The sequence below is a fragment of the Plectropomus leopardus genome, chromosome 12, assembly GCF_026936395.1.
Source record: "Plectropomus leopardus strain MGB_pleo_1.0 chromosome 12, ASM2693639v1, whole genome shotgun sequence".
Classification (NCBI taxonomy): Eukaryota; Metazoa; Chordata; class Actinopteri; order Perciformes; family Serranidae; genus Plectropomus; species Plectropomus leopardus.
The window spans coordinates 24,007,646-24,146,951 of record NC_142187.1 but is presented as its reverse complement, the minus strand read 5'-3'; the positions used below and the strand labels follow the sequence as shown (position 1 = coordinate 24,146,951).

Genomic DNA, 139,306 nt, shown 5'->3' with positions numbered 1-139,306 from the left:
TGCAATAGCATAGCATGTTGAAAAAGATCCAAAAGAAGGCCAAAAAGTGAAAATATAGCATGTTGAAAAACTGAGCAAAAATCGCATAGTATAGTATGGCAAAAATCTCAAATTTTGACCCGTCTCAAAAATGGCTGAAAACCACTTATTGTAGGTCATAGTGACGCGTAATAGAATAGCATGTTGAAAAAAGATCCAAAAGAAGGCCAAAAAGTGAAAATATAGCATGTTGAAAAATTGAGCAAAAATCGCATAGTATAGTATGGCAAAAATCTCAAATTTTGACCCGTCTCAAAAATGGCTGAAAACCACTTATTATAGTTCATAAAGACGTGCAATAGCATAGCATGCTGAAAAAAGATCCAAAACAAGGCCAAAAAGTGAAAATATAGCATGTTGAAAAATTGAGCAAAAATCGCATAGTATAGTATGGCAAAAATCTCAAATTTCGACCCGTCTCAAAAATGGCTGAAAACCACTTATTATAGTTCATGAGACGTAATAGCATAGCATGTTGAAAAAAGATCAAAAAGAAGGCCAAAAAGTGAAAATATAGCATGTTGAAAAATTGAGCAAAAATCGCATATAGTATAGTATGGCAAAAATCTCAAATTTTGACCCGTCTCAAAATGGCTGAAAACCGCTTATTATAGTTCATAGAGACGCGTAATAGCATAGCATGTTGAAAAAGATCCAAAAGAAGGCCAAAAAGTGAAAATATAGCATGTTGAAAATTGAGCAAAAATCGCATAGTATAGTATGGCAAAATCTCAAATTTTGACCCATCTCAAAAATGGCTGAAAACCACTTATTATAGGTCATAGGTACGCGTAATAGCATAGCATGTTGAAAAAAGATCCAAAAGAAGGCCAAAAAGTGAAAATATAGCATGTTGAAAAATTGAGCAAAAATCGCATAGTATAGTATGGCAAAAATCTCAAATTTTGACCCGTCTCAAAAATGGCTGAAAACCACTTATTATAGTTCATAGGGACGCGCAATAGCATAGCATGTTGAAAAAAGATCCAAAAGAAGGCCAAAAGTGAAAATATAGCATGTTGAAAAATTGAGCAAAATCGCATAGTATAGTATGGCAAAATCTCAAATTTTGACCCATCTCAAAATGGCTGAAAACCACGTATTATAGTTCATAGAGATGCGTAATAGCATAGCATGTTGAAAAAAGATCCAAAAGTAGGCCAAAAAGTGAAAATATAGCATGTTGAAAAATTGAGCAAAAATCGCATAGTATAGTATGGCAAAAATCTCAAATTTTGACCCGTATCAAAAATGGCTGAAAACCACTTATTATAGGTCATAGGTACGCGTAATAGCATAGCATGTTGAAAAAAGATCCAAAAGAAGGCCAAAAAGTCAAAATATAGCATGTTGAAAAATTGAGCAAAAATCGCATAGTATAGTATGGCAAAAATCTCAAATTTTGACCCGTCTCAAAAATGGCTGAAAACCGCTTATTATAGTTCATAGAGATGCGCAATAGCATAGCATGTTGAAAAAAGATCCAAAAGAAGGCCAAAAAGTGAAAATATAGCATGTTGAAAAATTGAGCAAAAATCGCATAGTATAGTATGGCAAAAATCTCAAATTTTGACCCGTCTCAAAAATGGCTGAAAACCGCTTATTATAGTTCATAGAGATGCGCAATAGCATAGCATGTTGAAAAAAGATCCAAAAGAAGGCCAAAAAGTGAAAATATAGCATGTTGAAAAATTGAGCGAAAATCGCATAGTATAGTATGGCAAAATCTCAAATTTTGACCCGTCTCAAAAATGGCTGAAAACCACTTATTATAGTTCATAGCGTAATAGCATAGCATGTTGAAAAAAGATCCAAAAGAAGGCAAAAAAGTGAAAATATAGCATGTTGAAAAATTGAGCAAAAATCGCATAGTATAGTATGGCAAAAATCTCAAATTTTGACCCGTCTCAAAAATGGCTGAAAACCACTTATTATAGGTCATAGGGACGCGTAATAGCATAGCATGTTGAAAAAAGATCCAAAAGAAGGCCAAAAAGTGAAAATATAGCATGTTGAAAAATTGAGCAAAAATCGCATAGTATAGTATGGCAAAAATCTCAAATTTTGACCCGTCTCAAAAATGGCTGAAAACCACTTATTATAGGTCATAGGGATGCGTAATAGCATAGCATGTTGAAAAAAGATCCAAAAGAAGGCCAAAAAGTGAAAAAATAGCATGTTTAAAAACTGAACAAAAATCGCATAGTATAGTATGGCAAAAATCTCAAATTTTGACCTATCTCAAAAATGTCTGAAAACCGCTTATTATAGTTCATAGGGACGCGCAATTGCATAGCATGTTGAAAAAAGATGCAAAAGAAGGCCAAAAAGTCAAAATATAGCATGTTGAAAAATTGAGCAAAAATCGCATAGTATAGTATGGCAAAAATCTCAAATTTTGGCCCGTCTCAAAAATGGCTGAAAACCGCTTATTATAGTTCATAGAGATGCGCAATAGCATAGCATGTTGAAAAAGATCCAAAAGAAGGCCAAAAGTGAAAATATAGCATGTTGAAAAATTGAGCAAAAATCGCATAGTATAGTATGGCAAAAATCTCAAATTTTGACCCGTATCAAAAATGGCTGAAAACCACTTATTATAGGTCATAGGTACGCGTAATAGCATAGCATGTTGAAAAAAGATCCAAAAGAAGGCCAAAAAGTCAAAATATAGCATGTTGAAAAATTGAGCAAAAATCGCATAGTATAGTATGGCAAAAATCTCAAATTTTGACCCGTCTCAAAAATGGCTGAAAACCGCTTATTATAGTTCATAGGGACGCGCAATAGCATAGCATGTTGAAAAAAGATCCAAAAGAAGGCCAAAAAGTGAAAATATGGCATGTTGAAAAATTGAGCAAAAATCGCATAGTATAGTATGGCAAAAATCTCAAATTTTGACCCATCTCAAAAATGGCTGAAAACCACTTATTATAGGTCATAGGTACGCGTAATAGCATAGCATGTTGAAAAAAGATCCAAAAGAAGGCCAAAAAGTCAAAATATAGCATGTTGAAAAATTGAGCAAAAATCGCATAGTATAGTATGGCAAAAATCTCAAATTTTGACCCGTCTCAAAAATAGCTGAAAACCACTTATTATAGGTCATAGGGACACGTAATAGCATAGCATGTTGAAAAAAGATCCAAAAGAAGGCCAAAAAGTGAAAAAATAGCATGTTTAAAAATTGAGCAAAAATCGCATAGTATAGTATGGCAAAAATCTCAAATTTTGGCCCGTCTCAAAAATGGCTGAAAACTGCTTATTATAGTTCATAGAGATGCAATAGCATAGCATGTTGAAAAAGATCCAAAAGAAGGCCAAAAAGTGAAAATATAGCATGTTGAAAAATTGAGCAAAAATCGCATAGTATAGTATGGCAAAAATCTCAAATTTTGACCCGTCTCAAAAATGGCTGAAAACCACTTATTATAGGTCATAGGGACGCGTAATAGCATAGCATGTTGAAAAAAGATCCAAAAGAAGGCCAAAAAGTGAAAAAATAGCATGTTTAAAAACTGAACAAAAATCGCATAGTATAGTATGGCAAAAATCTCAAATTTTGACCTATCTCAAAAATGTCTGAAAACCGCTTATTATAGTTCATAGGGACGCGCAATTGCATAGCATGTTGAAAAAGATGCAAAAAGAAGGCCAAAAAGTCAAAATATAGCATGTTGAAAAATTGAGCAAAAATCGCATAGTATAGTATGGCAAAAATCTCAAATTTTGGCCCGTCTCAAAAATGGCTGAAAACCGCTTATTATAGTTCATAGAGATGCGCAATAGCATAGCATGTTGAAAAAAGATCCAAAAGAAGGCCAAAAAGTGAAAATATAGCATGTTGAAAAATTGAGCAAAAATCGCATAGTATAGTATGGCAAAAATCTCAAATTTTGACCCGTATCAAAAATGGCTGAAAACCACTTATTATAGGTCATAGGTACGCGTAATAGCATAGCATGTTGAAAAAAGATCCAAAAGAAGGCCAAAAAGTCAAAATATAGCATGTTGAAAAATTGAGCAAAAATCGCATAGTATAGTATGGCAAAAATCTCAAATTTTGACCCGTCTCAAAAATGGCTGAAAACCGCTTATTATAGTTCATAGGGACGCGCAATAGCATAGCATGTTGAAAAAAGATCCAAAAGAAGGCCAAAAAGTGAAAATATAGCATGTTGAAAAACTGAGCAAAAATCGCATAGTATAGTATGGCAAAAATCTCAAATTTTGACCCATCTCAAAAATGGCTGAAAACAACTTATTATAGTTCATAGAGATGCGCAATAGCATAGCATGTTGAAAAAAGATCCAAAAGAAGGCCAAAAAGTCAAAATATAGCATGTTGAAAAATTGAGCAAAAATCGCATAGTATAGTATGGCAAAAATCTCAAATTTTGACCCGTCTCAAAAATGGCTGAAAACCACTTATTATAGGTCATAGGGACGCGCAATAGCATAGCATGTTGAAAAAAGATCCAAAAGAAGGCCAAAAAGTGAAAAAATAGCATGTTTAAAAATTGAGCAAAAATCGCATAGTATAGTATGGCAAAAATCTCAAATTTTGGCCCGTCTCAAAAATGGCTGAAAACCGCTTATTATAGTTCATAGAGATGCGCAATAGCATAGCATGTTGAAAAAAGATCCAAAAGAAGGCCAAAAAGTGAAAATATAGCATGTTGAAAAATTGAGCAAAAATCGCATAGTATAGTATGGCAAAAATCTCAAATTTTGACCCGTCTCAAAAATGGCTGAAAACCACTTATTATAGGTCATAGGGATGCGTAATAGCATAGCATGTTGAAAAAGATCCAAAAGAAGGCCAAAAAGTGAAAAAATAGCATGTTTAAAAACTGAACAAAAATCGCATAGTATAGTATGGCAAAAATCTCAAATTTTGACCTATCTCAAAAATGTCTGAAAACCGCTTATTATAGTTCATAGGGACGCGCAATTGCATAGCATGTTGAAAAAAGATGCAAAAGAAGGCCAAAAAGTCAAAATATAGCATGTTGAAAAATTGAGCAAAAATCGCATAGTATAGTATGGCAAAAATCTCAAATTTTGGCCCGTCTCAAAAATGGCTGAAAACCGCTTATTATAGTTCATAGAGATGCGCAATAGCATAGCATGTTGAAAAAAGATCCAAAAGAAGGCCAAAAAGTGAAAATATAGCATGTTGAAAAATTGAGCAAAAATCGCATAGTATAGTATGGCAAAAATCTCAAATTTTGACCCGTATCAAAAATGGCTGAAAACCACTTATTATAGGTCATAGGTACGCGTAATAGCATAGCATGTTGAAAAAAGATCCAAAAGAAGGCAAAAAAGTCGAAATATAGCATGTTGAAAAATTGAGCAAAAATCGCATAGTATAGTATGGCAAAAATCTCAAATTTTGACCCGTCTCAAAATGGCTGAAAACCGCTTATTATAGTTCATAGAGACGCAATAATAGCATAGCATGTTGAAAAAAGATCCAAAAGAAGGCCAAAAAGTGAAAATATGGCATGTTGAAAAATTGAGCAAAAATCGCATAGTATAGTATGGCAAAAATCTCAAATTTTGACCTATCTCAAAAATGGCTGAAAACCACTTATTATAGGTCATAGGGACGCGTAATAGCATAGCATGTTGAAAAAAGATCCAAAAGAAGGCAAAAAAGTCGAAATATAGCATGTTGAAAAATTGAGCAAAAATCGCATAGTATAGTATGGCAAAAATCTCAAATTTTGACCCGTCTCAAAAATAGCTGAAAACCACTTATTATAGGTCATAGGGACGCGTAATAGCATAGCATGTTGAAAAAAGATCCAAAAGAAGGCCAAAAAGTGAAAAAATAGCATGTTTAAAAATTGAGCAAAAATCGCATAGTATAGTATGGCAAAAATCTCAAATTTCGACCCATCTCAAAAATGGCTGAAAACCACTTATTATAGTTCATAGAGACGTGCAATAGCATAGCATGTTGAAAAAAGATCCAAAAGAAGGCCAAAAAGTGAAAATATAGCATGTTGAAAAATTGAGCGAAAATCGCATAGTATAGTATGGCAAAAATCTCAAATTTTGACCCGTCTCAAAAATGGCTGAAAACCGCTTATTATAGTTCATGGAGACGCGCAATAGCATAGCATGTTCAAAAAAGATCCAAAAGAAGGCCAAAAAGTGAAAATATAGCATGTTGAAAAATTGAGCAAAAATCGCATAGTATAGTATGGCAAAAATCTCAAATTTTGACCCGTCTCAAAAATGGCTGAAAACCACTTATTGTAGGTCATAGCAACGCGTAATAGAATAGCATGTTGAAAAAAGATCCAAAAGAAGGCCAAAAAGTGAAAATATAGCATGTTGAAAAATTGAGCAAAAATCGCATAGTATAGTATGGCAAAAATCTCAAATTTTGACCCGTCTCAAAAATGGCTGAAAACCACTTATTATAGGTCATAGGGACGCGTAATAGCATAGCATGTTGAAAAAAGATCCAAAAGAAGGCCAAAAAGTGAAAAAATAGCATGTTTAAAAACTGAACAAAAATCGCATAGTATAGTATGGTAAAAATCTCAAATTTTGACCCATCTCAAAAATGGCTAAAAACCACTTATTATAGTTCATAGGGACGCGCAATAGCATAGCATGTTGAAAAAAGATCCAAAAGAAGGCCAAAAAGTGAAAATATAGCATGTTGAAAAATTGAGCAAAAATCGCATAGTATGGTATGGCAAAAATCTCAAATTTTGACCCATCTCAAAAATGGCTGAAAACCGCTTATTATAGTTCATAGGGACGCGCAATAGCATAGCATGTTGAAAAAAGATCCAAAAGAAGGCCAAAAAGTGAAAATATGGCATGTTGAAAAATTGAGCAAAAATCGCATAGTATAGTATGGCAAAAATCGCAAATTTTGACCCGTCTCAAAAATGGCTGAAAACCGCTTATTATAGTTCATAGAGGCGCGCAATAGCATAGCATGTTGAAAAAAGATGCAAAAGAAGGCCAAAAAGTCAAAATATAGCATGTTGAAAAATTGAGCAAAAATCGCATAGTATAGTATGGCAAAAAATTCAAATTTTGACCCATCTCAAAAATGGCTGAAAACCACTTATTATAGTTCATAGAGACGTGCAATAGCATAGCATGTTGAAAAAAGATCCAAAACAAGGCCAAAAAGTGAAAAAATAGCATGTTGAAAAACTGAGCAAAAATCGCATAGTATAGTATGGCAAAAATCTCAAATTTTGACCCGTCTCAAAAATGGCTGAAAACCGCTTATTATAGTTCATAGAGATGCGCAATAGCATAGCATGTTGAAAAAAAGATCCAAAAGAAGGCCAAAAAGTGAAAATATAGCATGTTGAACAATTGAGCAAAAATCGCATAGTATAGTATGGCAAAAAATTCAAATTTTGACCCATCTCAAAAATGGCTGAAAACCGCTTATTATAGTTCACAGAGATGCGCAATAGCATAGCATGTTGAAAAAAGATGCAAAAGAAGGCCAAAAAGTCAAAATATAGCATGTTGAAAAATTGAACAAAAACCGCATAGTATAGTATGGCAAAAATCTCAAATTTCGACCCATCTCAAAAATGGCTGAAAACCACTTATTATAGTTCATAGAGACGTGCAATAGCATAGCATGTTGAAAAAAGATCCAAAACAAGGCCAAAAAGTGAAAAAATAGCATGTTGAAAAACTGAGCAAAAATCGTATAGTATAGTATGGCAAAAATCTCAAATTTTGACCCGTCTCAAAAATGGCTGAAAACCGCTTATTATAGTTCATAGAGACGTGTAATAGCATAGCATGTTGAAAACAGATCCAAAAGAAGGCCAAAAAGTCAAAATATAGCATGTTGAAAAATTGAGCAAAAATCGCATAGTATAGTATGGCAAAAATCTCAAATTTTGACCCATCTCAAAAATGGCTGAAAACCACTTATTATAGGTCATAGGAACGCGCAATACCATAGCATGTTGAAAAAAGATCCAAAAGAAGGCCAAAAAGTCAAAATATAGCATGTTGAAAAAATTGAGCAAAAATCGCATAGTATAGTATGGCAAAAATCTCAAATTTTGACCCGTCTCAAAAATGGCTGAAAATCACTTATTATGGTTCGGAAAGACCTGCAATAGCATAGTATGATGAATAAAGGTCAGAAAAAATGCCAAAAAGTCAAAATCAGAATCAGAAATACTTTAATGATCCCCGAGGGGAAATTGCCTTTAATTACAGATGCTCCCATTCTAAAGTTTTAAAAAAAAGTAGGAAAGTGCAGAATATATCAACCAAATTTAAACATACGTAGTAATACAAAATTAATATATCTAAACACTAAAGTGTAATATAAACGTACATTTGTTCTTGTTACTACCATGTGATAAATAATACAAAAGATTAATAACATTTGAATATAGAATAATAGACATGGATGTAGTTATTGCACTGGATTATTAAACATCAAAGTAGTTACTGCACACTATTAAGAGTCCAGAGTAGACTAAATGAGTCAGAGTGTCTGACATTCATAGTGAGGAGTTGTACAGTCTGATGGCCACAGGCAGGAATGATTTTCTGTGGCCCTCTGTGGTGCATTTTGGTGTTATCAGCCGTGTGCTGAATGTACTCCTGTAGCTGACCAGCCGTTCGTGGAGTGGGTGGGACACATTGTCCAAGATGACACGCAACTTGAACAGCATCCTCCTCTCAGACACCTCCGTCGAAGAGTCCAGCTTTGCTCCCACAACGTTACTGGCATTACGGATCAGTCTGTTTAGTCTGCTGGTGTCCGCTACCCTCAGCCTGCTGCCCCAGCACACCACCGCATACAAACTATATATGTATATAATATATATAATATATATACTATATGAAATATAGCATGTTGAAAAATTGAGCAAAAATCGCATAGTATAGTATGGCAAAAATCTCAAATTTTGACCCGTCTCAAAAATGGCTGAAAACCACTTATTATAGGTCATAGGGACGCGCAATAGCATAGCATGTTGAAAAAAGATCCAAAAGAAGGCCAAAAAGTCAAAATATAGCATGTTGAAAAATTGAGCAAAAATCGCATAGTATAGTATGGCAAAAATCTCAAATTTTGACCCGTCTCAAAAATGGCTGAAAACCGCTTATTATAGTTCATAGAGACGCGCAATAGCATAGCATGTTGAAAAAAGATCCAAAAGAAGGCCAAAAAGAGAAAATATAGCATGTTGAAAAATTGAACAAAAATCGCATAGTATAGTATGGCAAAAATCTCAAATTTTGACCCGTCTCAAAAATGGCTGAAAACCGCTTATTATAGTTCATAGAGACGCGCAATAGCATAGCATGTTGAAAAAAGATCCAAAAGAAGGCCAAAAAGTGAAAATATAGCATGTTGAAAAATTGAGCAAAAATCGCATAGTATAGTATGGCAAAAATCTCAAATTTTGACCCGTATCAAAAATGGCTGAAAACCACTTATTATAGGTCATAGGTACGCGTAATAGCATAGCATGTTGAAAAAAGATCCAAAAGAAGGCAAAAAAGTCGAAATATAGCATGTTGAAAAATTGAGCAAAAATCTCAAATTTTGACCCGTCTCAAAAATGGCTGAAAACCGCTTATTATAGTTCAAAAAGACGCGCAATAGCATAGCATGTTGAAAAAAGATCCAAAAGAAGGCCAAAAAGAGAAAATATAGCATGTTGAAAAATTGAACAAAAATCGCATAGTATAGTATGGCAAAAATCTCAAATTTTGACCCGTCTCAAAAATGGCTGAAAACCACTTATTATAGTTCAAAAAGACGCGCAATAGCATAGCATGTTGAAAAAAGATCCAAAAGAAGGCCAAAAAGAGAAAATATAGCATGTTGAAAAATTGAACAAAAATCGCATAGTATAGTATGGCAAAAATCTAAAATTTTGACCCGTCTCAAAAATGGCTGAAAACCACTTATTATAGTTCATAGGGACGCGCAATAGCATAGCATGTTGAAAAAAGATCCAAAAGAAGGCCAAAAAGTCAAAATATAGCATGTTGAAAAAATTAAGCAAAAATCGCATAGTATAGTATGGCAAAAATCTCAAATTTTGACCCGTCTCAAAAATGGCTGAAAACCGCTTATTATAGTTCATAGAGACGCGCAATAGCATAGCATGTTGAAAAAAGATCCAAAAGAAGGCCAAAAAGTCAAAATATAGCATGTTGAAAAAATTGAGCAAAAATACATAGTATAGTATGGCAAAATCTCAAATTTTGACCCGTCTCAAAAATGGCTGAAAACCGCTTATTATAGTTCATAGAGATGGCATAATAGCATAGCATGTTGAAAAAGATCCAAAAGAAGGCCAAAAAGTCAAAATATAGCATGTTGAAAAATTGAGCAAAAATCGCATAGTATAGTATGGCAAAAAATTCAAATTTTGACCCATCTCAAAAATGTCTGAAAACCGCTTATTATAGTTCATAGAGACGCGCAATAGCATAGCATGTTGAAAAAAGAACCAAAAGAAGACCAAAAAGTCAAAATATAGCATGTTGAAAAACTGAGCAAAAATCGCATAGTATAGTATGGCAAAAATCTCAAATTTTGACCCATCTCAAAAATGGCTGAAAACCGCTTATTATAGTTCAAAAAGACGCGCAATAGCATAGCATGTTGAAAAAAGATCCAAAAGAAGGCCAAAAAGTCAAAATATAGCATGTTGAAAAATTGAGCAAAAATCGCATAGTATAGTATGGCAAAAATCTCAAATTTTGACCCGTCTCAAAAATGGCTGAAAACCGCTTATTATAGTTCATAGAAATGTGCAATAGCATAGCATGTTGAAAAAAGATCCAAAAGAAGGCCAAAAAGTCAAAATATAGCATGTTGAAAAATTGAGCAAAAATCGCATAGTATAGTATGGCAAAAATTCAAATTTTGACCCATCTCAAAAATGTCTGAAAACCGCTTATTATAGTTCATAGAGACGCGCAATAGCATAGCATGTTGAAAAAAGATCCAAAAGAAGACCAAAAAGTCAAAATATAGCATGTTGAAAAATTGAGCAAAAATCGCATAGTATAGTATGGCAAAAATCTCAAATTTTGACCCGTCTCAAAAATGGCTGAAAACCGCTTATTATAGTTCAAAAAGACGCGCAATAGCATAGCATGTTGAAAAAAGATCCAAAAGAAGGCCAAAAAGTCAAAATATAGCATGTTGAAAAATTGAACAAAAATCGCATAGTATAGTATGGCAAAAATCTCAAATTTTGACCCGCCTCAAAAATGGCTGAAAACCACTTATTATAGGTCATAGGGACGCGCAATAGCATAGCATGTTGAAAAAAGATCCAAAAGAAGGCCAAAAAGTCAAAATATAGCATGTTGAAAAAATTGAGCAAAAATCGCATAGTATAGTATGGCAAAAATCTCAAATTTTGACCCGTCTCAAAAATGGCTGAAAACCGCTTATTATAGTTCATAGAAATGTGCAATAGCATAGCATGTTGAAAAAAGATCCAAAAGAAGGCCAAAAAGTCAAAATATAGCATGTTGAAAAAATTGAGCAAAAATCACATAGTATAGTATGGCAAAAAATTCAAATTTTGACCCATCTCAAAAATGTCTGAAAACCGCTTATTATAGTTCATAGAGACGCGCAATAGCATAGCATGTTGAAAAAAGATCCAAAAGAAGGCCAAAAAGTCAAAATATAGCATGTTGAAAAATTGAGCAAAAATCGCATAGTATAGTATGGCAAAAATCTCAAATTTTGACCCATCTCAAAAATGGCTGAAAACCGCTTATTATAGTTCATAGAGACGCGCAATAGCATAGCATGTTGAAAAAAGATCCAAAAGAAGACCAAAAAGTCAAAATATAGCATGTTGAAAAAATGACCGAACATCGCATAGTATAGTATGGCAAAAATCTCAAATTTTGACCCATCTCAAAAATGGCTGAAAACCGCTTATTATAGTTCAAAAAGACGCGCAATAGCATAGCATGTTGAAAAAAGATCCAAAAGAAGGCCAAAAAGTCAAAATATAGCATGTTGAAAAATTGAGCAAAAATCGCATAGTATAGTATGGCAAAAATCTCAAATTTTGACCCGTCTCAAAAATGGCTGAAAACCGCTTATTATAGTTCATAGAAATGTGCAATAGCATAGCATGTTGAAAAAAGATCCAAAAGAAGGCCAAAAAGTCAAAATATAGCATGTTGAAAAAATTGAGCAAAAATCGCATAGTATAGTATGGCAAAAATCTCAAATTTTGACCTGTCTCAAAAATGGCTGAAAACTGCTTATTATAGTTCATAAAGGCGTGCAATAGCATAGCATGTTGAAAAAAGATCCAAAAGAAGGCCAAAAAGTCAAAATATAGCATGTTGAAAAATTGAGCAAAAATCGCATAGTATAGTATGGCAAAAAATTCAAATTTTGACCCGTCTCAAAAATGGCTGAAAACCGCTTATTATAGTACAAAAAGACGCAATAGCATAGCATGTTGAAAAAGATCCAAAAGAAGGCCAAAAAGTCAAAATATAGCATGTTGAAAAATTGATCAAAAATCGCATAGTATGACAAAAATCTCAAACTTTGACCCGTCTCAAAAATGGCTGAAAACCGCTTATTATAGTTCAAAAAGACACGCAATAGCATAGCATGCTGATAAAACATCCAAAAGAAGGCCAAAAAGTGAAAGTACAGCATGTTGAAAAATTTAGAAAAAATCGCATAGTATAGTATGGCAAAAATCTAAAATTTTGACCCGTCTCAAAAATGGCTGAAAACCACTTACTATAGGTCATAGGGACGCGCAATAGCATAGCATGTTGAAAAAAGATCCAAAGGAAGGCCAAAAAGTCAAAATATAGCATGTTGAAAAAATTGAGCAAAAATCGCATAGTATAGTATGGCAAAAATCTCAAACTTTGACCCGTCTCAAAAATGGCTGAAAACTGCTTATTATAGTTCATAGGGACGCGCAATAGCATAGCATGTTGAAAAAAGATCCAAAAGAAGGCCAAAAAGTCAAAATATAGCATGTTGAAAAATTGAGCAAAAATCGCATAGTATAGTATGGCAAAAATCTCAAATTTTGACCCGTCTCAAAAATGGCTGAAAACCGCTTATTATAGTTCATAGAAATGTGCAATAGCATAGCATGTTGAAAAAAGATCCAAAAGAAGGCCAAAAAGTCAAAATATAGCATGTTGAAAAAATTGAGCAAAAATCACATAGTATAGTATGGCAAAAAATTCAAATTTTGACCCATCTCAAAAATGTCTGAAAACCGCTTATCATAGTTCATAGAGACGCGCAATAGCATAGCATGTTGAAAAAAGATCCAAAAGAAGGCCAAAAAGTCAAAATATAGCATGTTGAAAAATTGAGCAAAAATCGCATAGTATAGTATGGCAAAAAATTCAAATTTTGACCCATCTCAAAAATGTCTGAAAACCGCTTATTATAGTTCATAGAGACGCGCAATAGCATAGCATGTTGAAAAAAGATCCAAAAGAAGACCAAAAAGTCAAAATATAGCATGTTGAAAAATTGAGCAAAAATCGCATAGTATAGTATGGCAAAAATCTCAAATTTTGACCCATCTCAAAAATGGCTGAAAACCGCTTATTATAGTTCAAAAAGACGCGCAATAGCATAGCATGTTGAAAAAAGATCCAAAAGAAGGCCAAAAAGTCAAAATATAGCATGTTGAAAAATTGAACAAAAATCGCATAGTATAGTATGGCAAAAATCTCAAATTTTGACCCGCCTCAAAAATGGCTGAAAACCACTTATTATAGTTCATAGGGACGCGCAATAGCATAGCATGTTGAAAAAAGATCCAAAAGAAGGCCAAAAAGTCAAAATATAGCATGTTGAAAAAATTGAGCAAAAATCGCATAGTATAGTATGGCAAAAATCTCAAATTTTGACCCGTCTCAAAAATGGCTGAAAACCGCTTATTATAGTTCATAGAAATGTGCAATAGCATAGCATGTTGAAAAAAGATCCAAAAGAAGGCCAAAAAGTCAAAATATAGCATGTTGAAAAAATTGAGCAAAAATCACATAGTATAGTATGGCAAAAAATTCAAATTTTGACCCATCTCAAAAATGTCTGAAAACCGCTTATTATAGTTCATAGAGACGCGCAATAGCATAGCATGTTGAAAAAAGATCCAAAAGAAGGCCAAAAAGTCAAAATATAGCATGTTGAAAAATTGAGCAAAAATCGCATAGTATAGTATGGCAAAAAATTCAAATTTTGACCCATCTCAAAAATGGCTGAAAACCGCTTATTATAGTTCATAGAGGCGCGCAATAGCATAGCATGTTGAAAAAAGATCCAAAAGAAGACCAAAAAGTCAAAATATAGCATGTTGAAAAATTGAGCAAAAATCGCATAGTATAGTATGGCAAAAATCTCAAATTTTGACCTGTCTCAAAAATGGCTGAAAACTGCTTATTATAGTTCATAAAGGCGTGCAATAGCATAGCATGTTGAAAAAAGATCCAAAAGAAGGCCAAAAAGTCAAAAAATAGCATGTTGAAAAATTGAGCAAAAATCGCATAGTATAGTATGGCAAAAAATTCAAATTTTGACCCGTCTCAAAAATGGCTGAAAACCGCTTATTATAGTTCAAAAAGACGCGCAATAGCATAGCATGTTGAAAAAAGATCCAAAAGAAGGCCAAAAAGTCAAAATATAGCATGTTGAAAAATTGATCAAAAATCGCATAGTATGGCAAAAATCTCAAACTTTGACCCGTCTCAAAAATGGCTGAAAACCGCTTATTATAGTTCAAAAAGACACGCAATAGCATAGCATGCTGATAAAACATCCAAAAGAAGGCCAAAAAGTGAAAGTACAGCATGTTGAAAAATTTAGAAAAAATCGCATAGTATAGTATGGCAAAAATCTAAAATTTTGACCCGTCTCAAAAATGGCTGAAAACCGCTTACTATAGGTCATAGGGACGCGCAATAGCATAGCATGTTGAAAAAAGATCCAAAAGAAGGCCAAAAAGTGAAAATATAGCATGTTGAAAAATTTAACAAAAATCGCATAGTATAGTATGGCAAAAATCTCAAATTTTGACCCGTCTCAAAAATGGCTGAAAACCGCTTATTATAGTTCAAAAAGACGCGCAATAGCATAGCATGTTGAAAAAAGATCCAAAAGAAGGCCAAAAAGTCAAAATATAGCATGTTGAAAAATTTAACAAAAATCGCATAGTATAGTATGGCAAAAATCTCAAATTTTGACCCGTCTCAAAAATGGCCCAAAACTGCTTATTATAGTTCATAGAGACGCGCAATAGCATAGCATGTTGAAAAAAGATCCAAAAGAAGGCCAAAAAGTCAAAATATAGCATGTTGAAAAAATTGAGCAAAAATCGCATAGTATAGTATGGCAAAAATCTCAAATTTTGACCCGTCTCAAAAATGGCTGAAAACCGCTTATTATAGTTCAAAAAGACGCGCAATAGCATAGCATGTTAAAAAAACGTCCAAAAGAAAGCCAAAAAGTCAATATATAGCGTGTTGAAAAATTGAGCAAAAATCGCATAGTATATTATGGCAAAAATCTCAAATTTTGACCCGTCTCAAAAATGGCCTAAAACTGCTTATTATGTTCATAGAGACGCGCAATAGCATAGCATGTTGAAAAAACATCCAAAAGAAAGCCACAAAGTCAAAACATAGCGTGTTGAAAAATTGAGCAAAAATCGCATAGTATAGTATGGCAAAAATCTCAAATTTTGACCCGTCTCAAAAATGGCCCAAAACCGCTTATTATAGTTCATGGAGACGCGCAATAGCATAGCATGTTGAAAAAATGTCCAAACGAAGGCCAAAAAGTCAAAATATAGCGTGTTGAAAAATTGATCAAAAAACGCATAGTATAGTGTGTCAAAAATCTCAAATTTTGACCCGTCTCAAAAATGGCTGAAAACCGCTTATTATAGTTCATAGAGACGTGCAATAGCATAGCATGTTGAAAAAAGGTCTGAAAAAAGGCCCAAAAGTGAAAATATAGCATGTTGAAAAAATGACCAGTCAGGATGCTTTCTATTGCTCCTCTGTACAAGTTAACCAGGATCTTGCTCTGGAATTTAGCCATTCTAAGTTCCCTAAGTAGAGCCTTTTCTTTGCTTTTTTAACCTGGTTGGTAATGTGTGAATACCAAGATAGGTTCTCAGTGACCGTAATTTCAAGGAACCTATAACTCTTCACCTGCCCCAATTTGGCTCCTGATGAAGACAGGGGTGTCTTTGCCGCCCTCTTTCTAAAATCAATAATAAGCTACTTGGTTTTGCTGACGTTGAGCAGGAAGTTGTTCTCCGTGCACCACTTTGCAAGACTGTTGATTTTCTCTCAGTATGAACTCTCAACGTTGCTTGTAATACAGCCGATAATGGTGTTGTCGTCCACATTCTTCAGTTCAGAGATTTCCTGATGTCTGGGAGTACAGTGTGAACAGGAGGGTCTGAGCACACAGCCCTAGGGGGCTCTGGTGTTGAGCGCTAATGTAGAGAAGGCGTGACTGCCAATCTGAACTCTCTGGGGTCTGCAAGTCCAGTATCCAGTTGCAGAGTGTTGTACTGAGGCCCAGAGTGTTAAGTTTTTCACTCAGCTTCCTGGGAGAGACTGTGTTGAATGCTGGACTGAAGTCAACATCAGCATCCTAATGTAACTGTTTTTATTCTCCAGGTGCGTAAAGACTGAGTGGAGAGCAGTAGATATGGCATCCTCTGTGGATCTGTTGTTCTGAAAGCCTACTGGTGAGGATCCAGGCTGGTAGGGATGTTGTCTTTGATGTGCTGGAGAACCAGTTTCTTGAAGCACTTCGTTAGGATGAGGGTAAGAGCCACAGAGACACAGCAGACTCTTTCAGTACAGAAACATTGATGGCTGTCTTGAGGCAGGAGGGTCTCTTGTGAGAGTGAGATGTTAAAAATGCCAGTTATAACATTAACAAGCTGATCAGAACACGTTTTTTCGTAAACGTCCTGGAATGTTGTCAGGGACGGCGGACTTGCTTGTATTTACTTTCAGCAGTTTTTCAACATCAGCTGTGGTCGCTAAGAGTGGCCGGTCCTCTGGCGGCAGAGTACACTTCGTAGCTGAGTGTTAATTGAGGAGGTCAAAGCGAGTGTAAAATGTGTTCAGCTCGTCCGACAGCGTGGTCTCACATATGATGGGGGAGCACCTGCTTTTGTAGCCTGTGACATTTTGAATCGCCTGACACAAATCTTTAATGCTGTTATTGTTGAAGCCTCTCTCCAGTCTCTGCTGATGTCTCCTCTTAGCCTCCTTGATGCCAGCTCTAAGTCGTGCTCGGGTAATGACGTATGCCTCTTTGTCACCTGACTGAAACAGCTTTTTCTGTTTTCTAGTTGGGGAATGACATAGCTGTCTTTGTGATCACCAAGTCATCAACACATTTGCTGATATATGATGTCACAGAAGATGCATATTCTTCAAGACTGATCTTGTTATCTTGAGTTGCAGCGTTTTTAAACATTTGCCAATCTGTGCGCTCAAAACAGTCCTGTAGAGCTGCTGTGGTTTTATCTTTCCTCACTTTAACAGTTAAGTACACCGGAGTACAGAGCAGTACACCTTTTGATGAGTGAATTGAATTTTATCTGTTAAAACAATGGATTACTTCTTTAAACTGTGCACTAAACTATATTTGTCCATGAGTTACTGCAACTTTTTGTGGGCCAATTATCAAAAGAAAAACATAATTGTTTAATTTCTGTTATGTTTATTCAGCTAATGCAAGTTTTTACAGTATTATGTACGGAAAAATGATCATTCCATTGCTGTCACAACTCAGAGGGAATTGAGTAAAATTAAATCAAATGCTAAAATGTACATCAATTACTCAATGCATCTTGTTAAAAATAATACACTTAATACGATGTTATAAAAAAATAAAAGCACTTGACAACCCTGTAAACGCAACACACCTTCTCTTTTCAGCCATAGCTTTCTTTTTTTTCTTTTTAAAACAGCCAAGATTATTTTGGTAGATGACACTTTAACAATCAGAAAAGGGCACCACCTTTCCTCTCACTTCACAGCTGGCAGAAACTGAAAGTATGACATTCCCTCAACTTTAGCTGCAATCGAATGCAAACAACTCGTATCAAGTCTGTCTCACCTAAAATAAATATCAGGCTGTCTGTGTCATTTGCATCACACAACCACACACACACACACATACACACACACACACACACACACCTACATACAGACACATACACACACACACACACACACACACACACACACACACACACACACACACACACACACACACACACACACACAACCACACAAACACACACAAACACACACACACAGTAAAATAAATAAAGAGCCAAATTCAGATGTATGTCATGGTCATGTCCATATAACTGGTTCAAGCTGGCGCACTCTGTCTGCAGTTCATCGTCTGAGTCTAGACCTGTGCAGCTCTGTGTCATGCTACAGTGCTTCAATCGCTCCAGCTGTCAGAGGACTCTCAGTGCAGTCTTTATGTGAGTATTTTGTTGTTTAGCATCCTCCCTCTGTGTGTGTGTGTGTGTGTGTGTGTATGCGTGTGTGAGTGAGTGAGACATGGCAACCTCACAGCGATGATGGGCAGTCAGCTGCTGCTTAAACCGGACTCTCCTCGATCCTCTCTCCGTCCTTTCTCCTTTGTGAAAGAATAAAAGGAGGCAACTGTTAGTGAGGAAAATGTTATAAAGACTTGTACAAAGAGACATTGATCACTTGACACTATGCAGTACCTGCTGGATGTGTGTGTCCGGTCTAGCTGTAGCACAGATTTCACAGCCTGGACGGGACGGCTTGTTGATGAAAGTGCATGAGGGACAAGCCCACTCTGTCTGCTGAGAGGAAGTGAGATGAAACAGATTTAAGAGGGAATAATTTGGCAAATGATCCATCTTATTGCTGAAGGTGCTACTCAAGAAATTATTATGGGTACAACTTCCAGTAAGGTAGCGGTAATAGCTGTAAGACTGTTAATTGCAAGACTGTCCATGGTTAGTCCCAGTGACTAATCTTGGTGGCTAATCGCTAATGGTGGCAGTTTTCTTTTTTGCCTACAATTTAGCAAGCCCTGCTTTGTTTTGTAACAGGTATTTATTTGACTTTAAATGAGCATTTTCTAAAATGTCCTTGCATAGCTTTGGTACCTGATGCACTGTCTTTATCTGTAACATTACTAACAACCAGACTAAGCTAAATTTGTGGCTCAACAACAGTGTGTTGAAAATGCAACCACAACAAAAAGGAATTGTTCCTGTAACCAACGGTGCAGTTTCCATTGCCTGCACACAGAGAGGAAAAGATTGCTATCTGTCCCATAAATAACACGAGATCATCCCATACTGAAATGAGCTGTCCCTTACTGAATTGTTAGAGGACATGATTTGTCCTGTATTATCATGCACAGAGCACAGTTGGAAAACACTGGTTCTGGTTCAGCGCTAGAGGTTGTGCCTGTAATTCAAGCAAGGTATCATGTGGTGTAGAACAGTGGCTCCTAGCTGGTCCAGCCAGGTGGATACTATTTTTAACATTTACCCAAAGTCAGTCTGGCTCATAGATGCATACAGTATCTTCATCTATGTCTATATCTATATCTATCTACCTTTATTTGGTTCAGGGTACCATAAAAATGCACACAGATATAAAAAAAATACAACAACATGATTTTTGTCAAAATATGTAGGTAGGTTTTGTGTAATTTCCACAAAAATCACATTATTATATATATTTACTCCTGTTGTCTCTACTGCTTCAACAAAATATACTACTGACATACCTGTGTTTTACTGGCTTTGTTGGGATGATCATTCAGCTGCAGGTTCTTAATGTCGAGGACATCTTTGATTTCACCTGGTCTATCAACTCCACCTGTGCCTCCTGACAAAAACAATCATACAATATATTTACAGAACTGAACTTTCTGTAGTTTGCACATATGACAATAAGTCCATCCATCCATTTTCTAACGCTTATCCAGGGTCGGGTCGTGGGGGCAGCAGCCTAAGCAGGGAAGCCCAGACTTCCCTCTCCCCGGCCAATTCGTCCAGCTCTTCCCGCGGGATCCCAAAGCGTTCCCAGGCCAGCTGGGAGACATAGTCTCTCCAGCGTATCCTGGGTCTTCCCTGGGGCCTCCTACTGGTGGGACGTGCCCTCAACACCTCACCAGGGAGGAGTCTGGGAAGCATCCTAATTAGATGCCAGAGCCACCTCATCTGGCTCTTCTCAGCATGGAGGAGCAGCGACTCTACTCCGAGCTCCTCCTGGATGACCGAGCTTCTCACCCATCTCTAAGGGAGAGCCCAGCCACCCTATGGAGGAAGCTCATTTCGGCTTGTACCCACGATCTTGTTCTTTCGGTCACTACCCAAAGCTTGTGAACATAGGTGAGGGTAGGAACGAAGATCGACCGGTAAATCGAGAGCTTTGCCGTTCGGTTCCGCTCCCTCTTCACCACGACAGATCAGTGCAGAGTCTGCATTACTGCAGACGTTGCACTGATCCGCCTGTCGATTTCCCGCTCCATCCTTCCCTCACTCATGGACAAGACCCCAAGGCACTTAAACTCCTCCACTTGGGACAGGATCTCTTCCCCGATCTGGAGAGGGCACTCCACCCTTTTTCGGCTAAGAACCATGGCCTCAGATTTGGAGGTGCTGATTCTCACCTCCGCCGCTTCACACTTGGCTGCGAACCGATCCAGTGAGAACTGAAGGTCACGGCCTGATGAAGCCAACAGGACCACATCATCTGCAAAAAGCAGCGACCCAATCCTGAGGTCACCAAACCGGACCCACTCAACGCCCTGGCTACGCCTAGAAATTCTGTCCATAAAAGTTATGAACAGAATTGGTGACAAAGGGCAGTCCAGGCTCACTGGAAACGAGTCTGACTTACTGCCGGCAATGCGGACCAAGCTCCGGCACCGGTTGTATAGGGAACGGACGGCCCGTATCAGGGGGTCTGATATACCATACTCCTGGAGAAGCCCCCCACAGGACTCCCCGAGGGACACGGTCGAATGCCTTCTCCAAGTCCACAAAGCACATGTGTACTGGTTGGACAAACTCCCATGCACCCTCAAGGATCCTGCCAAGGGTCCAAAGCTGGTCCACAGTTCCATGACCAGGACAAAACCGCGCTCCTCCTGGATCCAAGGTTGACTATCCTGCAGACCCTCCTCTCAAGTACCCCTGAATAGACCTTACCAGGGAGGCTGAGTTGTGTGATCCCCCTATAGTTAGAACACACCCTCCGGTCCCCCTTCTTAAAAAGAGGGACCACCACCCCGGTCTGCCAGTACAGAGGCACTGCCCCTGATGTCCACGCAATGCTGCAGAGTCGTGTCAACCATGACAGCCCCACAACATCCAGGGCCTTAAGGAACTCTGGGCGGATCTCATCCACCCCTGGGGCCCTGCCATCAATGGGTTCGGGTGTTGCCGCCACGACAGGCCAGGTCTGACCGGAGTCCTCCCCCACCATCGGAGCCAACTCATCACCAGGTGGTGATCGGTTGACAGCTCCGCCCCTCTCTTCAGTTTCCAAGACATGCGGCACAACTACAAAGTCAATCACTGAACTGCGGCCAAAACACCACTGATCACACCACTCCAGGTCTCACTGTTGCCACGAATGTGAGTGTTGCAGTCCCCCAGCAGTTTGGACCATAGGCACAAACAAGATATACACCGAGCCGGGGGGCAATAAGTATTGCCACCCCTGCCTGGCAACTCTCACCAGTGGCAACTCCAGAGTGGAAGAGAGTCCAACCCCTCTTTCGAAGACTGGTCTGGAGCCCATACTAAGTGTCGAGGTGAGGCTGACTATATCTAGTCGGAACTTCTCAACCTCAGCTCCGGCTCCTTCCCCACCAGAGAGATGACATTCCACGTCCCTAGATCGGACCGCCAAGGTCCCTGCCTTCGGCTGCCGCCCAACTCACATCGCATCAGACCCCTTTTGGCCCCTCCTATGGGTGGGGAGCCCATGGGAAGGAGGTCCCACGTTGCCACGGGGGGGGGGGGGTGACCCGCGTCCGTTTATCTCTTTCATCATTTCATCAGAAGAGATCTGGTGAGCTACGCTTTGTGTGTTCCCTCCCCTAGGACCTGTTTGCCATGGGTGACCCTACCAGGAGCATAAAGCCCTCGAGAACTGAGCTCCTAGGATCATTGGGACACGCAAACCTCTCCATCACAATAAGGTGGTAGCTCAGGGAGGGGTACCACATAAGTCTTTCGATAAGTCACCTGAACAGTGACATTTTTTTTCGGCATTGTGAGCACCAAAGGCCGAAAGCCATCTTCTTTCATTACATTTGAGAGAAGGCAGACATTTCTATGGCCGATATCTCCAACATGCGGCAACTCACATCAAAACAATCTAGATTGATAAACAGCACTACAGGTAAGAGGAAAAATAAGTAAAAATTTGTGACTTTGGGGTGAACTGTCGCTTTAGCTCAATTTCTAGAGGCTGTTTATGGTTGTTTTTACTAACAGTGAGGAGGTTTTTAGTGTTTATTGTTGCATTTATTTTTACATTTAGTGTCTGCGATCACAGAGAAACACTTTCATTCAGCTTGGCATGTAAGTGTATAGCAAAATGACTATACAGCTGAATTGAACTGAACTAAATAGAGCTGAGAAGCAACACTTAAACCTTATAAGAATGAGAAACATTTCACTACTGTCATACTTCCTGCTTGAACTATGACAGAAAATTTGCGTTTGTTGATCTCACCCTGGTTATTGTGGGGTAACCTCGAGGGCAGGGTGCTGTAACCCCTCCAGTCTTGGGAGGTGGGGCCGTTGCCCAGTGGGAGAGGTGGTGCAAGGAGTGCGCTCTCCAGGTCCTGCTGGAACAGCTGGCGGGTGATGCGGGCTTGTCGGGCAGAGATCAGGTAGAGGTACGCCGTATCACCGTCTTTCTGCACCCCGTAGGAGGCCAGCGACCTTGGCTCTGTGCACAAGCACTGACCAATCACCCAGCGCTGCACACGAGGATGGAAACCGTACTCAAGAAACACCTGAAGAGCCGTGGGAGTTAGTGAATGAAAACCTTCTAAAGCTATTAAATCATTAGTTAGTGACAATTTTCTAACCTGTTGCTTGAGTGCAGCCACAGTCATGTAAGGAAAGACTTTCACTGTGACACAACAGGATGATGAAACGTCCTCCACTACCACAGATAAACTGCAACACAGATATTCGGCACTGTAAGCTGCAAAAACACACAACCTGGAAGCGATAAATCTTCAGCTCAACACTTTGCATTTCTCACCCGATCTCTCCCTCTGCGTAGTTCTTTTCAGACAGCTGAATCGTCAGCACTGCTTTTTGCCGAGCCAGAGCGGACGCGTGCTGTGAAGCGGCTTGAGTGTCGCCTGCTTCAATCGCCCTGGCGAGTTCCAAGCATAGCTCTTCTGCAAAGCAAAAAAAAAAAAGCCATCAAAAGTGACATTTTTAGAGCATGTTCTGAGCAGAGAAATAAAATCACGAGACGGTAAACACAGATACCCACCGGTGAGTGGCAGTGACGCTGAGCTCCACTGCTCCATGGCTGCTGCTGTGTCGTTGTGTCTGCCGTCTGATTCACATGTGTTAATATTTGCAACTGTCAGACGAGAAACAAGACACGTTGTTACAATAGTGCTTAACACAAGCTTAGTGAGCAAGCACTTACATCAACTGATAACAGTACTTATTTTAAATACTATACTTGGCTGATAAAGACCAAACATAAATTATTATTATTATATATTATTATTATTACCTTTTGAAACCAGAGTAAATAGATTTTTTTTTCAAAAACATGGGGGAAAAAAGGCAATGGGACACTTAAGGAGAAATGACACAAAAAATAGCAAAAATAAAATTGAAAAAAGTACAAGAAAATTACCTGAAAATCAAAAACAAAAAACAATGAAAAGAGTTAAATAATAACAACAACTATACAAGAAAATGACCTGAAAAAGTACTTCAAAATAATAATAATTATGTAAAATAACTTTAAATACAAATTTCCTGCAATTTGCCAATCTTGCAAAGTTTGTGGTTGTCTATTAAGTTGAAATACTTGTGAAGCCGTCAGAACAAAGCACAAAAAAGTGATATCAATCCAGGTTTCAAAGGGTTAGACAAATAATTCCTTAATATAGGCTTAAGTCCCTGTTCACAGTTGCAACTGGATCAACCTTGAGAGACTATTGACAAAACTGTGCCTGGCCAAATGAGACTTTACTTCCTTCTGTTAATTCTGGTTTGCTTTTCCTTCACCTCTTGGATTTGCCTTCATAGCTTATGCCTGCAAATCGACCTAAAGCACCCACAGTGCATTTCATTCAACCTTGAAAAATGGTCTTAACTGTGTTTCTATGGAGCCTAAAGAACTTATGGTGCATTGCATCTGGTGTCTTCATTTTATATCTGACAATTACAATCTGTCCATCCCACTTTTTTTTTCTTTTTTTTTTTTGCTCCCAGGCAAAGTTTTTTTAACTTTTCGCAAATTTCTTGATTTATCCCTTTTCACCTAGGGCCACAGATGGTATGCCCTGTCGCTTATATTTTTTTATTGTATTTTATAATATTTAGAAAGAGAACAACTCAACAAACAATTGGCTTAATAGTTTAAACATGTATCTATGTAGATAAAGGGAATAATTATGTTTTCCTTATTTTATGTGTCCTTATTTTAATTTTACAATGTCTGATGTGTAAATTGAACATAGAAAGAATGTACCTCTATGTGCCTCTCTGAGCGAGGACATCACTACAGTGGCCCACTCCTCGGCTTCGCGGTCGCAACGGAAGTTGAAGCGGATGCAGTCGTGGGGCGGTGCAGCGAGACGCATCTCATGGCAACGAGGGGATTTGACCTCGTACTGCACCGAGCGCAGGTCAAACTCTGCAATGAACTGAGGAGAAGAAACAAAAACAAGTAAATCTCATATGGCTAATAATAATAATACAGGGACAGTTTGAGAAAAAACAACAAAAACAACTAAATAATGTATACAAACATAAAAGACAGAAAAGTTGGATAAAAGTCAATTAGTCAAAAAATGTATTTGCCATTTGGCATTGTGCGACTAACAACTACCAAGTATTTTCATTATTGATTAATCCGAAATTTTCAAGTTTACTGTTTTGTCACAGTCCAAAATCAAAATTATATTCAACTTCCTGGCAAATCTTAACATTTGAAAAGCTGTAACTACTGATTGTTATTTTTAAAGCTAAAGCTATGAATCTGTTATCAAAAACTGTAGCTGCAGATTAGTTTCTGTTTACGATATAATCGATTAATTAACTCTTCATTTTAGCTTAACAACAATGAGGCAGCCTCTGGTATTTGCAAATGCACATTGCTGACATTTCTTAATTATTTATATCCACCATTAAATTTGTCATGAACATGGAAAAAAATAAAGTACAAAATGTGGGCTCAAACAGCAATATATTTTGTAAGAGTATTAGTATGAGAGAAAGGAAATAATCCCCTGAAATACTGTAGAAAGCAAATGAGATTATACATAATCTGCTCACTGTAGCATCATTAGGGCATTGAAATCTGTTGTGGGTAGACAAAAGCAGCAAAGAGGGATTTTCCACCTGCCAGAGAGTGTATTTATACTCTGATATGACTGTGTACGAACAGTCTGCCAGCTCAGTCAGACAACTAAAAGAAGCTGGGATCAAAGTAAAAGTATGCAAATCAAGAGGCAACTCAGTCGTCAGGGGGAAATCTGTCTGACTTGAGATTTCACCGAGATGAAAAGCCGAAACTGAGCCTGTCAGGTTTTTCAAGATAACAGTTCACAGTGAACTCCACAAAACAAAGGACATAAAGTTTGGATGAGCAGTGAGACCGGCAGAGTTCAAAGTAAGGTCAACTTCACATATGATCAAGCATGTGTATCTGCAGTTAAGGACTAATGTGTCCACTGACAGTAATCACCTCTGATACTGAAGGAGAGGAAGAACTTGACTTTGTATCAAATTGTGTCTCAGCAGTGGCACTGAGGTTACCTTAATGTAAGAGAAACTTAAGTTGGTAAATGGACTTCCATAACGCCTTTCTAGTCCTCTGACCCCAATACTGTCAAAATTACAGACGCTCTGGTTTCTATTGCACTGATACAGAGATGCTGTGTTCAACTGATACTGTAGTGCACAGCACGCACCACCAGCGGTCGGACTCTACTGGGGGAATGGGCAGCTGAGCTGATAAAGATAGCGAATGCAAGTGGTGGGGATAACGTTACAGGACCAGTGAAAAAGAAAAATGTGTCTGCACAAGTTTGGGAGTACTGGCACAAATAACTTGAGAGGACTGTACTTTTTGGGGGTTTTTTATATGTTGGCATGCAAAAAACATACAGTAGGTGTGTACTTATACTAACACCTCCCCCATTTTTTTCCCATACATAAACCTACCCACCCCAGCTTACTTTTATAACAACTACAAAAGCATTTTAAAAGTCACATGATTTTATTCTAAACGTCATCTCTGTTCAGTCTATTAATCCATCGCTGCAGTAATTCATAGCATAGGAGCAAGAAGGGCGTCTATCCCTATCTATTCATTTTTCTATGGGTCATAAGTTTTTCACCCAGAAAGACTTTTGTAAGAAGTCTCGTTGCATATAAGAAACACAGCATTATATTCTAGATAGGATCATACATTCCTCAGGGACCTCAATCACCAAAAGCTCAGCTTTTTGTTTTTGTCTATGGCAGAAACATTGTCATGTACCACACACCCCAGTAAAAAGTCACTAAGGTATGAAGGCAAGAAAAAAATAGATACCACAGAAGCCTAAACTAAGGGTACTTCGGCCTCTGCTGCTTCAGTTGACTCCTTTATTTATTATTTTTATTTATTTTATTTGTTTTTAAGATTTAGGGAGGTTAAGTGTCATTTAGTTCTGAGGCATCAAGCGTTGAAAACATCAATGGCAAACATCAGTCCTTTCCTTTTTCTTTTAAATGTGTGTGTCCCTTTGTAGGACACACACATTGTGTATTTGTGGCATAAGATGTGTGGATTGTCGCAGGCCACCATAAATAAATGAATGTGTGTGAAAGCCTGCATCACTACATCAAAATAAACTAAATAATCAGGTTGAAAGACTGAACTTTGTATAAAAAAAATAGTGGAAACTCTCTGAGGTTCATCTCGACCATTAAAGGTGCAAAGTGGTTTAATCCACCTCTGCACTGTAGGATTTGTCATACAATGCAGCTAAACCTGAGAGTAACTGCTTATGGACTGCCAACCTACACTGCCCTGTCTTTCCCCAAGAAAGGGAAAAAGAAAAGAAAGCAAAGTGACTTTGTTACGAATACAAATTAAAATGAAAAGGTATGCTAGACACCGTATTTAGCCCCCTAAATGTAATGAGGAGCTGAAAAGTTATTACAAAACCTCCTATTGCGAGAGAGTTCCTAGGACCAAAATGTCCCTCTACTCAACACATGCTTTCATCATCAAGTATATAGTCTGAAGGGATGAGTAGAGACTTTGAATAAGATGAAGAGTGACAAGTGTAATATACGGTTATTAACAGCTTGTCATGCTACTTCTGCCAAAAATACTCAACAGAAATTTAAAAGCAGCATTTTTGTTTTTGCTCCCATTTTTCACAGCTTTAAATTAAAAGTCTAATACTTTTTTCATGAACGACTACTAAACAGGTGTGCCTTGTCACAATAAGTGCCTACTCTAAAATGTGCAGTTTTATCACACAACATGATGCCAAAGATGTTTTGAGGGAGCCTTTCATCTGCATGTTTGCTGCAGGAATGTCCACTGGGAATCTGCCTGTAAAATGAATGTAATTTCACAACTATAAATTGCCATTTCTAATAAGTTGGCAGTGCATCCAAACAGCCTCAGAACCACAACACCACAATTAACCACATGAGTTCAGGACATCCACATCAAGTGTCAAAACTGACGAATTTCTCAACACACCCTCAGAAACTGTCTCAGGGAAGCTCATCTGCATGCTCGTTGTCCTCACAAAGATTTTGAGCAGACAGCAGTTTGTTACTGTAACTGATTTGTGTGGTTGTGAGGCCAGTTCAATGCACAGCCAAATTCAGGGGAACAGCAATGTAGACCGCTCACAATAGAAAATAAACATGAACTTCATTGGCAATATGAACAAACTTTGGGACATCTGTAGCATTGTGTTGTGTGATCTAACTGCATGTTTTAGAGTGACCGCCTGTGTGACAGTGATGCTGTTTAATCAGCATCTTGATATGCCATACCTGTCTTGTGGAATGGATTATCTTAGAAAAAGGGTGGTCACTAACACAGATTTTAACAAATTGGAACTAAAATTTGAGAGAAATATATCTATTGGGCGCATGAAAAAAAAGTCTGAGAATAAAACCTGTGGAAAATGGGGGCAAAAACAAAAACAAGTGTAGCATTTTTATCTGGACTGATAACTGGTAGAAAATTCCCACCGGTCTTAACGTTAAAACCTGGAGAGTGAGTTTGCCACTGTGCATAGCTGAAGGGTTTCCCCTGATTATGTTTAATCTAATGAAACTGAGTGTGTAGTGGTTATGAAACAACTGAAAATGAAAGTGAAACTAAAAAAACATCTTAACTGCAGTATAGATAACTAAAACAAGTTCTCTATCATAGATACATATCATAGTAGATCATTAAAACACATGGGAGAAAGTCTTGGGCTGTTTGTCTTTACGTCTACATGCAGTCGGTGTTGTGATTTTATCCCAAAATATGAATGTGTGGAGCTGCAGTGCAGTGCTCCTTAAAATGGCGTGTACAGGCCTATACTGCTATAAAATATAAATGTGTTTCAGCAAGGTGGTTCATCACAAGCATATCTGAGCGGGTAACACACCCTCTGAGCACACAGGTGTATGCGTGAAATCTCACCACACTGCGGTTCCCGCTAGTGTCTCGCAGCGCCAGTCGGAACTCTCCGGCCCGGCTCGGGTCCATGCTGAGCTGCAGCCGCAGAGCCTCGCTGCCTGCTCCGGGGAGGCACAGAGGCCGGATCCCGGAATGACACACGGAAACCCGGACCGACATTAAAACAGTACTGCAGCAAGGCGTCAGCGCAGACCCGCCGCATGCAGCCTGTTGGGACGAGGCAGGGACCGGGGCTGGAGGAGCCCAGCCGCCCGAGCTGAGTGCCATGTCGCGGACAGTACAGGCGGAGTGAGGGAGTCTGGAGCCCCGCGGCAGGTGTTACTACTGCCCGCTGCTTCTGTCTGGTTTATAAGGTCCACCGGTATCTAATAAGAGCGCGTTTCTTCACGGGTAGGCTATGGTCGTCTCCCCGACCCGCAAATTCTTCCATTATCTACCCTACCCGAGCAGGAGCAGACACGGAGCGAAAGAAAAACAAAACAGGAAGTACACCGGTACGTCTTTTATTTATGTTCGTAGAGAAACTCGGCCGTAAAACATCCAGCACTACTCAAAGGGATATATAAGGCACACGTGGAGAAAAATATGAACAAAAAAGTTTATTTCTATTATATTTTAATGTATATTTTTAAAAGTAGAGCAACAGGAAAAAATGTTGTAGTTCAAAAAAGATTTCTAGATTTCTAAAACTAACAAATTAAAAATAATCTTCTGCAAATACCATGGCAACAACAATAATATTTAAAAGGTTATATTTGATTTATAGGTGCAGTAGGTCATTCTGTCAGGTACAAAAATCTATCAGAATGTACTACTTCCTGTATAAATGTTGTTAAATGTGGCGTAGGTCATTCTGTCAGGTGGATTAGGCCATTCTGTGGGGTACAAAAATCTATCTGATGCAAATTCAAAAAATGCACTGCAGGAATTGTATGATGCCATCAGCAGCAACCAGATGGAATCTTCATAGCATGTCAGATCCCCACCAGAGGAAGAAATATCCTGGACCACGTGTAAACAAATATTCCTGACAGCTACAAAGCCCTGAAAAACAGCAGCCACCCCAGCCACAGCCTGTTCACCCCGCTGCCATTTGCAAAAAGATACAAAAGTATCTGCTGCCGAACCACCAGAACCAGAACCGAACCAGCAGCTTCTTTCCCCAGGCTGTGAAACTCCTCAACTCCTCCTTTGACACCAAAAAGATGTAGGAGGATTTAGGATCAGCTTTTATTACATTTCTTGTTAAACCACGTTTAAGAAAAATGATAATAAATCTACCTTGTACCTTAAATGTGGCCTAGGTCATTATGTCAACTGCAAATATCCTTCAGACTAGACTGCTTCCTGTTTACATTTAGATAGTGTGGATGCTTTCAGCAGCCACACTATTGCTATCCAAATCTTTATTTTCTTTTTTTTTCAACCTTTTCAGTTAACATCAACTTCCTCCTTGTCATTCTTCCAGTTCTGCTGGTAACTCGTTTAGTTTAAAGCAGTTCAGCTTTCATTTTTTTTCCACTTTTTCAGATATTTCCGGCAATGTGTAATATATTTCACCATTTTCAGCCATGGTTTTGAATTCATTTCGGCTTTAAGCATCAACAAGCATGTTCCGCAGGAAATGCATTTTCTAGTTTATTTCTAGACTTTTTGCAAACACCTGTAAGCAAAGCATTTCAGTCATTAAGCTTATTGTCATGATGTCAGAAGTCTATGAGGACCTACTTATAGATTCAGCAGGTGTCACACACAGTCAGGACTAAAAGTTAATAAATAGCAAAAAAGAAAATATTCCCTCAGTTGGTGTTTTAGAAGTAGGTGATGGACTTACATTAAATATTAACATTTCAGGTTGTCCTAAACTGCAGTCTGTTAATAAGGCACTTATATCACCTATCTTCTACATGCACTGAACTTGCAGCAACAGACACAGTTCAGCTCAACATAGCGCTTGTCTTACAGAAGCGAACGTTATTTTAAGGAGATGTCTGCCCTGCAGGAAATCAGTCAAAATGTGAGGAGCATGAAGCAATTAGATTATAGCGCTCTGGCCAGACGAGCAAACCAGATCAAGGAACAGCTCAGACAGGTAAAGAGGAAAAAACTTATTGATATATTTGCAATGCGGATTCTAGACTCCGTTTTCAAACTTGTGTTTCTTTAAACTCACCACAGAAGGTGAAAAAGCCATACAAAGACGTGATAGATGTCTCCTGGGGGGACCCTCACAGGGCAGGTGTGAAGCCTCTGTCATTTGTCCGACAGGTAATCCGTGACCTTCAAAGACTACTCATCTTTATTAAAACCAAATGTGCATGTGAATGCGTCTTGTTTTGTCTAAAATCTTACTCAACTATATGTCTCCATATTTTGCAGGTTCTTGCAGCTTGTCTTTACCCTCAGGTTATGAGCAGCGACAAACTGCCAGTGGACGTCAAACAGAGAGCTCAGAGTCTGCTAAAGGAATGTGTTGGAGGAGGTGTAGGTAAGGCCAGACTGTGTATGGGCTGTTATTACAATTAACGAATCAGTTCTTTCAAATTACCCAATAATTTCTACTTTTCCTCTGACTTCTACTGGTACTTCACAAAGCAGGTAGTTTTGGTTATATTTGCTGCAGGTTTTGAGATTTGTCTTTTAGATATCTGCAACCAGTCCAAAAGAATAAAGGTGGACTGAATTCAATATTATGTGCTCAAAGCATAAATTAGACTAGTTTATTTTTTAAGTGTAATTTAATTTGTTTTGTGCACCACAAAATAAATTCCCTTCACATTCGTGCCAAACATTTGATTTTTTTTTAGTTTTTCAAATGTGGGAATGTGTTTCTTGTTTTAGACTGTTGGACAAAATAAGCTTTTTGAAGGGTTCACTTTTTGTTGTTAGCACTGGTTCACAACCTGGGGGCCCCGACCCCCACCAAGGGTCGCCAAAGCTTTACAGTGCGGCCTTCCTAATTTTAAGGGGTGCAAAAAAAACCCCTTTTTTTATATGGTAGGCCTATATTTCAGGATTTTATTTATTTTTGTGAAGAATTTGTTTTCTGCTAAACAGGCTCGTCCTACATCCAAAAAGTACACATTTAAAAACCAAAAAAAGGCCTCTTAAGTCTGTATGACTGTGAAAAACATAATTTAAGGACTGGCTCTAGCTCACCTGGTGGAATGTGTGCCCTGTTTGCTGAGTCCTTGCAGTGGCCTGGGTTTGATTTCAGTCGTGTCCCTTTGGTGTGTCGTCTCCCATCTCTCCGCTCCCTTTTCTGTCATTCTAGAGCTGTCCTATGATAAAGCAAAAAATCCCCACAAAATATTAAAAAACAAACATAATTTAAACCAACAACTGTATATAACGTACCTAAACATATCAAGAGAACTCCCCTCTGGTGCAATATACTGTTCTGCATTTTATATTGACCAATAGTTACAGCCACTAAGACATAAAAGAAAATTAGAGGGATTAAACTGTACATTACAATACCGAAGACTAGTGTGTATAAATGACTTGTGAAAGTATATGTGCAAAAAATTGCATTTTGCAACTCTGGCAGTAAGGTATGTAAAATTAGGGATGTTTAGATCGGATCAGAAGGACCCTTTTAATTGATTGGGATATTTCGAGCTCGTGCCGCGCCCGACCCTTTATTTATGTCATTTATGTCCACCATCACACAGGTGTTGTAATCAGAGAGCTACTCCAATGACAAAAAAAAGAAGTTTCATATTCCTGAAGCTGCTACATCACCTCAAGTGGAATAGAATTTTTTATTTTTTTATTTTTTATTTTTAGTGAACTAGTTTTACTCTAATGCTGTAACAAGTTAAATTGTGACCAATCATTTGTTGTGACTTGAAAATTTCAGCTTTAACTTTGAAGTGGAGTTGTGATTATAGTCAAGTCAAGTCAATTTTATTTATAAAGCCCATTTTCACAGTTTGCCTTAGAGGACTTTACACCAGACAACATCCCTCTGTCCTTAAATCAACTAAAGAAAAACTCCCCAAAAAGCTGCCATTCACCAAAGTTGAGAACTTATTTAAAACATGGAAAACATGGAGTGGGTGTGTGTGTGTTGAACTGTGGGCTTCAACTTGTCATTATGCTTCGCTCCGACAGTCACTCAGCGTCCCGGCTGCGGGGGGGTTGCCGGGGGACGGCCAGCAGAGACTACGCTATGTCGGTCCGCACCGGCTACAGGGGGCTTGCAAAATACCGCAGCTAGTGGGTTTTTCCACGGTGCGGAACCGCGCTTCCAGGTCGCTAAGCCTCTCTTCCAACGCAGCAAACAAACGACACTTAGTAGCATTAAGGAGGCAGATGAGTAACTAAACTCCTGACACAGAAGCAGGAGGGAGCAATCATTAAACTCCTGACACAGGAGCAGGAGGGAGCAATCATTAAACTCCTGACACAGGAGCAGGAGGGAGCAGCAGAGGAGGGAGAGCCATCGCTAACCACAGCTAAAGCTAAAGAAGCTAACGAGCTAGCAGTGAGTGAACGGCTATGTGATTAAACAGGAAACCCGCTGAGGGAAGAAGACATCAGTGAGTGCTTGAGTAAAACTTGAGTGAGTTTAAATCACAGGCAAATAATAAGCAGCCGGAGTAAGGAGCAAATCACAAGATTAGCTGGGAATCGTTCGCAGGAGCTGCACAGAGACGCTACCAGAAACACACAAGGGATCACCGGAAGTGACGAAACACGCTTACCGCAGTGCGTCAGTAGTACGTCAGCACGTCATGAGGTGTTGAACGCATGGGTGTATTATAGCGGCTGAATCAATACATCCATGGGCCCAATGACTCTATTCTGTACTTTTATTACAATGCTTAGACATTTGAGTTTGTTTACTGTTATTTTGTTGAAAAAACAAATGCTGCACTAAGTGGAATTGGGATAAGAGCCATATACATTTTTTTTAGTTTGTTTACTTTATTTTGTAAAAAAATGAAATAAAAATAAAAAAAACCTTTATGAACCGTTTGGATGCAGACTTGAAGTGTGCATTGTACAACTGTTTTATCCAGGTAAATACAAGTATCCGATCAGGACTTGGTATTGGCAGATACTTTATATCAAATGACTTGGATTGGGGGCGAAAATACTTGTCTGGGACATCCCTAAATAACACAGTGACACGGCACACTATGTAGGTAGATTTTTTTCTAAATGGTAATATTATTAGTCTGCTACAGTGTCATCTCAGCTTTCCCATGTTATTCTTTCAGGTTCTTATACTGCTACAGCAGGTATATCAGAAATAGTCCACAGAGTATCTGAATTCATCACAAGACGAGATGGAGGGGTTCCATGTCACCCTGACAACATTTACATCAGCCCCGGCTCACAGTGGGCACTCCAGGTAAAAATCACTATTGCTCCTATCATAGTATAATCTGTGTGTCTTTCTCCTGTAGATTTTCATTGGCATCTTTGAGTAAAACTTTTCCCGTATTAATCAGAACATTTTCAAGGTCTTGGTGAATGGTGAGGTGTCACCCAGAACAGGTGTGTTGATTCCAGTGCCATGCTACTCCACCACCTCTTTGTCCATAGTGGGGTTGGGAGCAGTCACTGTTCCCTACCACCTCATCGAGGAGCAGGGCTGGGAGCTGCAGGTGGAGGAGCTGCAGCGAGCACTGGAATCTGCAAAGGGTGTCTGCAACCCTGTGGCTCTGTATGTTGTCAACCCTGGAAATCCCACAGGTTGTAAAACCTCCCCAGATTTTTTTAAAGTATATTTTTGTGTCATAGAATATGTATCACAAGGTTGTTTTCATGCCTGTAGGTCTGGTTCAAAGCAGGAAATCAATGCAAGAGGTGATCCGGTTTGTTTCAGAGAAGAGACTCTTCCTTCTGGCTGATGAGGTTAATTTATTAAAGCATTATCATCTATTCAGAGAAATTCATTAATTTTAACTAATATATGTAAATAAATGCTTGGATTTTCTGTCTTTGCTCCTCCACAGGTCTATCAGGACTTTGTTTATGGGGAAGAGAGCAAGTTTGTCTCTTACAAGAAGGTTCTAGCTGAGATGGGTCCTCCTCTTTCAGACACAGTGGAGATGGCATCTTTTCACTCAGCGTCCAAAGGCTTCATGGGAGAGTGAGTCCTAATGAGTATTTAAGATTGTGCTGAGGGGTCCTAACAAAAGGTACAGAAATGCAACATAAAGGGACAGTTCACCTCCAAATCATTTTTTCCTCTTACCTGTAGTTCTGTTTAATCTGGATTATTTTGGTGTGATTTGCCATGTTGAAGGTAACGGACACACAGATGTCTGCCTTCTCTTGAATAAAATGGAACTAGACTACACTCGGCCTGTGTTCTCAAAAGCTAAAAAAAATGATAAACTGAAAAACTCAACAGCAAACATGACACAGTTACTCAAGATAATCCACAGAACTTGTTCTGAGCAGTTTCATGTAGGAACTATATTCTTTCTACCAAACTATACCTGCCAATTGCAGTGACACAAGGGTTCCCCACACATGCATTTATTTGTGGCAACATCTGCTGCCAGAAAGTTTTTTGGGGCGCTTGACCGTTCATTTGTATTGGAATATATATACCATTTGCTTATTTATAGCGCACTCGGAGCAGAGGCGGCGAATGTCAGACGCATTTACAGTGAAATTTAACGGTTCATTTCGCTGAGTCTAAAAGCTTGCTTTCACTACCAAACAGCTGCTCCTCTCATTCATCCATGTAGTGTCATCATCAACAGATCAGTTATCCACCCTGTCAATGACAAACAGCTGCATAGGAAAAAGGAGTCATGAAGAACTCTGTCTGAGCCGCATTCATGGACCCACAAAACCCTCCAAATTTAGAGAGAGGACATATGAGGTCTGTGGATTATCTTGAATAAACGGGTCATGATTTGATGATTGAAAATTGGTTACAGTATCATAAAGAGAAGGAAGCGTCTTAAGAGACAAGAAGTCCTAAAAGTGCTCCCAAAACTTAAATTTTAACATTCATTTCCATGAGATAGCGATAATGATAGCTTTTAATTGGGCTCTCTCTCTCTCCCACTAGGTGCGGTTTACGTTGTGGATATGTGGAGCTGGTAAATCTGGACCCTGCTGTTCTGAAATACATCTACAATTTGTTCTCGATAGACTCCTGTGCACCTGTGCTGGGTCAGTTTGCCCTGGATCTGATGATAAATCCTCCAAAACCAGGAGATCCCTCATACCCACTTTATAGTGAGGTCAGAACAGATGTGCACTTCAGATTACTATTTTGCAGGATGCTTCTCTTAGGCAATTTCAAAATGGCAGAACTCTAGGCCCAATTTTTATATATATATATATATAGCTGATGCCTTTAACTTCTGCAGGAGACACAGCACATCAGGACCACGCTGGCTCGTAATGTGAAAAGAGTCTTTGAGGTGGTTAACAGTCTGCCGGGTGTCTCCTGCCAGCCAGTGAAAGGAGGAGCATTCGCGTTCCCCAGACTGCAGCTTCCACCTAAAGCTATTCAGAAAGCAAAGGTTACAATATCTCACAGAACCAGAGCAATATCATTTTTTCATAAAAATGTCACATCTAGTGATATCATTTATGCCTGGCTTTATTTTTGCTTATTTCAGGAAATGGAAATGCTACCAGACCTGTTCTACAGTTTGAAACTACTGGAGGAGGCCGGTGTGTTAGTCAGTCCTGGCTGTGAGTACGGACAAAAGGAGGGCACACACCACATCAGGTAAAATACATCATATAAACTGTAGTTTGCAACCTTTTCCTTTCACAAACCCCTTTTCTGTCATTCACTGAACTTACCAGCCCAGACTAAGCAACATATTTTATGGATATCTTGTATTATATTCCAAGCATAATAGCCGTATACAAGTGATAAACAACTGACAACAGTTAAATAACTGATAAACTGTACAATTAGCCAAAATTGTGATCTCAGGCACCGCAGGACGTTTTTGTAAAACAAGCAATTTTGGTTGAATTTCGGGCAGATTTTTGTGGTAACTTTTAATATTGTAGTGTACATTATGTGTTTATTTTTGATTTTTTACAATAATGCATATGTAAGAGTCCTCTTTGAGACAAATTCAGTGTTTTGATCTAACAGATTCTTGGCAATTGTTTTATTAGCTTTTTGGTTGTTTTAACCGCATACGTTTCTATTTCTTCATGGTGCCCTTATTCTGTGAGATAACTTTCAAGGTTTTATCTTGAATAACAATCTTAATATATAATAACAATTTAAATTTAGTTTTCATATCCTAAGCCTATTGAGTTTTCCATTTTTTCAAAAGGGTACGTATTATAAAAACTGATTTCCTTATCCATTTTCATTAAAAAGCAGGTATAGCGGCAAAATAAATTCTGTGCAAATATCAAAAGGTTAAATCTGCAGAGAAATGCGTAATTGAAATACAGAAACCGTATTCAGGAATCATGCATTTAAATGAGCAGTCAGGACACGTTGTGATGTCACAAGTACACTATATAAAAGCTAAAAAAGTGCTCCCACCGTGCAGCTAGAGTAAATTCCCTGATAGAATGATGGTGCAACGACACTAAGGGCAAAGATGTCCAAAAACACTAACCAATACAAGCAGACTGGGTTTTTTTGGGAGGGGGTCTTAAAGAGACAGGTGCTAACAAAGAGCATTTTAGACAGAGGGTGAATACAGGTAAATTCAAGTAGACAGTGTAAGATAATGCATTTTTCTTTAACCTTACAGCATTTAATTATGCTGTCATAGAGACCCAAAATCAAGTATAAACCTGCAATGAACATAAGGGACATCTCAAACAAGAAGGCCTCACAACCCCCCTATGCAGCTTTGGTGACCCCTAGTGGAGGTTGTGACCCCCTGGTTTGGAACCAGTGGTATAACAAAGCATTGTTATTCAGATCATAGGTTTTACTGTGGATATTTTAGTAAAAAAAGACATGGTTTAAGAAGATTTAAGTTGAAAATTTCACCTTTAACCTAACTTTATTTCTGCAGATTTTGCATCACAACCCCTGAGGACACTATGGAAGAATTACTGAGGCGCCTGACCGACTTTCACACACAGTTTATGAAGGACTTCTCTTAAACCAAAGGGGGGGGGGGTTCACTTTTGTCGATCTGCAGTTCAATAATTCATTCCAATCATAAAAAGGTTCCAATGATTTTCCTCACGTTGGCATGTGAATTTTTATTGCAATACATTTGACATTTATTGCATGCGGGCTGTTTTAATGGCCTTACGCCAATGATTCTCTTCTAAGTAAAATTCAACTTCTGCTTTTGTGGAAGCAAATAACCATAAATAATAAACCGTGGTCCAAAATCCAAACGGATGGAATTCCTCACATATAGCAGTTCATCATTTACCTCAACATAACAGAAGCAGACTGCAGTCCACTGTTGATTTCTGCTCTTCAAGAGTCCTGTTTAGTTCAGCACATTAAAGTGATAGTTTCGGGATTTTTGAAGTGGGGATGTATGAGATATTTATGCATAGTATACAGTTGCTGGTGGCTGCGCATTGCAAAAACAGACAGGGCATGCATCAACCCTTTACCATTGTGTATAAAAGGGTTGATATAAAAATGTGTTTTGGCCACTTTAAATGTCTACCTAAAATATACAGTATCAGTATAAGTAGACGCTGTATTGAGATTCTTTTCAACATGAAGTTTTGTTTAAGTCGAATCACATAACAGCTGCAAATAGCACTTTCTGACCAAAACACATGACCTGCGGCAGATGAGAAATGTAGTGCCCAAGGAAAAGGCTGTGTGACAGCGAGGTAAAGCGGTGAAAATACTTTAAATATAGCATCCAGTTAGACTGTTATTGTTTTTTTGAAAGGCCTTTTTTTTTTAAAGTGGCTAAAATATGTTTTGATATTAACCCCTGTGGCATGCACACCATGTCTGTTTCTGCAAACCAGGAGTGCATCAACTACCAGCTACTGACTGTAATACACTGACTATACATAAGCATCTCATACAGCTCCAGTTAAAAAATCCCCAACTATCACTTCAAGCACCGAAAACATCAACATACAAATGAGATACCATCATCCTCTTTGGTTCCTCTGTACCAGCCAGCAGATCCAACACACACGTAGAAAGTGCTTAATGTCATTAATCCACCTCACTGTCACTGTCGTGGCTCTGGGCCAAAGGGTTTGGGTCTGTATTATTGAGCAGCTCTACCAGTAAGGAGATGAGCTTCCCATCTTGATAGGAGCTGGTGACTGCTCTGTCAGGATTGCTGAGGTTGCGGTGGAGCATGGTCTGAATGGAAGTGCGAAGCTCCCACAGCAGCTCCCAGGTGTTCTGTGACAACTCACAGCGCACCAGAGAGCGTCCAGGAAATGATACTTCCACTCGATCTCCAATCACTGGGAGAGATGACAGAGCGTTATTACTGAAGGGAGGATTTACCACAAATCTAGTAATCTAAGAGGGTGATAAAATTTAAGTTACATATTTTTTATTGCACAGTCCTGAAATAAATAGATAAATGATGATGACGGCAGCGATGGTGCGAGGGTGTGTTAGTGCCCGTGGCATCATGGGTAACTTGCACATCTCTGAAGGCACCATGAAGACTGAAAGGTACATACAGGTTTTGGAGCAACATGTGCTGCCATCCATTTAAGTCCCCATGAAATGAAAAATACATTTTCCCAGTTTTAATCCCAAGTCAACTGATCACTTATTTCTTGTTATATGCCAAAAATATGAAAAAGAAACTCGGTATCAAGAGTTGTTCTCTCTCTTCTTTAGCACAAGCAGCTCCTGTCACAATGTCACATGGTCCTTAGATACATTATAAGAAAAATATCACATATAGAAAAAATCTTCCCAAATGGTACACACAGCACAATGTCAAACAAGGAAATTACAATTCAGTCTGATTAGCAGTGCATTTGCTATTAAAGTCCTCTTTATGAAGAGCAGCACATGTCCTACCTGTCTCTGTGACATCACAGTCTGTGAGCAGCAGCAGGGCGAGTGGATGGACTGTAGAAGAGTCTCTGATGAAAACGATCCCATCGGACTTGACAGCGCTGAAGAAGGTCAACCAGCGACTAGGGAGCTCTTTTTTATCTCTACAAAACAGAGGCAGACAATATGTTTATGTATGCACTGTAAAAATAACAATCTGCTGCTGCTGAATTTTGGAGTGTGTTCAAACCTGTTCACTGAGGATCGATGAAGCACTACTGGCCCAGTGACTGTGCGCAAAGATATATCATTTGGGCGAAAGCGCCCTGTTTTGGTCACAATACCTTTCTTCACCTGAGAAAAAAAGGAAATGTTGTAAGTAACGGTTTTCATCCATGTGGCACTGGAACGTCTAGAGGTGCAAGTGGGGTTTCGAAAGACAACATAACAAGTTCTGGATCTAACTTTATTAAAATAAAATAATGTTTGCAACAAAGAGGACAATCAAAGACATACAATACCTCCAATACAACAGTAACAGCTCATATAGATATCTCACACTCTTGGCTTCACCTTTGATGGAGCACACCAGAAAATAGACTGTTTAAAGTAATATTTTAACAGACCCCTTTGTTGCCATGTACCTGAATAAGGTTGGGATAGAGTCCAGCCAGCAGTACAGCTTTAAGTAGCTCCTCTTGGTCGCTGTGCTCGTTGTAGAGAGAATTATAACGCTGGCAATCACTTGCATTAGACACCAGCCTGGCATCATGCAGGTTGTCGCTGAACTGAGAGATGAGACCTGCAGCACAACAGCAAAAGAACAGAAATTGTTTTGTGAAAAGTAAAAAAAAAAAAAGGTAAGAATGAGTAATTTAAAAGGTACACTATGCTGGACTTCCCAATACAACAATGTGTAATCCCTCTCAATCTGCAGAGATTCTGCCCTTTGTCTGTATATTAATCCTTTTTTTCACTTTGTTCCAGGTGTTACTGGGCGGAGCGTGCAGGTGAGGTCAGGAACAGGTGCCAGACCATAAGCAGCTCACATTCATGGCGCAGAAAAAAATGCAAATGAAGCAAGGTGAAAGGCCAACTGGGGTGAATCTGGGACTGATTTTTACTTTTGCTGGTGATACTGTTTACAATTTCTTTTAAAATATTTGATGATTTTAAGCACTTAATTTATAATTTAAACGGTTTTAAATGTCCTTATATGCTGAATTGCCTTTCTGGCCTATTATATGTTCATTCTTTCTGTTTTCAAGCGAAGCACTCTGTTCTTACAATGTCCTTATTGTAAAACACTTTGTGCTGCATTTCTTGTATGAAATGTGCTATATAAAAAAGTGTATCATTATTATTATTATTATTATTATTATTATTATTATTATTATTATTATCATCATCATAACAAACAATAATTGAAATTTCCTGTAAAATATACCTTTAAAACCCCAACATTGTATTGAGACAATGTCTAAATGAATGTGTCTGCACAGACTAACCATTAATGAATCGGAGGCTGAACTTGGACAGACAATATTTCTCCAGATGTTTGTCCCTGTTTTCTCTGGCCCCCTCATACTGAGCTTTCCTCCAGCCCAACACAGCTCTGACAAACACCATATAGTCGCTGTAGCTGGCGGCGCTCAGAGCCGCTTTCGCCTGGACAAACAGAACACAGACTGATTATTAATTACTGCATAGTTTACACTTTGTTCTGTTTGTCAGATATGGTATTTAAAAAAAAAAACACACTGATCAACATCAAACCTTAGTGACAAGAGGCCTGTTCAGCTGGCTGTTGTGAAAAGGATCTCTGGTCAGGCAGGCAGTTACAGACAGCAGGGGCAGAACACATCGGAACATGGCACTCAGGACCAGCACTTTGCCCAAACGAGGGTCACATGACATGCAGGCGACACGCTCTCCTAAAGGCGTCAGGGTTTCTGTCTTGTCCAGGACTCCTGCAAAAGTTAAATTGACAGTTTAGACATTCATTTAATCATCTGAATCTGTAAAAGGTACACACATGATGGCTAAATCTCACCACATGATCATATCGTCACTCACCAATTCCTTGTAGATTTCGGACAGCATCTCTCACAGCTTCTTCCCCTGGACTGTCCAACACTTGAGATAAAAAATCTACAGCCTACACACACACACAAAAAATGACCATCATTCAATAAGTCAGATATACAAAAAATTATAGGTATATGAAAAATATCAAGGCATTTTTCTCTTTATTGAAGCCCATTTTCACCAGTGGGAGGGGAAAAAAGCCTGCCAAGTTATTATCATTATAAGAAACTGTATTGAAATAATGAGTTTGTATCTTAATATAATGACTCAAGGCAATATTATCGAATGCGTTTTGTTAATCTGTCAGCTAACTGCAGATTTCAGGCAGATGTGTTTTATTGTTTAGTGTATTGTTTCTATTTGTGTCTGAATTTGCAAAAGGAGACAAAATATATAGACGCTTTTGCTCCATTGCTTCTCTCCACTGGAAGTACGTCCTTAGCTGGTGCCACTCTGTCCCTGTGTCCCACTGTGGGTACATGAAGGTTCTGAGCTGTCTTTTCTCTCTCTCTCTCTCTCTCTCTCTCTCCATCCTCTTCCTCATCATCATAATCCACCTGATTATTACTATCTGACCTGTTGAAAGGTGGCTGAGTTATGAAATGATACTGTGCACCCTGTTGCTGAACCTTTAACAGATCTTTTTTTTTTATTACACTGGCAGAAATGGGCTTCCATACTATGCTCTATCAATACCTTGCAGTTGGGACTGTGGATTTTGGCTTGCACTACTAAACTCTCCAGTGGCGTGCGCAGGATCTCTGGTATGGGGAAAGGAGTCATGGACTCAATCTGCTTTTGTGGGAACAGGTGGTAAGACTGTCCTGGCTGACATCGCCCTGCTCGCCCTTTTCTTTGAGTGACATTGGAATGAGAGATCCAAACTGTGTCCAGACAGGAGACCTGGAAAACCAAAATGTACTTATTATTATCACAAGCTTAATTTTTACAGATCTGAAATGGTTTACAAAGAATACTTTGATACAAACCTTGGTGCGTGGATCATACTTTTGTTCTTTGTGAGTTCCGGTATCCACCACATGGACGATGTCATCTATGGTGATGGAGGTCTCAGCAATATTAGTGGTGAGGACTATCTTTCTCTGGCCCACTGGCGGGCGCTGGAACACAACCTGTTGGTCTGCAACTGATAAACTAGAGTGCACTGAGAGAAAAGGGGAAAGAAATTATAAATAAATGCTATCTGCAGGGAGAAACCCTACTTGGAGGGCACAAAAGAAGTCTTTATTAATCTCTCTTACACGGCAAGATCATCTGTGAGCCTGAGGAAAAGTGCTGCCTGCTCTCCAGTATCTCTTGAACAGCCTTGATGTCCTGCCATCCAGGGAGGAAACATAACACTGCACCTGAAGCATGAACAAGAAAGAATTTCTGAATCAGAGCCATCATCTTAAACTCTGCTACAAAAGCAGTAATTTAAAAAAGCAAAAAGGTGAGTGTTTGGCTGTTACCTGGCTCTCCATGTTTGTCAATGTGCTCGATTACATCAGCTACTAAATCTACATCTGGCGCAACCTCGTCTCTTCCTCCCTTAAACAAGATACAAAGTCAGGAGACATGGGACAAAAACAAAAAAGAAACAGAATACTAAAGTGGTAACACATAACAGACTCACCTGCTCGTCTTTTTCCGCACTTGTTTTGACCTGCGGTGGGCGTCCAATCTCTCTCAGCACATCCTCCAGGTATCTGTCCTTCACTGGGTGCATGAATCCGGGCACTTTAACTATGGGGCAGCCGCCAAAGTAGTCGGACAGCCTCTGCTTGTCCCCGGTAGCGCTCATAAGCACCACTCGTAGGTCGGGGTTTTCCTTTAAGCTGGAGTGCAGCAGAGCCAGCAGCAGGTCCGTGTTTATGTCCCTCTCGTGAACCTCATCCACCACCACATGGCTGATTCCCTTCAGGGACGGGTTCGACTGCAGCTTCCTCAGCAGGACGCCCACTGTGAGGAAGAGCAAGGCTCCTCCGCTATGCTCTGGTGGTCGGCTCTCAAGTCTCACCTAAGCACAGGAAAGAATTACTCACTTTAGATTACAGATTTTAATTACAGAATACTTCAAGTGTAGATTTAAAATATTTTCGGTATGATATGATAATAATAATAATAATAATTTAAATTCAATTGTAACAGTTTATGCGGTTTGGAAAAAAACAGCATAAATTTCTTGAACAGCTTATTGAAAAGTTTGTTATTAATTTCAACAAAATATTTAAAAGTTTAAAAAAGGTGGTAGAACCAACAGTAGTACCAATAATATTGTTATGAAAAAGATATGATATTTCTGCTTCTCTACTTTTACACCACTACTTCAACAGCACAAAACAGAAGATGGCGTCCTCTCCAGGTTTTACCTGATTATTGTAGTAAAAATGGTTCTAGACAAAATATGTACATACAGTAAATTAAAAAAAAAATACAGTGAACTATAAACTTGTATCTACCTGATATCCCACAGATTTTTTTAGAGCTGGACCCATCTCATGGGCAACACGATGGGCCACGGACACGGCGCTGATCCTGCGGGGCTGGGTCACCAGGATGTTGCACTCTGCCCCCTCGCCACCTCTCACGCTCTCCTCCAACAGGAAGCGGGGAATCCGTGTTGTTTTTCCGCATCCTGTTTCACCATCGATCACAACCACCCTGGATGACTGCACCGCCGAGATCACACGCTCACGGTGGGCATCGACTGGGAGCTCCATGCTCAGCCCAGGATTCGCTGTCTCCCATTGCTGCTGCAGATGGGCACTGAGCTGCTGCGCCTCATGGTCAGACAGAGGTCTGTACGGCCGGCCTGTGATGGCGTCTGTCAACTCCTCCTCTTCCTCCTCCTCATCCTGGTTTACTGTCTGCTGTCCTTTCATCTCTTCCTCCTCCCAAAGTTTCTGAACTTCCATTGCCACCGGATACTGTTAAAAAGACAAGGCATTAGTTTAACGTCATGGCCAAAAGTATGTGAACCCTCAAACTTTACAACCACATGAGAATAATGAACATTTAAAGCCAAAGCAATATAGCAATATTCTTTAGGAAATATGCCCAATTATTACACAGAATTTTCACTGGCTGAAAGCAGTTACAGTTACAATTTACATCCATGTCTGTCCAGACTCATGACAATAGAAAATACTTCAAATGTAGATGCTTCACACACATTTTTCAACCATAGATCACCAAGATCTATACAATCATCAGCACAGTTTTAAGGTGGGCACCCAAAAGTAGTGTCAGTAGTTCAGTACCCGGCCAAATGTCTGGACAGAAAACAATATGATGTCACAGTGAGGTTGTCCTTTAACCATTTCATGCGAAAATATTACCACTTCACCATTACATCCTATTAGACATTTATGTGAAATTTTGTCATAACTACCTTGTTAATTCTTGAGTTATGGCCAAAAATATGTTTTGTGTGATCACGGCAACTTTTGACCATCAAAATCTAATCAGGTTATTCTCGACTCAAATTGGACATTTGTGCCAAATTTGAAGAAATTCTCAAGGTGTTCCTGAGATATTGCTTTCAGAAGAATAAGTCCAACAAGGTCACTTTGACCTTGTTGGACTTTTGACCACCAAAATCGAATCAGTTCATTGTTGAGTCCAAGTGGATGTTTGCGCCAAAATTGAAGAAATACTTGTGGCTTTGTGGAGATACCATGTTCATGAGAATGGGAAGGACAAACGGGCAACTTGAAAACATAGCCACTATAATGACAACAATAAAAAAAATAATAATAATAACAATAATAATAAATTATTATTACTATTATTTATTTATTTTTAATCATTCTTATCTTCATAATTAGTTTAACTGACTCAAGATTTTTATGCTGACTAGCAACATTTAATGAACCAGTCAACTTATGCACGCTTCCCTAGTCAAGGTACTCATGTTGGACATCACTTCTGTGTTAAAAGCATATTAAAAGACTGCAAAATCCACAGAAACAATCATTATTTGTAATCTCTGACAAAAATAATAGGCTGCTTAGCTCTAAATCTTAATTGAAGTGCTTGTACATGCTACCTTTGTAATTAACTAAATGTAGAAACTTGGACTAGCAACAGACTGAATGTACAACCAAAATGAAAACAGAGTGAATCGGCGCTGAACATCTTCAAATAACTGCTCCTGTAACAGTCCAGAGATATAACATCCCATCTCATAGTACTTTAAACTGTTATACAGTTTTTGAGTGTCTGATTTGCCCTAAAACTCATGGATCTGTTACTCAAACTGGACTTTCCGGATTCTATTTCATGTCGCACCTGAGATCTAAAGCAACACGGCATCACCTCTGCAGCCCGCTTTTAGATATTGTTACACAGTGCTGTTCTAGTCATATTCTTACAAGACCAAAAGTACCAAGTATATGAAAACATTTTTTTTTACTATGTAGTACACACACACACAGAGTAGGAAAATCTTTTCCATGTTTTTCACATTTAGTGAAGACTGACCTGTGCGAGGTACTCTCTCATTTCCTCCTCCAGGTATTCTGGGACTCTTAGGGGGAGGGGGCGTCTGTCTCGTTCTCCAGCCTCCCTCACCTTCTCTTTGTTGTACTTGGCGTGAGTCAGTGGGTTGTTGTTCTCATCCAGCAGCCCCAGCTCCTGAAGCAGGTGATATGATACATGTTTTAACTCTTGCCCTGAAATGTATGTAAAAGGTATAATAGCTTTTTTACAGACTTATCCCCTCACCTTCAGTTTCAGGCAGGCAAGAGCTGCAGCTTTTGTCTCTGCTGCCGCTCGGCTGCTCGCTGTGGCAGTGAAGGTCATCTTCTCTGGCCAGAGCAGCATCAGGTCACACGTCTTTACCTTCACCCCTCTAACTGTGAATTGCAATAGTTCCTGTGAAGAGAGAGAATGACAGACAGTTACAAAACATGATGAGTCAAGAGCTTAGCTTTCACTGTACAAAGGATAAAGAGCTACCAACCCTGATTTTGTTGGACGAAGTGGCGAGCTGGATGACCCTGTAGAGGAGAGATTTAGGTTGGGGAAACAGGGAAAGAGCCTTAGAAGTAGTGGAGTTGTCTTCAACAGGAGACATCCATTGGTTTTTAGACACACTTTCTGGCCGCTCGTTTTCGTCGTCATCACGAAGTTGTGATTGCAGCCCTCCTCTCTTCCTGCCAAGTCTTCTACTGATAGGCTGATTATCTGGACCAATGACCCCCATTTCCTGTACACAAAGAGGGGAGAGGTAGGAGCAAATATTATTATAAATTTATTAAAAAAGTTTACAGTCATATGGACACTAAAAACACAGCGGTTTACACCATACATTGAAAATCGTAATTGCTAATCTCCTTTTGTGCAAAACAATAATAAAATTATAAAAAAAAGTTAGATTTACAGCGCTGTGCAAGTCCAATGCCACCTTAAATTTAGTAAAAACCTGAGTTTAAAGTGAAGCACACTATGCCTCATGCAAAGGTTGCAAATAGAATGAATGCACTATATATTAATTTTATATTGCTAGATAAATGTTTTAGTACAGTTTAAGTTGTAGCAGTCAGTCTGATGCGGTTATTCAGCAGCTTGATGGCCTGTGGGTAGAAACTGTTTCTCAGTCTTGATATCGTGGCTTTCATACTCCTGTTTGAAGAGACTGCAACAAAAACTAGAAATCTGTGTATTTAAAGTCTGAGGTGAACGCAGCTTACTCTGAGTTTGAGACAAGCAGCCGCTGCAGCAAATCGTTCAGCATCGATCCTCTTCATGGCAACACCCTCTTCTACAATCCTGCTGGGCCACAGCACTGTGACAGTAGCTTTCTGCAGAAACAAAGTTTCAAAACACATCATGTCACACACGAGCTGTCAGTGGGCATGGTGTGTCCTTCATATTGTTATGACTTTTTTTCTTTTTACCTTAACACCCCCATTTTCCGTGCAGCTGTACTGGATTAACTCGGACAAGTCCCTGGCTCCCAGTGAGCGGCTGATGGTGTCACCAAGCAGACGTTTAGGGTCAGGGAACTCTTTAATGAGGTTGGAGCTCACGGTATCTAAACAGCGACACAGAGGTCACACACACACACAGCAAGGTTATCGAGCACCTATGTCTACTCTAAGCTCAAGTAAACTTAACGAAAAATACCCCGAAATACGAGAATGACTTCACACGGTGGATGTCCTTGGGGTTTAGCGCCGGCTAGAGCTGATAACTGTTAGCTAACAGGGCTAACTGCTAACTCCGCACTCACCTCGTTTGAACTGTAGGTCTGATGTCTCGTGTTCGTCAAAGGGTGGTGCTTTAGTCCTATACCACCGCATCTCACTGCCCCAGTTGGACGATGTTTTGCAACCTGTATGAACACATTTGGTGACATTACACAGAGCTCTGAGCCGCACGAGTACGCCACCGGGCAGCGCCATCTTTAAACTACAAATTCTTCTTCGGCGGTAGCGCTAAAGCGGAAACCAGCGTTAACGCCGGTCCTCCCGGCATTCAACAGCGACATCCTTTGGCGAGGAGTGTAAATTATTATTAGTTTTTATAAATCCGTCTTCTTTTGGGTGTAATTATATGGAGCCCGGAACGTGACATGTTTGTTTTCTTGTTTTTGTTTATAGTTTCAAATGCATTTTTTTTAACGCGTGCGCAATTTATTCGTATTTCGTGCGAATTACTTATACAACACCGTTTCAACCTGCCGAAAAGTGATTGCAGCTCCTACATTGTCTCTGAAAGGTTGTTTCTGTATCGAAATTACTTGATTTCAATCATAGTGATACTAATGTGAATGAATACGAAAACATTGCGCGATCCTTATCAAAACGCGCACTTGATTTAGTGATTCACATGCACGTTTAAAAAACGTCACCTCCTGGGCTCCATATAATTAAACTAGTTTCTTAAAAAAAAAGTAGATAGATATTATATAGATATTAGAATAATATTCATGAATATTGGAAGATCCTGGGGAAGATCCAGAGGAACTGTATGTAGTTCCTCTTGCCCCCAAATCAGGAAACCATGTCTTAAATTGTAAAGGCATATAACTATACCTTTTGGGCCATATGGAAATGAACACTAACTCCTGTTTAGTAATATAATCTTAAATTTTGGTGGGACCCTGTTTGTAGCCAGCTTTCAGTTTGCGCATTGAATTGCTTTATTAAAATGCCTTTCATTAAATGAAATATCCATTATTTTCTTACACTGCGCTGAAACTTTTATGTTTGTATTTTATACCTGTTTTTATTTTTAAATTATCTTACATTATTTTTATTTTCTTGCTCTTTGATGGCTTCTAATTGTATTTTAATGTCCTTATATAGTGTGTTTTCATTTGGTCTTTTTCTCTCGCCTCATCTCAATCTGCACATAATGTATACATTCTGACTTTCCGCAGTTATCTGACTTCTCTGTTGGCACACAGCAGCTTTAACACCTGGAAAATTGAAGGAAAACTCCCAGGCTAAGTCTGGTGTCGTCTGGACTGCTGCCCATAAATAGCTCAGCATGATAAACCAGTTCTTTCGGACAAATAAGAGATGGAACTGGTACTTGTGCTCCTCCTGGTTGTTACAACTGGTGAGTTCACATTAAATACGAACAATATACTGTTGGAATTAGAGCTGACGTTAATACATGTAGAGGATATGACAGAATCTCACTTTTCTTTGTCTCTGCCTTAAGTGTTTGGGTGTGGCGTCCCCAGCTACCAGCCCAACACCAGCCGCGTGGTGAACGGGGAAGAAGCCCGTCCGTACAGTTGGCCATGGCAAGTTTCTTTGGAGTCTTTCTTCCCAACCTGTGGAGGAACGCTTATTGCCCCTAACTGGGTCTTGACTGCTGCACACTGCATCACGTGAGGAAAACTTTATATTTGGCATTTGCATATTGGATCTTTATTTTGGAACATGCAAAATAAATTGTGAAGGAAAAAAATACAAAAACAAAAATATAAGTGATATGTACATTCCATATAAACAATTATTAAAAAATGAAAATATAAGGCACCTTGTACATCTTATGGAATTAATTTACTTAAATTATGTACCCAGCTATCTCTATTATTTATTTGTTTAATTTATATGTTTATTTTACCTTCCTTTTCTCTTTTTAGGATTCATAATCTCCATATTTTTCTAAAAATACAACTAAACAAAAACACATTTAAAATGTTTTTATCTTTTAACAGTCAACTTCAAAAAAATCCCAAACAACCTCGAAATTTGTCTGAAAATGCAACAAAAAAAAAAAAAATCCAAGATACTTTAACTTTCTACAGTCAACTTCAAAACAATATGTTAAGCTTTTTTATTTTCCTATCCAGATTCCACACCTACAGGGTTGTTCTTGCTGAGCATGACATGAACAAGGAGGAGGGACCTGAACAGTCTATTATGGTGTCAAAAATGTTCATCCATCCCAAATGGAACGACAACTGTGTGTCTTGTGGGTAAGTCATCATCCCTGCTCAACATAATAACTCCAGCGCTCCACATCTGTGGTGGATCATAAAGAAACACAGTAAATATGTCCTTGGAAAATGACCCTGGGATTATCTATTGAAGAGCGGCTGAGTAAACAGAAGTTATCGAATTGACTCCACACAGTTAAACAGACTCTTGGCAATTTAAATATATAATTACTGACATGTTGAATTGTTTTTGTTTCATCCTGTTATGTAGTAATGACATTGCTCTGCTGAAGTTGGAGAAAAGTGCTGTCATCAATGACAAGGTTCAGCCGGCTTGCCTGCCACAGCAAGATGCCACTCTCACCCACAGCCAGCCCTGCTACGTCACAGGCTGGGGTCGTCTCTACTGTAAGACCTGACGCCAAATCCCTTAGCTAACATGGGGTGCAGTGCACTCGTGTACATCAAATATATTCCAGACATGATTAAAATGCAAAGTTCTTATAATTTTCTCTTTAGCTGGTGGTCCTCGGGCAACTACACTCCAGCAGGCTCTACTTCCTGTGGTGGATCACTCTATCTGTAGTCGAAGCGACTGGTGGGGCAGCTCAGCAAAGACAACAATGGTCTGTGCCGGAGGAGAGAGCAAGTCAGCGTGCCACGTGAGAAACAACCATGCACCCCCATGCTCTGTGTGAAACAAACATTACCATTTTCCATTGCTCTAAAACCTGCCATTATCTCCCAGGGGGACTCTGGAGGCCCTCTGAACTGCGAGGGCAGAGATGGTAAGTGGTACGTGCAAGGAGTGACCAGTTTTGTGGACGGACGGGGCTGTAACACCCCTCAGAAACCTACAATGTTCACCCGTGTGGCCACTTTCATCCCCTGGATCAGTGAGGTGAGGGAAGACACATCATAGTTTTTGTAAATATGTTATTTATTAAGTTATTACTGTATACTACTGATTTGTTTGACTTTAAGATTTATGGATACATTGCTGCTTTTTTAACTGTCGTGTAAGGTGACTTTGAAAGGAGCCAATAAATAAAATGCATTTTATTATTATTATTATTACTATTATCAAATGGCATTAAGTAACCATATAATAGATAGGATATTTCTGAAATGAACAAACTTAATCTTGTGATATTTCCCCTCAGACCATGGCCCAAAACTGAACAAGTTTTTGTAACTGAAGAAGTGACCGGACAATAAACTGTATGATGACATAATTTTATATTTGTCTTGTATTTTATCAAAATATATACATACATAAAAAATTAATAAGTTTAAACAATGTTTGACAACATATTAAACATTTGAATATCTACTATGTAGAAACAAAGATTGTGGGTATTTAGTGTATATGTTACTGTTATTCATTTGAACAGATTTTTCTTCTGAATATATCTTTGTAGATGAAATGTAAATGGTTAGCGTATCCTTCATATTGTATTCAAAAACAACAAGCGAAAGCAAACTTTGAGAAAAACTTAGATAAAATATGATGATTGACTGATTAAAGGTCCACTGTGTAGGATTTAGGGGGATATATTGCTAGAAATGGTATATAATATCATAAGCATGTTTTTTTTCAGTGTTTAATTACCTGAAAAGAAGAACTGTTGTGTTTTTGTTACCTTAGATAAACCTTTTACATCTCCACAGTCAGCCATGTTGCACAGCCTTTTTTTTGCGTTCGTCGTCGTAGTTAGCAGCCCCTTTTGTGGCGAGCAGCGCTGGAAAAACCTGATTATTATTATTATTTCAATCTCAAACTGTTTTATTCATTGTTTAAATCAATTTAAATCCCCTGGTCCTTTGTTTTTGGAGAGTAAGAGACTTCTATGGACAACTCAGCTCCCACTAATAATCCTCATGAACAATGACCACTGAGGGAAACTGAGTTCACACTTGGCATAGGGGAGAACTTTTAGCTGGTTGCAATCTTCCACTCTAAATACCCCTAAATCCTACCCACCTTTCCTTCAATTTTTCTTTCACCTTTGCAAATGATCACTTACTGAAAAGACATGTAAACGAACTAAGCGTAATTTTTAATTAGGATCAGCAGCTGCATTTTTGGATTATATCCCAACATTTGACAAGATTGTTTTCATTCAGCAACCTTGATTGTTAACCTGTTTCACCAGGATGTGTCAGTCCTCATGGGTCTGAAGGTGTCCAGGTGAAAAAGTTGATTCCCTGAAGCTCGTCAGGCAGGTAGTTCTGGTCTACAGGGTTGCTGAAGGCTGGGTTGTATTTGTATCCTTTGGCGTAGCCCAGTTGTTTCATCAGCCTGGTGGGGGCGTTGCGAAGGTGCAGGGGGACCGGAGGCAGAGGGCCTTTGTGGTTCCTCAAACAGGCTTTTACATTAGCGTAAGCCATGTAGATATCCACAGACTTGGGTGCTCGTGCCAGATAGACTGCACACTGAGCCAGGATCACCTGTTGAAAAAGGAAACTAAGGTAAAGACATCAGGATGTAACTATTGTAAGATTGACTGAAAATCAGGTTGAAATGACTCAAAAACATCACTGATCGGTCAGATGAGCCTACCTCACATTCAGGCATCCCGATGAAGTGACAGGCTTGGAAGGCTGACACAGCCTGAGGAAGAGCAGAGGGGTCTGCCATACCTGAGAGAGACCAGAGCCATCCAGTCAGGCTGCATTAAAAGATACTTTTCTTGCTCAAATTCTTCTCTCTCATTTCCCTGATTATTCTTTGGACAACTATTTCCATCCAGCATTCTCTCAGAATGATTATAGACATTTCAATAAGCAATTGGAGACTCAGAAAGTATTTGAAGTCTTCAGGTTCACTGGGCGATTTAAAGAAAATGATTCTTTTCTCTTGCAACAGTACGGTACAGCTGTCTTTGAAAGTGCTGTGCAGTAAAACTGTTAAATACTTCATGACTTTTAATAACAATGTTTCAAACTGTCCAAAAAAGTGAGGAAGATCTAATCAATCAGCACAGAAAATAGTTTTTGCAGAACATTATAATGTGATAGGGAAGTTGCCCTATTGAATATAAAAAGTCATCACTTCATAATTTTATCCTATTAAGACATTTATGTGATTCTTTGTCAAGATTAGGATTAAGAAATCTTATTGGCCAAAAACATGTTTTGTGAAGTCACAGTGATCTTGATGTTTGACCTACAAAATTGTATCTGTTTATCCTTCAGTCCAGGTGGACGTTTGTGCCTAATATGAAGAAATATCATCAAGGCGTTTTTGTAACTACGGACAACCCGAAAACACAACCAGCGTGGAGGCATAATAAGTGATGTCATCTTTAGTCATGAGGTGGGATTTAAGAACAATATTAGGGCCTCTTTTTGAAGAGGACAGTCTTCACGTTGGCTCAAATGAAACTACTATTTCAATGATGTTAGCAGGGACACACTCATGTAAAAATACACACATGATCAGAAGAATATCATCTAAACGTTATAGCTAAACAGTGGAGGTCAGTTGGAAGCTGCATATTGAAAGATAATAACACATTAATCAAATGATCAAAAGTAAATGAAAGTTGAGATTATAAAATAAATCAATGAACTAACCCACATCCTCGCTGGCAAAGCGGACCATTCTGCGAGCCACATAGAGAGGATCCTCGCCACCCTCCAGCATGCGGCCCAGCCAGTAGAGAGACGCATTCTCATCCGAGCCTCTCATCGACTTATGTAACGCTGAGATGCAGTTGAAATGCTCTTCACCTTTAAGTAACACACAAAAACAGTACATTAACACATGTGGCAAGAAAATAAAACGCAAAATTTTCAACCTTTACAAAAAACAAAAAAAAAAACTGAGATGGATCACACAATATAAAGCCACAATGAAGGGTAATGAAGGATAATGAAGATCATTAGTCAAGCTGAGACACAGTCTCATCACCCTGTGAAGCAGGGAACAGTAAATCTTAGTCTTTTGGGGCAGCTGGTGTGTTATGTAACAGGACACCATGGATGGTCACAGGAGAAGGTAAATGTACATAGATATTGTTACTAGGATAAACATTAAATAAACATTGCTTTCTTGTATTAAGAAACTATTGCAGTTGTGAAAATAGCAAACTATAGTCTAGGTTTATGGACATACTGCATACCAATCCAAGCAGAGTCATAGTGTTATATATACAGTGCCTTGCGAAAGTATTCGGCCCCCTTGAACCTTGCAACCTTTCGCCACATTTCAGGCTTCAAACATAAAGATATCAAATTTAAATTTTTTGTCAAGAAACAACAACAAGTGGGACACAATCGTGAAGTGGAATGAAATTTATTGAGTAATTTAAACTTTTTTAACAAATAAAAAACTGAAAAGTGGGGCGTGCAATATTATTTGGCCCCCTTGCGTTAATACTTTGTAGCGCCACCTTTTGCTCCAATTACAGCTGCAAGTCGCTTGGGGTATGTTTCTATCAGTTTTGCACATCGAGAGACTAAAATTCTTGCCCATTCTTCCTTGCAAAACAGCTCGAGCTCAGTGAGGTTGGATGGAGAGCGTTTGTGAACAGCAGTCTTCAGCTCTTTCCACAGATTCTCGATTGGATTCAGGTCTGGACTTTGACTTGGCCATTCTAACACCTGGATACGTTTATTTGTGAACCATTCCATTGTAGATTTGGCTTTATGTTTTGGATCATTGTCCTGTTGGAAGATAAATCTCCGTCCCAGTCTCAGGTCTTGTGCAGACTCCAACAGGTTTTCTTCCAGAATGGTCCTGTATTTGGCTCCATCCATCTTCCCGTCAATTTTAACCATCTTCCCTGTCCCTGCTGAAGAAAAGCAGGCCCAAACCATGATGCTGCCACCACCATGTTTGACAGTGGGGATGGTGTGTTCAGGGTGATGAGCTGTATTGCTTTTACGCCAAACATATCGTTTTGCATTGTGGCCAAAAGTTCGATTTTGGTTTCATCTGACCAGAGCACCTTCTTCCACATGTTTGGTGTGTCTCCCAGGTGGCTTGTGGCAAACTTTAAACGAGACTTTTTATGGATATCTTTGAGAAATGGCTTTCTTCTTGCCACTCTTCCATAAAGGCCAGATTTGTGCAGTGTACGACTGATTGTTGTCCTATGGACAGACTCTCCTACCTCAGCTGTAGATCTCTGCAGTTCATCCAGAGTGATCATGGGCCTCTTGGCTGCATCTCTGATCAGTTTTCTCCTTGTTTGAGATGAAAGTTTGGAGGGACGGCCGGGTCTTGGTAGATTTGCAGTGGTCTGATACTCCTTCCATTTCAATATGATTGCTTGCACAGTGCTCCTTGAGATGTTTAAAGCTTGGGAAATCTTTTTGTATCCAAATCCGGCTTTAAACTCCTCCACAACAGTATCTCGGACCTGCCTGGTGTGTTCCTTGGTCTTCATGATGCTCTCTGCGCTTTAAACAGAACCCTGAGACTATCACAGAGCAGGTGCATTTATACGGAGACTTGATTACACACAGGTGGATTCTATTTATCATCATCAGTCATTTAGGACAACATTGGATCATTCAGAGATCCTCACTGAACTTCTGGAGTGAGTTTGCTGCATTGAAAGTAAAGGGGCCGAATAATATTGCACGCCCCACTTTTCAGTTTTTTATTTGTTAAAAAAGTTTAAATTATCCAATAAATTTCGTTCCACTTCACGATTGTGTCCCACTTGTTGTTGATTCTTGACAAAAAATTAAAATTTTATTTCTTTATGTTTGAAGCCTGAAATGTGGTGAAAGGTTGAAAGGTTCAAGGGGGCCGAATACTTTCGCAAGGCACTGTACATTTGTATGGACACTGAGGCGCAACTTCAGTGTGTGTATTGTGTAAGATGTGGCACTCCTAAGCAACCGTGAGCATGACTGTAAACACCCCCCAGTGACATGCGTTTTTGAGGTTTTCTTTTCATCTCTTATCATTCAGTGCACTTCATGTGAAAGCCCCGTGATGTGATACGTGACATGGCTGTTAAACTCAAAACCTCAAGACATTTAGATGTTATTTAAAGTGGAAACAGTGATGGCAGGTGTTACACTGAAACTCCAGTGTAGCAATGTGTTAATGTGCAGACATACTTTTGTCAATATGGATTTCATAGGTGTTTTGTGATGCAAAATAACAGAAATGAAAACATGGGATTAAAAAATGTGATTAGTTAATGAGAGTCTGTGATTAATTGTGATTTTAAAAAACTGTTTGACAGCCCTACGTTTTTGTTCTGACAGTCTCACAGTTTCAGCCATCACTGGTAATATATTTTAACAGAAACCAACTGGAAGCAATTTACAAAAAAATATTACTAGTTTCTTTGGTAAATCTAGGGTGCACTGCAGCTGCAGACGGCACTATGATCATTGGGGTTCACATCGGCCACCTTAAGTTCATAAAACTATACCACTGAAAAAATATGGTCTTACCGGCTTTATCATAGAGAATATGAGACCTCTGAAGACCTTCCTTGATGTGTTCCTCCTTCACCAGTATCTCCTGAGAAACCTCTTGTCCTGATGACCAGGCCGAGCTCACCTGAGCCTGAACAGCCAACTGCAGACTGTTCAGTCCTGTTCTCGCGTCACCATCACACAGGTAGGCGATTGTGTCCAGGGCTTTTTGTTCAATGAAAATCTTTGGCCTAGGAAAGCAATAATATCAGATATACCACATCAGTATCAATACTTTTAAAATATAGTTCTTTTTTGTAAGGACACTATAAATGTATAAAATCCACTGAATGAGTATGAAATATTAATGTTTAATATTTCTACTTGTTAGTCCTGAGAATTAATTCAAGGATGCAAACACAGATAACTGTTTGTTACCAGGAATCTACTAAAGCAATCAGACGTTTACATCAGCTGTCTTTACCAAAGACTTCTTATCATCCTCATCTCAAACTGTCCTTGCTGACGAGCTCTTGAGGGCGCCACTGTTTTTAGCTCCTCAGAACCTCGAATGCCTCACATGGTGACAAAATTCGACCCATGGGCAGCTCCCTTCAAGCATTCATGGGAAGTACTATCAATATCCCCTGTGCCCTCCTTAATGCTAGCACTTCAACAACTTTCAGTCTGCTCTGATAACTGCCCAACAATAACCCTTCTACACGTACAACAAAAAAAAAAAACCCAAAACAAAACAAAACAAAAATAATAAAAAAATGCTTTCAGTGTGTAGGAAAAGTTACATTAGACTGAAGATCTGCAACAATTAATCGATAAGTTCCCATCTATTAAACTAATCTACAAATAATTTGATAATCATTTAATCAGTTTGAGTAATTAAAAAAAAAGATTTTAACTTCTTACATGTGAATATTTTCTGGATTATTTACTCCTTTATATTATTTTACAGAATATATTTGGAAAAAGGAAAAAAACAAGACATTTTAAAGTTGTCACTTTTGGCTTTGGGACACACTGATTGACAATTTTCACTATTTTCTGACATTTTGGTGCCCGTGTTAACAGGTTAGAGCAGCCACACTGCCAGACAGGAAAAATAGTCTTTTAACGCTTATATTGGCATTATACAACCTTTCACTACAGTTTCAATGCCTATTTTTCACTGCCATGAAGAGATACAAATATCTTATTTTTTCTCAACATCTTCTGTTTCTGTTTCAAAGTAAAAGACCTGACAGTGCTTCGGTTGACAGAATCCCTTGAGGCATTTTGTTGTGAAATATTTGCATGAAAGTGTTGTTCACAATACAAGGGCTTGCACGGCCTCATATATTAATAAAGTATTGGCTTTTAATTGTGGAGCTTTCATGCTCCTTTCAGCTTTCATGAAGTCCCGCTCATGTACTGTGGCCCAGTTGTTAAAACATGCAGTACTGGGTGTCTACCTTGAAACCCAGAGTATAACGGAGTTAATATATTCAAAAAGATATATGAATAATATACACCCAGTTGCCAGCTTCTCTATTGGGATAAGCTGAGAAGTGTTTCTGTTATTTCCGCAGCCATATGGATAAATAGTGTGAACAATAGCTGTTAGTGTAACTACAGCTTTGCAATATGATGAAACATTTCGTATCACAATAAAAAACTATAGTTTCATATTATTATTATTATTATTATAACAATATTCTATTAAACTTTCTATAACTTAATTCTTTATTTGATTTGAACTGTATTTTATTCAACTTTATTTTGACAGTAGTTTATGTAACTTTATTTTATGGCAGAGCTACTTTACTTCTAACTGTAGTTTATTAAATAATTTTGTATTTTAGTAGTTTACAGTAGCTTAGAGGAGATTTCAAAATATCGGATATAAATCGCGTATCGTGATATAGCCTAAAAATATTGTGATATTATTTTTAAGTCATACCACCCAGTCCTAAATGTAACGCAATACAATTCAACAGCACCGACACCAACTACAGCCTTCAAACTGATCATAATGAGTAAAATCTCTCTAAATCACTTTCAACAAAAAATGGACATTATAACCTTGAGGTAGATTTAATGCAGGACAGTTGTATTATCATTATTTTAATTGTTTAATTGTTTGTAATTGTTTTTTAATATGAGTGGTGTAGGCTACAATGGTGATTTATCCCAGATTAAAGCGAGCCAGCTTCATTCTGGTTTAAACACAAAATTAGCTGGCTAACCCTTTAATCTTAGAGCATGGTGCAGGCCCTGGTTTCAGTGCATCCAAAACAAACAAAAATATGATAAAAATATTTGATCATATCTCCGGAGTTCATCATCATCACACACAATCTGCAGCCAGCAGTTAACAGCTGTCTTATTGTCTGCAACTCATGCAGATTCTCTTCTGTCAACATATCAGACCAGATCAGAGCTGAGGGGGATTGCTGTGGCTCCAACAACTACTGCTGCACTCCTCCCATATATTATCTAACTGAACCCACTAAGCCAGGAACAGAAGGAGACAACAGGCCTCCCACTCAACCAAAGGATTTTGTCTGGTGACACCCGGTCATGATGACTGAAACTTGGTCACCAAGTGCACACTTACTCATGTCCGTCTGATTGGTCTGGATCTTTAGAAGTTGCCGAATCTTCTCCCAGGACTCTGATCCCCAGCGTAGAGACAGCTCTGTCCAGGATTGAGCCCATCGCCTCCACAGAGAGCTTCTCCAGAACCAGCACCCTGCACCTGCTCAGCAGGGCAGCATTCACCTGGAAGGACGGGTTTTCTGTGGTTGCCCCGATCAGAGTCACCGTCCCACACTCCACGTGAGGAAGGAAGGTGTCCTACAGATACACACACATATTAAAGGGGAAAAAGGACAGCACAGATGAGAGGGGAAAAAAGGACAACAATGACCATCTATGAAATGACAAGACATCAAGGGTAAGTGTTTGTTTGACTAGTTCTGCTAGTTCACTTACAGGGTTCCTACAGCTCAAGTCAAATTAAATTGAATAATTTTACAATAGCCAAAGCTGAAAAAAATAACATGAACTATGAATCAACATTTTTTACATAGAGTATTTTTTTTTTACCCAAACACTAACTGTAGCATAAAACATTACATTGTTGGTCCAGTGGAAAAGTTTGAAAAATAGCATTTATTGGTGATTTTTACCATTTTTGCACATCTCACTCTCTATTTGGGATTATTCTACTGCTTGAATACCCAACGTGAAGAGTTTAAGAAGAGGGCTTTGGTAAATTACTAAAAATAAAAAACAGATGTTAACAATAACTTTGAGATTTTACAATGCAAATTTAGAAAAGAAATCCTACTTCTAATGTCTTAGCCTTTAGATATTTTAATATAAATGAAGGCCTTATTTCCAGATTAATGAATCCAATGCCTTTTAAGACGTTTTAAGGATTAAGGATTTAAGACTTTTTTAGGATCCACAGGGACCCTGACATAGGATTTACTGTCATGTAGACAAAACTAACCAAAGTTTACCAATTGTTTTCTACAGTCAACAGTTTCTAAGTTTAGGAAGCAAAATAGGAAGCAAACAGAACTGAATGAGCTATTGTGTTTTGGCAGTTTCACTGAAAAAAAGCGGCCAAACCTAACCTATTTCTCCTACCAACTCATCAACAATAATATACGTTTTCCAAGAATCAACCACAGGATTTGTTGGGTATTGTTTGAGAGGGGATGACTGAGTGTTTATTTTGAGTGAGCAAAGTCTCGTAAATGGAGCTGTTAAGACAGGCTGTAAACTGTATTTTTATGCTTACTTCCAGTTGTTGTGCTAAGCTAAATTTACTATTGTAGCCTCGTAACTGACAGTGGACATGAGAGAGAAGCATCAAACTTCTTATCCAGCACTTAAGAAACTAGGATTGCCGCATGACTGTTGTATGTCTCCGCAAAATCAAATCCATGACTGTGAAAACATGAATGCTTCAGATACATTTTCCCCGCTGTAGCACAGAAGATCGATACAATCAGCAAACACTGCTCAAGCTTAGTGTCACCAATTCAGTATCTGATCAAATGTCTCCCCTTCTGTTCCTGAGTTATGACACTGAGTAATGGATAGAAAAGTGTTTTTTGCAGAGCATAATGAAAATTATCTTTTGGAAATAAAAAATCACCCTTAATCATTTTTTCCTCGTAGACATTTGAGTGAAATTATGTCATAAGTAGCGTATGATTTGTTAAGTTATGGCCCAAAAAAGAAGTTTCATGAGGTCACAGAGACCTTGGCCGAGGAACTTCGACCACTAAAGTCTAATAAGTTCATTCTTAAGTCAAAGTTTGTCCAAAATTTGAAGAAATTCTCTCACAGTGTTCTTGATATAACATCTTATTGAGAATAATACGGATGCAAAGTCACAGTGACCCTTGAACAACAAAATCAAATGAGTTCATTCTTGAGTCCGAGTGGACGTTTGTGCCAAATTTGACAAAATTCTCTGAAGACCTTCTTCAGATATCTCATTCACAAGAACATACTACATACATAATGCCTCCAGCGACGGCTATCTGCAGCACAGAGGCAGGAAAAGTGGATAAGCATAGATGACAAACTATTCCTTTGACCTATTTGACACAAACATTGAAGAAAAATATAAACACTGGCTGGATTTTGGAGTTGCAGCCTCTGGCCCAATACTCCACCTGTTGGGATTTGTTGAAGCGGTGAATCTCATCAATGAACAAAATGGTCTTCCTCTTGCACAGTCGGAGCTCGTTCTGCGCCTGCTTGATCACCTCTCGTACGTCATTGGTGGACGCGCTGGTGGCGGACAGAGTGACAAAACGAGCTGTTCCCTTCTTTTTACTGGTGCTGGCAATTATGTGAGCCAGAGTGGTCTGAAAGAAACAAACAAAACAAATCAATTATATTAAACATTCAATGCCTTTTGGAATCGAAACAGGATAAATTATCAGCACCTTCAGTCTCCAGGTTTTGAGGCATTTATTTTATTTCCAGGTCATAAATTCATCCTCCTCTGAGGGCCTAGCAGATCCTCTCTTCGCTGTAAATCCTTATAACAAGCTCCAGGAATAACTGTTCAATTGTGAACCCTGAGAGCTGTAAGACACCTGGCAGAGGGAGTTAAAGTGTTACTAAAGCATGTGGACGATGTATGGCGAGCTGCCGTGCGTCAGTCCACCCTCCAGTAGCTTGGCATACCTAAGAAGTCATTAACATGCTGTATTCAGGTCTGACAAAGAACAGATGCAAATACCCACCTGGCAGCCAGAGGATTAACGTACTCTTTCAACATACTGTAAACATTTCAACCGTCTCTTTATCAAGTGCAGAAGAGGGAAGAGCAATAAAGATACATGCTGCTACTACGCAAACTGAGTACAACTGCATAGACTGCATTCACTGTTTTCTAAAGAAAAAGGTAAAAAAAAACCTCACTGGTTGCTGCCTTCTTTTACTCAATTTAAATATATTTATACATAAAATATATTTTGCTTTTGAACTGTACGATGGAGACAATCATTTAAAATGTTACATGGGCTATGGAAAATTGTGAAGGACATTTATTTTAGAATATTTTATGGATTAAACCAGAGGCCTTCAATGTGTTTCAGGTCAAGGACGCCCTAACTGAAAGAGCAGAGACCCCATATTACATATATATACATAAAACTGAGCTGCACTTGTACTAAGAAGTTAAAGAAAACTTTTTTAACATCTGTTTTATCCAATAAGGTAAAATTTTCAGTCTGTTCATTTCACAGCATATCATTTTTATTCCAGCAGGTTGTTTCTAGTAAACTGAAAAAAAGGCTGTTGATTTTATTATTTTAGTGGGCAAAAGTTTAATTTGTATTTGTAATATTAATAATTTACATAATTACACAAAGTCGATACCTGGAGCAGGGCATTAATGCAATGACAGAAATATGTTGTTTTTTTTACAAAAACATGGGGAAAAAGCAATGAGCAACTTGGTAATAAATGTTTCACACCCTGCAAGAAACTTAAAATTAAAATTATTATTTTTTCAAAAGCAAGGGGAAAATATCTGGGCACAGGAAAATATCAGAAGTATATGCTGCATATAATCATATTGATTGCTAGAAAAATCATATCTGTAAAGTGGAGGCACATTCACCGGCATCAGAGACTGAAACAAGTCTGTATAATGGAGTACATGACAGCAAAACTGCAAATGAAAATGGACATTTTCTACAAAGATGGACTCCAGTTATGTTGTATTTGAATACCAATGCATGTAATCAGATGCTCTTAAAAAAGGTAAATTTCCAGTAATTTTCTTGTAATTCTTTTTCTAATTTCTTGCTAATTTTGGGGTCATTTCTTTTGTCTTTGCTCATGTCCTTGCTCCCATGTTTTTAATATAAATCAAGCCAATTTATTCAGGTTTCAAATGCTAACGAGAAAGAATGAGTCAATGTAATTCAGAAAATTCTTATTTTTTCTGATTATTTTTCTAGGAAAAAAGGAAAAAAGGGGAAAACTGTACCCATAATTATTATGAATACATATTGATTTTTTATTTCTCTTTTTTATATTATTTTTTATTTTATTTGTATAATATTATTATTTATATACTTATAAATAATAATAATAATAATAATAATAAAGTAATACTACTTCCTTTTTTTCTTTTCTAATTTTCTTCCTCCCATGTTTTTTAAATAAATCAAGCCAACTTGTTCAGGTTTCAAATGGATAATAACGGAGAATAAATTGATGTAATTCTGAGAATCTTTCATTGTTTTGAGTTTGAGGGAAAGCTACGTGCATGCTCTACGGGATAAATAAAACAAATTAAAATGAGATGTCAGTGGTCTCTACCTCACCTTTCCGCATCCCGGTGGTCCCCAGAGGATCAGAGACGGTATTTCCTGGGAGTCCAGAAGTGACCGGATGAGTGTTTGCTGGCCCACAACTTTATTTTGACCGAAGTATTCCTGCAGCGTGTTTGGTCTCAGTACCTCAGCCAGAGGCTTGTTTGTAGTAAGAAGTGTCCGCGGTGATAAATCTGTTGTCCTCATCGTGTGTTTAACTGCAGACGGCTGGCTCCTCTCTGAACCCTCTGCTGCTCCTGCTTCTGCCTCACCCGGCAAGTTCCGTTTAACGCCCTTGTTGACAGCAGATTGTTTACTCGGAAATGACACATTTCGCTCACTTTGAACTGAAGTTTTACTCTTATTTGCCTGAAAAAGAGAAAACATGGAAGATGAAGGCGGCGCAGCCGCAGAGGAGGAGCCGGCCGCGGGGTGGTTGACACCGGGGCCGGGAGGTTCAGTCTCCGCACTAACGCGAGATTTCTTTGACGGAGGCTCGTTTTCGTGCGTTGCCGGCGGACTGCTGTCGGAGACGCTTTTCAACAGACACACGTCGAGGTGTCCGTTAATTGTGGCCGGTTGGAAGTCTTTAAAACAAACGGGACACTGCACCGGATCTGTTGATGTCATCTCAGCAGCCATGTTGGTTCCCGCGAAACTTTTGACCCTGATCACGTGACCAAACAATGTTGTCCCTAATTGCCCCCTTCAGTTTTTTTTATTTTTTAAAATTATTATTATCTTTGCCTAAACGCTATGCCCTAAATATGGTTTTCCCGTTTTACAAACTAAATGTGACGTTTATTAGAAAACTATATTATTTTTTTTTAGTCAACTTCCTTTCATTTCCTGTCTCTGTGCATTCACGGGCTTGATGGGACTGTCCGACATCTGGATATTTCTGGCTTTTACCTCCGAGTTTTACACTACACTACATAAAGATTGACAATTCAAAATTGGAGGTTGATCGCTTTTATTTGTTCATTAAGATCAAGTATATGGCAAGTCTGGCTTACGCTGCAAATTAAATATGACTGTAACAGTCTTCTTTATTTGGTAGTCACCGGAAACATTTTTCCTACAGGCTATAAAGTACATGAACGCAGCATGTGCTGTGGAGTCCCTCGGTGTTCTTGCAAATGAAAAGGTTAAATTAAAGTTCATTAATTGATTTTTTTTTTTTTTGTCTAATAAAAGACTGAAACCAATGAAACACCTTACAAACAAACAATCTGACACATTACTAAATCAGAATTTAAAACAATTAATTGATTATTATGCAGTGGTTGATGAAGTAAGCCGGGCCGACCCGAAAGCTTTAGTAAACGTAGCCAAAGATTTCTTAACAGAAATGACTTTGGTATAAGTTAAAGTCACCTATTAGAATATTACTTGAGTAGAGAGAGTGTCTTTTTTTTCCATATTTTTTTCCCATAATTAAGTATTAAAAGTCATTTTCTGATATTAAAAGTACTCAACTATTGAAAGTAAAAGTACAGGTAAATGCTGATGATTAATAAACAGGCAGTTAGAATTTTAAGGATTATGAAATGTATTTCTTGGTAACATACACCACCTTAAAAATGGAGTGTACATTACACTTGAAGACTAACAAGGTGTTCTTTTTTTTTTTTTACAACTTAAAGAATTTTAAGAAAAAAATCCAGTTATTCCCTCTTTTCTATTCCTTCAATCATTCTTTTGTCCATCTGTCCCTTCCTCCCTTCCTATCCTGTTTTGTAGTAAGTAACTAAAATGCTTAGAGGAAATGTAGTTGTGTAAAAGTACACATTTTATTTAGTAAATATTGTAAAGTAAAAGTGAAAGTTGACAAAAATATAAAAACTCAAGTAAAGTACAGATACTCAATAAATACTTAAATATTCCCTTTCCCCATCTTTCTCCCGTCCTCTGCTCAGATAAAAGACCCGGCCAACAGAAACACACCAGAGAGGTCAACCAGGCCGAGAAGACGGACAGACAGCTCAGAAGGAAAGGGCTTGCAGCCAAGTGTCCCTCTCAGAAAGAATGGCCAAGCTGAAGTCAGTCCATCAGCCTGCCAACAGCCGAAACATGACCAAGCTGGCCTTCTTCCCCTACTTAGAGAAGGTGAAAACCATGCGCTGCTTCTGGGAGATGAAGTTTGAGCTAGAGGTATCCACGCAGCTCATAAATTCCATATTTAAGATACTCAGGTTATGTTATGGAGTGATACATTTTGTGTGTTTGAATCAGGCTTTCGAGTCCTCTGGAGCACCAGCAGAGGGCAGTAAAAGTGATATGGATTTGGGCATTTGGAGAAAAGCTGTGAACAATGTGCTGGTGCATTTATTAGTCTGCTTAAAATTCAGTGGAAATACATAGCTGCTGCCCTCTTTATAGTAAAAATAGTCATTTGAGACAGTTTTGACAGGTATTTTTAACAATATTAAGATGGTCAAAAACATTATATTTATAAAGTATAAAGTGGCTAAAAATGACACTGTGGTGTTAAACGCACACTCATAACACATAATCGCTCATTAAAGACCATTGGTGTCTTCAAATATATCAATTTTATTAATATTGTATTGCCAGAAATAGCATAAAACAAAACATGCACTCAAGGATTAAATTAACCACAGGCTGCAGTTATAATTATGTAGGCACACTATAAAGCAAGCTGAGACATTGTGACTGATTAAAGATCAGTTTTTTTTCCTCCATGGCAGCCAAGACATTCACTGAGCAGGGAGAGCATAGCTCCCATCCAGAAGTGAGCTCATTATTGTGTTTGGCAGAGCCGGTGGTGAAGCCAGAGGAGGTCGGGGAGACATCCAGACATGCTGTGCATAGCTGTGATTGGCCACTGTCAACCAGATGATGCATTCCTGGATTTGTGTCCATGGCTTTCACAGCCAACAGGCCATTTTTTCATAGTTCACATTATGTGGTTGAATTTCACCCCCCTCTTTATGTTCAACTTTTTTTTCTTAAAAAAGGAATAATGTGTTTAACCAGTAGTTTAAAAACATATTTTTCTCCATAAAAATGATCTTTAGCTCAATTAATATCAATTTAATTAATATTTAGTGTAATCATATCTTAACATCTTACAGGTTTACAAATGAGGATATACAAGTTTTCCATTAAAAAATTTCAAACTTTTTTTGCACACTGGCAAAAACACATTTTTTTGCCCCACAATTTTCATATAGTTTCTGTTATAGGGTCATGTTGATTAATTCAAACAACAACAACAGTATGTGTCTCATATTGGAAAAGAAAAATCAGCTTCTGTCTAAATGTGATAATTTTACCCTCTGTATTCTCCACTATCACTGCAAAAGTTAAATTGACTCTAACAGTATGTGTGTAATATATAAACATGCAGGGCAGGGGTTGAAAACATGTTGAATTAGTACTTCTTAATTTACATGTTCATCACAGTAATTAAGCCCAGCAGAAAAAGTTTCATGCTCCAAAAATTATTTCAAATATTTTTCCTGTATTTTTAAAATTTGAAATGGATCAATTTGACCCACAACATAACATGAGGGTTAAAAGCCCTCAGACGCCCCTCACTTAGTAAATAATCCATGCGTTAATTTTAAATTGAATTGTCATTTAATATTGACGTTATTTTCATTTGTATACAACATGATATAATTTAGTGTTTAACAGTTAATATAAAATCGCCTCAGCTGAGACTGTTGAGTGTGAGCTCCCATGCGAGTCAGTGTGACATTTGGACCTGTAATCCAATAGCACAGGCTATTTATTTACACCATATCCAAGTGTCTGTGTTGACAGGGAGCTGAGACACCCTATCACAATTCTCTCACTTATCAATGTCAGTACTGTGTCAAAGATTAATTTTGCTTTTGGTGAATAGTTTCTGAAAGGAAAATAAAAGTCCTGCTTTGTAGTAAAGATGGAAGGATTAGAAAAAATGAGTGGATGAGGGTGTCAGAGAGAGCTCGTCTCTCAGTCACCTTTTGGCACCTGTCACTCTTTTGTCATGAGGACAAACTGCCCGTCCTCTGGCTCTAAGTGCTGATGTGAGTTGGGTGTTGACTGAATTAACAGAGAGCGTGGCATTAATGTTTGGGCGGTGCGTTGCCTGAGAAGGAGCTGTCATCTCTTCTTACTCTCCACTTGAGACTCTTCCTCGTAAGCTCCAAGAGGCCCTTTGTAGTTAAAGATAGGAGAAGCAAGCTATAGAAGAAGGATGAAGAGTAAAGTTAAAGCCATGGAGAACTTTGTCACGGGCTGGGACATTTGGCTAGTCAACAGCATGTGTATGGTCGCCTCCTACCTCTGGAGCAGGCTGTGCGATTTACTCTGCTACAGGAGGAGGCACAGAGCATCCACTTCACCTGCCATTCAGGTAGATATGAGGCTGTTTAATTTATTGAATAATACTCAAAAATTTGAAAATATTTGGACTATACCTGCCAAATTGTATATATTAAACTTACATTTGTCTGCTAATTACCCATACCATTTAAACATGATTACATATGACATATTGTTCACAAAATTTATTTGAATTGAAGAAGTATAAATGTTGCAACCGACCCCAAATCTGGGGACAGTTGCAAAATAATAGTAATAATGAAACTATCTCCAATGATTATCGAACTCACAATGACTCGTGCATAAATGCATTTTAACATAGAGATGTAGCAGCTTACCATTTTATATATTCGGGTGAAATTGTATGCAATCACAATGACTTGTGCATATTGAAAAATACTGTCATGTGATTTGTTCTGATATGGCTGCTTAGCTTGAGGACGACTGCAACTGTCCTCCATATTGCGCAACACTAACAGAAAATCAGCAAAAAAATCACATAATGTGTTCGTTCACAGTGATGAATATTTGTGTGACTGTTCCTTGACGGCCTTTAAACGGCACACATTGACCAGTTACTAATACTTTAGATCCTGTCAACAAATTTTGGACTGTCTTCAGAGAGGATGGCAGCAGCTGGTGGAATACCAACATTTAATAACTCCCCTGACTTGATAATCTGACTGTCCTCGCAGGAATGTCCCATTAGGCTGGAGGTATAGTCATTTTAGAAAGTGTTGGTACTTGTTTTCTTCTTTTCTCTCTACTTACTTTTGTACTGCACATCATTTGTAATATTTGCTCTCAATTCATGCTCCAAGAGGCATCTACAAGTAGAATCAGTGAGCTACAGTTGATAAAAAGCAGCAAACATGTTTATAGTGGAGTAATATCTATTTTAAGGCCAGCACAATTAATCTAAATATTACTGAAACTCCAACATGACCTACTGCAATATCCAAATCGCAGGAGCTGACATTTTTTTGGTAAAGGTAAAATGTGTCACAACATACCAAAATGAAGCCTTGTGGTACTACTACAGAAATACCCTGGTCTACAAATCATATTCCAGATGTAAGAGAAAATGCTTATTTGGTAGTACAGACCCCAGAAAAAATCATGTCATTGTCATTTTTATTTTTTTCTTAGTGAAAATAAATAGCAAAATAACCATTCCCACACAACAATCAAAATATCTGTATATCTTGTATCTTTTTGCATATTGTGCAGCCCTATTTTCCAGAAGTCGTTGATTTAACACTAAGTTTTTAAAATTGACTCCATAGGCAGCAGTGTTTGCGCTTCCACTTTATTTGCTCTGTTTTTTTTTCTTATTGTTGTTATTCTTAGTTTCCTTGGAAGAGACAATGATGCACAGTTGGTATCAAATACATAATTTATAACTTATGCACCACAAGACTTTGCCTCTGTGGGAAAGATCAAGCTCACAAGTTCTATTAAACACAGCAAACACGAGTTGCCAGCAGGCAGCAGAGGCATGGTGCCGCTCTGTTGTGTTGTAGCATCATATTTCACATGGAGTAGTCTCTCAGCCACTTCTTATAACAGGGACAATGCTGGCAACTGATGGAAACGAGTTTCCTTCTAATCATAGTGTTATAATTACTTAAATCTCAGACAACAAACAAACGCCACAGATGCATGCGTTGTAAATGTCACTGAGATAGACGTGTCTGTTTATTTTTAACTGCTGTTATTATTATTTCTCTAACTAATTATGTTTATTTGACAGGTGAAATATATTCATTTTGTATTATACTCAAACATATGATGCTTAGACATCATTATATAATGGAAATGTGTATAATTTATTCCTATAGCATCACTTCATCCGGTATATTTTGTTTTGTCTAGAAACCTGAAAGCACAAACACACATTTAATTTAATTAGTCAGCTGAGCATATGGTGGGTAATTCTTTCAGCAGTAATGTGAGGCTCAGTATTGGAATGAAAGGTGAGACTGATAATGTGTTTTGCTATGTTATGGATAGCAGCAGCATTAGATAAGGAGTTGGTGGTGTTTATGAGTGCAGAGCTCAGAGAATCTGCTGTAAAGGTACAGTGAGCTCTAGTGGTAGCGCCTGACAGGCACAATGCAGGGTCTCACAGTAATGAAACACATCAGGCTGAAAATCCTCCGTTTCCTGCCATCTAGTGATTTTCAGATTGTTTTTGTGATGTATTGTTTTATTAGCAGTGACTATGCATGTGGTAGAACAAGCTACAAACATGAAACCTTTGAGATCAGTGCAAGAGAGCTTTTCTGTTGAGAAACATCTGGCATTTTATACCCATCTGATGCTCACTATTTCACTTTGTCTGATAATTACTCTTGGATATCTGTTCTGTTGCTTCCCTTAAAACCATTAAATCTCACTTTACCTGTTTCACAACGTACATTTATGCTGAGAGAACTCTGCATCAGTATAAGTATACGTTACACATCTAAACACACATACTGTCTTATTAATGCCATGGCCGTAGTCCTCAGAGAGAAGCCGAATGCCCTCTCTTGTTTCCACTCCTCTTTTGGCATTTAGGAGATCCTCACTGACATTTGCTGTTGTACATCCACAAGTACGTGACTAAGCTTTCTGTGCATTCTGTCACTGACCTTTAATACCTTTTATGACATCCTCGATGTAAAGCGCTTCTTATGTTTCCTCACTGATAATAATAGTGCATCTGGGAATATCTTTCAGGCACTGTACGTGACTGAAATTACTTGTCAAGTACAAGTAAGATTACCTGTGCTGAACAGAAAAGTACCACAGTACAGTATCTCTTTTTAAAATGACTCTGAGCAGCACTCAGTTACATACGATTGTGTCATCCTTACTAAAAGCAGCAAGAAGTTACTTTAATTTTGAGTTGATTTTGGTTGCCCCTGTGGACAAAGCAGTAGTGATTTCCAAAATGAAGACTGCATTTCCCATGAGCACCACCGCCTCATATTGTAAAGAGCTCCTCTTAATCTTTGTGAAACTCGGTGGTGCACCACAGAGCTGAAATGATGAGTTGATAAATTAATAAGGTGAATATTGTGAATATATTGTGTGAAGATCTGCTGGTTTTTTTAGTCTCTTATGGTCGTGAATTGAGTAGTTTTGGATTTCCAACTATTGGTTGGACAAATCAGGCTGTTTAAACATGCTCACTTGGGCTCTAAGAACTTTCTTTACTCACTTTTAAATGGTTTTTGAACATTTTGTCAACCAAATGATTCAATTAATAATAAAAATAATAACTTGTCACTGTTTTTTTTACCCTTTGTACCAAAAGGTGTTTCAAACTCAAAAGATTTTGGATGAAGTCTCTCTGTCTATCCTTTACCAAGATGAACATTGCCAACTGCTGTTCAAAATAAAAGCAGACTTTGTGAATAATTGGCCCAGACACATAGTTTGCATAATTTAATTCATTTGAGCATGTCCAATTACAAAAGGCATCAGTGCATATCCTATGAAATCTCTCAACACTGAAATATTTTAGCTCGGATGTGATAACTAGTACATCTATCACAATTCACAAGGCTAACGTATGTATTCATGTATGTGGGGAGTCATGTATTGAATCAGCATAATGTGGTCTAGTTGGCCTATAGTTTTAATATCCTTACATAAACAACTCCAAAGTGCAGCAGCAGAATGTGTTTACATGCCAAGAAAGAAAACATGAGAGGGAAAGAACAGAAAAGACGTCGTAGACATTAGCACGAGGAGTTAAGTTTCATGGCTGCCACACACATTTAAGCCCACAAGTTTCCAAGAGAAAGTGTAGCCAGAACTGGCAGGCTGTGCAATGTGTGAGCAGAGACTGGAGAGGTGACTGGACAGTAGCCACAGCACACAGTCCCAATGCTTCCCAGGACATTGTGTTCTCAGTTCAGGAGGTGGTGCTCCATTTTTAACAGTTCACCTTGTCGCTGTGCCAAACAAATAGCCTAATACAGAAGGGCGCAGGTCACATTATTCAACTGGACAGTATAATCTCCTGCAGGGACTGACTGTTCGAGAAGATAAACTAAAAGCATGTATGCATTTAGGTGCTTTTCTTTTGCCTTTTTACTCAGAGGAGGTTATATAGACGTAATGGCTCAGCTACTTTATTTGGTTTTAAAACTTCCCTGTGGCCTTAATTTATTTGGCCAAAGCGCATAACGTATGGCTTGCGTTATGCATGCTATAAACAGGTTCCCTAACAATCAACACTTTATTAAAGCTGCAAAAAGCATTACTAATAATTGTCTAACTGTTAAAGCTAAAATGCCCTCAAAAAATTGCATGCCAAGAATTCTCAGGCCCATTATCTCAGATGTTAGGATATGCTGCTTTTCTCTGTTCTGAATCAAAACAGACTGAATATCTTTGAATTTTAGGGTTGATAAAAAAAAAAGACATTTAAAGACAGCTTCACCTCTGTCATACTGTGACAACATTTATTTTTCAATTATTTTTTGACGCTATGTAGACCAAAATTTATCAAGTATTAAAGGAACAGTGTGTAAGATTTAGGGGGATTTAGTGTATTTTTATTTTTTTGGATTCATGCACGACTGAGCAACTTTCATAAGAATAAACTGGGTATGCCTCAAATGTATCCAGGTGTCATAAGTTATGTTCACAGTGCGGGCCCAAGTGGCCCGAATGTAATGACAGTGTGAACAGCACAAATCAGATGGAGTCTGATCTTCTCAAACTGGATTTGGGCCACTTTCATATTTGGTTCTAAATAAGATACAGATCTGATTTTTTGAAACGTGAACTCAGTCTGAACAGCCATGCGACCTGTAATGGAATTCAATGCAACTTTTACGATCAACATCCTTCTATATAATGACTAAAACTCAGTTTGTCTGTCTGTCTGTTTGTAGGGAGAGACTTATAAACAATGTTGACTTGCTTCTTCTTCTGCCCGCGGAGTACCTGCACAATAACTTAAAAATTAAACTGTAATTTGTCACATCGGTGGCCTCCATGTTTTTTAGGGGCTTCTTTTCCTTGTTTACTTCTGTATACACAGCATGCTGTGTGTGATGTGTTCTTCTGGCTATTCGGGCCACATCAGAGCCATGAACAGTTCACATAGGAGTCTGATATTGACCATACTTTAAATGATAATGTGAACTGCTACATAAAAAAATTGGATCCACAAAAAAAAAAATCCAAATTCAGCACTAAAGCTTGCAGTTTGAACATATATGATGTGGACCCACACCCTATATAGATATAAACTGCTTATTCTAAGGTAATGAAAACACAACAATTCCTATTTTCAGGTAAATATATACTAAAGAAAACATTATATGATATTCCATTTCTGCCCATATATCCCCCTAAATCCTACAGGCAGAACAGAAAATAATTGTCAGATTAACAGACTAATGGATAATAAAAATAATCATTAGTGCCATCTTTACAGTTTACCACGTTATTGATAATAGATACTGGTTTCAATATTATTGGCGTTACAAAGGATGCATGTTGGCCTTAACAGTTTGCAGTTTCACTATTTAAAGGAGCTAAGCCCCATGCTGTATATCATTTTACCTTTAAATTTTTTCCACTCTCAACGTCTGTAAGTCAAACTGCAAGGTCAACCGGGACACACGCACAAACATGAACTGTGTCTGTTACATATTACATAGGGTTTCTGAGCATTCACACAGCTGGCAGTGCCTCCAAACATCCTAATCATTTTGCTGTCACATTAACTAAACAACGTTTTAATCCTGCACCAGTAGACAGGCAGTGATTTCTCTCCTGCCACTTTGTGTGCCCAGTCTGTGTGTGTACACATACTTGTGTTTGGCAAAGAGGGTGAGAGAGGACTGTGACCACACTGCTGTTACTTTCTTTGGCGTTAGTTTCACTGTAAAGTGTAAGTGATATAACATGATATTTGCTTTATGTAATAAGCCCCAGGGGCCAAGAGGTCTGTTTATACCCTCTGCAGGGTTTAATAACCTTAAAGTGTCCCCTACCTCTAAGCAATGAAAGACATCATAGTCATTTCAAAAACATGGAAAGAATGAGCAATTTAACAAGAATTTACCCAAAAGAAGAAAATTACCTGAAAATGAGCAAATGAAACAAAAACAGGAACTGAGATGAAAAAAAAGGTACTAAAATAAAATAGTAAATATAAACAAATAATAATGTATATTTTACTGTAACCTAATTTTAAATATATAATTGTAATAATATGTTTTCTTTAAATTATTCTGTTGTTATTTGAAAATGTTTTAATGATTCTCCTATTTTTAGGTCAATTTCTTGTCACCTTTTACTTATTTTTTTGCAATTTGCAGGACATTTCATGCCAAGTTGCTGATTGCCCCCCCTCCAATGTTTAAAAAGAAATTAAACCAAATTGTGTTTTAAAATTTTAAATGAACGCTAAAGGTGTCTAAAATAGCACAAGAAAACTGATGTTGATCCAGGGATTAAAGGGTTATTATGCAGCAAAATAACATTGTTGTGTGACAGCATCTAGTTCTATTTGTCTTTTACATTCTCCTTGTGTCTGTCTGCTGCATGCACACAGCTGCAGAAGAGTTGACCGCCCCTCAAATTGACACAACATGCTGCAAATGACCTACGTTGTCTGTCATCTGCTGGCATCCAGGGACAGGTGTGAGCGTCCCTGTCTCTCTCCGAGTGATTGATGGCTGGTTTCACTCCCATCTGTTTCTGCCCCGTCAGAGTCACTTGTTCTTTCCGCTGTAGCCACCTCGAGTGAAAGAAAGTAATATGCACGCTGGTGCAGCGACTTGTCATTAAACACGAGCTGACAGGTAAACTCCTTCTCCTTTCCTTCCCCTCACCTTACCCCACTTGACTCCACTTTATCTGCCAAGTTTACACCCCTGCTGCAGTGCAGGGGAGTTTGGCTGAGGTCACCATGGCTCATTTTGCTGTCTGTGACCCTGTTGTCCCAAGTACTTCACAGTGGCCTGAGTAAAGCTGGATCAGTCTATGATCTGTGAACTTATGGAGACAAAATGAATTTGCCAAGTTTGATAGAACTGTCATGAAATAGTTTAACTGTAAGTGCATTGCAGCTTATAGTTATTTAATTGACTTGGACAATAGCACGTAGTTCAGTGTTTGTTTGGGTATTTAACCCTTTGAACCCTTAGCAAATTGGTTTGACTTCTTTCAAATACATGGGTAGAAAGCACTGAGCAACTTAACAGGACATGACCCAAAAATGTGCAGGACATTTTTTTTAAGTAACAAGAAAATTACCCTGAAAAATCCCCCCCCCCAAAAAAGTATATTTTTTTCTGTGACATAACTTTAAATATATGTTTATAATAATTATATATATCAGGTTTTTTTCTCATATATTTCCCCAGAATTTTAAAACTTTCGTCTTTTTTTTTTTTTTTTAAAGTCATTTTCTTGTCGCCTTTTACTAATTTTTTGCAGTTTGCAGGACTTTTCTTGCCAAGTTGCTCATTGCCTTTTTCCTCATGTTTTCAAAGGAAATCAAACCAATTTACTCAGTTACCGATACGTTGCGAAAAGCATCTCAACAAAGCACAATGGAAGTGATTTTGATTTCAAGGGAGTAATATCTCTGCGTCTGTTGACACGTTAGTATAAATCATATTTAGGTTTACAGTAAAAATGGGTAACGGTCATATTACAAGAGGTAAGTCAAAATGGATCCCTTGCTCTCTACAGGGAGGTTATCAGTGGATGTTTTTGTCGGTGAGTAGGCATCATATAAATCATTCGTGTCACCCGTCTCCTCTTTCAGCAGACGGGCTAAACATCTTACTGTGGGTCCCCTTATCCCCTCAGCACTGGGTGCAAGTTACAGGCATCCAGAAGATAAGCAAGGAATTCGCATTGCAACATGGTTGTCATTCACAATTGTAAACGTCCAGGCAGCTGTGTCCAATAACCAGCAGCATTCTGAGTTTTCAATGCTATGAATATTACTTGAGTATTTCTTTGTCATTGTCAGCTTGTATTTAGAAATGACAATAAAATCTGTCCTACACCTGTGCAGTCCACTCAAGAACATGGACCAGACGTGTCCATCTGTCACTGTGAGTTAATGTCATTGTCATCTGAATTGGAAAAATGAATGAGCATAGTCACACTTATCTTACACACGGAAGAAGTTCTGTGTACAGTGACCATTTTGACACCTAGCGGGGGAGTGACGGTGTGGGCTTAACACTTAAAGGCTCTCAAATGTCTCATAGCCAAAGCAGTGCCAAGCCCCCACCCCAAACACTTGACCCCTGCTGACGTAGGCTGTCCATTTACATTTAGAGACACCAGCTCACTCCATTCTTAATACCATTTCTAGTGCGGAGAGAAGCAGGCGCCTCGGAGAGAAAAAAGTGTCAGAGAAACTGTTTTTTTTTTTTTGGACTCAATACTAGTCAGAGCTCACTTTACTTGAGGTTTAAAATTATCATCTGCTTTGCTGGTGATTTTTTGGATCTTAAATCACTTCTGTTCCACTTTTCTGTATCTTAGTTTGCACACCAACGGGGTACACTGAAGGGTAGAGCTGGCTACGATTGTTGAAAAAGTATTTTCGTCTGTCTCACGGACGCTATTAGTCCTATTTTTGTCTCAAGTTGGTGTCTTAACGTGATTTTTATATCACTGGAAGCCATGAGTTCCTCTGTAATGAACACAGCCGGAGATGGCGACAGCGCAAGCTTCACCCTCATCCAAAATCGGATTGAGTCACTCAGCAACAAGATGGACAAGCTCATCAACATCCAAGAAAAGGTCCTCAACCGACTAGATGGGATGTCCCAAGACATTGACGACATTGAACAGGATATGGAGAATCTGAAGGTTGACAAGGAGGAGATCCATTTTCCACCCAAGATGGTGAACCAGACCCAGGTCATGGGGCGAGAAGTGAGGCAGATATGCAAGGAGATGAGCACCATCATGTTGGTGGTGAACCAGCGGTCCGAGCAGCAGGCTCAGAAGCTTGAAGGGATGGAGAAGCTGGTCCTCAGCATGCAGCAGGTGATCAGCTTCATCGGGGAGACGGTGAAGAGTTCCAGGGTTATGGAGCTGATGTTCAAGGGCCCCGCAGCTCGGAAGGGCTCCAAACAAAAAGACAATAAAGGCAAGCAAGCCCTTAAAAGGAAATCATCTACTGACACAATAAACAAGAAGCTTGACAAGGTGAGACCAAGAGCCTGAAATATTATGCTGAAACTCAACAAATATCTTTTCCTCAGGTGTGCACAGAAAATGTGAAAATGCTGCATTATGCTGCTTTTGCATAAAGTAGATTTTGGAGAGAGATAATCCAGATTTAATTAGTTGCTATGGATTATTGGTTTTCATATTTTGCCTCAAAAGTGTACATAAAGTTTGTTTGGCTAAGTATAACATCTAGTTTTGTTCTAGGGGTGCAAAAGATGCTATGACTTATGAGATCTCTCAAAGATCTTGTTGTTCTTGGCAGAACATGTGAAAATGATCATAGCAGTAAAGCTGACCACTCCAACAGTTCTCTAGCCTGTGACTTGGCTTGTGTATTAAATAGCCCATATAATGGGGCCGGGTAAAGGTAGTGTCTGGGATTTGGCATGTTCACACTCTTGCCATCTGCTGATTGAAGGTAAAATAATTACAGTATAAACTCTAATTTTGAAGTGTTACATAAGACGCTGCACAATAAATATTTCACTTATATCTCATCGGAAACCCCAATTAACTGGTATTTATATTTGTTGGATCTCTACTCGTGCTGAGTGCAACATGGCCTCCTTGGCTTGAGGCTCAGTCTTAGAGCCCCTGGCAGGGCACGAGAGGTGAGGCCAGGGGTGAAATGTGAGCAGCCCTGTTTAGAAATGCTGTTTTTGGATCAGAGCTACAGTGTTTGTGGTCTAAAAGGGCTTTAACCCCTTCAGCTCACCAAGAGTCAGGTGTCAACAGTTTGTGATGAGTCAGTCTTTCTCACCTTCTCTCTTGTCTCACTGACTTGCTTCTGTTGAACAGAAGGTAACAAGAGCTTGCATTATGCTATGTGATTCTTCACTTCCCGCAGCGCAAAATAGCTCTTCATAAAATTTTATTGGGAGTCCTGCTGATAGTGCTGTCACAGCACCTTTGATTTAGAGCCTCCAGTAAATGTCTCACTGCATGCAGTGTTGCAGGAACTACCGCTGCAAGTTCAGAAAAGTATCAAAGTAAATATGTACTTATGTAAATATAACTCCAGTGAGGTTACTGTAGCTCCACTGTGCTTCACACTTGTCAGGATGAGGATTTTCTACTTTTAACTTTTGTCTTATAGGGATACTTTTCCTATTTTCAACCAGCTTTGTATCATAATAGTGTGGGTAATGTTTATAAATTAACAGTGGTAAACCTCCCTCCATTTTACCAGCTCCCAGGTCTCCCTGCTCATATCTCAGCTCAAACATGCATCCATTAGATTTTAGCTGGCTCTAGGGCTGTTGCTCAAACTACAGATTGTAATTCTGCATTTCTAGTTTCTCACACACTTAGAGAGTATAGAAGTGGATGGAGAGACCAAACTCAGATCAAACAGTAACTAGGCAGCACTGATCAAATACAAACCAAGATCCTGTTACTGTATTGCCTATTTCTTGCCTAAAATATCTTCAGAAACATATTTTATTGCATTGTTTGGCTGTAGTATTAGAATATGTGAACAGGATATGCAACATACTGTTTCCTATATTGTAAAAATGGAGGTTGAAAATACTGAGATCAAATGTTAAAAGGAAGAGGCACTGGTCAATAATGAGCAAAGATTCTGTTACTGCATTGCCTATTTCTCAACTCAAATGTTTTCAGAAAAATACTTGTTTACAGTTAAACTGTAGATCATTTGCAGCTGGCTGCCATATTGTTTCCTGTGGAAAAACTGAGTAGCTATAGCTGCGGCTGGAGCAGCTACATGACTCGACAACCATCAGTCCATGATAAACAACCAGGGAAGCTGCGTTTAGCTAGCAATGAAGTGTTAAAAGAGAGGCAGTTATGGTTAGGATTAAGGTATGGGTAAGGGTTACATCTCTTTACTCATCAGGTAAATCACATCTTCATGTATAATGTATAATGAATAAAGACAATGGATTAAGTGGATTATTGTTCTGTTCGGCCTCATACTTAAAAACAAACAAACAAACAAACAAACAAAAGGCATTGTAGCAGAGTTCAACTAACTGCAGAGTTAGTGGGTTTGTCTTGTGTGTCTAGCTATATATGTCTAGGAAAAACGGCCAAGCTTGTATTACATCACCAACACACGGGAGTGTTTATTGGTCTGGTGTGGGGCAGTGCATTCTGGTAGTTGTAGGTTTTCTTCCTCTTGAGCAAAAGCAAATGCCCCAGCCCTTTTCTTTGTAGCACCACGTTCAGAAGTATTTTTTGACTTTCTACTGCATAGACAGCCTAGATCACCTTTTTACCAGAGAAATACTTCTTAAAGTTTGAATGAATGATTGAATGAAAGTTTGAATAATGAACTAAATACTTTTTAATCCCTGTGACACTGAAGTCACCTTCAAATCAAACCTGAGGTTCTTGCATTCATTACACAGTCGTATGACCCTATATAAAGATCACTAAGTGCTGCTTTGCGTCAAGAGCATGAGCTGCACTTACAGACACCCTAAAGCACGTTATCACCACACTCCTATCAATTGCGTAGTAGCAGAGCTCGGAGTCAGATCTCTTTTCCTCTCTGACCTACGAGCCAAGAGCAAACTCACCTGAGTGGTTGTGATGTCATGGTATCGCATACTTGAAGGAATATTGATGTCACAGTGCACAGTGTGCAGCAGTGCAGTTTTTTGAATTCATACTTGTGTTAAATTGAGACATGACTTCTTGGATTCAAGCCAACTTAAATGGATCATGATTTTATGGCTGTATTATATCCTGATGATTAATGACGGCATACCAATCTGATGGGTCCCGTGTGACTCACATTTCAGGGAATTTCCGAGGTCGTTTGAGCTCTTGTCAGGTGGTTGCTTCATCTTCCTCCACCTCCAGAGGTGTGAGATATGTTACAAGTAACTGCTGTTACTATGCCCCCCTCACGCTTTACCCAATCTCCCAATCACAGTTTTGATCTCCAGAAAACACTGCTGTCACTGGGGAAACACTGCACTGGAAATATCCTCTCTGCTGTTTCCCTCATGACAGCATTCGGGGGGAACAAATGTGCAACAGCCCGGGTTCGAGACAGATTTTTCCATGCTAACCTGATCGGAGAGTGTTTAGTGAGTTTCCTCAGCTGAGAAATTTGAACAACAGCCCTACGGTCACTTGTAATATTTTCCGCTCAGGGTCAGCATTGCATTCCATTGCTGAGTGCGACAAGTGATAAGCTATAAATTCACCGCCCCTCTGCTGGCCATCCATCTGCTATGAATAATCAAAGGCATGCCATTATACAAGTCAGTCTGCGCATGGAGACATACAATAAATGTGCTAATCTTTGAGCTGAAAACAGAGGAAGTGTTGCTTATATTTTGTCATGATTTTACCCGTCAGGTCATTGAATTATTTGATGTTTGATTCATTTGTTGTGTTGTGTGTTTTACATCTAACTTCATCAGATCAATGTGTCGCTATCATTTTACTCAATTATTCATGTTACATGTGACCCTAACGTCATCATATCAGCCTCCTGTCTCTCTTCATTCATTCTTAACATGCAATATTTCTTCCATTCCATGTGCATTTATCCGTATAACCCTACTAAGCATTGCCATCTTGTCTTTTTACTAGAAACCTACCTCTAATAAAGCCAGTAAAGGGAATCAAGAGATAACTCCTGCATGTGAGCCCAGTTCTCCAAAGCCTTCTCACAAGATAAAGCTCCATGGACCAAAGCATTTCCTCGCCTCTCGCAAATGTGGAAAATTTGTACGTTTCTTGTGCTTATAGCCTGGATGTATACAGGAACTTTTCTTTTAATTTTTAATATGTAAGTATGTGCTTCTGCAGCTCTGGCTTCAGGCTGGCTCTTTGTTATTAATGTTTTAGCTTAAAGGGCTGCCTCCGTACTGTGAATAGTATTGTGCTGATTAACATGATAAGAAGAAAGTTCTGCATTACATTACATTACAAAAAACACATTGCTGCCTTTATTTTTTGCCTACCTGTGTGAACTAGCCAAAGTGCTTATTTCAGACAGGAATAATACACCCTAAACACCAAAATAAATGCTGGCATTGTACAATACTACATTTGTATGTTATTATGTAATGGATATGGTGAAACTTAGCGGTTAACAATGTTGTGGTTAACGTGTGGTTGGTTCTAGGCACAAAACCACTTGGTTATAGTTAGGAAAAGATCATGTTTTGTCTTGGTAAAAACAAAATACATCCACTCTTCGTGAAACTATCGCTAGTGAACACAAAGTAACTGGTCGTTAAAAACACCAGTGTTTGGTTGCGGCTAAAACGCTGCTGCAGGACAGTTTTGCTGTTTGTTTGTTTTCAGCTCAGCAGGCATCTCATATCAGTGTCCTACAATCTACCATCCTCTTCACTTCCCAATGACCAATACACTGATCTGATTTGTATGAAATGTACAAATGTAACATATACGTTGTTTGCAGAAATTTACAATGCCAACATTTTCTTTTGGCGACTGGGCTGAATAAAAAAAACAGTCTTCTGGTTAAGAAAAACCTTCTAATAATTCTAGAAATCAAAATCTTCCTGTAATATCACATTTTTATTTGAGACTGATAATTTAAGATAATTTATTTGAGAATGTAAAAATTGAATTTCAGTACATTGTCCAGATTTCTCTTTTGACTGCTTTTTATTTGTATTTCACAGTTGAAAGACCACAAAGGTAAAGATGGGGCGGATAAGCCCTCTTTGAGCCCTAAGGGTCTGAAAGCTCAAAAGAAGATGAAGCCTCCAGACGCAGCAGGTACTGAGATCAACAAACTGTTAAAGGAGCGGTGAGTGAGATTTAGGGGGATTTAGTAGCAGTGAGGATCACAGATTGCAACCAGCTGGAACTTTTCCCAGTTGGATTTCCTTCGTTGTTCTTTGTTCAGGAGGTTTTTACCAAGAGCCAAATTATATGGAGTGGTCTCTAGGATGCTGAAGATGCCGATTTAAGAAATTTCGCGGTACATTTCCGATGTATTCTTATTGAATGGGCGGTATGATATCCTATGAAAATGCACACCAAACAGTTCATATGATATCAAACGAATTAGTGCCCCATGAATTAAGTTACGTTCTTAATGTACAGTTATGTAATTAATATACATTTATGGAGGTTAGATTTAGGCAATTAAAAGTTGCCATAGTTGGGTTTAGGAAAACAAACATGATTGGGTTTATTTAGGTGTAGGTTAGTAGTCACTATGGTTAGGTTTAGGAAAAGAAACATGGTGAGGACGAAGCTTAAAATGAAACAAAGTCCACACAGTTCTGAACACGCATCTCCATGGGTAAGTCCCGGGGAGGGCCTGGACTTTTGTGACCCACCGTCACCCCAACCTGTGTCCTTACAGGACCACTCAGCACTGCTTCCTTGTTTCCTTGGTCATGTTATCTCAGCCTTTCAAGATAGTTAGATATGTATGAATTTGCGTGCATTACAGTCTGACAAATCAGTGTTTCTCTGATGCTGTTGGTGTTGGAGACCAGCTGCCAGCCCTGCAAGTGCTAATGTGTGCTCACTCTTTTTCTCTAATAACTTAGGATTCTTTTTTTTTTACCAGGAGCTGCATTTTCTGTAGAGGTCTCTCAAAAACAACCGGATTTAAACTGATAAAAAAACAGAATAAAGCAGTTTTAATGGAAAATAAATAAATAAATAAAAATATCTATGTATTTCTGACGCTGCTAACTGCAGTGGCCAATGTGAAAACACAAATGGCCGTAATTTGGTTTGTTCATTCTGGGCTACTTTAGAAACATGGTGATGTAACATGGCGGACGCCAAGGAAGAGGAGCCGCTCACTATGTAGATATAAACGGCTCATTCTAAGGTAACAAAAACACAACGATTCCTATTTTTGTGATTATATACTAAAGAAAACATTTTTTTAATCTGCTTTTCATTTTCGCCAATATATTTCCCTGAATACTACATACTGGATCTTTTATCATACAAAAGTATGACTGTGCTTAAACGCAGTTGTCCTTGTAAAATAATTAACGAGACACAGCGGCTAAATGTAAATAAAAACATTTGCCCTCAGACTTTTTATAAGTATGTTACTGTGCCAGAGTGATATTGCATTACATGTACAGCTATGCCCGACCAGCATTTACGCTGTGACACAGAAACCAAGCTCAGAAGGTCAAAGTGAAATATTTAGTCCCTGCATGATGTATACATTGTAACCTTGCACAGTGTTGAAGAAGTTGTGAGTGATTAAATCCAAAACCTGTTTGGACTTTTTGTAGAAAATATCTCCCTAAAGAAGCAGGCATTGCTTCTGGAAGAGGTGCAGAAGCTCAACAAGGAGAATGCGGAGAAGTCAGGTCAGCAGCTCACCCCTGGATATCTGGACCTGGAGGCTGGAGTGTCTCCAAAAGATCAACAACCAGACACCTCTACTCAAAACTTGGTGGACTACCTGCGTGAAGATTCCCAAGCAGCTGTGGTTAAGAAAGATGAGGTTGCTGAGGCAGCTAGTGAGGAAGAGGGTGGAGAAAAGGTGCATGAGGCAGCGGTTACAGAGAAGGAACCAAAGCTTGATAAAGTGAAAGAGAAAAAGAAAGAAAAGCTCCCAGAGGAAAAGGAGAAAGAGGTTACATCTCCTGATAAAGAAGCAGCCAAAGCCCCAGAGTTACCTGCTGCCCGTGAGGATGAAAAAGTGAAGATTACTACAAGGTAGGTTATGTTTAAAGAGCTGCCATGATTTGTCAATAAATCAGTTAATCCATCAACGGAAAAGTAGTCCTCAGCTATTTTGCTAATCATCTACTAAATTTAGTATGTTTGAATGAAAAAACACCAAACATTTGATTTGAGCATGCTGCCTTTCTTTTGCTTACCTAAAATTAAATGATAAATGATATTAAATGATAGACATTATTTCTTTCTTTTGTTTGATATTTAGGATTTGTAATCTGGATGAATATGGTTAAGATTACATCACAGAGAAGCTGACTGTGTTGACAAAAATAAGAGTGTAACAAGTTAACAATTCAGTCTGATATCAGGCGATGAGTAACCTATTTTATAGATATTTCATATTATATTTAATGTATAAAAATAACAGTACAGAACAATTAATAAACTGTACAATTAATCCAAATATTGAGATTGTGTTTGAAAATTTGCAGATTATTTCTTATGAAATTAATTCAGAGATCAGCAGTTGTCCTGATATTGTTGGGAACTTTTTTTGGAGATCCTCTGTCTGAACTGTGTTTTTTTTAAACAATCTCATTAATAGGCTTCTTTTTTGACACTTTCTCCATTTTCTTCTCCGTGGCGCTTGGCCACTGTTCTATTAGCTCTATGGTGGTTTTGACTGCATAACCCCCTAAATAAATAAACATCACAACTTTCTTTCAGCGATGATGACCACAAAGATGCCTCCCCAGAGGCTGAGCAGGACCAGATTTTAGAGGTCCGCAGCACGAGTACCAAGTTCTGTGTGACCAAGGAACACTTTGTAGTGGAGGACCACACAAAGAGCCAGGCGGTGGAGGTAAAGGGGAAGGAGAAGAAGGAAGACAACGAGGAGGACGAACAGCAGCTTGAGTCTGATGGCTGGGCCGTTTTCAAGTCAGATGGAGTTGAATTCCACTTAGACCTAAAAGAAAGAGTGGAGAGGGCGAGAAAGGAAAACGAGGCAGAAAACGATGCAGAAAACGAGGAAGATGAAGAAGCAGAGCGGTACTTTATTGGTAAGTCAGGGCTCCTCGACACTAATCATGGTAGGATGTTGAAACTTTGAATAATTGAGCTTTTGTAACCCATTTTAAGGCAGTAGCAGAAAAAGTTAATTACAAAATCTGCATGCTGGAGGCTATTGGAGATTCTCTTGTTGGGGGCCTAATTTCTGTGTAATTGAATTATAATACCTAAATAGTCTATAGCTGTTTTTTTTAATAACTTGATATTAACACTAGACCGATATAGACTGCATATAAAGATGGGCAATACAAAAATGAAGCCAAAATAATCTGGATATGGGCAATGCCATCATGCATCGGTGACGGCAACTCAATTGCGAACACTTCGATTGGCACACAGAACTGTCAATCATTTCACCACACCCCCTTTTTATAGCAGAAAGCTAGTTAAACAACACTACAACAAACATCAGCATGATAAGAACTACGCAGGATTTATGACAAATACTGCAGCCAGCCAGCAGGGGACAATCAAGATCAAGATGCTCCGCAAAAATGATGCTGTCGTGTCATCCATCTTTAAATACTATCTATTGATACATCAACCAATATTAAGGTATTACAGTTAGGTTATATATTGTTTTGGTGTATATGATGGCTGATACATTGCAAGGAGCTGCAGTGTAAATTTGAAAGCAGGTTTATTTAGTTACATTGTTGTAATTCCATAGTTTGTGCACCAGAGAGCACAGACACGCTGATTTTTTAGTTGATTTTTTAAAATAACCAATTTATTAATTTGGCTTTCAATTCTCAGTATCAATATGAAGTAATCACAATATTCCTACTTGTGCAAAGATAAATAAGTAAATAAATAAATAAATAAATAAAATCTGAAATAATATTTTTTTAAACAACCAAGAGACGATAAGATAGACAACACTAACATGCGTTAAAGTAACAAAGTTACATTTTGCACTGATTTGACAGATGATGAATACATACACAATTGTCTCACAAAGCGTGTGATAAAAGGCTGCCATACTTTAAGAATCTGTCAATAATCCCCTGAATAGCAAATCTCATTGTGACAAGATGATGAAGTTTTTTTAAAACTGTAAAACATCCTGCATAATTTCTTTGTCACAATTATTAAAAACAAGAAAATATTAATGTTATGTGTTGTAAAAAACAACAACAGAAAATCCCACACAATCTAGTAATATATATTTTTTTGAACTCGCCTCAAATACTAAGTAGGTCCAACATAACAGTGGAAGTAAAAGAAGACCCTGGCAGTATATGACTAGAGGATGTGTTTTACCAAAGCGTTGTTACTCCTCTGTGATATTTAAACAACAACTGCGCCTGTGGTTGATGTTTATCATAGCATGTTAATGCACAATGTGCTAACTTGATTATAGCAGCCATGCACCCTTTCAAAAGCCTTAGTGTAGTTAATTAACAATGAAGCTCCTGTGTTCTCACATTCCTCATAACTTATTAAAACAGATTATATCTTTTCTGGGGTCCCCCATCTTACTTTAGACACCAGTCTTCCTCCGGTGGCTCCCTTTAATCACCGCATTGTTTCTGCCAAGCCCAACCAGATCATCAACTTCTACACCATCAACTGGCAGGAGGTCCTGGGCGGGTGAGCACTTTTCAAATTTCTCTGTCATGTAAAAAATGAAAGCTATTGACGACCAGTTGATCTATCAGAGATCAAAGGCAGTGAGGTTCCCATAAGGCCTTATAACGTAACCCTCGCTCTCTCCCCTGGTTCATAACTCCAGAGTCACGGCAGTTATTTTTACTTCGGGACTGAGTGGTATGTGAAACTGTATCCCTGGTGCCAGCTGGTAGCTAATCACTAAGTGTTAATCCAAGTCTTCAAAAAGGAGACACAGCCCAGCTCAGATTTAATGAAATAACAGATTAAACTCAACACTGTCCTAAAACCTCCCTGTCTCACGCAAGATCAGTTTTTGATTTGTCATGGAAACATAAAACACAGTCTCATTCCTGTCTCTCAACTGTGTCTGGACTGCTGAGATGCAGAGGTGTGGATATGATGACATAAGGCTTTACTTGACAAAATATTGCAACTTGACATGGACTTTTACACCAATGACTTGTGATTTCCTCGGACTTGAGCATTTTGTCTTGAAAATACTTGGTACCTTTCCCCAAGCCCAAAGATTAAAAACTTAAAAGTTTGCAGCAAATCTGTATGTTTCCCTTAACTTCCTGGAGTGTTTCTCATATATATATTTAGTATTAGCGCTCCTCTATTTGTATTGACTCCCCTACACACACACACACACACACACACACACACACATATATATATATATATATATATATATATCAAGTCCATAAACACTTGAGGTTTAGGACTCGAAACTCAAAGTTTAAGACTTGACACTTGACTTGGGACTTATAGCCCTGATTTGGGACTTCCTTGTCTTGACATGTGACGAGCAACACAATGACTTGGTCCCACCTCTGCTAGGATGAACAATTTGAGGCAGCCCATTCTCATACCAAAGTTGTCAAATACCGCTGCTTGATCAGTGATTTCGGCGACACTGACACCTTTTGTGGTTGTATGATACGCCACCAGGACACGTCAGTTTATAAACACGGCTGGTAATAATGTAGTATAAGGAGCTGGAAAGTGCCTTCAGAGTAGGTGGATGTGGGATCTGGGCTTTCACTCAGTAGCCTGCTGTTTGCTTCCCATATGAATGTTAAGCCAAACCATGATGTTTTTCTTCCAAAACTAACCATGTGCTTTTGTTGCCTAAACCTCACCACGTTCTTGTGTTGCACATGGTAAAAACGAGGTGTTTTACCAACATTGTCAGTTTACTTTGATAAAGACAGTATACATCTAACAAGCAGAAACTACATTTCCTGTGAAAACCAACGTGCATTTTGAAAAAATGCCATGCATTTACCAAGCATAAACTGACACGCCGTCCTGGAACGTCAACAACAGACACAGGAGGATACCTAGTTGTCATATGTAGTCGTGAAGGACAAGAACGACCAAGCAGCAATATTTGATGCGTTGGGAGGAGAATATGTTGTTTGACGTGACAGAGTTTGCATCTGTTTCTTTGTAACTATAAATGTATGGGTTTTTTTTTCTTTCTCTCTCTTTAAGGGGTCGTTTCGGCCAGGTGCACAAATGTGTTGAAAACTCCTCTGGTCTCACTTTGGCAGCGAAGGTCATCAAAGCCAGGACTCTGAAAGAAAAGGTACTGCACCTAATGTTCATCATGGTGAAATAGTATTGTTGTTACTACAGTAAGAGCCACGCCACATGATATAAAAAGCAACGGGGCCCAGTTACAATTTTCAGTACATACTAGTCCACTACAAGGCCATTTGGAACAGAAGCAAAGGGAATACTTCTCCCCTAGGTGAGAAATATTTGACCTAGAAGATAAGATGCATTGTCTCATAGCAGGGAACAGCTGAAACCTCTCATCGTGTCCGTGTGTGCTCGCTTGTCTGTGTTTGTCTGCATTCGTATCTGTTTGTCTGGCACTGCATCTGCCTGTCTGTCTACGCCTGTGTTTTTGGTAGGAGGTGGTGAAGAATGAGATCCAGGTCATGAATAATCTGGACCATGCCAGCCTGATCCAGCTCTATGCAGCTTATGAGTCAAGAAATGACATCATCCTTGTACTTGAATAGTATGCTCCTTCTTTCGTATTTTCGGCATGTGCTAATTCCTTTAAAAACATCAAATAATTGTCCTTCATAGACTTTAAACTTCTACAAGATACTTCAGTAATGTTCAGTAGAATTTTGGTTAAGTTTGTTTGACAAACGTAGTCTTGATAATGTGGATTAATATGTTAAAATAATATTTTTTTTAGCTGTAAAAATGCATTAAATTTAGGGTGTTTGAGTGATGTGTTTTATGCATTTGTCTCTAATAGTGTTGGTGGAGGGGAGCTGTTTGACAGGATCATTGATGAAAACTACAAGTTAATGGAGCTCGATGCTGTTGTGTTCATCAGGCAGATCTGTGAGGGCTTGCAGCACATGCACAAAATGTACATTCTACATTTGGATTTAAAGGTAACCAAGTCATTTATATTTGCTGATACTTTAAACATATCCACAGTAGCACACATGAAACATAATCTGTGAAAAAAAAAAAAAATTCTTTCCCTCTTTGTAGTACTTATAATGGTGTTAGTGAGAATCAACTGCACATGATGAGCCAAAACTAAGCACCGCCCACCGATTTTCTCATGTTACAGCTAAACAGTACACTAAAATATGTTTTTGAAAACAACATATTGCAAATGCCATAAGGAGCACTAGAGGGACGCTAAGGAATATGATTTTTTCCCACTGATTTTTTGTTTCATGTATAATTGTCAAGATGTGGAGACAGTTTCAGCAAAAAAGACTAAACGTATTGTTATTGAAGTTGCAAACTAACTTTACAGCATTCTTGGTGTTTTATCTGTCATTTTCTTGAAATTTCAGCCAGAAAACATTCTGTGTGTGGACCCAGTTGCAAATAAAATCAAAATCATTGACTTCGGCCTTGCTAGGATGTAAGTTCAGTACCAGCATTTACATCTGCTTTTATTATTTTTCAATGTAATCATACTAAATGATAATGCCTTTTCTTACATAGATATAAACCACGTGAGAAACTGCGAGTGAATTTTGGCACACCAGAGTTTCTCGCTCCTGAAGTCATCAACTACGACTTTGTGTCTTTCAACACAGACATGTGGAGCCTTGGCGTCATCACCTACATGCTGTAAGTAAACACTGACATATCCACACTAACGCACAACCTAATAACTAATGATTGTGTGCCTCTTTTGTTAGTCTGAGCGGTCTTTGTCCTTTCCTCGGCGATGATGACAACGAGACTCTAAACAACATCTTGGCCTGTAAATGGAGCTTTGAGGAACAAGAGTTTGTAGATACGTCAGAAGAAGCCAAAGACTTCATCTCCAGACTCCTCATGGTAAACAAAAGGTATCCATCATCTCATTCTGTATCACTGTCCCTCTGCGTATGCCTGTGTGGTGATTTGTAACATAATATTTATGTGTCATTGTGTTTGTCATCAGTTGGAGGATGGGGGCGTCTGAGGCCTTGAAACATCCTTGGCTAGCTGACCCAGTCCTTCATCATCGCCTTTATACAAAGGTAGAATACACAGTCCTCACTTGCATTTATCATAAACAAGAGACTGCATAGGGTTGCTGATGTTAAAAAACGTAATTCTACAAAATACCTTTTACTTAAGAAACTTAGTATTAAAAGTATTAAAATTCAACTTTAAAAAATGTGTTGCACTTTCTGAAGCTCATACATAACAGTCCTACATTTTAAAGTTTTTCTTAGATGTTGTAGAGAGGCTTCAGAAAGAAAATATGCACAGGTTTGAGAACTACCAATCACATCATACTGGAAGAAGTTGAACTACACGGAGGAAATGTAGTATGGTTAACTAAAGCTTCTTAGAAACAGTGGTTCAAACTTCTTTGTAAAAACTGATCAAATTGACAATGAACATGGGATATGAAATCAGAACAAAATATATTACAAAGACATCGCATGCCAGCAAAAAATGACACTCAGGTTTATTACAAAAAGTGCTCACATGTTCAGGTCATAAACCAAAAAACATTATTCATGATAAAGTATGTCAGTTTTGGTTTTGTATACAATGTTCATCAGTCAGACACCTAGCTTCAGAAACTAAGTTCAGGTGGAGGTATTACACCAAGCAAGATTCCTGAGGTAAGGTAACGTCTGAAATAGCATGCAACAACTTCTCTGAACATTTGTTTGTAATGAATAACAATAATTAATCCCTATAACTACTTGTGGTCAAAGGGGGTTCAGTTACAGTAAAGAGGCAATGGTAAAATAGAAATAACAAATACTTCCTTTCTTTTTATTGCCCCACAGTTTGTATATTTTAATGCTTAACTGCACAAAAATGGCCAAAATGTGTAATTTGACTACTTGAATCACTTTGCAAATATGACATGATTTGTACTTGAACTCAATGAATGAATGAATCTTTATTTCAAACATATAAAAAAACAAAACAAATAAGACAAATAAAAGCAAACAAACCTTACAACCAAGTGCAATGAGCAAAAGCAAAAACACAAAAAAGACTTCCAATAAAAAGCCTTTATATCCGTCTAAACAAATACTCAAGCCTCGCTAAAGCTCCCTGTGTCCAACTATCCAGTCAGCTTAAACATGTAGGCTACTCAAATAACTCCAGGAGAACCAGGGTTCTGTTTCAAAGTTTACTTGGGTATTTCCCTTTTTTGTAAAACTGCAACATAAAATAACATTACGTTACATTTACATTACATATATGAAATACTAGATGTTACACATCAAATATAAACTTTACACTGAGCAAATGTGTGATAACACATAAATATAACAATAACTAAAGATATAACTTAGCATGTATGTTTAGCTGCGGCCACATAGCATAATTTAAATCACAACAAATAAACATTTCTACAAGAATACCTAAAATATATAGTTTCCCCCACCCATGCACTGATAATAAACAACTTACAGACAATGCATCTAACAAGTTATCTCATAATGGATGCAGCAGGATTGTGGAAAGATCCTCAAATGGCTGCCACATGGCAATACTGGCACTACTTCCTGTGTCACAACAACTACTTCCTGTTTTAAGGACTGCTAATATAAACTACCACTAGATGGCTTCAAACATATAGTTTGACACACAGTGTCCACAACAGGGAAGTACACATTTATTTATACCCTTATACCCTTTTTATATATTTATATATGCATGTATGTATGTATGTATATATAAATTGCTATCCATTTTCTACATACACCCCAATACCATGCAAATACGAAATGTAACCCAAAATGTAGTTTAACTACTAGTTTGATTACATGCAGTTCACTACTCCCCAGCAATGGCTATACATTTGCTCTGACTCATCATTTTGTGTGTTTTTGCTTTATTTCACAGAAAACTATGTGCAGATCACGGCGATCATCATGTGTGCCCACGACTGATAGTTGAGGTTGGTCTGTTTTATTCTTTTCTTCCTCTTTTCACAAAAAGGGGGGAAAATAAAGTTATTCTGTTTGACTAGTTATATTTTTCATATTAATAAAAAGAGATTATCACTTCAAACATTTAACCATCACAGGAACAATTTCAAAACATCCACAAGGGGGAAGCATGTCTCAAATTTTGTGCGGGGGAGCACTGCAGAAACGAGAGACTCAGTTCCTGCCTGTTACAGTATACACAGCAACTGTGGTCTTCTGAAAGTGAATTACGCCACTAACAGAACAATGTCTTTTTTAGGGCAACAATAATGTGATGGCTTCAGCTGTGGCTGCTTGGACCAACCCTCCTGTCTATGTAAATGAAATTTATTTTCAGCCCATGCACCGTGTGGCATGGGCTGAAATTCTGGCGACCCCACACACCTTGTCTTGACATGTGATCCACTGTTATAATGTTAATGTAAGCAATATGCAAAACAATATACAGGCAAAAACAGCTTTGTTTAATTAAAAATGGCAGTCTCACCATTCATCATTCATGACCTTTTTGCTGAATAATGTACACCTTGTGGCTGTAACGCAAGAGAAACAATCCTCTTCATCACGTCGTATTATATAAATGGCATTTCAAAACAGTGCTAATGTCATAATCTGACCCACTTTCATTAGGCATGTATCATCATATAGGAGTTTGATTGTATGTGGCACCTTTGCCTTGAAATGTGCACACTGCACTTCACTTTGAAAAATCCACTTATTGAGCCACTCTCATCTATCTCTAACCAAATACGATGTGCTGGTATTTGCTCATTGCTTTTGTATGAAGCCTACAGCATGACTATGTGACTGTAATAATATGTATTGCATTTCTCCTCTCTTATCCATTTTTTTCTGGGCTGTAAATAACTGCTGAACTGTAGATTTAAGATTCTGATTTTCTTATATCTTAGCAATAGACTCCACTGAATTGTATGTATGGACAGAATGGCATTTGTGCTGTTGGTATCATGAGCTATAGTATGTGCACTTTATAATTGTATTTATTTAAACATAGATTACACATGAAGCTATCATAGTTCCATTGAAAGGGCTTGTGTGGTCAGATCTACCCATATTTCCATCCTACTTGTGTTTCATCCTGCTTTGTCCTCATGTTGAGAAAGAAAACATATTTTTACTGTAGAACAAACCAACACAGTTTATGTCTTATCAGCTAAATGTGATATTGTAGTTCTTTGTTGCATGTCTATGTGTTCATGTGCTTTATCAGTCAGTAAAGCTTGAACTAGATATACAGAGAAATAACTTTTTTAAACTTTTTTTTTCACTCTAGCTGCATATTCGTGCTACTGTAGATGCTTTTTCCACAAAACAAAGTTAGCATTTAAACACCTTCTGTGAAGGTTCACTAACTGAAAGTAATACATTACCTACCTAATGCTGCCTAAGTTGATAAAATGTTGTTAGAATGTTATTTTTTGTTGAACACACAGTTCTAGCTAAAGAAGTTAACAATTTCAAATTCAGCATGTATTTGTGAAGTGTGTACACATCCATTAAACTGAAATCGTGTCTTAAATGGGAGTATGTTTCTTTTTATTACTGTTGTTTGAAGTTTGATGACATATAGTACAGCTGAGGGTGTCAGAAAAAATGCACATACATATCCATGAGTTTACAGTGGGCAGAAAGAAATGAAGTGTTTAGTTAACACTGAACGGCATCCTGCGGGGGCTGAAAACTGAAGTTGGCGAGACAGTACAAAAAACCGCCATTCCTTGAATTGTTACTTGAGGCTTGTTTCACAAGAGAGTCAGTCCTCATAGACCCCCTCCCATTTTAAAATGCTACACTCTGGAGCAAGAATAACCTGTTTACAGTCTGGTACAAAAACTGTTTGGTACTCCTTAGCTAATTCCCCATTCAGTTGCCCAAAATAATTGTGTAGTTGCTTTAAGTGACAGTCTGCAGTGTCACCACAGTCTACGTATATGTCAGATCAACCCCTCGCTCCTCCGCAACACCAGCCTCTCTTCCAAATGGTCATGTCTGGCTCCAAAAAGCCAAGACGGAGACGTCCTAAAAGCCAAACTCCAGGCTTCAAACCGGGAGTCGAAAAACTACTAGGTGATGCCACGGTAACTACGTCCATTATTTTATATAGTATATTGTGTTTACCAGTGACTTGCAAAAAAAGAGGTATGAAAACCATGTAAATAGCTTGCTCTTTCAATAATTACAATATCTCTGTTGAACCCAATATCTAATATTTTTTTAGGGATTCTGGCCTTTTACAGTGCTGCAAGGAGTTAAGTAAGAAGATTGAGATTTCTTAATTTATAGATAACTTTAAAGCTATTGTCTTAAGTCTCTTTTCTCATAATGGAGTGCAATGAAGTTTCAGCATCATTTCATTTACATAGCACTTTAAAAAGGTTTTGCCACCAAGTGCTTCACACACACATAAACATACATAAGTACATAAATGAATAAAGCAATATTTAAATAGAATAGGTTTTACCACAATAAATTAAATGTTATGCTTTTGCATGACATTTTGTTAATTGTATTTTCAAATTGCCATATAGCTACATACACAACCTGGACTAATGTTGCACTCTTTCTATAACTGCACAACTGCATGATTTCTTCTTTTCTCTCGGGTATATTTAGCTTCCAACTAACATATTTAAACTCTCACTGAGAGGACAACACTCTCTATCACAAACAGTCTTAATAAAGCGCTCTTTTTTTTAATCCGTCATGAACTATTTTTGGTGAGAATTTCTCAACGCAGGTCTATTTAAACCTTAAACACACAAACACACTCCGACTCAAGATGAAAGTACAGCTGATTCCAGGAGCCTAATAAAGAGCATCTGAGGGAGCCAGTTTGAGCAATACAGTTTGTACACCTGAGAAAATAAACTGAGTGTGTGGGATGATGATGATGTCGGGGGAATGGGGATTTGACTCAGATATAATGGAGAAAAAAAAGTGGGCATCAACAGCTTTTTACAGAGTTCACAGGAAGGGCTGAGACACAGAAAATGAAGAAGAATGACAGTGAGGAAACGCAAGGAGCGTGTGTACATTTACGTTTCCACAAAGTATACCTTAACTTTCAGCCTGCTCTATGCTTTAAAAGACAGTAAGGTCTTATTTTACAGAAGCCACAGGGTTAGTCAAGGATAAGTGCAGACTTTATGGGGGAGTACCATGAGAAACATGTATTTAATCGTACAGAAATACCAGAAAAGCAAACTGTACAACCAAAAAGCATAGAAACCCAGTAGTTGACCACTTTTACATCCAGTAGTTTGAGACTGTCACGGCCATAAAATTGTAAGGGCCGACAAAATAATTCACAGGTTTGGGGTTATTTTCATTTTTATTCAGTTTTGATTTATATAGCGTGCAGTGGACAGTGACAAGGCAGATGGATGAGACAGACAAACTGTCTTCCAATTGCATGAAAACCTGAAATTGACTTGAGCTTGAGCTTCTTCTGTGGATTTTTTTTCCTAGAAAGTAGATGAGAAGAGAGATGTGCAGCTAAATATGGAAAGCCGCAATAGGAATATTTACAGAACATCAGCTATTAAAGCTAACTGAAAGAGTTGTATCTTTTTCTCTTCAGCACCAGAGCAAAGGTAATCAAATAAAGTTGCTTTTTCTTTTGTACTAGTTTCGTACAAGTCTGAGGAGTCATTTCAAATAACAACATGGGGGATCTTCATGGGGGACATGACTCCCCCTTTTTGCAAAATCCCATTTGTGTCCTCACCTAATGTGCTAAATACTTCAGGGTCCTGAGATATTACAAACAATTTCTCATACTGTATATAAAGATGGACAACATGACAGTTCCCCCAAAGTGAGGCTTCAATCTCAATCGGCCCTTGGTGTCTGTCTGCGGTACAGGTCATAAAGCCCCCCCCCGCTTTATGTTAGTGAATGGGGTATATGCCAAACTAAAAACTTGAAGTGCACGCCAAATAAATTAGATGGTTTCTGTCACTGAAGGTAGTTCTCATCACCCTGATGTTTGTTCAAGTGTCTTTTTTATATGATCAGTTCAAGTTTAATTAGTGATTCAGTTCTACAAAAAGGGGATTTTCCGCCATGACTGACAGCTGTGACAGCCAATCCGTACGCTTGCAATCAATGGAACTGCTTGCGATTGGTCGGATACGGTAAGTTTGGCGGGAACTCCCTCACCATGGATACTGGTATGGCACAAACTCCAGCTCCAAATAATGGCATCAACACAAGATGGTAGTGGCCGTGTACAGGATATTTCAGCTTCACTTAAGCATAGCGGAGGTAAGCGGGAGTGCTTCATCCATCTTTATATACATTCTTTAGGACACATAAACGTAGACTTACAGTCAGGATTCAGGTAACTACAACCAGCTAGTTAGATGTAGCTAGCCACAACTTTTTTTTTGGCTACTGTACATTCACACCATCAACACTGAACCTTTGCTGCAGAGGTTGGCTTTTTTGGAAAACATTTCTCATTTAGTGTATGTGTATTAAAAAAAAAAACATTTTTGGAACATTAGCACCTTAAATATGAATTTCAAATACTCTTCATGCTGATTTCCTATAAAAGACTGACAGCTCTGTTTAGTCTACTATTTGTCTATTTTCACACATCATTTCGTCGGACGCAAAACGTTTCAGGTCAGGGATGGTTCAGAGAGAGTTCATACATTCCTCCATTACAATCACAGGCACAGAGAGTCGCAGTAAGTTAATAGTCATTACTCCGAACATGCAAGTCGTTTGGTAAAACAGGTGATACTGATTTCTTCCAAGTATTTTTCCCCCTATTTCTTGCTTTTTTTGCAAAGATATTCAGGAGCCCGAGGGTTGGAAGCTGAATGCGAGCTCTCGCTCTATCCCTGGTCCGAGGCCCAGGTTGGAATGGTGAGAAATTCAATTTAAGAGGAGAAAAAAAGCTCTCCAAGAACTGCCCCTCCACCACCCCGCCTCACCCGTAAGTCCCCTCCATCCACATCTCCAGGGGCGATCTCGAGGAGCCAAACCAAAACCAGATGGACTTATTGGACCTAAAGATAACAAATAGTGCCTGAGTTCCTGTCAGTTAGAGACCACCACAGCTAAGAAGCGGAGCGTGAAAAAAAGCTTACTGACATGTCTACTTCTTTGTCCTTCTATATAAAATACTATCAATATTGACAAGTATTATTATACAGTACATGAGAATATAACAAAATTTGCTGCTAAAGTTGGTTTGTTTGGTCTAGGCTGGGGATGGTGACGGTATAAGTTTGGGTGTGTGCATGAAAAGGGGGTTCATACATCAGGTGCCATCTTGGCTTTGTGAAGGTTCGCTGTCAGCAGTGACCCGAATCTCTGGGTGGCATGCTCTCCAGTTTGTTAGTCGATACACCTACCGCCCACACACGTTCAGTAAGAAAGGACAGAGAGAGAAAAAAGAGCAGGGTGACCCCAGAACTCCTCGCAGCCTCCCTGCAGATTGACTAAGAAAGTGTCCTTTGTAACAGGAGTTTCCTGTACGTAATTAAAAAATATTGGGCCCTGCTCAGAAGGGAGGAGACGGGGCCCGGGGTTGTAGGAGGCTATGTGAAGGGTAAGATTCCCTGCTCCAGTCTTCGTTTCATGTAAGAGCCCCGGAGCTGGCCCTGACGTTTGTCCAAACAAGAGGCTCTCTCTCTCGCTCTCTCTCTTTCTCTCTCTCTCCAAGGAGGTCCAGAGAGAGGACCAGCCAGTTCTCAGGGCCCGGGGGCAGGTGGTTCTGATTTGCGAAGGGGGAGCAAACAGACCACGTTTATGTTCAGTTAATGGCAGTACACGTGTCGTCACGTCCAGTGGTGGGAACATGCTGGGTGAGTGATCTGTTTTTAACACCGCTGAGGTTTGCCACCAATAAGTACACAATTTCCAATTATCCCTTTATGGGATAAGAAGTAGTAAGTGGTCATTTTAAACCTGGATATCACCGATAACCAGTGTTTATGAAAGGATAGTTTTTTGTCTTAATAATGTTAAATGAAAGCAAGACTTTGCGGCTTTTGAAAGAAAAAATATTCTCTTCTTACGAATGAAAAGTTTGATTCATGAGCAAAAAATGCACTTATACTCGATTCAGTCATGATGTTCTCATGTACTGTTCTTATGAAAAGTAATGTTTTACAATTCATACATAATCCACGCAATTAACCTACATAATTGGGAAGGCTGTGATCATATGACCAATGATGAGAGTAAAAACTTAGCAGTATTAAGACTGAAAGTCAGTGGTTAAGTTCTTAACTTTGTGTGGAGTACCTAACGTTATTTGTGGGGCGCTAAATCATTAGATATCATATGAATGTTTGTATGAGGACACGCTGATTCAATAAAGTTTTTCCACGCCACAGCATTCATTGTCCTGGTATGACCAGTAGCTTATGGTGGCAAATGTTAGCTATTGTTTGCTACTGTAATGTATTCTGTGATTGTCAATTGTGGCTATAGTTAAACAAAAGTTACTTTTATCTACAATTACAATCTGGGAATATGTGAAAAGGTTAGTTTGTTAACCGAATATTATCAGCCAAATTTACACCTCCCCTTGGCTTTTTAGCAAATTTTAGTTTATTGTTTAGGAGTCAAATGCACAACGTGATGCCCTCTCACTGCTCTCATGATGTTGTTTTTGGCCACATAGGCAAGTTTATTCAGTGGAAAAACTATAAAAACCTACTGTACGCTACCTGATCGCTAGTAAATAAAAGATACATTCAGTGAGTGCAGTATTTAGCAGTTGAAGAGCCAAATATTCTCCCCAAGAGTTGGTAGAGACAAAAAACAGAGCTAATAAAGTTAATAGTAGACTTGAATTTGTTGGTGGACACAAACATTACTCCAAATGTACTTGAATGTCTGTTTCTTTTTCATATGTAGGCGGGGGTGTAGTGGTAGTTGATGAATGGGTTTATGACTAGGTAGATGGGTAGGTCCCCAAGGAGGAAGTGGGCATACTCTCCAATATATTCCAGTGGCCTCTTGGCTGATAAGTGGATATACTGTAAATGGTTACAAAAAGAGTAAGTATACCCTGAATACCTGCATATACCCTCTACTACACCACTGCATAGGCAACTCTATGCTAACAAGCTCATCATACATCAACTTAAAAAGTAATAATATATCATTGTGTTTAAAGCCTGTACAGGGGCCAAAAACTCCTTTTAGAGATTTTCTGTGCTTCATGATGTTCTGTAACATGAAAAAATGTCTTATTAGTCTTAGGAGCTTGTAGTCGATGCGCTTCATACGTTTATTCTGTGTTCCATTTTTTCAGTAACAGTAAAACATGACTTTGAAACAAAAACAGCCATCTCCCACCCACACGCAGATTGATTTCCAGACGAGGGGGAAACACAGCAGCTTGCTGTGTCAGGTGTTTTCAGTCGGTGGTTTCAACACTGATCAAATGGCCACGCTGAAGCCTTTAATGATCGTGGAGGTTCCCCGCTGTCGGGTCATCTGCTTGGCTCCATATCACCTCCATGTTGGGCCCTACTGCTGGTCAGGCGGTCCCTCAATGGGGCCCTTTCCATCAGCTTTGTATTTACTCGTCCCTCTGGCTCACCCCTCGGCCTGCACGGGGTCTCTGTTCAGTCTGCCAACCCTGCTGAGAGGGCTCTGTGGGCCGAGAGAGCCATAATCCATCAGGCCTCTGTGTGTGTACGTGCTCCTCTCTTTTATGCTTTAGCTCTTGCTGAGGAGTCTTTGCTGAAGGAACTAAATGGAGCCAAGCATCTTGTTCAAACACACTGAAGAGGCATGTTCTCTGTCTGAGGTTAGTGTGTTAATACAAGCGTGGGTGTATGAGCATGCTGCTTGTGTGCATGTTTTATCACTCCGGACCTTTTCAGCCAGACGAATGAACTCCTCGTTGACCCTTTACCCATGCAAACATCTACTTATCCTGCCCGCAACATACCCTTGTCATGTTTTATTGGATCACACTTTATCTTCTCGCACTCGCCCGCACATATGTTACAGCATAGCAAGACATACATAAGCTTCATACATATCCATACTGTACATCTCTCTGTTATGTTCTTCCATCCCACCCACAGCGTCTGTCCTCCCTCCCGGTGCAAAGTGATCGATGAGCTGAGCCCCGCGCTCTCTGCAACAGGGACTGAGGGGAAAAGACCCCTCAGCCCGTTCTCTGTCTGACTCCCAAAAACAGCTCCCATGGCCAACAAAAACACAGCACAAGGCATTCAAATGGCAACCCGTACGGCTGCTGCTATTGTAGTGTGAAACGTTTCCCACGATGGAGCCCAAGACGGGAGAGGAGGATTCGATGGATGACAAAACCCTGAAGCTGAGAGACAGAAGGGTCAGGCCGAGGTGATGCAGGAGATGTAATGATTTCTGTCACGACGGTTTGTATCTTGTTAAAGTGCAGCACGGTGAGAAGAATGAGTGCTTTTGCAACAGCGCATATTTCCAGAAACACGATACAACCACAGCAGCCAAATAACCTCATTTGTGTTATCGTCCAGCAACATTAACGTCCATTAGGGTTTTGATCAGGGGTGGTTCGGTAGACCTTGAGGGGAATCACTGATATCTGACCATATTCAAGCTAAAAATGCATCGCTGGTTTGCTCTTGGTTTCGTTTTTTTTTTTTTTTTGCCTTCATTTCAGGCCAGTCTGCTTTTAGACAGGGGAAACAGGAAAAGAGTCACAGTGCTGCGGTTCATTCTTCAGGCCATATTCACTTGACCACACAAAGAGCCCATTTTGAGGGAGACATTTTATGTGTTGTGTGGCGGGCAGCGCAGGCGAAAAAGATTTACTGTGTCTGTGTCTATTCAGGGGCGTTTTGGATGATGTTCATGCTCTTACTGGTAGAGGCAGCAGATTTATTGCAGTTGGGAAATACTATCAGGTAGTGACACTGTTATATTTTAGCAGTTAAATTCATAAAAAAAATGTTAATCAAATAATAAAGCTTGCCTTTTACATCGGTTAAATGTGGAAGGTAGCAAGTTAATATTACATTGTTATAGCAAAAATATTTTACAGATTGAGAATAGGCTTTAAAAATTGTGCTCTAAATGCAACAGGAGAAAAGGAAAAATACTTGATATTAAGATTTTGTCTGCTTATTTTTAAAATATGTGAACATAATACTTATTTATTTTATTGTTTATGCAGCGACAGCGCACAATTCAAAGTAGGTACATCAGAGTTAGCGAGCAGCTAATCTGCATCTGTTGGCCCTAAGAAGTCAACACATAAGACTGCATGGTACATAAAAGTCCATCAGTGTGAAATTATAAATGAAATCTGTATAAATATGTAGCATTAGTCTTTTGTGACCTGCTATGTAAAACAACAAACACTATTTTTTATTTATTAATATAACATAATTAGAAATTATCAATAATAATAATCAATAATCATTAATGTAATTTTACATTGTCATTGACTACATTAACATCAAATAGTGCTCATTCATTTCCAAAACATGGCATTGTCAGTCATTGAGCAGTTTTTATTTATTTCATTTAAAAAATATATATTTTATTTATTCATTTATTGGTTAAATCATATGATAAAGTCATGACCTGACTATTAAGCAATTTTCCAGCATCTTTTGTGCTGGGATCTTTTGGGGATTAATATAAAATACTTGCATTCGGTTCACTCTGAATTTTTTTAATTCAGTTTTAGTCAAGAGGATTTTGGATTCATGCAATAAAAGTAAATGTAAATGCAGCAAAAACTTTACAGCAAGTTGATTCTATCTCAAATGTAGAATAATGAAAAAAAGCAAGTAGGTACTATTGCACTCTGTTTTATGGATTATGTATCATTGTTTTTTCTGACTTCTCATTTCTCCAGAGCCTATGTATGTAAATCTTTTCTAAGAGCATGTGCAATACTTTATATATTTGTTCTTATTTTTGTTGTTTGTATTTATTATAAATTTGGTGTACCACTGTATCATATTTGATAATGTGTTGCTTCAAGCTGTTTGCAGTTGGGTTTGTACTACGGCTCAAGAAAAAATATCCCTCGTGTGTATCTTATCTTATATTCACTTTTATTTGACAGTAAAATAAAATTGTCAAGTTTCAGTCCTTAAAAATAAATCTCACACCCAAAACAGAAATATGCATAGTTGTGATTGATGTGTGCACATATTTATGTATGTGTGTGTGTGGGCAGAGAGGTTTGTGGCAGAGGAGGAAGTTGTACCACTGAGGTAGCACTCGGAGTGACTAACAATGGCCCACACATATCCTGTGGCTGTCAAAATCTTGAAGACCCGACACAAACACTCTGTGGCCCTGTGAGTCTGGGCCCACAGTTCCCCCTCTTCCCTCGGTGTTCCAGGTTTTGTTTCAGTATGACTTGAAAGCTGTCTTTCATTTTGTTTTTTTTCTGCTCAAAGGTGCATGGATTTTTTTTAGAAACTTGTTTTTGTTGAGTTTCCCTATCTTGGTACAAAATTCTGAACTGAAAGATTGTAGCCCCAGTTGAGAGGCTTCTTTTTTGGACACGAGAGGGTCGCTCATTGTGCAGAAAATAGTCCAGCAATCCATTTTAATGCAGACCCCTTTTAGAAAACTCTAAGTTGGGTACCAGGGGCTGGCTGCACTAAACATCTTAAGATTTTTTAAGAAATGTGATTGAAGGTTTCCTTAAAATAAAACTGGTCGCACAAAACACCCTTAAATCTTTTCCTTAAGGTTAATGTTCACTTAAGTTTTTATCTTGTGCTTATATGGGAGGAATCCCTTAAAGTAAGTTAAACTGTTGCACAAACAACCTTATATATATAAAAAGTGCTGGGACGGTTACTTTTAAAATGAATAAAATAAAAAAATAAGTTACAGTTAATCAGTTACCCTGTTAGAAATGTATGTAAGTTACACGACTGTTTCAATTACTCTATAGTAATATAATTCATTAGATTGAATTACTTTTCTTACAAATGTTTTAAACAGGGCAATAAAGCTTAAAAGACATATAAACATAGTAAGTGCAAAAACTGCACTCAAATTTGTTTCAGTGGCTATGCTGAACCGCGTTGTCAAAAAATATGCCAAAAGGAGGCATTCCTGCATTGCAAGAAGACGTTAAGCACCAGAATTAATGTTTTCAATATAAACTTTTTACTGAAAATGTTTTTTTCTTCATATATAAGCCCTTTAAATCACCAACATTTTGATTAGTAACTGCAATTTAATTACTTTTTCCCCTCAGTAACTGTAACTGTATACAATTACATTTATTTTGTAATATAATTACTATAACTAGTTACTCCCCAACACTCCAAGCCAGCAAACAGTCCTCATGGAAACTGAAGAATTTTGAAGATGAAAAATCGCTTTCAATGTAATAAATGCCTTAACATTTTTCTTGACCCGAGGAAACCTTTTAAGGGCTTCTGTGCAACACAATTAAGTAATTCTTTCAGCAAAGCAGAAATAAGCCTTTAATTTCATACTTCAGGAGAGAGCCTATGGTGTTTTGTGCAACCAGCCCCAGTTCTTTATTAAAAGTACACCCAATCGTGGGCCTTTCTGTGCCTCACCACCTTCACTTTATTATACGTGCTGTCTCAGCACACTCCCTCCCTCCTGTCAGAAAGGGAGAGGCCATCACAACCTGCAGGCCCGCAGAGCTCACATCAGCATGGGGAAAACACTGCTGATTGCTGCGGAGTGGGAACCCACTTTCCAAAAACTCAGCAGAAAATTAGTGCGGCGTGGCTCCATGTTAATGCACAAACACCTGTATCCCCTCCCTTCTTCAGCAGTCTCCCAGTCTGGATGTCTGCCCCCAAAAAGTAGCCATTGAACACCTCATATGCAGCGCTTCCAAAACAGAAAGCAATATCCCCTTTACTCCCACAATGGCAGCTTTCTTGCAGAAAATGCAAAGTCCTGCCAGTGTCGAGGAAACCCTTCAATAGCTGCATGCACTGCTTGGCCAATGCTGTTTGCTTTGATGGGTTGTTGACAGACTGACCTAAGCAGAACTCCTTTTACTGCCCAAAATTTGGCTCTCTTACATTCACAAGAGCTTGCTGTCACTGAGTTCAACAATGTAAAGAGGACCACCCATGCAAAAAATAGATGTTATAATGGAGCTTGCTGCAGTTGCTTTTGTGGTAATTTTGCACAAAACACACCACATTGCTGCTGACTGGGAAACAATGCAGGCTTGAACCAGCAGAGGGCGACCAATGCTCTGGAAAGAATCCCAGAGCATTATTAGGCCAACATGACCTCCCTCCCATTTTCTCAGAGTGTCAAAAATAACATCTCCCATTACATTCATGGCTATAGAGGAAATTTAAGTAGGATGGTATGAAAACCTCCTGCCAACCAGCACAGAGACAAAATGTAACGGCAGAATCTGCAAGAAGAAGCTGTTCTAATTTGGTGTAACTGAGAAGTGCAACATCTTCTCTGTAGTCGCATTTCTTCGTCATAATGCTTTTTAATGGAGAAGCCCTATAAGAGGTCACCTGGCCCCACAATGCAACAGCATCCCTATATATTTTGAATGTCAAGGCCTGGCCACATGTAATCATACCTTCACCCTCCTGCCTGCTCCACAACATTAAAAAAAAAAAAAAATCCCCACCACTAAGCCACCGTCAGCACCACTCCCCCACCCACTCCAGCACGTCTCCCCGTTGTTCCCATGGTGAGGGCCGTCACCGGCCAATCCGGGGCGGCCGCCAGGACCTTGGTGGTCTGGAGTGTCTCCGAGGTGGCACGGCCGCAGGCCTGCAGAGAGTAAACAGGACACTGGGGGATGGAGGGATGGAGGAAGAGGGATAGAGGGATGAGAATGTGGAGTCAGCAGCCTCTCCGCCCTGCCTGGGGAAGAGGAAAGCCTGTAAAGCCTGCAGATTCAGAGCTCACACAAACAGTGGACCGCCCTGAGACTCAGCTTAGTGGATAAGGCTTTGGCCAGACAGCGGGGGTAGTCAAATAACTGCTGAATTAATTTTTCCTGAGAGCACAAACTTGACCTTTTTCACCAAAAGTCAATTAATTAGATTAAAATGAATTAACTATTTTGGTTTATTTAAATTGTGATATTTCAGCTACAGAATTAGTCCAATATTTATTTGCATCACCTACAAAGTGTTCTGTTGGGCAGTGGTGAAATGTTACCAGGTACATTTACTCGAAATATTTAGAAGTACCTGTACTTTACTTGAGACTTCTGACTTTTTACTCCACCACATACAACAACATTTATTATGGTTACTTTGCAAATGAAGATTTTCCATAGAAAACATATGATGATCTTACAAACTATCGTATACTGTCAAACACACTAAACATCACTGAGTCAAAAATTTGGGGTAACAACCCATTACGCTCAGGAAGAACACCACCAAGGACAACAGATGTTTTGACCCACTTAGTGCTGAGTTTTTTTTTAATTACTGTTGGATTATTTACACAGTTTACCAAAATATAGTTGTACACTGTTATAATCTACTCTCTTTAAAAAAAATAAAATAAATAAAATCACTATTTGTTACTGATTGTTAATGTGCATCCTTCACAGTTTTGAGTTTCATTGCATTTTGTACAGCTAGCAGTACATTTGAGACAATTTAAAGCAATGGTGCATCTTTCTATATCGGAAACATTGAGCATAAGTGGATTGGTGGAATGGAGTGTTTGGGGAGGGTGTAAGAGAAAGAGAAAATAAAATGCAAAAGCCATTCAGGCACAGTACAAAGAAAAAAAAAAGAAAAAAAGCTTGCGCTTGAGCTTATTGTGTAATACTGGGGGAAAATAAGCACCCAATGGTCCAATGGTAAAATCAAAACATGCCATTGGTTCGGGGTTAGTTGGGTTACAGTTAAGCCTGTATTGCCTCCGTACGATATTGTCAGAATCTGGATACATTTTTAGCAATACAAAAAAATAATTAAAATCATCAAACAAAAACCCAATAGTGTGATATTCAATTCTGTAACACTTACAGGGGCCAATTTGCTACATTTATCACTTTAACTTTTCATACTTTAAATACATTTAGCTAATGATGCTTAAGCTTTTACGTAGAGTATCGGTGTGCTGTTACAGTATTGTTACTTAGACTTCAGTCAGGGATCTGAGCACTTCCTCCATCACTGACAACTTAAAAATGTTATAAGTTGCAATTTAAAGTTTATACACAAAAGACTGAGCTATCAAATTATTGGCAGTGGAGGAAAAAAGACATCAAAATGTCAGCCAAAAAGAGGTTTAAGGATAATTCATAAAGAAGTGTGGAATTCACTGGTGCCCAAGTCTTAAGGGACCGTGAAACGAGTAGCCAATATCCACATGTTATACACACCGCCTGTTTCCAATAATATTACCCTTGCGGGGTGATGACAGGTTGAAAAGTGATTTACCTGAGCGGGCTTTTATTACAAATCTTTCTTGCACCATTCCCTCTGCTACTTAAGGAATCAGGCTCGCTTCATTGTGGAACTGAAACCCAGTACTAAATACCATAGATGGCTTCCAACTGTTTTTGACTCTCATGATAAAGATAGATGAGGTGAGATCGCACGGAGGATTTGCAACTGGCACCGTCACTGCAAAGTGATTTACTTTGTTTGTGTGAAAGATGGAAGTTAAGGTTGAATTCTTGCAAACAAACTCCTTTGATAAAAAGGTGCAAAACTCATAAAATCAACAGGAAAAGTCAAAAAGAAAACAAAGATCTGCTTGGCACGGTAGCTAACCATGACAGCAAACTGTGTCTTCTCAATTGAAATGTCCTCTGAGAAACAATTTTTTCCAGCAGTGGCTTTTTCATTATTTTCTTTTAGAATCCACATCCAAAGCAGTGTACTTAGTCCGTGTTTTCATAGATTCAGAACCAGTCATCTGGGTTTTGTCTCCCTATTTAATGTGCCAAGGGGGAAGGCAAAGATGGAGGCTGTCCTACCAGGAAATATAGGTATCTAATAGATCTACTCCCCGCTCGTATTTTGACAGCAATGGCAGGTCTGGTGAACTAATGGCATACTTCTTTTTCTGCCAGGGGGGAGAAATACACCGCCGCAGGGGAAGCCACAATCCTAATAGGCAGCTGGAAAAAGAGAGGCAGACATAAACTATACAGCGCTGGCCGCTCTCAGAAGAAGAAGAAGACTCTCCAAATAATGTATGCTGAATTGGGACAGACTTTTATATGATTCATTTTATGTGAGAGGTTAAAACGGGGCAAAATATCCACAGATAATCTGAATTCGATCGTATTTCACTGAGACATGTGCTTCCCCTTTCCTGGATTACTGAGGCATGTAATAAAACACACACTGTTCGGGTTGCTTCCTCTGAACCCCAGAGCCCCTAGAAATGGTGTCTAAGGTGATGTGAATGCTTATGAATTTCATATTTAAGAGGAGTGACAAGCAAAAGCAGGCAGGTAGAAAAATGGATGAAAACACCATAAAATATATAAATACAGCTATGGTGTAAATTTTGTCACAATTAAGATACAGTTTCAATCAGTAACTTGACAGATATTTAAAGGTCCCATATTGTTAAAAAAAAAAGTTAATTTCCATGTCTTATTTTCCCTTTCTAACCTTGATTAACATCATTTTTCTTGTGTTGCTTTCGGACATTGCGTTCTGATGCCTTCACAAGTATTTATTTTTCTTTTGAAAACATGGGGAAAAAAGCAATGAGCGACTAGTGAGGAAATGGTCCGGAAATTGCAGGAAATTAGTAGGTTTAGAAACATTTTTTTAAACCCATATTTATTATTTTATCATAATTATATGTTTAAATTTATTTGATATAATGATAATAACAATAATTATTATTATTTAATCACTTTTTCAGTCATTCTCTTGTTTGTTTTTTAAAAAAAATATTTTTACCCTATTTTTCAGCTAATTTCTTGTACTTTTTTTCTGAGTTATTGGGTCATTTCCTCTTAAGTTTCTCATAGTGTTGTCATGTTTTTGAAAAAGCAATTTACTTAGGTTTGAAAGGTTGTCTATAAAGCAGGTTAAAGAACTATATAAATACTGTGAAGTATTAAAATGCTCAGACCACAGAGAAATGCTCACAGTCCGAATCCAAAAATGGTGCCTTTAAACTACCCATCAGGGTTTCCTTTTATTTGTTATGCTATTGGCTATTGTGTAAAAGTAATTTTAAACTTCAAACAAACTTAATGGGTCCTTTTGTATTTCCTGTTGTTTTGCAGTGTATGTTAAAAACGGAGAGTTTCAGAAAAAGGGTAAAACACCTATTTTAAAGTACAAATGCAGATGCAAACAGTGTGGAAAAAAAGTGTTTTATCATGTAAACATGCTCTTGTAGAAACCCAAAATACAAGTATGACCCTCAAAATGAGCAGAATCTGTGACCTTTAAGCATGGAAAAAAAGGCTGTGAAAATCATTCTACATTGTTCATACTGCAGTCGTTTTTCGAGAACAAATGCTATGGATAATAAGATCTCCAGGGATTCTTTCCCCAAATTAAATCCTTTCACTTTTTAGAATTACAAGAACCAGTCCATACAGGGGACTTTAATAGACATAATGGAAACAAGCATCATTAAAAACAGGATTCAGACAATTAATTTGACGATACAAAGCCTTGGCGGAGAGCCAGAGGGGGAAACATTAGTGGGGTTACTTCCAGGTGGCTCAAAAAATACTGAGATTTGAAATACCATCAAATCTTATCACTTTTTTTTCCCCCCGCCACATGACCTTTCAGATATCAATCCTAATAATAACTTGACATTTAACTTCTGCTATATGAACATGTGAATTTCAGGTGTCTTGCATACCAGGGTAGTTTTTGATAATTAATGGTCTCTGCAGTATTTCGGGAGGCAAGGGAGAGACAAAAAAAATACAAAAAAAGAGAAAAAACAGCTGTGTTTCATAAGAGAAAGACCAGAATTTAAAGCATGCTTGATTTGAGAGCCCATGAATTACTTTTCTTTCTCTTGTGTGTGTGTGTTTGTGTGTGTGTGTGTGGCCTTCATGCCGGCCTCTCGTGTGCTGGAGTGCAGAGCATGAAATGGCTCTAAATTGGCTGTGTTTGCCCTCGGAGGAGCGCTCTTTTGAGATCATATCCTAATCCCTCAGAGAGGCGGTCCACAGGGTCGCTGCTTATTCAATTAGTCCCAAGCCATGGCTCTAAACATGGTAAGGCAAGAAAGAGTGTGAGAAAGTGTGGAGATAGAGGATGGTGGTCTGCGTGCGCACAGTGTGTGGGAGGTGATGGTGTGGGGCTGCTGGTGGAGCGGCATCTGTTTAGATTGAATATTTAGACAGCCATTGTTTTATTGTGCAGGGCTGAGGACGCAGGTAAGACAAGTTCATGAAAGACTGAAAGTATTTTGTGATATGAAGTTTAGTTTAGTGCAGGTGAGGTCTCCCGCCAGAGGGTGGCGCCTGTATGACATCTCATAGGTGTTAATAACTTTGGGAGTTTGATAAAAGGGACATGAGATTCCAGAGGGGTCATCACTGAGCCTGAAGCCCAAACCACACACAACCGAGGCAGCTTTGGACATAAATTCCCCTTAAAGTCATGGAGTTCTTCCTCTTCAGTAAAAAACAAACAAAAAAACTAACAAGAAAAAACAGCTCAAAATAAATCAATAGTTGGAATCACATCACTTTTTGATAAACTGTCACTAAACTGAACGCTCACACTGTTAAAAAGCCCTCATGTGGTATTTCTGCATACATGTATCTCTGCAGTTAAGATGCCTTACAAATTATTAATGTTGGTAGGAAGACTTAAGTTATCAAAAACTGTTCTTGTATCTCACATGTCCTGCTGAGATGATTCGTAAAAATGCATGAAGCTCATTTGCCAACTGAGGATGCACTGCATTGTGGGTGGCACATTAGTTGATGATAAAAGGATGAATCACAGCCGTAACAGAAGGACAGACCGGTTAAAACATGTGGCTGAAACAGTTAAGAAAATGAACACCTGGGAGACTTAATTCATCGTGTGTAATCAAACAAGTGTAACGACAAAAACCTCTCAACAACTCTGGAGGAATAATGGCCACAATGTTGCAAGTGTTGGGGGATTGTGGCATTAAATAATCATGAAAAAAGAAATAGCAGAGGAAAATAGCTCTCATTGTCTCTGCAGACGTGAATTGCACATAGAATAGCATATATAGAGAATATAGAATCTTATTAAATGTTACATGGAATAGAAAGCTGTGCAAAAGGCGCCTCATGTTTTTACTTTAACACGTTAGAAAAGTGTCTCATTTAGGGTAAAATATTTAAAAAATTACATTAAATGTTCCTATAAACGTCTCTTGTTTCTCGCTTCTGGATTTGATTTTAAGGGCACTAACTCCTCCTTTGTCTGCAGGGAAAAAAGAGGAATATTTCTGTGTTACGGTGAGCTGATAGACAGTGACACTTAGACTAAACAAGGTGGAGGTGATGACAGGAGCTGTGGAATCCGAGCATGTAGAGCTCACACTTGCCAACACTGCTTGTCACTCTGGAGGTTTACTGGCTGTGACATTCGGTGCAACGTGGACCGCTACACCCACCTTGAGTTGTCTCCTGACCACCGTTGTGCTCGTAACTATCTGCACTAATTTGTATGCACTGCTTCATGCAGACCTATTTAATAAAGCAGCACCACATTTGACTACAGTTTTTTTTTTTTTTTTTTGCATTTTATATCATCACTACCTGCGCAACACCTGATAGCAGATGGACAGAGTTGAACACGGTGAATCTGTGAAGCATTTAACTGCAAAAGAGATTTTTTTTTTCTCATGGATTGTTTGCCACATCAACTTAAAAAGGTAATAATATGTCAATGATTTACAGCTTCTTTTTGTTGTTTTTGTCCATTTGTTTGTTTTACATCTGTAAAGTCACCATCATTTTAGTTTTGCACCATTGAAAAAACAAATTAACACAAAAAATTGCAAAGGCATACATTTTGGAAGGAACATAAATGCGGCAAAGAATGCATTTGTGTTATCAGTAATTATTATTAACAATGCCAGGAACACTTTAAATGTCTTTGACAATTCAATATGTTTGTTTTTCCCCTATAATACCCACTTATAGTATGATATAAAGCATGAAAGAACTTTAATGTAGCGTTCAATCATTCACAGCACTTGGTTAAGGTTAGGAATATATTCTTGGTTTCATATGAAAAAAGGCAGCGAGCTGAAATACAATTCAGGACAAGTTTACTTAAAATTCAAACCACAATCTTTACCTAATTTTGTTGTTGCTTAAACCTAACCACCTGCTGGACTCATGATGAGCACCCTGATCTTTGGGGTTAAAGTCCTGCGTGTTGTACGCCCACCATCGACCGCATATCCCTCCCTACAACCTCTGTACGAACAAAAACGTAGCGCTTCCTTGGTTGGAAAAATGATGCCTGTGAATGTACTTAGGTGGAAATTACATTTTCTAACACACACAGAATTGGCTAAACAGGTTAGTGGTATATAAATGTAATTTCTAGGAGTTAGAGTTCAGCAAGGACAGAGCAGGAGGTGGCCTCTAACACGCTTAAACTAATGCAGATTGGAAGATGCAGCACAGAACACGCTGACAGTGTAAGTGTGGTTATGTAGCTGGAGTGGTTTGACAAGTTTCTTTGGATGTTTTTAGTTATTTCCTAATAACCCTTTAAAACCTAAGCAAATTAGGTAAAAAACAATGAGAAACGTAACAAGACATTGCCTAAAAACTAGCTGGAAATTAGAAAAAAAAAAAGTTGCAAGAAAATTACCTGAAAATAAGCAAACAATAAAGTACATTTTTACAATTTCTGGACATTTTCCCCCTTGAATTTCAAAATTTTCCTCCTTTTTGAAACTAATTTTCAGGTAATTTTCTTTTCTTTTCTTGTCACCAAGAAATTAGTATTTCTTGCTATTTGCAGGATACTTCTTTCTAAGATTCTCACTATCCTTTCCCTCATGTTTTGTAAAGAAATCAAACCAATTTCCTCAGGTTAAATAGCTTATGAAAGGAATCCCATCATGTTACTATTGCTATCTAACATTTAATAGCCTCCTATGCCAACCCTTCTGAGATGATGCACTCTGGGGGAATAACACTTAAAAATCTCCTCTTCAATGCTTTTATTTTTCTGACATATATAGAGTATGTTTCCAAAAATCTTCTATTTTTAATCACTTCATGTGTCTTGAAAAGCAAGCACAGGATAACTCAAGTCTTTATGTTGCATTAACCTGACTTGAGGCTGGGGCTCAGTACTTTCTTTGGCAAAGCGTTGCAGCGTGCAGGCACATTTTTTCAACCCAGCTGAATACAAGACGAAACCTCACTCAGACGAGGTACAAATGAGTGTGGTACAACAGAGCCAACTGAGAGTTCTCCGTGCTGCGGTGGGGGCCGACCTGCAGCCAACCAGTCTTTCAGCGAGCCAGCCTCTGTCAGACCAGGCAGTCCAGAGTGCATAGCTTACCGGAAACCAGGGCAGTTTGATTGAGTTCCTGTTATTGACTGCTTTTTTTGTGGAGCGCAGGTTTCTGCCAGGTTAATTTTTTCCTCTGCCAGCTGTCAGAACACAGACTGCACAGAACCGCACACCCAAGCACTCAAGGCCCCACCAACGCTTTCAACTCCAAATAGTCATTTGTCATCCAATGGCAAGCATGCAATATTTGATAAGCAATTAAAAGTCTGAATTTTTCCTTTTCTTTAAATTGTGTTAAAGGATATTTGTCTGCACGTTGTGTCCGACTGCGGCTTCTGTGTATTCTGGAGCAGGAAACCCATAGCGTCCCTCAGACAGTAAATCAGCCTGGGGATTGGGATGCTCCCGTTCAGAGGAGGGCTAACTATGTGGGATGGAAGCAGTGGAGGTTAGGCGGTGAGAGGTAATGCATTGTTTGGCCCCTGTCCCAGCCCATATGAGGCCGGTGCTGGCTGGAAACCCTGAAAGATGTGTTTGTTGTACAATAAGTTGTAGCACCATTGCCATCTGGGTAAAGACCTTCGGTCAGCGCTGCACAGACGTGTGTGTGGTTCTCCGTGCCAGAAATAATAATAATAAAACAAAGAGGCCCATTCATTCCTCCTCCCCCAAGATGAATTTACCGCAGTAATGATATTAGAGGTTCAGAGAGGATTAGCAAAGTAGCAGACCTTTTTTTTTTATTTTTAATGTCACTGCTGAGGGCATCCAACATCCTTAAATTCATTTGAAAAGAGACCCGGTGGATAGAAATCAAACATGCATCATATCTTTAACAGCTGCTCAAGCAGAGCTGCCGGTATAGAGAGCCATTCTTCCTGTGGCGTGACATTTGTGTCACCTCTGAGAATGAAAGCAGTGTCTTATCATGTTAACAAATCTGTTTGGAAAAATGAAAAAAGCACATGGATGCTTTGCTAAGGTCAAGTGAGGTAGTGAGATTGCTAAATGGTATTGGTCCCTTTCAAAATGAAGTTAAACTGAAGGAATACTTCGCCTACAAAATGTGCATTTATATGTCAATTACCAGTGTGAAGAATCCAAAAACTAGGAAAGATTTTGACATATTGGAATAAAAGGTGGATGCATTTAACAACAACAAGACTTTATCAAAACATCCACAAAAGCACATTGTTAGAAAATAAGATCATGGTTTGGATTAAAATAAGTATGTTTATCAATGACGTGATGTAACCTAAAAAGTGAAAGGATGTTATCAGTTGATAAACATCATGTGATATATGTCACGAAGCCTAGTACTCCACACAAACTAGAAAACTTTATTGTTATTTAAATAACTTGACTGACTTTTGGTTTCACACAGGCCTCTTGCTCTTTATTATACAGTAGAAACTCTGAGCGTCAAGACATGCTCCCTCCCAGGACATCGCATACCGCCGCCAAAGGGTGCCTTTGTGTGAAAACGTATAGGTTTGGGTAGTACAGAACATACAACCGGATAAATGAGATTTGGGCTGTACTGCACAAGTTGTGTCAAAGTTTGTAATTAGTTCATTTTGTTTTTGTATTCTTTGCTCACCGTGGAGGCGTGTGAGAAATTTCTTCGCGAATTAAAGGTAACACGGGGTGTGTAATAAATGAAATCCTCTTGTGGGGGAAGTTTTCCTTAAAGTAATGAAACAAACTACACTTATACCCTGAAACAATGCAATTGTGTATCTTTCCTCACTGTTATCTAAAAGCAAGAAACATTACATCTATTTTACAGATTTGTGATCTCGACAAACACCCCTGTAACACTCTCTCTCCCTCCACCCATATCCTCATCCTCTTCCGGCTACCATCTGTAATGAGTGAGGCATGGTATGAGGACCGCTATAAACGGCTGAGATTTCAGGTAAGAGGACGATTGCGAGGTTGTTTTTTTTTCTGAAACTTCGTCTCAAATCATCACTTGTAATTTACTTTCCACCATTTGTTTTTCAAATGCAGAGTGCAACATAATGCACAAATTCCAACTTGTTTTATATACTTATTAAACACTTAATTTCCTATTAAAACACTTGATTTTGCATTAATAAAGTTGTACAAAGTGACTTTCTCAGTGTTTTTTGTTTTGTGTTTTTTTTCTATTGACAGAAGAACAATGTAACATCATCATCGCTGCATTACAGCATGTCATAAAAGAGGCCTCTGATGTTATTGATTTGGCGGCACCACCAAGCCACCTGTCAGCAAACACAGCAATCCATTAAGAGCTGCCCAGTGGTGCTGATTGCTTTGCCCCTGACCCCGGCTGCTTGTTTACTCAGGGCATGGTTGCCAGTGGGGGGGTGGAGAGGAATAATTTGAATTCCATAGAGTGGAGTTGTGGTGAGGGGTGCAGCTCCCTTTTCCACCACCCTCTACCCCCTCCACACAAACACCCAGTCAGTCTCAGTGTGATGGGCTGAAGCCAGGCTCCTGACACACCGCCGGCCCACTGCCTGCCTGCCCGGGTAGAGCGGGGACGTGTTGATACAGCTGGGGTAGGCAGAGGTGCCGAGAAGTCAAGTGACTTGACCGGGGTCAAAGCACCTCTCTCAGCCACACACACACACACACACACACAAACCATGTGCACAGACTCACACAGATACACACAATATGTCTTTATCATCTTTCTTTGACTTAAATTTCTTCTCAGAAATGTTTTATTGTCAGCGCTGCTTCGACTTTGCCCTGGAATGTGTTTATGAAACACCCTCAGATTGCCTGTTCTTCCTTCCTCTGTGGATTATACCAACCTTTCAACATGAGCACACTTTTAAGTCTACCTCAGCTCTCACCTTTCTTGTTGCTGTAGTTGACTTAATCTTTGTGAGAGCCAAGAACAGCTCAGGAAGGCAAATAGACCACAAAGGAAGCCAACATCCTTCTCACTGCTGAGGCTTTTTAATGTTTTGCTTCAATGTGCAGCCAGTAGGAGGTGTATTGTATTATGAGTCACAGCCTTATTGTCAATAAGTGCATGTTTTTGACTGCTGGTGCACAATTATTGCTTCCTTCTACCTCTAATCTTTTCCAACAGATATATTATGGGTTTAAGTGAAGAGGTTCACATGCTGAGCTCCTTCTTTTTCTTTCCAGTGGTGCTCTGGAAGAAGGCGTAATATTTCAGATAGCTCCCAGAGCGCCGCTGCGCCAGCCCGGTTCTATTCCCCTGCCCAGGTCTCCATCTCTATCAGTCTGAGGTTGCGTTAGACTGACCGCTCTTCGCTGTTCTGACAGGGCAGGAGCGTGTTTCCACCTCATGAGTCAGCCTGCGGAGGCCCAGGTGTTTTTAATCCAAACTCCGAACAGTCCCCTGAAGAAGATTGATGACCCTTGTTATATGTGTCCAGACAAATAGTAACTACACTCAGCCATGCCAGACGACACACACACACACACACACACACACACACACACACACACACACACTCTCTCTTAATAGGTGTGCTTTTGGGTGAACTATTGAGTGATTGAGTGAGGGACTGAGTGAAGGGTTGTATGTAAACATGTATCCACAGGAGTGTGTGTGAGGGTGTGTGTCTCCTTGTGTAGGTGTCAGTGCGGAGCAAAAATAAGTTTTACTCAAGTGGAGCGAGTCAGAGTCCTTTTCTCAGGTCAAATGACTTCATCAAAAAATCCTAAAGAAAGAAAAAAACAACTCAGAGGCTACAGCCATGCTAGCAGCTCTGAGGCTACACTTACAGGGAAATGCCAACTTCAGAAAGCTAACAATACCAAAACTAACATGTTAAATTATCTGCAATTCATATTATTTAACAACATATCAAATGTGAAAACAAGGTGATAATATTGAAGGGATTGCAGAGTTTTAAAAGCTGAAACTGGAGCTCCTCTCAGAGTTTTATAGCAACTTGCAGTTCATTGTTTCGCAGTCTGGCTGCTACTTTCCTGTTTTATACAGCCGTGATTGCCATCCCTTGAGCTATACTTGTAGCACGTCTGACCAGAAAACTGTCACTGTGAGAAAGGAGCTACACACTGTGTTAAGAGGGTCATGTCATGAACCCCTATTGTCTCATAGGTTTTACTCTTTTTCTTTAGCAGGGCTGCTGTTTTTGATCACCTCTCTCATCTGTGACACAGCACGACTGACTTTGTGTGAGAGGGAAGTGCTGGCACCAGGCGCTGGGCACCGCAGGGCCTCTGGTCTTATCAGCAACCAGGTCATAAGGCAGACTGGTGGGGCATGTAGGCAGGGACATGGTGGGACAGGAGGAGGCAGACGGAGAGGGGGAGGGGATCGTGGGACTGCTTTATACCCGCCGGTGTGGGTTTGTTCTCCCGGGGGACCCCTGCTGTGCTGAGCAGGCATGGAGGGGGCAGATAACCACGCCAGAGGATGAATACATGTGAGAACAAAAAAACTCCGTACAGAAACATCTACCCAATATGGAGAAAAAAAGTGGTTCAGCCATTGTTTTTCAGTGGTGTTTTTGATGGTGACGCCTTGTTCAAAACATGTCTATCAACTCTTCAGCATTTGAAAACTGGCTGCACATTTCATTCAAAACATGAAAACAAATACGCACAAACATTGAGGACTCACAAACTACACAGATGCATTTGTATTTTGCAAAAATCCACTTGTGAGTTTGCGTGTGTGTAAACCGCTTACTCTTGGGTGTTTGTGGCGTACATATTTTACTGGCACAACCTGGTTCTCTTCTGGTCTCACTCTTTATTTTCCAGCCTTTTCTGCGAGTGCCTGCAATTCCTCAGGTTGCTGCTACAGTGGAGGACAGGCCCATAGGGAGCCACCACTGTAATGCTAAACTGAGCCGTTTACCACTGGGTCTCTGGTGCCAGCAGGCCTGCCTCGCTTAAAAACACACTCTCCGAGATATCCTTTCCAGAGTTCAGCTCGCAGCGCTGCTTAAACGCACCAGCCACCTTATTCAATTAGAGCTTCGTTAGAAGCCATTTGAGCGGCAATTAGCTTGATTGTCTGAATGGTGATTTATGGAGCCGGGAGCAGGATTTTCCCTCTGCTAGCTCTCCTACGTGTCTGGTGGATATCTGCAGTTATTTGGTAGATGATTTACATTCAGAACAATGACAAGCAGGTGTGGAAAATAAGTGATGTGGTGAGTGGAGAGGAAGGCGATGAGGGGAAGTTGATGGAAATGGTGAAAAAAATAAAGATAGATTGTAGAAAAGAGACAATGGTGGGAGCAGAAAACAAGTGTGATAGGGACGGTGAGATATCTAGACGGGCAAAAAGTCAGACAGCACGTACATTTTGATCCAAGGGTAATTTCCATAGAAAAATGTGTAGGAGTATGAGTCAGAGAGAGAGTAAAAAGCGGAAGGGAAAGTGTTAATAAGCGCTGATCCTGACTCACTTCAGTGACCTGTTGGAGGAGCTCGTCTCTGAGGGACCGGAGCAGAGGGGCCAGAGCACCGCAGCTTCCTCCTCAGGATGTCAGTGAGGAAGGGCCACGCCATGTTTGTCTGGGCTGCTGCCTACTTCTTATCACAATCGCTCTCTCTTCCTTATTTTCCCCTTTAATATCATACTATATCTCTATGCTTTCTATCTGTCAAATCTTGAAATAATGTTATTTCATCTCAGAGAGAGGAAGACCAGTTGCAACAGGTCAAATGTTTTCTTTTCATTTATGTTCACAGCCTTACAACAAAATTTTAAAATGTATGTATTGAGCAGTATGTATAAAGCAAGTTAGCCATTAACAGAGTCAAGATTCATGATGTTGATGACATTTGTTGATGTATGCATTTGTCATGAGGTTTGAAGCAGGTGAACTGAAACGCAGGAGGATTCAATGAGAGCGCTCTTTGTTCCAAGTTAAAGCAGCAAACTCAAGCTCACACAACCACATCAGAAATCAAAGCCAGACTGAGCTGAAAACCAGGACTTATAAACATACTAGTCTGACGAGGGCATGAGGTGCAGCCGAGGAAAAAGGGCAGAGAAGCGCAGGTGAGGGGAATAATGTGATCAGGCAGCAGGGAAGGACTAAGGAGGCTGATGCAGGGCAGGTGTGTAGATGAGCAAACCAGGGAAAGGCAGCACAGGAACACGGCAGGGAAATGAAACCCACAAAACAAAGAAAATACAGTCTTTTTTTAATAATAAACCACCCAAGTGAAAACTTAGTGGGACTTACTCATGCAGGCAACTTCAATGAGTCTTTTACAATTACTCCAAAAAGTCTGAAGGTATCAGGACACAGCACACTGTGTCAGCATTGCCTTGCATTTAATGGAAAATAATTGTCAAAAAAAGCTAGTATGTAAATCTTGAATTCAGATTATTTTATTAAACTTTATGAATCTTCCAGAGTCAAGATGAAAAAGATTTATGTTTGACATTGATTACAAAAAAAATTAAAAAATCAAAGTGTCTAGCTTGCTTGATGTTAAAGTGCAAGCTCCCCGTTGTGTTTAATATTTTGTAAATAATTTCCAGCCTGCACTGTATGACATCAGAAAGACATGGACTCTAACATATTTTACACACGTTAAATTTTGGTTGGGATAAAAAAATGGGATAGAGGATACTCTAAATGTCTGTTGGAATATTAGATGTTAGAATTTCATACTGTGGATGTTAACATTACGACATTTTGCATTTGTTGAGCTTTGGTCTCCATACCTTATAACCAAATGTTGTTATTCTACCTCGGGGTTAAGCTTGTATGAAATGTTTAGAAGATGTTGAATTTTGGTTGTTAACAACACAAGTTAAAACCAGCAAAAAATTCAACATCATCTGTCTTCAGTGATCTACGCTGGCAAAACATAGAAAATCTGTCCTGCAAATAAAAGTGTGGAGGTTTTGTACTCTGAGGTACACTAAACTTGTCAGATAAAAACACTACATTCATGGCAAATATTACTCAGACCTCTCAAGTACCCAGACAGTGTGGGGCACACCTCCTCCGTGCCTCCTCCTGCTCTCTTTATCAGTCAGCAAACAAGTGAAAACGAGCGTCTGCCCCTCGTTCTATGGAATTCCAGCCATTCCCCCCGCGTCCCATTTTCCTGCCTGCTAATGTAATCGGAGGGAAACAGAGTCAGCTTCCCAACGCCACAACCTCCAGATAAGACCCATTTATCACATGTCGTTCCTCTGCGGCTCGCTCCGCTCCTCCGGCCCGACCAGATTGAGGCCCAGACCCTGTCAAATCATGGAACCTGTCTCCAGAGGGATAGGGTGTATCGGCGTTTGGCTGAGGTCTGGCTTTTGGCTCAGATGAAATGGAAGGAATGATAGCGAGACACATCTCAGTCACGAGCTGAGCTTTGGCGCGTTCGATGTTCGAGGGTCTTTTTTTTTATTTGTCATGCACAGGAAATGAATGCAGGTGGCAATGTTGGCATTTGGAGGGTACAAACCTAAAGGAAATAGTGAGAAACTCTTTAGTTTTAGAAAATGTAGATGTTGCATTTATGGCGTTGACACATTAAGAAGTAAAAGTCTTAAAATGACTCATGTATATGTTCGGGCTGCTCAGCGTTCAGACATTAAGTAAGTGCTTCTCTGAAAGGGCCAGTGTCTCACCTTTAATCTCATCAGAGGTGCATGTTGATTATAAATGAAGGAACTTTCCTGTGAATTTGTCAGATTTGTCAGAGGAAAACATGATGACATTTGCTTCATGATCAATCTGTCCTCTCCGCCCGCTGATGCTGTGGCTGAGCGCCAGAAGGCTCTTGCTCAACAGACACAGACACCCATACACATGCACACAACATTGCATGGCAGCCCGGGTCAGAAACAGGAGGTCAGAGTCGTCGTCTGTGCCTGCTTTTCAACACGCTCGATTGAATCAAACAAGGTTCAGTGTCGTTAAATGTTGTGGCAAGCCCTAATCCTCTCACCTCTTTGCTTCCAGGACAGGGGAGCTTTAGTCTGCTCGCTGTCTGTAAAGGCGGACTACATTAGTGCCGGTGTTGGGTGAAAAGACTGCTTGTATTTCAGGAGGCAGGCCTGGGTCTTTTTCCTCAATGCATGGAAATTCTTAAAACACTGGCATGACTTCAGGAAAACATTACCTGTGGCTGTGTTTGTGGTGAAGAGGGCACCGTGTGCCAGCCTTCAGTGGCCACTGGGCCTGCAGGGATGCCTGACAGAGTTACCTACTTAGGCTTTCCATGTGCGCCCACACCAGGCGCACCACTTGGCCAGCAGGAGATCCAAATTGCCTGTGGCGGTTCTGCTGGAAATAGAACCTACAGTGCTGCAGTCTCCTGAAATGCTTGTCATGTCTACAAAGACCAGAACTCAACCCCTGGATGGAGGAATAACCACTACATGTGACACTAAACATGTCAATCATTAAGGTCTGTGACTTCAGCATGATTTTTGGCATTGTGTGTACCAGACAGGATGTAGCCTCAACTACAGTCAGTGAGAGTCTGTGCATTAGTAAGGCTGAATACTGCAAAGACTGCAGTTCATAATAATTTAGTTTTTATGTTCATATCTCCGGCCAGCGGTTTGATTAGTTATGATAACACTGTACATAATAACACTGTACATACTAAAGGCTGTGGTGAAGGGTGACTAGGTACTATTACTTAAGCTCTGTATTTAAGACCAGTTTTGAGATATTTATATTGAGGAATTTCCATTTTCTGCCACATTATACTAATGCTCCACTACATTTCAGGTGGAAATGTTGCACTTTTTAGTTCACTGTATTTACTTGATAACTTAAGTTACTTTGCAAATTCAGATCAATAATACAACTGATACAAGTATAGTCAATAGCCTTTGTTGCATTTAATGTCCAAGAATGCCTGCCAATATTACAAGTAGATTTCATGTATTTTTTGCTGTATGCTGTATTTTTGTTTTCAGCGTTGTGTCTGTTGGTTGCGTGCTGCTTATGGTCCGGCACCTGGTCACTACCTTTTATGAATTTCTGAGCGCTGTGGGGGTACACGCCCATAAATGTCCCAAATGCAAAGGAAAATAAGAAGAAAAGAAATACATTCAGAGGGCAGAATAACTGCAGAAAAATACTTTGCCAAAAACTTGTGCATCATAAATGATGATCAAGAGGGAATTTTTCTGTTTGAGTCTTTATATTTATCTTTTTTTTTTTCAAAAATCATGCACAGTATAACTTCATCATTAGGAGACCTGACCGAGAACAACTGACAAATGGAAGTTTTAAATCAACACAAGTGACTGGCCGTACCTGAACAAGAAAGGCTGTGTTGCATTGAATGGCACAAGGGTGCGTTTATTGCTTAGAAATTCAACTTTTCATTTGCAAAAAAAAGTGCAAAAATGACATAAACTGTGTTTGCAACAATTATGCCTCAGCTATGATGCAGCCCAACTGTAATGACAAAGGCCAAAGAACCGTCTCGTCCTCACAAAGCTGTCTGGGTCATCTTCCAGACAGCAGAAGGGTGGAGGCAACAAAGAGCTATCTGTCTGATGACTTAAGCAGTGATTTGGCTCTGCCGTCAAGGGAGTGTCGATACTCAATCACTATTGACCACCTGACTCCCCCTCTCCACCTTCCACTGTCTGACTCTCCGGTCCTGGCAACAGGATATTCTCGTGTAATTACACCCCCTCTACACACATCACACACACGTTATGGTTGATGATGTACTGATGAAGGCTATCCACAAAAAAAGATTCGTTTTTAAATTCAGTCAGCACAGCATGTGGCAACACAAAACAGAAAAGAAGCGTCAGTGTGACATGCTGCAGTAGCCTGATGAGGCTTGGCCTGCGGTATCCGGGTGGAGTACGGTGGCAAGTTGTGGATGGAAAGGCCTGTGTTTCATCTCCTCGACAGAGCGAATAAGAGCGAGAGAGAGAGCGAGCGAGAGAGAGAGCGAGCGAGATAGAGAGCGGTGGAGAGAGGGAGTTAGAGCGAGAGAGGCCATGGAGGTGAGGGAGCGCAGCTGACAGGAGCTTCCTCTGGGTCCAGCGCCTGTTTTCCAAAGGAAGTGCAGGAGGCCTAATCTGTGGCCCCCAGAGGAGGGGGACCTGGTGGCCCCCGCTTATTGTCCATTTTATCATCTCCTGCTTTTGATGGGCCTTTCTCCATATGGACAGGGACTTATCATGAAAAGAGTCACAGGAGACAGCCAGAGCTGCTTAGAGAAACTTAGAAGGAGGTTTGCAAGTGTCATCAAAATGGATTTCTGAGGGTATTTTTCTTTCAAACATGCACGGAAATGTTTTTTCATTGATTTTACATTATTGTAAACAGCAAAGGCATATCTGAGATGACAGAATAAACTAGTCTCTTTGATTGACATACAAGGCGTACAAGAAGAACATTAACCAAACCGATTCTGTTAACTCATACCCTAATCTCCCGTCTCCACATCATACCACCCACCCTTATTCCAAATTATTCCCGCTCATTACAGATTTAAAAAAAATTAAATTGTAATAACTAAAACAATAAAATCAAATAATTTATAAAAAGAAGAAAAAGTAAAAATAATTAGAATAAAAATTTAAAAAGGGGTGGTATCTAGTTGACGTCTGAATTGATGGTAACCTCACTCAAAAACTCCATAAAGGGCTTCCAGGTCTTCTCAAAGGATTTACAGGTAAGTAAAAATTAAATCCTTTTGAGTTTGATCTGATTAAGGATCTCCTTAAGCCAACTATTGTGTGAAAGGAAAAGCATGGAAATATTCCAACATGACTTGCTGCAATGATTCATCTGTGTGCACATGAGCTTAAGTACATATAAACTGTATATTTACTGTAGTTAACACGGCAGATTCATGTCAAGATTAGTGATGTAATCCTCCCCAAAAACTCTTTTCCCATCTTGTGTGGCATCAAAGAGGAAAAGTCAATCAGGGAAAACACTGTGGCTTGTGGGGTCAGGAAGTCGATGCAACCACTAGAGCCACAGTTTGTCAGGCTGTCACTTCATAATGAGCAGCTGAGGAAGTCGCATACAACCGCATGCACGCACACACACACACACACACACACATATGCACACACAATTATCCACCAGATTCACATTATCAAACGCAAGATAAACACACAAACAACTGTGAATCATGCACTCAGTTCTGCAGCCTCATGTTAAGTTCTCCTTGGCTTCCTCTCTATGAGGCATTTGTTTTCATATGACAGATATTATGTACTGTTTCTTTAGTTGACCATAACTAATACGTGCACTATGAGGCATTGCATCAGATTCCCTACATCCTTCCACTCCTCCTACTCCTCGTGCTATTTTGGAGCTGTTAAGCGCCCTCCCCCCTTTGTTCGCACTGATTAGGGGGTCTGCTGCAGGGAGTGGGCCCTGCAGCAGGGATGTCCGATGACCGGGGACCCTTCCTCTCATGGTTGCCAAGACACTCAGGTGTTTGCATGGACACACACGCATACACACATTTCCTCCTCCTTGTATCCCCCCCACCTGCAACTGTCGTCTGCTGCTGGAGCTATTATTGTCATCATCATCGCCATCATGACTATTATGACTAATGTTAACCTAACCACCATCTGTTGGGTGCTGTCACCACTACAGCACCGACTTGGCTGGAAGTCTGCTCCTTTTTTTCCCTCTCTGAGCTCTTCCCGAAGAAATGATTGGTGATTTTGAAGGAATGAAAAGACAACTGTTCCTTCTATTACTCAACTGTGGTTGCAAACTCTGGAAGCAGAAGCTGTGTGGATGGATTTTAGTACACTGTCATACAACATCGAGCTATATATTTGCTGTCACTGGCTTGAACTGACATGACTTAGAGCTCTTTCTTTCATCGCGAAGCAAAGGTCATCTATAGTGCAGTGCTTTTCCATTTTTTTTGTAGACGTTACTGGAATCATCGTTATCAAATCAGCAGAGGTTTGGCCCACCCGGCTTTGCCAGGTTTGTGAGTGGACCCAAACAGGGAAGTAAACATTATCACCCTGTTTGGCTATCCCCAGACTTTGCTTGTTTTCTGCCTCCCACAAAGAGGGCAAGGGCTGGACTTTTGGGAGGAGTTGTGCTGTCACTACCTGATAGTTCCCTTAACAAATGAGGACTTTCTGTTGCCGTTGAGAATGAATTACTGCCTCATATTTTGCATCTCCAGCCTCCATAACTGCTCCGCTATGCTGTGATATTCAAAACTATCTATATGTTTTCATGATGTCTGAAAAAGTTTGTTGTGTTAGTCCAACTAAAACTGGACTTTAAAAAAAGCACGTAAACATGTTACACTGAAATCGTACTAAATCGACTTTATCAAAGTTGGACTAATACACCTAGATAATGCAGTTCGGAGTCGAGCTTCTCTTTCATGTATACGCCTCAACCAGACTTAAACTGGCCGAGGCATTCTGCATGCTCCCAATCTCCGCGGCACCGTTCATTACTTGAGAGGGTAAGGGGTGGTGTAAAACAGGTAAAGCATGAAAAAGATATTTGTACTTTTGGGACTTTTGTTTTTTTATTTCGATTCAGGTGAGGGATATACAACTCTAAACGGTTGGATTTTTTATTTCTAAGTACAGTCCCTCGGTAAGGGTTGTCTCACATCAAGGTAAAGCACTGAAAATAGCCTATTCTAAATATAGCATACACTTATACTAATGTGATTTCTTTTTTGGTGGCTTTAAACTAATCAGTTAAGGCAGAGTTTGCTCAGCACAAATTGATTGTATATATGTGAAGCAGTGGGTTTCCACCCCAAAGTTATTGTAAATAAACATTGTGATTTGTTCTAGCAACCAGCTGAAAGGGGGCATATTGCCACCCACACTGGGCTTTTATACCGGGACAAGGGCAGTTGTCCACTTAAATATACCAATCGGACTATAAGTGTAGCTCAACTTATCTGTGTATGTGAACGCACTGAATGACAAGGCAATTGAAAAAGGCAAAAGTGTATGGTCAAGAAATGACAGGAAAAAGGTCCAGAATTCATCTTTCTCTCCTCCATTTAATAAAGTTAATTTCACAGTGAACTAGAGCTGCATGTCGAGCAGATGTTTCATGTCATGAGGGCAATAGAAAGTCCTGATTGCACTCGAAAGGGGAGTGATCAAGGAAACGAAAGCGAGGGAAAGGTCAGTTTTATGGTTAATGGGGCGGGCAAAGCAAATCGCACTATAACCCATTATAATCTTTATTGTTTCAACTTTGACTGAACAATCCATGGAAGCAAAGAGTCAAACAGCACTCAACCTGATGAAAATTCCTCATTTCTGTTGAGTCACACTCAACTCAAAATTATCCAGCACCCTACTGTAAATCCAGCTTCAGAGCAAAAGCATGACAACCGTAGCAACAGTAACTACTGTAATGGGCTCATTCCACTTTGTTTACAAGCTTGCTTTTCTATCCAACCCCAAGAGCACCCCCCCACAATCTCCTCCACAAGCACTATAACCGTCTCCCTCTTTCTCTCCCGCTCTATCTGTGCCACTCATGCACACACATTCCTGCAATCAATGTCAGGCTTTTTCTCGCTCTCTGCAGCTATGCATCAGGCAGAATAGAGAGCTGACCTCAGCCCTTTTCAAAAGGATCCTCTAATCCAGCATTCTTAACTCGATTACAAAGTGTCAGAGGGATCAGAGAGACTCGCTCACCTGTCATCCATCACAATGACGAGACACAACTATGAGCCATGGAGTCCTGCCAGCAATGAGAGAAGGACATTTCAGGGAGTGCTAAGTAGTGTTTTGTACCTTTCTACTCTACAGGAGTGAGAAATTATAAATGTTCAACCTGTACTTGAGTGTAATTTGTCTGTGTAATTTTTTTCTCTCCCGTCAAACACTTAAAATAACATTAATCTGTGATGGGACAGTACACAAAATGTTAGAAGTTACCAAGATGTGAGTAGGACAAAATCACTTTGACACTTCAACTCTAAGCAACCAAACAGCACATCGCAAATAACCAGGCTGTTCTCACGCACTGTTCGTACTTACACCTACAAAAACGTAATGCACCAGAATTTGTGTACGCAATCATGAGCCAAGACTTCATGCATAATCCTCATAACTGGATCACATGACCAATGTGTTGACCGAAGTAAGTAGTTTGAAGACCGATAGTCTGTTTTGGGAGGCTGTCCAGGAGACTAGTGTTTGGGATCATGTAAAACCACATAAACTTTTGGTTATTTTAAGGTATGTTGTCACCATGTGTCTTTTCCTCAACCTAACCTACGTAACTCCACGTAAGGTACATAACTGTATATGAAGTACATAATGTCATTCGTAGGGTGCTAATTCATTAGATATCATACAAACTGTTGTATGAGGATACGCTGAACAACTTAACATATCAAGAATCATATTGCTTTTTTTGTTTTCCTGCAGATTTCCTCAGGAATTTATTGCTTTTGTCATGAAACATAAACTGCTGTGCATAAGAGGAAAATAATATCAAAATAACCTTGAAAGACTGATTCATGTTAGAAATCGGTGTAATAATCTCAATCGCTGCCTGTTGTTTTCTTCGTACTTTAAATAGATTAGACAGTAGTATAGAGTAGTATGAGTACTGACGCAGGCCCGGATGCTTCCAGTTGCTGCTCTTTCAGCGCTGCTAAATTTGTGCGAAATTTGTGCGAAATTTGTGCAAAAAAAGTAGGTTCTTATGACTATTTTGCAGATCTTGATGGTGCTTTTTGTGGTTTTGTGGACGGTGGTGGCGTAAACATCAGTAAACATGGAGGAAAGATGGAGAGGAATAGGCACCAGCTGAACTAGTACACTGCTAGTTATTGTACAAGTGAAAATAAACTGAACAACCTCCACGCTGTATCAGTTTCCACCAGGATATCAAGAATTGTAACATCCTTTTTATTCACCAAAACTCGGCTACAACCGAAATAACGCAACTCAGACTCAACGCTGATAGGAGTCATGCCTTGTATGATTTCACAATTAAATGATGATTGATTAGCTTATAAAATGACTTTTTAAGATTACTTTTTAACTTTTTTTTGTGCCTCACAATAGCGTAATGAATGGTTGTATTTCCTTGCAGACCTGTAGAAGAGAACAAGTGACCACTCACCACTGGAGGCAGTGATGTTAATATTTCAACTCTCTCTCTCTCTTCCTTTCACTCGCTCTCTGGCCTGGCATGTTGTGTGAAGGCAGGAAGGAGAGGGATTCACCGGTGGCTCATTAAAAGCCATTAGGGAGCAGCACACAGACAGGATGCGGGCAGTGAATAGAGGAAAGCAGGGCAGGGCTGAGGACACTGTTACTCTCTTAAGCCCCCCACCACCCGCCTCCACTGCCTCCTCTCCCCTCCATCACACACACATACACACACACACACACACACACACACACACACAGTGTTATCTTCTCCACACAGCACTTCCTACGGCCCCACACATATTCCAACAAGCCCCTGCTCTTAGCTCTGCCAACTCATGTCTCACACCCCTCTGACCCAAGTCTGTGACGAACAGGCCCCGGCGATAACACGTTTTTCACTTCGCTGCTTTCACTGTCTCTTTGTCTGACACCTTATCTCTCGCTCGCTCCCTTTGTTTGTACATCTATTTGCCCTTTCTCACCCCGGGCACTTTTGATAGTTGCCATCTTTTTGGCACAATGCGTACAGCGATGGACCGGAAAAGCCTCTATAAAAGCAGAGCGAGCTCCGGTACACAGCCCGGCGTACTGTCTGGGACCTGTGGGTCACAGAGTTATTTAAAAGGGGAAAAAAGAAGAGTTCTGTCATGTTGGGATCGTGGCCCTGTGGCGTCAAACAGGAGCTCCACCAGAATGTGACCTGGGGGCCCTGGGAGTGTAGAGACAGGCAGCAGCACTGAATGGGAGCAATGTATAAATCAGCAGGGTCATCCTCTGGAGACATTTGTGAAATGTGTGATGCTTCACTGATTTTCCAGAGAACTAGCTTGGCAGAGACAATGCTTTCATTTTTTTCTCCATTTTATGCAGCAATCAATCAAATTACTGTACAATCCCAACTTTTATCTTCTAGGACCTGATAACTTTTTTTAATCTTGTAATTTTCCCATTTTATCCAGTGGGATCCTACATAAAAATACTGCATTGCATTGTAACTATCACATGATATACCTCTGTGTTTGTGTTTTGTCTGTGATATCACCATGGAGTAAAAACTGAACCGGCCTACCGGGCACAGGTGCAGGGGCCTGAAGTGTCAGGGGGCCTCCCTGGCCTGCAAAATGTCACTGAAATTAACATATACTGACCCGGAAAATGCCCACAAAGATAAGCAAAGGACTTTCAAAGAGACCCAAAAAATAACTACAAAAGGAGTAAAACAACCACAAAGAGAGAAAAAAACAAAAGAAGACACAAAGCGACTACAGCAAGTTACAAAACAACAAAAAAGTTGGAAAAACCACCACCTAGTCTGCATATCTTGTTGCATATTTGTGCTCCGAAGCCCATTGTCTCATAATCTGGTCATTGAATTCATTGGTTTGTTTGGTAATAAAGTGACAAATAAAGTTTCCTGTCACTTCTCTTGGATGTTTCATCTTCTCTGTACAGAAATGCAGATGTCAGACTTCGATACCTAAAGCTTATGAAGAGGCAAAAGGTTTTCACTGCTCACTTTAAATCTGAGTTTAACTCGTGTACGAGGAAAGCAGCATTTTGTGACATCACAACTAGTGACCTTAACCAACCCTAACCAAAACTGGTCTACTATGCAACTTACACAAATGTGACATGGAAACTTGAAATCCCCACTGCAGATGAACACACCACTGAGGATGGACTATTGGCAGTGTAGTATGAGACATATTGTGTCCAGCAGTTCCATGTTGTAAATAAAAAAATATTTTCTTATTTATATTGTCTGTCATTTTCAATGACAGAGAAGGAGCAGATGTGCTTTTAAGAATGAACTACAAACAGCCCAGACTCAAATTATGATTCAAAGCAGAGTCATTTCTTCTGACACGAAACATGTTTGGAAGGGATCTTTAATTTTGACGGCAACTTATTTAGTTTCAAATACTTACACTGTTTAAAGCTATTGATTGTGCAAACTGATCAGTGTGCTCCAGTCCTGTCTTCTCTTTTGGACGTTCTCTGTCCTTTAGGTACTGGATTAAGCTGCATGCTGCTGGAAGATACACGTGTAAGCCTGTTTCAACCAAGAATGGGTGCTTTTGGGGTACAAATATAGTCATACAACCAAGGCAACTTTTTTTCAGTGTCCTCCTCTATTAGGTGCACTTCTCAAATTGTGTCTCAAACATTATTGATTTGGCCTAATGACATTAGAAGTGCACACTTTTACAGCATTTTCAGGCTTCTTTTGCTCTTTTTACATGCATCAATCCGTCAGGCTGTGTTCCCTCTCTGCAATTACATATTTACTAACTACCTCCTGACCTCTGAACTTTTCCTCAGCTGGGTCTTCACCCAAGAAAACATCAGCGATAGCCACAGGCATAACATCAAATTTTGGGATCTATGCACGAGTAATCTCTGTTAGTCCTCACCCTCCCAATCTTGATCCATGTCTCTCTCATGAACCTTGATTTTTTTTTTTTCACCCACTCAGTTTGCTTTCTTTCTCTTCCCTTTCTAAGGGAAAGACATGACAGTGTACACTGGTGCTCCAGCAGCAGAAGCAGTCTCTCACTCAGCGTTATCTGCGTTTAGAGTTCTAGTGCAAGGGTGGACTAAGTATTTGTAATTCTGATTCTGGTTTCTGATTCATTGTGGCCTTGGGGAATTGCCCGCCCCCCCCCCCCACTTTGATCCATAGGTTTGATCCATATCACACCAACCTAACAAAAACTGAAGTTAATGTCAGTCAGTTTCAAAACGTAAACAGTGATCTCGGGCAGAAACCCATTGTTCTGCACGGTTCTATGGTGCAATCAGCAAATGTGTCTTTAATATGTTACTGTGGGGGAACACAAGGACTAATCACCACGTCACTTATATAATGAAACACCCTCTATTGTCTTCACTTTCCAGGTCTTTCTTTGTCGACCCCATTATTGCACTCACTCTCTGACATGCTGCAACTCCTACTTCCAGTAATTAGAAACTCCGAGGAATCGAAGTCACTTGACACCATTGACCCTGTTAGTATTTGGAAACTCTTCTGTTACACTTCGCTCCAGCACTGAGTTAAGAGTCACGCTGGCACTGTTTAGACAAAAAAAGCTGGCTGTGGTTAGTAGTGGAACGGCTGAGTTGTCCCTTGCCAAAGACAAATATAAATATAGCAGTGTCATTATCTGCGGCAGTTAAAACCAGGATCATTTTTCTCTCCTGCGTGCACGTGCTGCTTCCAGGTGTTGCCATAGCGAGTAATCCTGTTTTCTCAACTGAGCTGCTTTCACTGACAGAAGTTCCACGTTGGAGTTTGCAGGGTTTAGGAAAATCAAATGGAGGGCAATCACTGTGTTTTGAAAAGCAGAACTCTGCGAGCCTCCGTGGCTGTTTGGCACTGATTGCTCAGATGCATAATGTAAAAGCTAACCTCGTGTTCACACGTACTTTAGTGCAGATGTGTGAGGTGCAATATATGATTTGCCAAGTTGAGGCATTTCAGAATAAAATACAGGAAGTTAATGATTGTAAAGTTAAATTAATTTCCATTAGATATTGCACGATATATCAGAGGTGTAGACTTGAGTCACAAAGTTCATGACTTTAGAACTGACTTGACAAAATCAAAAAAGACTTGCAACTTGACTTGGAATTTAAAACCAATGACTCATGACTTCATCTGGATGTGAGCTTTTTGACCTGAATAAATATGATACCTTCTGCCCAAACCCAAAGATTAAAAAGTATCTAATTGTCAATTGTCTAATTGACTTAGGAGTTCTCTGTCTTGACTCTGGGCTTTACTTGGGACTTGTGCGCAAAGACTTGGGACTCACTTGTGACTTGCAAAACAATGACTTGGTCCCACCTCTGCAATATCAGACATTTTAATCTAAATCAAATCAGTAGTGTCTGAATGTTTGGGAAGATAAAACAAAAACACCAAAGTGATTCACTCAAGGAAATTCCTGCTCTACTGCCTGCTTCCAACAAGGTCAGAGCACAGGCTTGGCCACACACCAGAGTCCAAACTGCTGGTATAAAGATTCAGAGCTCAAGGATACTCCAGGACGTCAGATTCTTGCTGCCACAGGGGACTGACCCTTTATAACCACTCGGCTAACCTGCTGTACTCAAAAATAACTGTGGTAAAACGGAAACACAGACTCAACAAAACAACGGCCTCTCACACACGAAAATGTGGCAGGCAGAAGAAAAACAAACCTGGAAAAATATTATTAATTTCAGGTCAGTTATTACAAAATTCCTCAGTAGAAATACAGCGACTAACACTGTAAACATGTGGACATGAGCTGCAGAGGATACCAGATGCAATAAAAATCTTATGAATGGGATGACCACATCAGGACTTCAGCACTGAGAGACAATAAAGACACCATCCAGAGTACATTTCTCACCACGGTTACCACAATCGTCTCAATAATGTGATAAGTTTGCCTTCTGTCATTGTCTCATTTCCTGTTCTTAAAATAAGAAACCATGTTTCCTTTCATCCACTACTTATATGGCAACCACTTAGAAACGACTGGACACGGACGCTCATTCCAAAGCTATTTGTCAAATGACTAAATCAATGCAATATGTTGCCTCGTTGGTCTGTTTTCAATGTTTAGCGGTCTGGGAAATGTTGTCACATGCTCTGACAATGTTCCTAGCTACTACTGTATCAGCCCTCACTGGCACAAAAGCTGCGAGCTGTCTTTTCCAGAGCTGTCCTTTGTTGATGGGCAGTTGAGGCCAGTTCTGCTTAATATTTGGCCTTTTCATCTTCCGTGCAGATGATGGCCTGACTGCACAAAATCCCCCTCCAGGGGAATACTTCAATCTGTTTGTGGTTTGCAGCTGGATGCAGGTGATGGAGCTCTCTGCTTGTAGCCTGGAAGACAGCTGTGTGAGCTGGACTGGAGTACAAATGAGGCCAACATGCTGTCTTTGAGAGTCTGTGAGGAACGTTTTTTTAAATCTGAACAGTCGTAATGAACAAGAGATAGGCTTTGATCACTTATTATCTTGACAGTGGTGTCATCTGGCCTCAGAGGCTTCCGCCCTGAGTATTTTATACGTAGCCCTACATCTAAAGATGTTATAAAGTACTCTATTTCAACTTGTTTTCATTCCAAAGTTGTCAAATACTGCCACTTTGTCGGTGATTTCAGTGTCACACGCCGACACCAAAAGCCACCTTTTGTGGCAGTATGATACATGCAGTATGATGCCTGTGTGCAGAAGGACTGGCTTCTATGTATCCCATCTATGTATTCTGCTTTTGCTTTGTTTGGCAAAGCATTTTGTTATTATGATTATTATTGGTGTTGTTGTTTTTAATGACATCCCTTCAGGCTGCAGCATCCCGCAACGTCAACAGCAGACCCAGGAGGATACGACATAATATGTAAACGTTAAAGTCCCCGTAAAAAGCAGCAATACGTGTTGACCTGGTATGAGAATTTGTTTGTTCCTATTCAATCATAGTAATAATAATCAACAACTAATGTTTTTAACATCACATTTTTTAAATTAATTTGGAAAGTAAAATAATAGTTTTTATGGGTAAATAAGATGCCGGAGTGCTTAACGCAGGATCAAAGTAGAGCTTGTTCATCAAAAAAAAATTCCTGGGGGGGATCCCCCTGGACCCCCTACAAAGGTTCGGGCTGAGCCCCAGTGTCCTAAAATCTTAGAAACGCCCCTGATGTAACAAGACGACTTTGCCAAAAGATAAAACATCAAATCAAAATGAGTTCAACGGTTGATAATTGCCAAAACTGTCATTACGAACATTCTCATTAAACAGAGTAAATGGATGATTGATCAGATGATTAAACCCTCTGCAGTGTAAACACATTTTAATCAAGCAATAAAAATCTAGAAAGTCAAGACTGCAAACTGCCACAAGGTCCTCAATTACAAGAAACAAACTGTAGATCGTCCGTAACGTGTTTCCTGAGATGCTTTGATTCGGTCTGTTAATCTGGAAGGAAATCCATTCTCTAATTGATTGGTGCATATTTTGAAACAAAGCTGCTGATTGGTTTACTCATGGCCTGATTGCTATTTATGTTAGAGTTTCAATGGCTTCCTGTTGGGCCGTAAAGTCATGCAAAACAGGGGTTCACTCGCCAAACACTGGTTTGCAGAGATTTGATCCAGGTCAAGACAATTTTTACTGCTGGCCTCTTGAGAGTCAATCAAATTATTTATCTCAAGTACAAAGTCACTCAGTATTAGAACTCTTAATCTGGTATTTTATGGGAAATGGTAAGTATTTTACATGATTAATCCATATTTCTACTTAGTGAATCTACTATTCAGTTCAGTGGACACATAAAAATAGCAATATGAAGACACAGATTTAGGTATTTTGACATGATCCTCGAGCATTACTCAGCACATTCTGCAGATGCAGGTCCTAATGTGCTCCTCCACACACAGACAGGTGGCAGCAGAGAGCCATGCGGCCACAGCAGCTGATGCCACAGGGTCCACTGCAACACAATTAAAATGTATGTCTTTTATTCCATGCCAGCTCCATCTTTGTGTCACTTCTCAGGATTTCAGAGGGTAGCAAAACCACTTCGACGACAGCAGTAGTGACACATACAGGGAAAGAAATGCAAACTTAGAGAAGGATGAGGTGACGGGGTGCAGGCCTGGGACGATACGGTAAGTCATTACAGCTTGTTTAATATCTTTTGTACTTTGAACTGTATTTTATGTAGAGATGAAATTAAAGAAGGGTATGAATTTGTGTGATACAAAAAGAATAAAAGCTGGGTGATATTGGGGCTGAGGGGAAAGTGAAGAACAATAAAGATAGATAAGAATTTTTGTAAATTTCCCATATTGCCATCATGATTTTTCCTCCCTCATGTCACCCACACAGCAAAATGTTTTGTCAGGATTCTTGTGTGGTGTCAGCGTTTTGGCACAGGGGAGTGATTTAAGGGGGCATGGCGTGCCTGTCGTGCCCCCACGCCTGACTGTTCCAGTCTGCCCTCAGAGTGTGTGCAAACAAATAAAGTGCCGGGGCCTTTTTAATTAGCTCCGGGGGCAGAGATTGACAGCTTGTAGTGGTAGAGATAGCACAGTAACCAGCTATTACTCTAAATATTTGGGACGTTGCACAGTTGAGCGTGGGCTCTCTGGAGGCACATTAGTGGGCGGAAAATATTGAAAACAAGTCACAATGTGGTTGTTGTTGTTAATGTGTATTAGCAATTCTATAGAATGCTACAAATATTTTATGTCATTCTTTTTATTATTAGGTAGTTTTTTTCTACAACTGGAGGAGAGTTTTTGCAGTGGCATGTTTGTAGAAAGAAGAAAGAAAATAGTTGATCTAAAATTTAATGCTTTTTTATTACCAGTTTAAAAATGCTTTATATTTCATGGAGCATTAGCGCTGCTCGCCCACACAAGGACACCAACAATGTTGATGTTGACCTTAAGGTTATAAAGGTCATCCTAAATCACTGAGCTACAACTGGAGAGGGACAGAGCTCAGCGGGGGCGTCTAATGTCTGTGTGATTAAGCTGTAAATCTGAATTTATGACAGAAAAATAATGACAATAATTTTAAAAATCCCCTGGCCAAATTGGACTGTTATAAATATCTACTTTCATTTGAATTTCTTAGTTTAATCACCACTTTTCATACTAATCATGCAGAAACTGTTGATGTTGTGAGATGTAGTCGAATAATACAACATCACAAAAATGTGTCATCCACTTTTTAAAAACAAAGTCAGACTTGAAATGGATTAATTATTCACTCAATATCGAGACAGAGATCCCAGTCCATCGAACAAACTTCAGCTTTTGATCTTAACTTCACTCCCAATAATTGTTTGTCATTGAATGAGTGTAATCCCTGGCTAATGCACATCTTCATAGGTTCTTAGAGAGTTTATTACGCTGACGGTTTTGGCTCGCCATCAAAGGCGAGCCGGGGCAGATGAAGAATAGAAATTCCATGACATGTGTTAGATATCACATTTCAGTTCTGTTCTGAGGGAATCCTGCTAACCTCTCCGTGAACAACGCATTATACTCTCCTCCAATTATTAGCATTGTTTTGTATCAGAAAGAATATTGTTACACCATGCAGCTGTAGTATTTGTACATTCACAGTCTGCTGATATTGTGTTATTGCATTTTGCCACTGGGCGAGTAACAACATGCTTTCTGATCTTTCCCCATGCTGAATTATTGGCATTTGTTTGATAGTGTCATTTTTTTCTCTCTTTTAGGAAGAGTTGAACATGGACTGATGAGAGTGATAAAGTGATAATTTTTGGGTACTTTAACGATTAACCCACATTCAGCTTTCTGTAGCATGACTTTCCTTCACGTATAGCCTGATCGTGACCTCAGATTTTTTTGCTCACGGCCATGAAAGTCATTATTTACAGTGCAACTTTGTGAGGGCATATCTGACACTGATGGGCCTCGTGTTTATTTAATGCCGACTAAATGACGGGGTTCAGGCCTTCAGCTTCCTCTGCTCTTAAAATGTAATTACAGGGGGATTCCTTCACTGCACAGGAGTTTGACAGCTCTGTTAAACTTTTCATGATATGCTGATTCACAATGCATTGTAAATATCTATATTTAACCTTGTGTCTAGTTAAATTATTAGCTAATTTTCCTGTTGTTTCTTGAGTGTTTTACATAGTTTTTTTTTAATTTTATTTGAAAATAGAAGCATATATATATATATTGCCATTAACACATTCATTCTGTTTCCCAGTGGTACAGTGTTGTCTGAGGGTAACAATCAGACAAACTGATGAAAAAAGTTACATTTTAATTTTGAATTTGTAGGTTTTTGAATATTTCCCATGTGTATTGTGTAAAATTTTAACCTTTAATCCTCTTTTATCATTTCTTAGCACCATCGTATGGTGCTGCTTTAAGAAAACATACCCAAAAATATATTTTTGAAAATATCTTTTAATCCCATTTACTTAGTCTATTTTATGAAGAAAAAAAAGTTTGCAAACAACTGGCATCATAAAGCATATCATAGAAGGCAAAAAAATAAAAAATAAATAAATATCTAAATACTTAAGCAATAATATCATAATCATGTGATTTTGTAAAATCTAATGACTAACTGAAATTATAACAACAAGCTGAAGGAGAAACATGGACTTCCCAGCATGCACTGCATTTGTGACCCCACAGAAACCTTGTGTAATTTTTGCCTGAAGAGTTACAGGATGTGCTGCATGTGCAATCAGACTGCGATGGGAAATCACCAGTATTATAATGACGTCACTGAGGGGGTCGGTGTACGGCTGAAGAACAATTAAAACTAATTTCCTCCCCTCTACACAATAACATGTAATGCCACAAAACACCCCAAAACACCTCCCACTGTAACAAAGACTTTTTTTTTTAATTAAAACGTCACACGTTTTATGTTTTTTGCTAAATTCATTTGAATAATTAAGACATTTTATTGTTACTCCCTAGAAGCCTAATCCAGCAAACGATTTTTTGCGCTTCCTTTTTGTTTCGTTTTTACAGTGATATTTTAAGAACTGAGGATTGGACACATTTAACAAGAATCTCTCTCCATAAAGGTCAGACCTGAATGTTGAATGTTGAGCATCCTGTTGGGATTTTATCCGATGTCTCTCCTCGCTGCTGCCGCTTTGACCAGGATCAAAGTGCGCAGCAGGGCCGCAGGAACAAAGAAACGCATAATTCAATTAGCGTCCGTTTGTTACTGTATGAGGAATTTAATGCAACACATAGCAGCGTGCATTAATTATAACGTGGCGAATCGGGATTAAAGATATTTATTTAGTAACCTTTTAGCTGAAAAAGAGCCGCACAGTAGAAGCAAAAAGTGAACCAATCAGCTATTAAGTCATCAATAAAAAAAAACCCCAAAACTAATCCTAAATCCCGTAAAATTACAGACGTTATTTGTTAATGTTTCAGTAATGTGAAATCAATAATGATTCCCAAATATAAAACGTAAACAACGAAAAAAAACAAAGGAAACATATTGTTTAACATTTATTTTGTTTGCTTACAAAAATGAATCATGTGAATTTCGTCTTAAAATTCCCTCTAAAGTTACAAAACCTATTTTTTTTCTTGTTTGATGCTCTGACTGAAATATTTTTCTTGGAGGACATTTTATTTACAATCACATGAAATAGAAAAACTTTGGTGTCTTGCGCATACATTTAAACAGATTTCCATTTTTTAAAAAAGGACATATTTAGGTTTATGATAATTTGGCATTTATTAACATTTTAAATTAAATGTTGTTGTTTTAAAGAGTGCTTTGGCCTGTTTTTTTCATGCATAAACACTTTGTGATTGGATGATGGTGATTGAAAAGGCAAAGGCATTATTTGTCATATTTTGGGAATATGTCTTTGCAATGGGACTTTTAAACTATTTAAATATGCATATGGTTTGAAAAGAAACAGGCAAATGAGCTAAATAAAAGAGATATACACAGAAACCTAGAAAAGTTTCAAAACAGCTTTCAGTTTCAGATGCAACACATCTCTCATGCACTGCAAGTATGTGATACTTCTGCGTTCAGTGAGTTTATTTAGTCTGCTGTTCATCCTCAAAGTTCCCTTACTTGTTCTGCAACGCATGGCTGAGAAAGTAAAACACAGAAGGTCCACAGGAAACGAAAAAAAAATCTCATTCAATTAATTCTTTTGTATAGTTTTTCTTATTGTCAACCAATTGACAAAATAAAAAACAACAATTCATATTTTACACAACAAATGGCAATATATTAATTACTGCATTTAGCGATTATTTAGAGTAGTAAAAATACAATTAATAACAGGCATATTGTTGCACAGAGGCATTAGAGGTATTCGATACCTCGGTTTGAATTAAGTTTGAGAATTAAATGTCAATCGAAAAAATAATACAAGTAGGAATTTTTTAATTTGTCAGAAGAATTGTTTAATATTCATACAAAAATAACGACACTTTGAATGTAATTTGTAGATTAAAGAATACTGTTAAATTAAATTTTAACAGTCAATCAGATGTGCAAGTTTTTATATGTAAAAAATATTTTTTTCAACTGAAAATAAGAGATAAAGGTAAACAAAGGTGTTGATTCTGTCCTACCACGTACTTTTGCATACATGTGTGTGAGTGTGTGTGTGTGTGTGTGTGTGTTTTTCCATGTATGTCAGTAAGAATCAGTGAAATAGAGAGTGAGAGGTCGGACTGGGAGTGTCAATGTGGTTGAATTTACGAGTGTGTAATGAAGCATCTCTGATGCAGACAGACTAAACCTAGACTCTGTGAACCCCTAACACACACACACACACACACACACACGCACGCTTGCACTCTCTTCAGGTCTGTGTGTCCTGTTACTGCCTTGAGCAGATGACATATGACGGTCCAAAGGCAAAAAAAAAATACAAAGGCAAACTAATGAAGATAAATCCTGTTAATAAATTATATTTGTTTCTTTTGCCCACTTGAACTGTATATTTGGGTATTTGCTGCATAGAAACTACTATATAAACCAATTTTAAAATGGTAACCACAGACAAAATAATAGTCCATTTTGCTATATAGCCCAAATAGACTCACACCTTAAATAAGGGAACAAATGGAGGAAACCTCAGGAAGAACACCTGAGGATGAATCCCTCTTCTAGGATAAACATGCAATACATGACACACACACAGGGTGAACTGAAAAAAAAAAACAAGAGGGAAAGTTCAATATTGAAAATCAGAATGATAGTTTCATAAGACAGTGTAAATATATAGGCAATCTT

The 139,306-nt window shown here is 39.1% G+C and overlaps 6 protein-coding genes and 1 long non-coding RNA gene across 9 annotated transcripts; 3 read left to right on the top strand and 4 right to left on the bottom strand.

The window, feature by feature from the left end:
* Nucleotides 1-17,780: 17,780 nt before the first annotated feature.
* Nucleotides 17,781-29,542, bottom strand: sharpin (SHANK-associated RH domain interacting protein). 2 transcript variants are annotated; one of them, XM_042497180.2, is made up of 9 exons: nucleotides 29,023-29,542; nucleotides 24,841-25,015; nucleotides 23,620-23,712; nucleotides 23,380-23,521; nucleotides 23,201-23,291; nucleotides 22,840-23,125; nucleotides 19,874-19,974; nucleotides 18,831-18,929; nucleotides 17,781-18,736 (listed from the first exon to the last, which is right to left on the bottom strand). In XM_042497180.2, the coding sequence occupies exons 1-9, from the start codon at nucleotides 29,284-29,286 to the stop codon at nucleotides 18,686-18,688; spliced, it is 1,302 nt and encodes a 433-aa protein (XP_042353114.1). In that variant the 5' UTR covers nucleotides 29,287-29,542; the 3' UTR covers nucleotides 17,781-18,685. The 2 variants fall into 2 exon arrangements, with proteins under 2 accessions (XP_042353114.1, XP_042353113.1); XM_042497179.2 differs by having other exon boundaries at nucleotides 18,831-18,932; nucleotides 29,023-29,540.
* Nucleotides 29,543-30,917: 1,375 nt separating this feature from the next.
* On the top strand, nucleotides 30,918-38,353 carry LOC121951016 (alanine aminotransferase 2). Its single transcript, XM_042497177.2, has 11 exons — nucleotides 30,918-31,111; nucleotides 31,198-31,287; nucleotides 31,399-31,507; nucleotides 34,248-34,381; nucleotides 34,482-34,725; nucleotides 34,808-34,887; nucleotides 34,989-35,125; nucleotides 36,062-36,236; nucleotides 36,366-36,521; nucleotides 36,621-36,733; nucleotides 38,004-38,353. The coding sequence occupies exons 1-11, from the start codon at nucleotides 31,007-31,009 to the stop codon at nucleotides 38,092-38,094; spliced, it is 1,434 nt and encodes a 477-aa protein (XP_042353111.2). The 5' UTR covers nucleotides 30,918-31,006; the 3' UTR covers nucleotides 38,095-38,353.
* dhx30 (DEAH (Asp-Glu-Ala-His) box helicase 30) lies at nucleotides 38,162-48,472 on the bottom strand. Its single transcript, XM_042497175.2, has 19 exons — nucleotides 48,270-48,472; nucleotides 47,935-48,071; nucleotides 47,728-47,838; nucleotides 46,998-47,243; nucleotides 46,760-46,909; nucleotides 46,517-46,669; nucleotides 44,494-44,961; nucleotides 43,668-44,051; nucleotides 43,504-43,582; nucleotides 43,294-43,398; nucleotides 43,021-43,196; nucleotides 42,728-42,934; nucleotides 42,020-42,101; nucleotides 41,720-41,913; nucleotides 41,452-41,611; nucleotides 40,588-40,745; nucleotides 40,194-40,297; nucleotides 39,968-40,107; nucleotides 38,162-39,393 (listed from the first exon to the last, which is right to left on the bottom strand). The coding sequence occupies exons 1-19, from the start codon at nucleotides 48,439-48,441 to the stop codon at nucleotides 39,134-39,136; spliced, it is 3,486 nt and encodes a 1,161-aa protein (XP_042353109.1). The 5' UTR covers nucleotides 48,442-48,472; the 3' UTR covers nucleotides 38,162-39,133.
* A 1,038-nt stretch (nucleotides 48,473-49,510) lies between these two features.
* Nucleotides 49,511-51,670, top strand: LOC121951654 (chymotrypsin-like elastase family member 3B). Its single transcript, XM_042498073.2, has 7 exons — nucleotides 49,511-49,603; nucleotides 49,709-49,880; nucleotides 50,349-50,474; nucleotides 50,707-50,843; nucleotides 50,955-51,097; nucleotides 51,184-51,336; nucleotides 51,599-51,670. The coding sequence occupies exons 1-7, from the start codon at nucleotides 49,564-49,566 to the stop codon at nucleotides 51,614-51,616; spliced, it is 789 nt and encodes a 262-aa protein (XP_042354007.1). The 5' UTR covers nucleotides 49,511-49,563; the 3' UTR covers nucleotides 51,617-51,670.
* On the bottom strand, nucleotides 51,656-64,348 carry wrnip1 (WRN helicase interacting protein 1). The gene is made up of 7 exons (XM_042498072.2): nucleotides 63,686-64,348; nucleotides 61,514-61,708; nucleotides 59,434-59,672; nucleotides 56,859-57,073; nucleotides 54,015-54,170; nucleotides 52,999-53,078; nucleotides 51,656-52,886 (listed from the first exon to the last, which is right to left on the bottom strand). Exons 1-7 carry the CDS (start codon nucleotides 64,313-64,315, stop codon nucleotides 52,605-52,607), a joined length of 1,797 nt encoding a protein of 598 aa, XP_042354006.2. The 5' UTR covers nucleotides 64,316-64,348; the 3' UTR covers nucleotides 51,656-52,604.
* Nucleotides 64,349-66,222: 1,874 nt separating this feature from the next.
* LOC148188107 (uncharacterized) lies at nucleotides 66,223-74,843 on the bottom strand. The gene is made up of 3 exons (XR_015778178.1): nucleotides 74,635-74,843; nucleotides 67,971-68,031; nucleotides 66,223-67,870 (listed from the first exon to the last, which is right to left on the bottom strand). It is a non-coding gene; the product is annotated as an uncharacterized LOC148188107 (long non-coding RNA).
* Nucleotides 74,844-76,335: 1,492 nt separating this feature from the next.
* On the top strand, nucleotides 76,336-93,523 carry LOC121951941 (uncharacterized). 2 transcript variants are annotated; one of them, XM_042498440.2, is made up of 15 exons: nucleotides 76,336-77,206; nucleotides 80,801-80,938; nucleotides 81,865-81,961; nucleotides 83,458-83,887; nucleotides 84,578-84,912; nucleotides 86,410-86,515; nucleotides 88,034-88,127; nucleotides 88,459-88,568; nucleotides 88,818-88,959; nucleotides 89,377-89,447; nucleotides 89,531-89,659; nucleotides 89,731-89,883; nucleotides 89,979-90,057; nucleotides 91,898-91,952; nucleotides 92,243-93,523. In XM_042498440.2, exons 1-14 carry the CDS (start codon nucleotides 76,676-76,678, stop codon nucleotides 91,949-91,951), a joined length of 2,469 nt encoding a protein of 822 aa, XP_042354374.1. In that variant the 5' UTR covers nucleotides 76,336-76,675; the 3' UTR covers nucleotide 91,952; nucleotides 92,243-93,523. The 2 variants fall into 2 exon arrangements, with proteins under 2 accessions (XP_042354374.1, XP_042354375.1); XM_042498441.2 differs by lacking the exon at nucleotides 80,801-80,938.
* Nucleotides 93,524-139,306: the final 45,783 nt, after the last annotated feature.

Bases quoted from the DNA above. Each gene is read 5' to 3' on its own strand.
- sharpin (XM_042497179.2), bottom strand. From the start codon at position 29,286: ATGGCACTCAGCTCGGGCGGCTGGGCTCCTCCAGCCCCGGTCCCTGCC. The intron at 23,292-23,379 runs GTGAGAAATGCA...TCTGTGTTGCAG, and splicing joins TACGCAGAGGGAGAGATCGG to TTTATCTGTGGTAGTGGAGG. The intron at 18,737-18,830 runs GTACTGCATAGT...TCTTTCACAAAG, and splicing joins CGGACACACACATCCAGCAG to GAGAAAGGACGGAGAGAGGA.
- LOC121951016 (XM_042497177.2), top strand. From the start codon at position 31,007: ATGTCTGCCCTGCAGGAAATCAGTCAAAATGTGAGGAGCATGAAGCAA. The intron at 34,726-34,807 runs GTTGTAAAACCT...TCATGCCTGTAG, and splicing joins CAACCCTGGAAATCCCACAG to GTCTGGTTCAAAGCAGGAAA. The intron at 35,126-36,061 runs GTGAGTCCTAAT...CTCTCCCACTAG, and splicing joins TCCAAAGGCTTCATGGGAGA to GTGCGGTTTACGTTGTGGAT.
- dhx30 (XM_042497175.2), bottom strand. From the start codon at position 48,441: ATGGCGCTGCCCGGTGGCGTACTCGTGCGGCTCAGAGCTCTGTGTAAT. The intron at 46,670-46,759 runs GTGAGGGGATAA...CACCTGCTTCAG, and splicing joins TTGCCTGCCTGAAACTGAAG to GAGCTGGGGCTGCTGGATGA. The intron at 39,394-39,967 runs GTAGGACATGTG...CATCTCTCCCAG, and splicing joins CTGTGATGTCACAGAGACAG to TGATTGGAGATCGAGTGGAA.
- LOC121951654 (XM_042498073.2), top strand. From the start codon at position 49,564: ATGGAACTGGTACTTGTGCTCCTCCTGGTTGTTACAACTG. The intron at 49,604-49,708 runs GTGAGTTCACAT...CTCTGCCTTAAG, and splicing joins CCTCCTGGTTGTTACAACTG to TGTTTGGGTGTGGCGTCCCC. The intron at 50,844-50,954 runs GTAAGACCTGAC...TTTTCTCTTTAG, and splicing joins AGGCTGGGGTCGTCTCTACT to CTGGTGGTCCTCGGGCAACT.
- wrnip1 (XM_042498072.2), bottom strand. From the start codon at position 64,315: ATGGCTGCTGAGATGACATCAACAGATCCGGTGCAGTGTCCCGTTTGT. The intron at 59,673-61,513 runs GTGGAGTATTGG...GTGTATCTGTAG, and splicing joins GCTTCAACAAATCCCAACAG to GACACCTTCCTTCCTCACGT. The intron at 52,887-52,998 runs GTAGGCTCATCT...CTTTTTCAACAG, and splicing joins TCGGGATGCCTGAATGTGAG to GTGATCCTGGCTCAGTGTGC.
- LOC121951941 (XM_042498440.2), top strand. From the start codon at position 76,676: ATGAGTTCCTCTGTAATGAACACAGCCGGAGATGGCGACAGCGCAAGC. The intron at 80,939-81,864 runs GTACGTTTCTTG...TGTATTTCACAG, and splicing joins CTCGCAAATGTGGAAAATTT to TTGAAAGACCACAAAGGTAA. The intron at 81,962-83,457 runs GTACTGAGATCA...GACTTTTTGTAG, and splicing joins GAAGCCTCCAGACGCAGCAG to AAAATATCTCCCTAAAGAAG.